Below are 144,179 nucleotides of genomic sequence, written 5' to 3'. Positions count from 1 at the left end.
CTCAAGGCTAACATGACAATTAAAAATAATATATACCTTATATTTCCGTAAATGGGTATAAATGCGAAAGTGTCCAAAAATTATTTCCCGAAAGGAGAAAAAAACAATTAACAAAATATGATCTCAGTATTAGGAAGAGGATGGTAGGGTGAACTTTCCCTGTTTTACCCTAAATATTTATTTATCTATAAGGTACCTTTGTCTGGTTTATTGGTGCAAGAAGCACCTTATTTCTGGTGACTTGCATTTGTCACTATATCATTTTATCGTGTTATCTAGGGTACCTCATTATCTAATAGGTCACCCTTTTCTTTGTCTCTCCAGTATTTGTTTATGTCTATTATATAAAAAAAATATTCCCTTGTGTGTGCTGATGGTCCTTTTATGCTAAAGCTATCTATGTAATAAAATAGTCTTGGGATAACTCATGCTTGAATTATCGATATATTATAGTTAAATTCTCCCACCTTCTATTTTATTTTATACTGCACGCTTTTTAAGTATTGTTTCATACCCTTGCGCCTCATCTTCTAGTACTCCGGGAGTTTGCGTTCCATGGAGCGTTCCATTAATAGGAAGTTACGTGATGTGCTTCAAAGTTGGGTTTCACCGTACTGGAAGTAACTCTCCCGGCATGCGGAAGCTCCATGTGGCGCCAGTGCTTAAAGCTGGAGCACTGGAGCTCAACCATTAAACGCATCAGCTCTACATCTGCCGGACACAACGTGTAGGTTTCCCAGCCAGTGAGCAACCTGTGCAGCACTTACTGACATCTGCGTTCATTCTTCTTGAATATATGGTTATTCGTGATATTATTTATATCTGTTCTTTAGTTCATCCTTGGCTGAATTACTCGATATTGGGATGTATACCTTCCCCCACTACCTGTTTGACAGCTAAGTATTATCCATATACAGTTGCAAGAAAAAGTATGTGAACCCTTTGGAATGATATGGATTTCTGCACAAATTGATCATAAAATGTGATCTGATCTTCATCTAAGTCACAATAATAGACAATCACAGTCTGCTTAAACTAATAACACACAAAGAATTAACACCTTAAGGACCCGGCTCATTTTCACCTTAAGGGCCAGGCCATTTTTGCAAATCTGACCAGCGTCACTTTATGTGGTGATAACTTTAAAATGCTTTGACTTATCCAGGCCATTCTGAGATAGTTTTTTCGGCACATATTGTACTTCACGACACTGGTAAAATGAAGTAAAAAAAATAAAAAAATTTGCATAATAAAATACCTAATTTACCAAAAACTTGTAAAAAATTGCAAATTTCCAAGTTTCAATTTCTCTACTTCTATAATACTTAGTAATACCTCCAAACATAGTTATTACTTTGCATTCCCCATATGTCTACCTTATGTTTGCATCATTTTGGGAATGATATTTTATATTTTGGGGATGTTACAAGGCTTAGAAGTTTGGAAGCAAATCTTGAAGTTTTTCTGAAATTTACAAAAACCCAATTTTTAGGGACCACTACAGGTCTGAAGTCACTTTGCAAAAATTTCATAATAGAAACCACCCAAAAATGACCCCATTCTAAAAACTACAACCCTCAAGGTATTCAAAACTGATTTTTACAAACTTTGTTAACCCTTTAGGTTTCCCATTTTAACCAATTTTTTCCACTAACAAAGTAAGGGTTAACAGCCAACCAAGACTGTATCTTTATTGCCCTGACTCTGCCGTTTACAGAAACACTCCATATGTGGCCGTAAACTACTGTACGGCCACACAGCGGGGCGTAGAGTGAAAGGTGCGCCGTTTGGTTTTTGGAAGGCAGATTTTGCTGGACTGGTTTATTTACACCATGTCCCATTTGAAGCCCCCCTGATGCACCCCTAGAGTAGAAACTCCATAAAAAGTGACCCCATATAAGAAACTACACCCCTCAAGGTATTCAAAACTGATTTTACAAATGTCGTTAACCGTTTAGGTGTTCCACAAGAGTTATTGGCAAATAGAGATGACATTTCAGAATTTCAATTTTTGGGCACATTTTTCATTTTACTATTTTTTTTTCCAGTCACAAAGCAAGGGTTAACAGCCAAACAAAACTCATTATTTATGGCCCTGATTCTGTAGTTTACAGAAACACCCCATATGTGGTCGTAAACTGCTGTACGGCCACATGGCAGGGCGCAGAAGGAAAGGAATGCCATACGGTTTCTGGAAGGCAGATTTTGCTAGACAGTTTTTTTGGACACCAGGTCCCATTTGAAGCCCCCCTGATGCACCCCTAAAGTAGAAACTCCAAAAAAGTGACCCCATTTTAGAAACTACGGGATAGGGTGGAAGTTTTGTTGGTACTAGTTTAGGGTACATATGATTTTTGGTTGCTCTATATTACACTTTTTGTGAGGCAAGGTAACAAAAAATAGCTTTTTTGGCACCGTTTTTTTTTTTTTGTTATTTACAACATTCATCTGACAGGTTAGATCATGTGGTATTTTTATAGAACAGGTTGTCACGGACGCGGCAATACCTAATATGTATACGATTGTTTTATTTATGTAAGTTTTACACAATGATTCCATTTTTGAAACAAAAAAAAGTTATGTTTTAGTGTCTCCATAATCTGAGAGCCATAGTTTTTTCAGTTTTTCGGCGATTATCTAATGTAGGGTCTCATTTTTTGTGGGATGAGATGACGGTTTTATTGGCACTATTTTGGAGTGCATATGACTTTTTGATCGCTTGCTATTACACTTTTTGTGACATAAGATGACAAAAAATGGCTTTTTTTACACCATTTTTATTTTTATTTTTTTACGGTGTTCACCTGAGGGGTTAGGTCATGTGATATTTTTATAGAGCCAGTCGATACAGACGCGGTGATACCTAATATGTATACTTTTTTTATTTATGTAAGTTTTACACAATAATATCATTTTTGAAACAAAATAAAAATCATGTTATAGTGTCCCCATATTTTGTTTTATTTTTTGGGCCATTGTCTCATGTAGGGGCTCATTTTTTGCGGGATGAGGTGACGGTTTTATTGGTACTATTTTGGCGTAAATGCGACTTTTTTGATCACTTTTATTACCTTTTTTGGGAAGTAAGGTGGGCAAAATTTCAATTTCCTGATATTTTTTATTTATTTTATTTTTTATGGCGTTCACCATGCGGGGAAAGTAACATGACTGTTTTATAGATCAGGTCGTTACGGACGCGGCGATACCTAATATGTGTAGTGTATTTTATATTTTTAATTTTTATTCAGTGATAAATGTGTTTTTATTATCTTTACTTTTTTTCAATTTTTTTTACATTTTTGGGACCCAGACCCACTTGGTTCTTGAAGATCCAGTGGGTCTGATGTCTGTATAATACAGTACAATACACCATATAGTGTATTGTCCTGTATTTTACTTACACTTTCTGAACAGATCTATGCCTTTAGCATAGATCTATTCGGCACCATGGACAGCAGGATGCCTGAGAAGGCATCCTGTTGCCGTGGGAACCTTCCCCGTCTGCCACAACTGAGCAGACGGGGAAGGGGAAGGAGGGGAGCTCCTTCCCTCTGTCACCCCATCCATCTGGGGGCTGCAAAGGCACAGCAGCCCCCCGATGGCAGAGGGAGGGAGCTCCCTGACTTAACCCTTTCCATACAGCGGTCCGGACAGACCGCTGTATGGAAACGGTGAAACGGCTGACATCGCACGCAGCAATGAGCTGACACTCTGGTATAAACCACTGACCACCAATGAAAATTCAAGAGGAGGCGAGCGGGGGATCGCAATCCCGCCGCACCGCCCGCCTCCCGCAACGCCCGCAACCCCCCCTGCACCCCGCCGACATAAAATCATTCAGGGGTGCAGGGGGGGTTAAAAATCTTTAGTTTGGCCATTTTAAAGTTTCTGATCCCTGTGGTCAGGGACCGCAGGGATCAGAAACTACAGAAAGCGCTCCAAACCGCAGGTCTGAACTGACCTGCGGTTTGCAGCGATCGCCGATATGGGGGGGGTCACAGGACCCCCCTCGGCATTGACCCTGGTTGCCTGGCTGTGTGTAACAGCCGGCACTCAGCGCTGTGACCATGTCTGCAGATATGGTGACAGTTTAATGCCAGGACGAGTATACTCGTCCTGGAGCGCTAAGTATCAGTGCTCCAGGACGAGTATACTCGTTCTAGGTCCTTAACATGTTAAATGTTACTATGTTTTTAATGAAGACACCATGTAAACATTCACAGTGCAGGTGGAAAAAGTATGTGAACCACTAGACTAATGACATCTCCAAGAGCTAATTGGAGTGAGGTGTCAGCCAACTGGAGTCCAATCAATGAGATGAGATTGGAGGTGTTGGTTACAGCTGCCCTGCCCTATATAAAACACACACCAGTTCTGGGTTTGCTTTTTACAAAAAGCATTGCCTGATGTGAATGATGCCTCGCACAAAAGAGTTCTCAGAAGACCTACGATTAAGAATTGTTGACTTGCATAAAGCTGGAAAGGGTTATAAAAGTATCTCCAAAAGCCTTGCTGTTCATCAGTCCACGGTAAGACAAATTGTCTATAAATGGAGAAAGTTCAGCACTGCTGCTACTCTCCCTAGGAGTGGCCGTCCTGTAAAGATGACTGCAAGAGCACAGCGCAGACTGCTCAATGAGGTGAAGAAGAATCCTAGTGTGTCAGCTAAAGACTTACAAAAGTCTCTGGCATATGCTAACATCCCTGTTAGTGAATCTACGATACGTAAAACACCACAGAGGAAGCCACTGCTGTCCAAAAAAAACATTGCTGCACGTTTACAGTTTGCACAAGAGCACCTGGATGTTCCACAGCAGTACTAGCAAAATATTCTGTGGACAGATGAAACCAAAGTTGAGTTGTTTGGAAGAAACACACAACACTATGTGTGGCGAAAAAGGGGCACAGCACACCAACATCAAAACCTCATCCCAACTGTGAAGTATGTTGGTGGGGGCATCATGGTTTGGGGCTGCTTTCCTGCGTCTGGGCCTGGACAGATTATTATCATTGAAGGAAAAATATATTCCCAAGTTTATCAAGACATTTTGCAGGAGAACTTAAGGCCATCTGTCCACCAGATGAAGCTCAACAGAAGATGGGTGTTGCAACAGGACAATGACCCAAAGCTTAGAAGTAAATCAACAACAGAATGGCTTAAACAGAAGGAAATACGCCTTCTGGAGTGGCCCAGTCAGAGTCCTGACCTCAATCCGATTGAGATGCTGTGGCATGACCTAAAGAAAGCGATTCACACCAGACATCCCAAGAATATTGCTGAACTGAAACAGTTCTGTAAAGAGGAATGGTCAAGAATTACTCCTGACCGTTGTGCACGTCTGATCTGCAACTAGAGGAAACGTTTGGTTGACGTTATTGCTGCCAAAGGAGGTTCAACCAGTTATTAAATCCAAGGGTTCACATACTTTTTCCACCTGCACTGTGAATGTTTACATGGTGTGTTCAATAAAAACATGGTAACATTTAATTCTTTGTGTGTTATTAGTTTAAGCAGACTGTGATTGTCTATTGTTGTGACTTAGATGAAGATCAGATCACATTTTATGACCAATTTGTGCAGAAATCCATATCATTCCAAAGGTATGGTAGGGTCCGGATAGGGAATTTCCAGGTTCTAGGAACGAGGACAGGGAACCTCCAACATTAGGGGGTTACCCTGGGCTGAGAAATATTTAGGGTAAAACAGGGAAAGTTCACCCTACCATCCTCTTCCTGATACTGAGATCATATATTTTTTATTATTTCTTTTTGGGAAATTACTTTTGGTCACTTTCGCATTTATACCCTCTACGGAAATATAATAAAGGTATATATTTTTTAAAATTGTCACGTTAGCCTTGAGATATTCAACGTGATTGATAATTTATCTGTTCGACCATCTATTTTTGTTTGTTAGCTATCTTGAAGTACCTCACTGAAAATAAGCAAATAACGCCATATCAGCATGGCTTTAAGAGGGATCAGTCATGTCAAACTAATTTAATCAATTTCTATGAGGAGGTAAGTTCTAGACTTGACAGCGGCGAATCAATGGATGTTGCATATCTGGACTTCTCCAAAGCATTTGACACTGTACCGCATGAAAGGTTAGTTTATGAAATGAGATGCTTGGACTGGGAGAAAATGTCTGTATGTGGGTAAGTAACTGGCTCAGTAATAGAAAACAGAGGGTGATTATCAATGGTACACACTCAGATTGGGTCACTGTCACTAGTGGAGTACCGCAGGGGTCAGTATTGGGCCCTATTCTCTTTAATATATTTATTAATGATCTTGTAGAAGGCTTGCACAGTAAAATATCAATTTTTGCATTTGATACTAAACTGTGTAAAGTCATTAACACGGAAGAGGACAGTATACTGCTACAGAGGGATCTGGATAGATTGGAGGCTTGGGCCGATAAGTGGCATATGAGGTTTAACACTGAGAAATGTAAGGTTATGCACATAAGAAGGAATAATGAAAGTCACCCGTACATACTAAATGGTAAAACACTGGGTAACACTGACATGGAAAAGGACCTAGGAATTTTAGTGAACAGCAAACTAAGCTGCAAAAACCAGTGTCAGGCAGTTGCTGCCAAGGGCCATAAAATAATGTGTTGCATGAAAAGGGGCATAGATGCCCGTGATGAGAACATAGTCCTACCACTTTACAAATCACTAGTCAGACCACACATGGAGTACTGTGTACAGTTCTTGGCTCCTGTGAACAAGGCAGACATAGCAGAGCTGGAGAGGGTCCAGTGGAGGACAACTAAAGTAATAACTGGAATGGGGCAACTACAGTACCCTGAAAGATTATCAGAATTAGGGTTATTCACTTTAGAAAAAAGACGACTTAGGGGAGATCTAATAACTATGTACAAATATATCAGGGGACAGTACAGAGATCTCTCCCATCATCTATTCATCCCCAGGACTGTGATTGTGACAAGGGGACATCCTCTTTGCATGGAGGAAAGAAGGTTTGTGCAAAAACATAGAAGAGGATTGTTTACGGTAAGAGCAGTGAGACTATGGAACTCTCTCCCTGAGAAGGTGGTTATGGTGAGTACAATAAAGGAATTCAAGAGGGGCTTGGATGTATTTCTGGAGTAAAATAATATTACAAGTTATAGCTACTAGAGAGAGGTCGTTGATCCAGGGAGTTTTTCTGTTTGCCTAATTGGAGTCTGGAAGGAATTTTTTTTCCCCCTTAAATGGGGAAAATTGGCTTCTACCTCACAGTTTGTTTTTTCCTTCCTCTGGATCAACTTGATGGACAACAGGCCGAACTGGAAGTGACAGATGTCTTTTTTCGGCCTTATAAACTGTTACTATGTTACTATGTTATTGTTGGGGGGAATAAAACAGTTCTGCAAAGCTCATTCATGGTCAGTGCCTGAAAGATGCAAGGTGTTTGCTGTGTAAGCCTGATCTGCTGTTACTGAGTACATGGGTACGTAAACCGCTGTGTCTGGTAAGTGCCCAGATGGATTTTGTTTTACTTGTTTTGTATTACTTTTGTTTTTTGTCACTGCTGATATTTTGAAGTGTTTTTGAAGAAATTAAATGTAAATTGGACTTACTGAATGCATTAAAGAATTAATGTTTATGAAATTTCCTGATATATGCAACAGTGGCTAGCTGGAGATGTGAAACTACTACATCACTAACAGATTGTGAGTCTAGGGAGCAGAGTCTGAGGAATTTTGCATTCTTCACCTTTAACCCCTCCAACCACCCCTAGAGTAATCTCAGTTAGCTAAAGAGAACATGCAGGTAAGCAGGTGTGTAGTCAGGAAAATAGTCAGAAGGAGCAAACAGTCAAGGCAGGTGGAGTTCAGTTGCAACCAGTGATCAGGCAGAGATTGGGATGGGTGGCAGGGGCAGGACAGGCAGCAAACAAGAGAAAGTGGTCAGGAAAACAAGCCGACTGATAACTGTAAAAAGCAAGAGCAAATGCACATTGAAGTAGACTGGAACTAAACAAAACAAGACTGGTGTAAGAAGGACCCTTATGAGGCTTAGGACACACACTGATTGCCTAGAATCAGGATCTCTTTAGCACACATTGTCCCTCTAAGAGAAAGGGAGTCAGTGCATGTGTGTGACCCAGCAGCAGAATGGCGCAATGTAGGATTGGAGAAGTAGCCAGGAGGAAAACGCCGGTCACCAGAAGCGGTGAGTTAGAATATCATTACAATACAGTCAGGTCCATAAATATTGGGACACCTACACAATTCTAACATTTTTGGCTCTATATACCACCACAATGGATTTGAAATGAAACTAACATAATGTGCTTTAACTGCAGACTGTCAGCTTTAATTTGAGGGTATTTACATCCAAATCAGGTGAACGGTGTAGGAATTACAACAGTTTGCATATGTGCCTCCCACTTGTTAAGGAACCAAAAGTAATGGGACAGAATAATAATCATAAATCAAACTTTCATTTTTTAATACTTGGTTGCAAATCCGTTGCAGTCAATTACAGCCTGAAGTCTTGAACACATAGACATCACCAGACGCTGGGTTTCATCCCTGGTGATGCTCTGCCAGGCCTCTACTGCAACTGTCTTCAGTTCCTGCTTGTTCTTGGGGCATTTTCCCTTCAGTTTGGTCTTCAGCAAGTGAAATGCATGCTCAATCGCATTCAGGTCAGGTGATTGGCTTGGCCATTGCATAACATTCCACTTCTTTCCCTTAAAAAACTCTTTGGTTGCTTTTGCAGAATGCTTTGGGTCATTGTCCATCTGCACTGTGAAGTGCCGTCCAATGAGTTCTGAAGCATTTGGCTGAATATGAGCAGATAATATTGCTCGAAACACTTTAGAATTCATCCTGCTGCTTTTGTCAGCAGTCAAATCATCAATAAATACAAGAGAACCCGTTTCATTGGCAGCCATACATGCCCACGCCATGACACTACCGCCATCATGCTTCACTGATGAGGTGGTATGCTTAGGATCATGAGCAGTTCCTTTCCTTCTCCAGACTCTTCTCTTCCCATCACTCTGGTACAAGTTGATCTTGGTCTTATCTGTCCATAGGATGTTGTTCCAGAACTGTGAAGGCTTTTTTAGATGTCGTTTGGCAAACTCTAATCTGGCCTTCCTGTTTTTGAGGCTCACCAATGGTTTACATTTTGTGGTGAACCCTCTGTATTCACTCTGGTGAAGTCTTCTCTTGATTGTTGACTTTGACACACATACACCTGGAGAGTGTTCTTGATCTGGCCAACTTTTGTTTTCTTCACGAGGGAAATAATTCTTCGGTCATCCACCATAGTTGTTTTCCGTGGTCTTCCGGGTCTTTTGGTGTTGCTGAGCTTACTGGTGCGTTCCTTCTTTTTAAGAATGTTCCAAACAGTTGTTTTGGTCACGCCTAATATTTTTGCTATCTCATCTTGAGAGTTGACAGCAACAGATTCCAAATGCAAATAGCACACTTGAAAATAACTCTGGACCTTTTATCTGCTCATTGTAATTGGGATAATGAGGGAATAACACACACCTGACCATGGAACAGCTGAGAAGCCAATTGTTCCATTACTTTTGGTCCCTTAACAAGTGGGAGGCACATATGCAAACTGTTGTAATTCCTACACCATTTACCTGACTTGGATGTAAATACCCTCCAATTAAAGCTGACAGTCTGCTGTTAAAGCACATCTTGTTCGTTTCATTTCAAATCCATTGTGGTGGTGTATAGAGCCAAAAATTTTAGAATTGTGTCGATGTCCCAATATTTATAGACCTGACTGTACCTGTAGAAGTGGTTTTGGGCATGCCATTGCTTCAACTTCATAACCCTGTCATTAATTGGGCTGCTGGCGAAATTGAGAAGTGGGGTCCTAAATGTTTTTCCGATTGTTTACCGGTTGTCCAGGCTGGAATCACGATTGAATCTAAAAACCTCCCTCCACACATTAGTGACTTTACTGATGTTTTTTCCTCAATCTTCCTGATCTGAGAAGCTGCCCCCCCCCCCCCACAGACCATATGATTGTGCCATTAATCTCATTGCAGGGTCTAAGTTTCCAAAGGGCCGTATCTCCTGATCTGAATCCGATTAAGCATGCATATCACCTGCTGAAGACAAAACCAAAGGGAAAATGCCCCAAGAACAAGCAGGAACTGAAGACAGTTGCAGTAGAGGCCTGGCAGAGCATCACCAGGGATGAAACCCAGCGTCTGCAGTTGAAGCACATATTCTTTGTTTCATTTCAAATCCATTGTGGTGGTGTGTAGAGCCAAAAATGTTAGAATTGTGTCGATGTCCCAATATTTATGGACCTGAAAGTTCTCTAATACAAGAAAAGAAATTTCGGTGTGACAAACCCCCACAGTCATGGTAACCTCAGGAGTACAAAATTTGACTGTCCCACCCACCAAGGGAGTAGAGTCAATGGCAACTATGTGGATGGGGTGAGGAAGAGCCAACATGGGTATTCCCATTGAGAGAATAAATTTATAATCAACAAAACTAGAGGTGGAACCCAATAAAGGCCTCCCCAGTTCCCTTACTGGAACCAAAAAAATCATCACTGGTACTGATTGTTTTTTCCTTACCACCTCTGAAAGTACCTTATCCTTGGAAACATCCAGTTTGGGTGACCTTCCGGAAGGAGAGACCTTGGGGCAATGTTGTACCCAATGGCTAATGTCACCACAATAGAAACATGTACAGCGCTGATGACGTTGGTCTCTCCTCGTCATGCCAAGTTGGGCTTATCCATAAGAGTTTCCGCCTTGACCACCCACAGGAAAGGAGTCAGATTTGGTCGAAGCCTGTGGAAAGAACAGATGCTCCCCCTGACGTTCCCTAATGGGTCTGTCCAGTCTCACAGCAAGAGTCATAAAGTGTCAGGACGGGCGTAGCTGACTTGCATGTCTTTAAGACTTTGGGAGAGTCCTGCCCTGAACTGACATTTCAGAGCGGGCTTCCAAAATTGAGTGCAATATTCCTCTACTGGTAGGTTTCCCTGGGTGAGGGATTTCAACTGGGACTCAGCCACGGTCGCCCCATCCGGTTCATCACAGTGGATACCCAGAGCCTGAAAAAATGCTTCAACAGACATAAGACATGGGGAGTCAGTGGGCAGGGAGTATGCCCATTCCTGTGGGTCACCTTGTAACAGAGATAATCCCCACTTTTTGCTGTTTATATCCAGAAAAATTGGGGCATAAACGGAAGTACAACTTACAGCTCTCCCTAAATGCAAGGAAACATCTGCGGTCCCCTGAAAACCAATCTGGCAAATTAACGTGGGGTTCCATGTGCTGTACGGAGGGACCCGGTACAGGTAGGGTCTGAGCAGATTCCTGTTGTTGTAATCTTTCCCCTAACTCCTGTACAATTTGCGCAAGGTTATGGACCTGATCAGTGAGCACTCGCATCGGGTCCATAATGTAGGTGGGCCTGTGATTCTGTCATGGACAGGGGTAGAAAGTGTGCACCCCTGACTGCCACCCACGCCTCTGCCCCTACCTACTTGCACGATCCGTCCTAGGTAACGGGACGCAACTGGACGGCAGTCCCTAACTTAAGTAAGTGCAGGGGAAAACAAAAGAAAGGACAAACAGAACACAAAGCAAGTCAAACTAGCAGAAGTCAAATACCAGGAAGTCAAATCAGTACAAGAGAGCAACAAGAGCGAGTCCAAACACAAGCCGGAAATCAGTACCGGGAGATCACGACAAGCAACAGGGGATGAGCAAAAGTGAGGTCAAATGAGCAGAGCCGAGGTCAGGATTCAGGAACACAATGCCAGGAATACAGAAGCGTATAAAGACCTTAATCACAGGCAATCTGTAGCCAGCAAGCTGTCTATTTAAATAGGCCTTGCTGGTGAGTCACATAACATGGCCAGCGTCACGTGACTTACAGCAGCCGAACTCAACCGAGCACCGATCATCATTATTGGCGCTCGGCTCCACTGCTCGCCTGCTGCTATGGAGATGAGGACGCAGGCTACATCCTTGCCCATCTCTTTGCGCAGGTTGCCAGTGGTGCTGCGAAGGAAGCACACACCGGCTTCCCCTCGTTACACAGTCAGTATCTGGTGTAGCCACCATTTGCCCCACGCAGTGCAACACATCTCCGTCGCATACAGTTGATCAGGTTGTTGATTGTGGCCTGTGTAATGTTGGTCCATTCCTCTTCAATAGCTGTGCGAAGTTGCAGAATATTGGCAGGAACTAGAACACGCTGTCGTATACGCCGATCCAGAGCATCCCAAACATGCTCAATGGGTGACATGTCCGGTGAGTATGCTGGCCATGCGAGAGCTGGGATGTTTTCAGCTTCCAGGAATTGTGTACAGATCCTTGCAATATGGGGCCGTGCATTATCATGTTGCAACATGAGGTGATGGTCGTGGATGAATGGCACAACAATGGACCTCAGGATCTCGTCACGGTATCTCTGTACATTCAAAATGTCATCGAATAAAATGCACCTGTGTTTGTTATCCATAACATATGCCTGCCCATACCATAACCCCACCGCCACCATAGGCCACTTGATCCACAACGTTGATATCAGCAAACCGCTCACCCACACGATGCCACACACGCTGTCTGCCATCTGCCCTTAACAGTGAAAATTAATTCATGAACAGAACGCCTCTACAACTTGCTAGACGCCATCGAATGTGAGCATTTGCCCACTCAATTCGGTTACGACGATGAACTGCAGTCAGGTCCACCCCGATGAGAATGCAGATGAGCTTTCCTGAGATGGTTTCTGACAGTTTGTGCAGAAATTCTTTGGTTATACAAACAGATTGTTGCTGCAGCTGTCCGGGTGGCTGGTCTCAGACGATCATGGAGGTGAACATGCTGGATGTGGTTACACGTGGTCTGCGGTTGTGAGGCCGGTTGGATGTACTGCCAAATTCTTTGAAACACCATTGGAGATGGCTTATGGTAGAGAAATTAACATTCATTGCACGGGCAACAGCTCTGGTAGACATTCCTGCAGTCAGCATGCCATTTGCACGCTCACTCAAACGCAAACGTTGTGACATCTGTGGCATTGTGCTGTGTGATACATTTCAGAGTGGTCTTTTATTGTGGGCAGTCTAAGGCACACCTGTGCAATATTCATGCTGTCTAATCAGCACCTTGATATGTCACACCTGTGAGGTGGGATGGATTATCTCGTCAAAGGAGAAGTGCTCACTAACACAGATTTAGGCAGATTTGTGAACAATATTTGAGAGTAATGTGTCTTTTGTGTATGAAGAAAATGTTTCAGATCTTTGAGTTCAGCTCATGCAAAATGGGAGAAAAACCGAAAGTGCTCAGTTTATATTTTTGGTAAGTGTATTATAAGGGCTCAAGCACACTGCCGTAGCAAACGGATCCAGACCCATTCAACTTGAGAGAAACTCCATGGAAGCACTCCGTTCTGCACCGGACCTTCCAGAATGCGGAGCCATTCAAGTGAATGGGTCTGCATCTGTGATGCGGGGTGCACACGTTCAGTGCCAGTATATTGCGGACCAGCTGTTTGCGAGTCGCAATACGGGCATGGTCAAGCAACGGCCGTGTGCATGAGCCCTAATACTTATTTGAAATGCCTTTTTCAATGTACAGTAATACCTTTTGTGGAACAGCACCTTTAATGAAAGCTGTACTCACTGGTTGATGATTACTATGTTTTATACATGATAATTATAGGTAATTTTCCTTGTGTATTTATTATGTTTAGATCTTTGTATAAGAGGTGTACTGTAGTCGTCAGTGTACCATTGATGTTGGCCATGAGACACCAAATAAACCACCCCTGATGGACATGGAAATGTTTACAATTATGTTACTACTGTACAATGTAACATTTCAGAATTATAGATCTAATTTAATATTGGACACTTACAGAAGCTGTACGATGTTACAAACTAAATGAAAGGTGGTTTATTTAATGAAATTTGACAGGGCAATAACAATGAGTCATCCCTTGGACTTTAACGGTCTACATCATTTATTGTAACTAGGTTTACATTGTAGTGTTACGGCAGGTTAATGCTGCGTCGAGACTAAATAGCTTCTGTTCATAACAGAGCCATGACAACTGTGGTGGACCCCTTTTAAAATGGACCTATAATTGGGCCTGTCAAATTTCTGCTGCAGATACCACAACGTCTGACAAAAAATGAATAGCACAAATGTGAAGTGTATCATTAGTAAACAGTAATAATATAGAATATAACAATTTAAGGTTCAGCTATAGCTGAACATTTATATTATTTTACAGGTAGAAATTGTCTTTGGTGATCTAAACTTAAAATAAAAGCAAATATTTTTGAGGATATATTATTGTTGATCCAGAATAGAATTATAGTTATTCATTTTCTGGTGTTTTTATTACTTTTATCATAATTTTTATATTGTTCATCACAAATTTAAATATTTCTGCCACTACTTCCAACAAAAAACCCAGGAAGCATACTGTACATCAAGTAGTCCAAAATACAGTAGTATAACACAATGCACATATTAGGCTTCACTGGAGGGCGAACATGTGTCTAAAATTGCAGTGGAAACTAATACAAAGTGTGTGCTCACCAACAAGGGTGCATTATTTGCAGTACTGTTGTTCTGTTATATTCTGGAGGGTTTTGTGCTCCTCACACACAAGGACCAAGGTGAGGGCTACCAGCCCCTGCATCTCCTCAGTCAATATGTTATGTTCATCTCATGAGGTGTGGTTAGGTACAAAGTTCTAATGCTGGTCATACAAAACTAGAACCCACAATATAGGCAAAGAATTGTGTTTCAGAGTAAAAATTCAACCTAATATCATTACTAAATAGGGTAGGACAAGACCCATACAAATTAGTACAAAGTTGATCAAACTAGACAACTTCAACCAAAACGAACAACCATTTTAGTCAACTAATGACAAACCTGTCATCATCTGAAAAGAAGTCGGATATCTTTGAAATTTTCATCCAATAATCGTGTAAAAGATCGTTCATTCAATGAAATATCCTTGGTGGATGAAAGATCTTTCTTTGAAAGAACATTCCCAGAAATATCATCCATCCTTCACCCAGTGTCATTAAATGTGTATGACTAGTTTGATCAACTGTAATGGCCAACATGGCCTAAAATGTTCATGGCTGTGTCTGCAAAGTGGTCATTCATAAGACAACTGTTTGTTCAACTGCTGTTCAACCATCAACCAGCATCTAATGTGGCCGTCTTAGGAATTCTAAATTCCATGATCCTTTTTAACAGCCGGCTCCACACAATGCAAACATATATTTCTTGAGCTCGACTACTACTCAAACTACTACTACTTATCCCTTTCTTTCCTTCCAGTCTCTGGCTCAATTGATGTTATTTGGTAATGAGACTTATCCTGCTTCCTTCCATCTCTCCATCTTGATATGGATGGCCTAAGGCTAAAGCACATCCTCCCTCCCCTATTTTCAAGGATTTCTTATCACGACACCTTAGCCTCTCCCTCTGCATTGTGAGACCGGCCAAGAACTTGAAACTCAAACTAAATTGCTCTATGTTCAGTCAGAGGTAACACCCATGCCGAAGTTCTCATTTTGGCAGACATACATGTTTTTTTTTTATTTTGTGGGGGTATAATTTGCTGCATAGTTAACATATGTGAGATGTAATCTACATAAATATTTCATGCATAATTCCACTACTGCTTTGATAAGTTATCCTTACTTTACCTGGGCAGCCATTTTTCAAATAGTATCTGTCACCAGTATTAGTTTATTATATATTACCTTGGGGTCATTCAGAGAAATGCTATCTTTTACTTTTTTATAGTCTATTTTTGCCATTTTCAGAAACTTACATTTTGTAGTTAATGAGGGGATGAATTTATCAAGCCTTACACTCCAGAATTCTAGCTTTAAAAAGTCACAATATAGGACTTTTGCAACATTTTGGGCTTATTTGTACAACAATTTGCAACTTTTTGCATTTTTAAGAAACTCACTCCAGTTTTGAAAGTGGGTGGAAAAGTGGATGTGGTTATCTATGTTAATTAGTTTCACTCCAGATTTATCACTGCAACCTTTTGAAAAAGTCAAAGTCACTCAGGTACAGTAGCATTTCTTGATACAAATGTTAGGTTTAAAGATGTGCCATATTTGACAAGCGTGTGACATTTGATAAATTTGGCGGAAAGTATGCCAAGGCAGAATCAAGCATAACTTGAATTATTATTATCAAACGTCACACTGTTTGTTAAAATTTGGTATATCCTTAAACCTGATACTTTTGGAGGGCATTTATTATAGTTCTGTGTCAGTTTTGTGGCTTAGAAAAGTTTTCATACAAATATTTATTTGTGACTTTTTAGGTTTTTCTGACACCCTCCGCACCCTTCCAAGACGCGGACAGGGCATGAGCTGGAGGAGGCATGCACTCATTTAACAAACTGATGTACATTACACTAGACATCTACTCCAGCTCCTGGCTGAAATAGAGATTCAGTTCTGGAGCACAGACAGCAGGATAAGCACCTCTTAATAAATTCATCAGCTTTTTCTCCAGCAAGGTTTTTACTAATACTGACATTTGAAATGCCGGGCTTTAGTAAATTACACCCTTTGTATGGAAATGCTACTCCAGTATTCCTACTCCACCCCTCTACTGGAGTGACTTTGCAATGATTTTGAAAGTTTTTAAAAGTCAATGTGATAAACGTGGAGTGAAACTCATTAACATAGTTAAAGAAGGAGTTGTGTCACTTCAGCAAATAGCATTTATTATAGAGGTAGGACTATGAATCCGTCGAATCCACGAATCTCTTGAATTCAATTCTGGATTCGTGGGCTTCGTGGACTCGAATCCCGACGTAATTTACCAAATTCGAATCCGACGAATCCCGCCGCAACTTCACGTCCCCGAGCCTCCCGAGACGCCTGCTTTTTCCTCAGTGGCGTCACCAAGGGGGGGCCATGGCCCCCCCTATATCACGCTGTGCCCCCACATGTGCCCCCCCCCCCCCAAATGAAATGGGCCCCCATTCATTTTGACTGCTCACAGGAGTGTACATTTCTTCTAAACTGTAATCGGTATCCTCTGACCTGGTCCTGCAGTAACTAACTTTAAATCAGCGCTCGCTCGGTAACAACTAACAGGCAGTGCCGGCAGCGCACCTGCTCCTCCCACTAGGCAGCGCAGAAGCGTGACGTCACTGTGAGCGCACTGCCTGTAGGCTGTAGCCTGGCCCTGTTACCGAAGCTAGCTGAGAAGTGATGTAAGGTACTAGTAGAGATGAGCGGCCGCTTATTTAAAGTTAAAGTTACTGCAGGATATGGATTACAGTGTACAGTGTAGAAGTGTGACTGTCAAATGTACACTCCTGTTATGTGGTGGGATCTGTGAATGACACTGTTATAAGGAGGGGGATCTGTGCATGACACTGTTATAGGGAGGGAGATCTGTGGATGACACTGTTATGGGGTGGGATCTGTGGATGACACTGTTATGGGGTGGGATCTGTGGATGACACTGTTATAAGGAGGGGGATCTGTGGATGACACTGTTATGGTGGGGGGGATCTGTGCATGACACTGTTATGGGGTGGGATCTGTGGATGACACTGTTATGGGGTGGGATCTGTGGATGACACTGTTATAAGGAGGGGGATCTGTGGATGACACTGTTATGGTGGGGGCAGGATCTGTGGATGACACTGTCATGGGGTGGATCTGTGGATGACACATATAGCTTAAGATGCTATATACGGTATGTGTCATCCACAGATCCCCCTCCATAACAGTGTCATCCACAGAGCCCCCCATAGCAGTGTCATCCAAAGATCCCCCTATAAGTGTCATCCACAGATTCACATAATTGTTATGTACAGGATTCGTAGGATTCAAGATTCGAAAGATTCAATATAATTGAGAACCGATTCGGATTCGAAAAAAATTGGATTCGTTCCACCTCTAATTTATTATGTAGAGAAAGTTAATGCAAGGCACTTACTAATTTATTATTATCCATATCGCTGGATTCTTCTGCAATCCAGAAGCGGTAGTCGTCCTTGTACACTACATGCCGTGGGAGCTCACATAGGCTGGTACTTTTTCCTATAGTGTTCAAGCGCGGCCGCTACTGCTAGATTGCAGGGTGGTTGTAACCATGGAAACGAGCAGTGTATAATGTGATGGAAAAATTAACCCAGCCAGCAAAGGAAGCAATATGGATAATAACAATACATTAGTAAGTGCCTTGTATTAACTTTCTCTACATGATAAATGCTATTTGCTGAAGTGACACAATTCCTTTAACTATGTTAATGACAGTTTCACTCCACATTTATCACAGGGACTTTCAAAAACTTGCAAAATGGAATAGTCTAGATCAAAGCATATTCATGTGTTAGAATGGCCCAAAGTCCAGACCTAAATGCCATTGAGAATCTGTGGCAATACTTGAAAATTGTTGTTCACAGACTCTCTCCATCGAATCTGACTGAGCTTGAGCTATTTTGCAAGACGTTGTGATGTGCAAAGCTGGTAGACAGGGGCGTAACTACCATAGCGGCAGACCATGCGACTTCAATGGGGCCCAGGGCAAGAGGGGGCCCAGTCTTAGTTGGGATCATCTCCTGTTCTACTGGGGGTGAAAACTTGGTCAGGACTCTACCCTCTAAAGCAGTGTTTCCCAACCAGTGTGCCTCCAGCTGTTGCAAAACTACAACTCCCAGCATGCCCGGGCAGCATTTGGCTGTGCGGGCATGCTGGGAGTTGTAGTTTTGTAACAGCTGGAGGCACACTGGTTGGGAAACACTGCTCTAAAGTAACAACTTTTAGCAAATGAGGCAGTGGAAAAAATGGCCTACGGGTCATTGAAATTGATTTAGGAGAAACCCCCATTCTGTCCTTTGTGGGGGGCCTGGTTTGATCCTTGCTATGGGGCCCTTACTTCCCTATGTACGCCACTGCTGGTAGAGACATACCTCAAAAGACTTGCAGCTGTAATTGCAGCAAAACATGGTCCTACAAAGTATTGACTCAGGGGGGCTGAATACAAATGCACACCACAGTTTTATTTATTAAAAATGTTGAAAACCATGTATCATTTTCTTTTCACTTCACATACTTGCTACTTTGTGTTGGTTTATCACATAAAATCCCAATAAAATACCGTACGTTTAAGTAAGTTTGTTTTGTTTGAAGGGGTATGAATACTTTTTTAGGGCACTGTATTTATCATAATGATCGATCCAAAGACAGACAAAACTTTTATCTCATGACCTGCTGGAACACTCTGAGAACTGGGCCTCTGATGAGCAGAATACAAGCTGTTTTATGAAGGACAGTCCTCAGACTGCATCTAATTTTGCAGAAAAGCAGGAAATTGGAATTGATTGATGCATGTATCGGAATATTCCTGCTTATAAAGAGAAATATTCTGATAATAGGAATATATTATAGAAATTCTATTTAAGCAGCTCTCCTTGACCAGGCATACGAGCATGCTATATCATGTATATGATTTTAGAAGATTGGGATGTTGTAACAGCACTGCCATTGTTCGGCTTCTTTCACATCTGCAGCACGGCTCTCCGGCAGAGAACAGCCTGCCAGAGTTCTTTGGATCTATCATTACCGGATAGTGCCCACTGACTGTAATGGGATCAGGCGGAGATCTGGTTGCTACCCAGGAAATATGGCAGGCTTCAGCCAGACAACAACCGTTGTGTGCAATGTATAGGTTATAAACGGTATGGAGCTGTAATATGGGTTTGTTCATGAGTCCTTACTCTAACATATTGTCTGCTTCATAAATGAGTACTATTTGTAAAATGTTTAGACCCCTTTTATGTAACTTATATAATTGTCTAATATATTCTGCAGAAAAGGTGGAGTTTTGCTATAAATTAACGGGAAACCCATATACCGAAATGAACGAAGCAGCTGCTCGAGCATAAGACATGCCACTCCATTCTTTCTCTATGACTGCTGAATATAGCGGACCACTACTCAGCTATGGCTACTTTCACACTAGCGTTTTTGCTGGATCTGGCAGGGTTCAGCAAAAACGCTTCCGTTACCGATAATACAACCGTCTGCATCCGTTATAAACCTATCCGGTTGTATTATCTTTAACATACCCAAGACGGATGAAAGTCATTGGGGGACAGATCCGTTTTCTATTGTGTTATATTGTGTCATCCCAAGACGGAAAGCAAACTGCAGCATGCTGCGGTTTGCTCTCCAGTATGAAAACGGAATGGAATGCATTTTGGAGCATTACATTCTGTTCAGTTACGTTTTGTCCCCATTGACAATGAATGGGGACAAAAAGGAAGCGTTTTTTTCCAGTATTGAGACCCTATGACGGATCTCAATACCGGAAAATATTAACGCTAGTGTGAAAGTAGCTTATCTCTAGTAGTCCCATAGGGAATAAATAGAGTGGCAGGGAGCATCCTCAACTGGGCACCTAGGGTTAGCAAAAACGGAATATAAAGGAATTGGTAGACGGAACGCAAAACTGAATCCTTTAAGAGGCATTCTATTTTGATCCGTCATAATAGAAGTCTATGGGCACGCATAACAGATCTGTCTGGTTTCCGTTATACAGGAATTTGTTTTACGTCCTGCATTAAAAAAAACTGATGTATCCGTTATGCTTGGCCATAGACTTCTATTATGACAGATCAATATGGAATGCCTCTTAAAGGATTCCATTCTGCATTCCGTCTACCAATTCTGTTATATTCCATTTTCCCAATCCACCCGAACACCGAACCTGAAGTTCACTAATTTCAGGGTATGGGGTCCCCATTCTCATGATCCGTGAGGGTCTCAGTGGTCAGACACCTACCAATCTAATAGTATTCCCTAACCTATGAATAGGGGATAACGTCTTATAATTGGCTGATCAACTGCATTCACATTATAACAGGCTATGCCAGGCTATATTTCACGTAGCATTTTAAATGAAATTTTTCATTTATTTTAATGGGAATTTGGACAGAACTAAATTATCAATAAATTATTAATCTCAGTTATTTCTGCAAATGAAATTCTCATCATATCAACTTTAAAAAAAGTGCATTTATGTTCTCCTTACATATTTCCATTACCATGGCCTTATCTTGTGTTGGTTATAACACTGTAAGTGCACATACTGTATATACTTTGAGTATGGAAGTGGTTAATAAACTGGTTAGCAATGAACCAGTTTGTAAATTATTAGCCTAAAATACAAGTATGATCTTTGCTTTACAGCCTGTGACGAAGAAATAATTATCAGGTAGAGACAGGAATGAGGCCGAGCCAATGGCTCTTGCCTCGTTAGTTAATTAGTATTATTAGCATTAGGAATAACATCAATTGACAAGGCACCTGCATTTGTCCCTTCATTAGAGGATGGGCTGGAATTGACTGCTGCTTGTCAGGGCTCTCTAGATCCAAAATCATTGAAGGTTTAATTCTATTACTAAAAGATTGAACAGATGAGTTCAATATTGTTTCAGTAGCTTCCGTGTTTTACATCCCCAGTGTCCTTTAATTAATGACAATTGACATAGAGCATCACATATCATTGAATTAGGCCGTCTGCCCTGATGCAAGGAAATTATATCTTCCAGTATATTACACAATTAGGCAGAGCTGGGTAGAGCCACAATCACATATACAAAATGCAGGAGGCCAAAGCCATGTTCAGATGGGAGAGTTTATTGTAAAACAGATTATTTTGAAGTAGTGTAACAATTTCTGAAATAAGGGTGGTCATTATAAAAACTATTAGAACATCTACCGTAAATTAAACCTCATTTATTTTGCTAGTCAATCATTAGAGAACCATTTAAATGACCTGACCACTGACAACTAGTCACAACAGTCCAATAAAGGGGTTCCACCATCATTAAATCTTATTATATAATACAGCATGAAAAACTAGTTACTTTTGTAATTTACCTTCTGTTACAAAAATACTCCAGTTGTGAGATATTCTTACTACCATCTGATAATGGCACTCCCTGTGTTTAATCTGTATACTGAGGTGGTCACACATGATCAGTTCTGTCCTTCAACTGCCACCAGCTATATCTACTGTTAGAAGCTGGAGTTAATGTGAGAGATATGCCGAAAGGACATGCCCGCAGAAAAAGCAAATTTCCCCCTGGAAGAAAGCTGCAGTAGAAAGGACACAGCCCCTGATCCTCCGGCCTGAGGAGAATCTAGCTGAGCAACTACAGCAATGAATGGGGAGATCTCTGGTTCCATGTGAGGTACAGGGCTGGTTCTAGCTTTGTTAGAAATAGACAGTCGTGTACTATATTATGTTTGAGTTTAATTTTTTATATCAATCATGGCATAAATGATCAATTTATCAATCCTTACATATTAGAGTTCCTTGATCTCCTTAGATACACTTATATCCTATCTAACTGCTTATCAAGAAAAGTCACCCATATCATGGAGAAACCTTGACAGACGTTCTCGTGAAGACAACCGCTTTTCCGAAAGAAGCTGGTGCAGAAATCAGCTGATCCCCGTGGGTTCTCTCTGTCCCATAGTGATTAGTCGCTATCACTGGGAGATGGTCACTGACAGTCACACATTCCTACCGAATGGCCCATATAATGCATGGACACACACCAGGTCCTCCAGAGTGAGAGCTGCTTTGCTCTTCTATGATAGCTACATGCCATAATAAGACGTGTGGTATTTTTTAAGACGTTTCCGGTACTTAGATATTGATTACCTATCCTATCATTAATATGAGATCGGTGGGGGTTCAATACCTGGAACCTCCACAATTTGATGTTTTAGACATCTCTTGTTTCCTGAAACTTTACAGTGTATGGGAATAGAAGCACACGGTTCCATCCACTGTGTAGCGGCCATGCTGGAGTACTGCAGCTCAGCCCCAGTGGCGTCGCCACGGCCCCCCCTACATCAAGCTGTGCCCCCCCCATGTATCCCCCCCAACTAAAATGCCCCCATTCATTTTGGTACTAGTACTAGTTGTTTTGTGTGACATGTGCTGCGCTGCTGTGCACTGATGTACCAGACATCTTCATTCACAATGTCAGTGTCACTTGCGGTCTCGAGTCTGTCTCTCACTCCGGCTCTTCTTCTAGTGTAGTCTCACTGACGTGACTCTCTCCGCCCACCGCCGCCGCACGCGTCCTGCTTAGCCCCGCCCCCAGGCCCTGACGAGTAGAGTCAGACAAGCTCAGACTCAGTGTGGCAGAGGCTGGAGCCGAGGCCTGGAGGTGCTTTGCATAAATCAGCTCAGCTTGCTGCTAGTCGAGCCTCAGGCTCAGCTGCTGAAGTGATTAGATTAATTCATTATTCATTACTGGCGTCGCCGTCTGGGTCTGGCAGCAGTGTGGGCGGCGCTCCTGCTCCTCCTCCGGCGCGTGACGTCACCGTGAGCAGCCTGCCCACTGCCTGTAGCCTAACCTGCTTAAAGGGCTTCTGTCACCCCATTAAACCGTTTTTTTTTCCTTTACTAATAATCCCTACACTGCGATCTCATCATACATAAGCTAATTAATGATTTTCGTTCAGTAGAATTTGTTAAAAATCGATTTTTGAAATATGTAAATTACCTTGCTACCAGCAAGTAGGGCGGCTACTTGCTGGTAGCAGCCGCATCCTCCGATGGTAATGACGCCCCCTCTGCTTGTTGATTGACAGATCCCGTCCGCTGGCCCTTTCTCTGCAGGCCCTGCCTGTTTTGATTCAATATCTGGCGCCTGCGCCGCGGCCGTACCCCTCTTCAATCTGCGCAGGCGCACTGAGAGGCGGCAACTCGCTCGGCCGCTCCATCCTCAATGCGCCTGCGCCGATGACGTCACATCTACACCCGGCGCAGGCGCATTGAGGATGGAGCGGCCGAGCGAGTTGCCGCCTCTCAGTGCGCCTGCGCAGATTGAAGAGGTGTACGGCCGCGGCGCAGGCGCCAGATATTGAATCAAAACAGGCAGGGCCTGCAGAGAAAGGGCCAGCGGACGGGATCTGTCAATCAACAAGCAGAGGGGGCGTCATTACCATCGGAGGATGCGGCTGCTACCAGCAAGTAGCCGCCCTACTTGCTGGTAGCAAGGTAATTTACATATTTCAAAAATCGATTTTTAACAAATTCTACTGAACGAAAATCATTAATTAGCTTATGTATGATGAGATCGCAGTGTAGGGATTATTAGTAAAGAAAAAAAAAAAACGGTTTAATGGGGTGACAGAAGCCCTTTAAGCCAGCCAGGCCCAGACTAGAGACAGAGACAGACGAGACAGTGTGGCCCACCTTAACCTACTACCGACCGTCCGATATACCGAACAACAGACACAGACTGGACTGAGACTGACTGACCAAAGAGACCAGACCTAGTGGTGAAGAACAGGTGAAGGTGTGTAGCAGGACACAGAGTCAGGTTAACTTAATAATAAGGTACAAATTACTAGTGGACTAAGTCTCTTTCTATATTTCTATTAGATTAGATCTGACTGAGTCTGAGAGGAGAGCTGGCTGGCGGCTGCCCAGTGCCCCTGATTCCCTGAATCTTCCTGATTTAAAAGTTAAAGGGGTTCTGCACTTTCATTTAACTGATGATCTGTTCTCTGGATAGATCATCAGCATCTGATCGGCGGGGGTCCGACACCCGGGACCCCCGCCGATCAGCTGCTTGAGAAGGCACCGGCGCTCCAGTAGCGCCGCAGCCTTCTCACTGTTTACCGGCCCAGTGATGTCACGAGTTACAACTAGTATCAACTAGCGTGGGCGCGGCTAAGCTCCACTCAAGTGAACAGAGCTTAGCCGTGCTCAGGCTAGCTGATACTAGTCGTGACAACACTGGGCCGGCCGTAAACAGTGAGAAGGCCGCGGCGCTGCTGGAGCGCAGGTTCCTTCTCAAACAGCTGATCGGCGGGGGTGCCGGGTGTCGGACCCCCGCCAATCAGAAGCTGATGATCTATCAGAGTATAGATCATCAGTTAAATGAAAGTGCAGAACCCCTTTAAAGTTACTGTCAGTGCAGCCTGGATGATTACAGTGTTTACTACTTTACAGTTTAGAGAAATCATGTTCAAATGTGAGCGGTGGGAGGGTGATCTGTGGTCTGTGGATGTCATGAGTCATTACACTGTTATAGGGGGGAGGGATCTGTGGATGATACTCTTATAGTGTTATTGGGATGGGGTTCGGGGGTCTGTGGATGTCATTACACTGTTACCGGGGGGGGGGTGGAATCTGTAGATGACACTGTTATAGGGAGGGAGATCTGTAGATGACACTTATGGGGGGGACACTGTTAGGCTCCATTCAGACATCCGTAACAGCGGCAATGTGCGGGTCTGCATTTTTTTTTCGGGAACGGAATTGCGGACCCGGAAGTGCGTGTCTGCATTTCCGTATCCGCCAGCACGTCGTGTTGCCCTATAGAAATGAATGGGTCCGCAATTCCGTTATGCAAATTTAGGATGTGTGAATCCATAAGTGTAACCCACAGATTCCCCCCTCCATAAGTGTAACCCACAGATTCCCCCCTACATAAGTGTAACCCACAGATTCCCCCTCCATAAGTGTCACCCACAGATCCCTGCTCCATAAGTGTAACCCACAGATCCCCGCTCCATAAGTGTCACCCACACATCCCCGCTCCATAAGTGTCACCCACAGATCCCCGCTCCATAAGTGTCACCCACAGATCCCCGCTCCATAAGTGTCACCCACAGATCCCCGCTCCATAAGTGTCACCCACAGATCCCCGCTCCATAAGTGTCACCCACAGATCCCCGCTCCATACGTGTCACCCACAGATCCCCGCTCCATAAGTGTCACCCACAGATCCCCGCTCCATAAGTGTCACCCACAGATCCCCCCTCCATAAGTGTCACCCACAGATCCCCCCTCCATAAGTGTCACCCACAGATCCTAATGATCTGATGCTCTCAGCATTACTTAATGCTAGGAGCTTCGGTCAGCAGCTGCGGGCGCTTTCCTGAATTCAGCCGCATCACTGCCCTCAGTAAACTACAAATCCCGTTGGCTGTCCACTCCAGACATGCTGGGAGTTGTAGTTTTGCAATATCTGGAGCTCCACAGTTTGGAGACCACTGCTCTATAAGCTAAAGCAGCAGATGGAAGTCTAACCACTGTGGCCCCCACCAATCCTGAGAATGGGACATAATTGTGCCTGGAGTGAATAGTGGGGACTGCACCTGCGTGTCCACCACTCCATCCATTCCCTATGCATGTCTACATTCTTAGGATCGGCAGGGGTTCCAGCAGTCAGACTCCCACCTATCTGCTTGGTATCACATATACTGTGGATATATATAACGTAATGAGATGGGAAAAACCCTTTAACCCCTTCCCTCTTCAGGACGTATGTATATGTCCTTGCAGCTGCAATGTTCACACAACTGGACGTATGCATACGTCCTGCATCCTCACTGCACCTCGAGATCGGTGGCAGAACCTGGCTGATTGCCATGGCAACAGGAAGCCAGTGGATCTCACAGGCGAACTGTCATAATATACTGGGACATGTTGAAATCTGAGTGATTGGGGTTTTTCTTCCCTATTGCGGTTTTTGGTATTGGGTAAAGTATCGCAGCATTTCTACAGCATACGTGTAAATGTCTCGTTGTTATAGCTGCCCCCCCTACTTTTGTCCTGGCCCCCAGTGTGCCCCCCCAAAATTTGAAAGCTAGAGACGCCACTGCTCAGCCCCAATTCAACTGAACCAATCTGATACTGATGAACAATCCTGAGGATAAGCCATCAACATCTAAGTCCTGGAAAACACCTTTAATTCCCATGTTGCTATCAATTTAAAAAACCTACTGAAATATTATCATTTTTACGCTATCTTACAACAGACTCCAAATTACAGCATATGCTAAGACCTCTGTGGGTGGGGTCAGCAGTCATCTCACTATTGTTAGAGGGGGGTATTAAAGCTATCCACAGTGGTTGGACCCTTATGATCACAAGAATGGGGGCCCTGTGTTCCCCTGTATGAATGAATTAGCAGTCATGTACGAGTGCTGCCGCTTCGTTCAACTTAGTGGGACAGCAGTATAGAGCCGAGCGCTTGTACTTGTACCCCCAGTCAGACCCCTGCAATAGGGGATAAGTGTTTGTAATGGGACAGCCGCCAGTTTCACAGGAGTCTGACAAACACACTCAGTGTGAGAGCTGTATTTCCCAGACTGAACACTGCTCCCCTGAAGTGAACGCGAAGCATTACTTAATGCCATAAGTACAGTTCAGTAGACCAGTGAGATGGTAATTCACAGCATCATACAGTGCCTTGAAAAAGTATTCATACCCCTTGAACTTTTCCACATTTTTATGTTATACTCACAAACTTTAATGTATTTTATTGGGATTTTATGTGAAAGCCCAACACAAAGTAGCAAGTATGTGTGAAGTGAAAAGAAAATGGTAAATAAAAATCTAGAATGTGTGGAGTTCATTTGTATTCAGCCCCCTGTAAATTATTGTTATACTGCGAGTTCACTTCAGAGGAGCAGTGTCTGGGAAATACAGCTCCCACACAGAGGGCATATCCTGGACTGAATACGCTCATGTGAAACTGGCCAACCTCTTTAAAAGGTAACCTCGATAGATTTGTGCATGTATTTTTTATTTTTTTGCCAAAACAGGAATAGATACAAAATAGAATAAAATAATCAGTCCTTCATTTACTTCTCCTTCCTTTTGAATCTACGTTTGGTATATAAACCTGGAGGTAGATAACACATGTTTACACCATGGACATTAGGTCATAGAGATTGCTTAGTGACCCCTCACTCCTCCCCAATATTTACACATAGCACAGAGCAGGCACTCTACACGTTTCCCTATGAGAGATGTTTTATGTCCAGATTCCTGCGGTAAAGCAAATTTCTGAAGCTAACAGTTTAGTGCAGCAGTTCAGGCAAGACGGCTTCACCAATAATGCTACACACATTATATATATATATATATATATATCTACACACCATATTTTTCGCTTTATAAGATGCACTCCCCCCCCCCCCCCCGCCCCCGCAAAAAAAAAGTGGGGGGGGGGGGAATAGCCGTGCATCTTATAAAGCGAAAAATAGGGTATATATATATATATATATATATATGTGTGTAGCGCTCACTAGTATGCATTAGGTGCCGGGAGCGGGGAAGAAGCGCTGCAAGCCTCCCTGGTCTTCTTTGCTGGGGCCGGCACTGCACTGTCCTGACCCCGTACAGCATCAGGACGTAGTGCGAGCACTATGACCTGGCGCTGCACGCTGTCAGGTGACAGTGCAGCGAAGGCCAGAGAAGACAGGGGAGCATGACTTTTGCCAGAGATGAAGAGGAGCCGCGGCGCAGGAGAGTTAAAAGGAGTTTTTTATTTTATTCTGATCAAGTCTGATGGGGGTCAGAAACAAAGATCTGAGGTCAGATGGGGGTCAGAAATAAAGGGCTGATTTGAGGTCTGATGGGGGTATGACATTAACGGCTGATCTGAGGTCTGATGGGGGTCTAACATAGAGGGCTGATGGGGTTCTGACATGGAGGGCTGATATGGACTCTGATCTGAGGATCTGATATAAGGTCTGATGAAAAAAAATAATCTTATTTTCCTCAAAAAATTGGGGTGCGTCTTATCATCCGGGGCGTCTTATAAAGCGAAAAATACGGTATATATATATATATATATATATATATATATATACTGTATATAGTCCAAAAGTTGTGAGCAGCACAGCAGAAAACTTTGTAAAAGGGTGCCAGCGGCTGTGGAGGTGATGCAACTTCCAAAGAGACAAAAAGAGAAAAATTCCACGGCACTTCCAAGTAGTAAATTAAATAATTAAGTGTGTTTTAATCACCAGACAGCAACGTTTCAGTCCTCTTACTGGGCCTTTCACTGCTTGAGAAAAGTCCCAGTAAGAGGACTGAAAAGTTGCTGTCTGGTGATTAAAAAACACACTTTATTTAATTTGCTCCTTGGAAGTGCCGTAGAATTTTTCACTATATATATATATATATATATATATATATATATACATATATATATATATATATACATACATATATATATAAAGAAAAGAAAAAAGCAGCACACATTAAAAGCGGGTGCAATTCCTTAATTCCTTGTGGGGGCCTAGGACCAAAATCCCAAACGTATAAAGAAGAAAAAAGGCAGCACTCCAGATTAGTGATGAAAAAAGTGGATGGTTTATTCACTCATCTAGCAGCAATGTTTCAGCTCTCTCATTGGAGCCTTTGTCCAGCTGGACAAAGCTCCAATGAGAGAGCTGAAACGTTACTGCTAGATGGGTGAATAAACCATCCACTTTTTTCATCACTAATCTGGAGTGCTGCCTTTTTTCTTCTTTATATATACTGTGTATATACATACAGTATAGACCAAAAGTTTGGACAGACCTTCTCATTCAAAGAGTTTTCTTTATTTTCATGACTATGAAAATTGTAGATTCACACTGAAGTCATCAAAACTATGAATTAACACAAGTTGAATTTTATTACATGACACAGAGGCTTCTATTGCTATCTCTTTCTTTACTAAAATCATAGCAGCAAAGAACAAACATTTCAATCAAGATAATAACTGTTTTATATATCTTATTTTGTGTTAGCTTTAACCCTCTTGTGCTTGGGGGGTATCCCCCTCCGCTCTGGGGGTCGTATTCTTCCTTTTAGGTATTTTATCTGGGTTTTTTTTAGCTTATGTTATTGGTTTTTTTCCCGTTTTTCCCTCCCCTCTGGTACCTTTTTTCCCCCCTTTTCATTCGCCCCTTCTTGGCGTTTTTCTCTGGCCGTCCTGCCACATTTGCTCCTACCTTGCCTGCGCCGTTTTGGTGCTCTCCTTTCGTCTTAGGCGGCCAAAATCGCGCGCAATTTCGGCCGCCATTTCATCTCGTCTCCTTCCTGCTGTGGCGTATTTTCGCGCTCCCCGCGCTTGCTCTTGGCGAGATCTCGCAAGAGTTCGCGTGATTTCGGCCGTTTCTTGCCATTAGCGCTTCTCTGTCCCTGCAGCATCTCTCTGTCTGCCTTCTGGCCCCTTGTTTTTTCACTTGTGGCACCATATAAGCCTCTCCTCTGTTTCCCCTGCGTATTATCTTCCCTGGGGAGTTATTAATTAGCGATTATCAGTTGCTGGCTCATTAGACATTATGTCTAAGGACAACATGCATGGGAGTAGCCCTGTCCCTGAGGTCATGGATGTTATACCTCATGTCCAGGAGTCAAGCACCATGTCTACTGATACAACGCTCTGTGGCTGCTGCAATTCAGGCCGCTATGGGATCCATGTCCTCGGCCATTTCTAGCTCCATTTCTGAAGCCCTTATGGCTTGTCCTTCCTCCTCCAAACCTTTGGGGTCTTTACCACCTGAAAATGTGTTACCAGCCTCCAGAACCAATACGACTGGTGGAGCTATAGCCACCCAAGATGGCGCGTATCGTTCGCACAAGAGAGCCTACGCCCGCCCGGCAGAAAAGGCGGGGCAATGAAAATGCGCCAGAGCGCAGCATGAGAGTGGTTCGGGTTCCGAACTTGATTCTGATGAGGAGGCTCAGTACCAGTCTTTGGACTTTGTAGATATGGAGGAGGAGGATCCTTTGGATGCGGACCTGCCGGGTCCATCCTCGGTGTCTGCTGCACCACCTACTGCATCCATTGAGGTTCCTCTGGAATCCTCTGCAATTTTGGATCCTGCGGGTGAACCCCTCTTTGACCCTGATGCACTCCATCATCTGAGGTCGCGGAGTGGCTCCCGTCCTCGCATGTAGCCAAATACCTAGAGGCCCGTGTGCGTCAACCCCTTTCTAAAGAGGCGAGTAATAAGCTTAAGGCTGAGTGCCCCAGACCTATTATCCCCAACAAGGTCTGTGAGACGCCCGTAGTAGACCCAAAGATGTGTCAGTTTCTATCAAAATCGGGCTGGAACCCTAGGAAGGACCTTGAATCGGCCTTAAAGTCCTGTCAGGACAAATTATTGGACCTTTTGGGCCCGCTGACCAAGATGTTTGAACTGGCAGAGACAGCCAGAACCCACAATACTATGGTGGATCCAGAGGAGCTCCGGGGTTGGGTGCAACGTGCTGTGTGTAACACGGGCAACGTAAATACCTCGCTCTCTATCGAGAGACGAAAAGCAATCCTCTTTAAAATTGAGCCTAAGCTCTCTAATTTAGCCCTGACGGAGGCAGGTAAAGAGGCCCAAGAATTGCTATTTGGAGATTCCTTCATAAAGGATCTGTCCCGGTTTGTAAGAGCCTTCACTGCCCTTGATAAGGCTCAGACATCAATGAAGCGAGTCTTCCAGGGACGGGTCTCTAACAGGGCCGGCAGCTCTAGGGGCCGCCTGTCCGGCCGATCATCCTACCAGACCCGCGGTTCGGGTCGAGGCTCCTTCTCATATCGACCCTCCAACCAGGAGTTCCGGCAGCCGCCCGCCTTCTTCTCCACCCGCGAGTCTTCATGGCGTTCACGTGGAGCCAGAGGTTCATCGTCCAGACGCCCTTTCGGTAAGTCGAATCCCAGTGTCTTCTTTGATTCTTTGGGTGGGGGGCAGGCTCCGTCTTTTTTCCCATGTCTGGTCAACCATCACTGCCAACCCATGGGTTCTCTCTACCGTCCAAGGGTTCCACATAGAGCTGGTTTGCTTCCATGTCCAGGTCCCTCCCCCACATCCAGTGGTTCTCCCGTCCTCAAAGCGCCTGCTATTGCACCAGGAGTTGACAGCACTATGTCAGAAGGGCACTATAGAGCGGGCTCCCTTTTCCTCCGGGGGTATCATAAGCAGTATGTTCCTTGTGGCCAAAAAAGGAGGCCAGATGCGACCCGTGATCAACCTCCGGGCACTAAACGCCTTCGTGCAATATCGGCACTTCAAGATGGAGGGCATCCACCTCCTCAGGGATATGCTCCTCCATGGAGATTGGATGGTCAAACTAGACCGGAAAGATGCCTACCTGACAGTACCGGTTGCCGAGTCATCCAGGGATCTCCTTTGTTTCCTCTGGGACTCGGAGGTATGGAGGTTCACATGTCTACCCTTCGGGCTCTCTTTGGCCCCTTGGTGCTTCACCAAGCTTCTGCGCCCAGTCATATCCTGTCTCCGCAGTCGGGGGATTCGCCTGATTATCTATCTGGACTATATCTTCATCATGGCCCAGAGCCCTACAGTCCTTTTTACGCATCTGCAGTGGTCCATGGATCTGTTGTCTCGGTTAGGATTCCTCCTCAACCTGGAGAAGTCGTCGCTTACTCCTGCCCAGTCCATCGAATTCTTGGGCTTCACTGTCGATTCTTCCACAGAGACCCTCAGCCTCCCACCCTCCAAGGTTCGTTCCATCTGCAAGGAACTTCTTCACACCCTCTCCCTTCCGCAGGTTTCCTTGCGACAACTAGCCCGCATCATAGGGCTCCTCTCCTCATTCATCCAGGCAGTCTTTCCAGCTCCCCTGCATTATCGAGGCATGCAGCGCCTCAAGATTGCCCACCTCCAGTCGGGGGCATCTTATGCGGATTTGATCACCTTGGACATGGACACCAGAGACGAATTGACATGGTGGATCCACAACTTGGAGGCGTGGAACGGGAAGGCGATCTTTGGCCCCCGTCCAGATTTCACGATAGAGGCAGATGCCAGCCTTCTGGGCTGGGGAGCTTACTGCAACGGTGTGTCTACCGGGGGTCGCTGGTCAGAGGAGGAGTCTGGTCTTCACATCAACGCCTTGGAGCTGCTAGCGGGCTTGTTTGCAGTTCGCAGTTTTGCAAACGGCTTAGCCAAGGCTTGCATCAGACTGCAGATGGACAACATCTCTGCGGTTCGGTATGTCAATGCCATGGGAGGCACACATTCTACAACTCTGTCCCACTTGGCTCGAGACTTCTGGTCGTTCTGCCTAGCCAGAGAGATCACTGTGACGGCGGAGTATCTACCGGATCTCCACAATACCCATGCGGACTGGAGCTCGCGTTTTCTGTCGGACTCCAGCAATTGAAGATTAGACAGCACAGTGTTCTCATCCATATCTTCCCATTGGGGTCCTTTCCATTTAGATCTCTTCGCGTCCCGTTTGAACGCCCAACTTCCACGGTTTTACAGCTGGCGTCTGGATCCAGACTCGGAGGCGGTCGATGCGTTTCTACATGATTGGTACAGACACCTCACTTACGCTTTCCCTCCATTTGCTATGATTCCCCGAGTTTTGGCTCAGGTCCGCCGTCAAGGTGCAGATCTCGTACTCATAGTCCCATTGTGGACCACCCAATCGTGGTTTCCTCAGCTTCTGGAGTGCCTGATCCAATGCCCTCTGCTTCTTCCAGTCTTCCCAGACCTCCTATTGGATCCATCAGGACTGGAACACTCTCTCGTCCTCGAAGATTCTCTTCAACTCCTGGCTTGCAGAATTTCAGGGAACCTTGGGACGTCACTGGAATTTCGGAGTCAACTAGACGCCTATTGGACGAGGCATGGGCTCCGGGGACCAGACGATCTTATCGGTCAGCCTGGAGATCTTGGGCTGATTGGTGCCTGGCTAGGCACCTGGATCCCGTTTCAGCTCCTGTAACTGATGTTCTCCAATTTCTTACATCGCTTTTCGAGGAGGGTAAGGCTTACTGTACCATCAACTTATACCGTTTTGCCATTTCCGCATCTCACCAAGGGTTTGAGGGGTGCCCGGCAGGTCAGCACCCTCTAGTTTGCCGGCTTCTCAGAGGTTCCCGCCTTTCTCGTCCTCCCAGACCTCGTTTCTCCTCTACCTGGGATGTATCCTCTGTGCTGTCCTTGTTCTCCTCGTGGCCGTATAATGCGGACCTTTCTCTTCGTCAGCTCTCTGCTAAGTTGGTCTCTTTATTTTGCCTAATCTCTTGCAAGAGAGTCTCAGATGTCCGCGCTTTGGATCATGACGCTCGCTTGTTTACTCCAGAGGGGGTCGTGTTTAACATCATGCGACGCACCAAGACCAACATTCGGACTGTTTCTTATCCTAGTTTCCCAGATGCTCCTGCTGTCTTCCCGGTGGCCTGTCTCCGGGAATATGAGGTTCGTACGGACCCTCATCGCTCCCCTGCCTGTCCTCAGCTTTTTCTGTCATACCGCCGGCCCTTCCGTCCTGTCACCACGGTCACTTTGGCCCGTTGGGTAAAGTGGATTATGTCCTTGGCAGGAGTGGATACTTCGGTTTTCACGGCTCATTCCGCTAGAGGGGCTTCGGCGACCTCCATGGCTGTGGCAGGGGCCCGTTTGGAGGACATTATGAGACTGGCAGATTGGTCACGTGTATCTACATTTCGAGAGTTTTATTTCCGGCCTACAGTTCATGTTTTTTCCTCTGTTGTAGGTCAGCTTTAAACTCGCAATAGGAGCCTCCGTGTCATGTAATAAAATTGCATGATTTTCCTATCTTGTGACGTAAAGTCATGATTTTATTAAAGACACGGAGGTGAGTATTGCCCCTTCCCTTATTGCTACCCCCCCTAGAGTTTGGGATGTGGATTACAGTTGGTCTCTATTTATATTTAGTTATTGTATTCACTTGTTATTTTACTGTATGTACTCTACAATGGACTACTGAAAATTGTTTCAATTCATTACAAGGAAGTTTTTTTTACCTTTTGTCTTGTTTTTCTTTTTTTCATAGGATGAACATGCCGTTTTTCCGACTGCTGATTGCGTTTGAGTCTCCAGCATCATTCTTCTGTTGAAGAGTATTGTTCAGTTGTGGTTATATTTCGGTTTCGGTGGCTGGAGTGTTTTTGATTCTCACACTCAGAGTTCCAGAAGAATATCATCATCAAAGAAAGAGCAGGAGTTGACAAAGCCCAGGACTGTTATACTGGCACAGTGGGGAGGGGTTGGTAACCATGGTTATCATCTTGATTGAAATGTTTGTTCTTTGCTGCTATGATTTTAGTAAAGAAAGATATAGCAATACTCGCCTCCGTGTCATTAATAAAATCATGACTTTACGTCACAAGATAGGAAAATCATGCAATTATATACATAACAAAAAAGTGTGAAACAACTGAAAATATGTCATATTCTAGGTTCTTCAAAGTAGCCACCTTTTGCTTTGATTACTGCTTTGCACACTCTTGGCATTCTCTTGATGAGCTTCAAGAGGTAGTCACCTGAAATGGTTTACACTTCACAGGTGTTCCCTGTCAGGTTTAATAAGTGGGATTTCTTGCCTTATAAATGGAGTTGGGACCATCAGTTGCGTTGTGGAGAAGTCAGGTGGATACACAGCTGATAGTCCTACTGAATAGACTGTTAGAATTTTTATTATGGCAAGAAAAAAGCAGCTAAGTAAAGAAAAACGAGTGGCCATCATTACTTTAAGAAATGAAGGTCAGTCAGTCCGAAAAATTGGGAAAACTTTCAAAGTGTCCCCAAGTGCAGTCACAAAAACCATCAAGCGCTACAAAGAAACTGGCTCACATGCGGACCGCCCCAGGAAAGGAAGACCAAGAGTCACCTCTGCTGCGGAGGATAAGTTCATCCGAGTCACCAGCCTCAGAAATCGCAGGTTAACAGCAGCTCAGATTAGAGACCAGGTCAATGCCACACAGAGTTCTAGCAGCAGACACATCTCTAGAACAACTGTTAAGAGGAGACTGTGTGAATCAGGCCTTCATGGTAGAATATCTGCTAGGAAACCACTGCTAAGGACAGGCAACAAGCAGAAGAGACTTGTTTGGGCTAAAGAACACAAGGAATGGACATTAGACCAGTGGAAATCTGTGCTTTGGTCTGATGAGTCCAAATTTGAGATCTTTGGTTCCAACCACCGTGTCTTTGTGCGACACAGAAAAGGTGAACGGATGGACTCTACATGCCTGGTTCCCACCGTGAAGCATGGAGGAGGAGGTGTGATGGTGTGGGGGTGCTTTGCTGGTGACACTGTTAGGGATTTATTTAAAATTGAAGGCATACTGAACCAGCATGGCTACCACAGCATCTTGCAGCGGCATGCTATTCCATCCGGTTTGCGTTTAATTGGACCATCATTTATTTTTTAACAGGACAATGACCCCAAACACACCTCCAGGCTGTGTAAGGGCTATTTGACCATGAAGGAGAGTGATGGGGTGCTGCGCCAGATGACCTGGCCTCCACAGTCACGGACCTGAACCCAATCGAGATGGTTTGGGGTGAGCTGGACCACAGAGTGAAGGCAAAAGGGCCAACAAGTGCTAAGCATCTCTGGGAACTCTTTCAAGACTGTTGGAAGACCATTTCAGGTGACTACCTCTTGAAGCTCATCAAGAGAATGCCAAGAGTGTGCAAAGCAGTAATCAAAGCAAAAGGTGGCTACTTTGAAGAACCTAGAATATGACATATTTTCTGTTGTTTCACACTTTTTTGTTATGTATATAATTCCACATGTGTTAATTCATAGTTTTGATGCCTTCAGTGTGAATCTACAATTTTCATAGCCATGAAAATAAAGAAAACTCTTTGAATGAGAAGGTGTGTCCAAACCTTTGGTCTGTGCTGTATATATACAGTACAGACCAAAAGTTTGGACACACCTTCTCATTCAAAGAGGTTTCTTGAGAAAGGTCCCAGTAAGCGGACTGAAACGTCGCTTGGGTGAATAAAGATCCACTATTTTCACCAACGGATGTGTTGCGGTGCTTTCTATTTTTGTATTACACACCTTGGTCAGGTGGTTTCATCGCTGGCACCCGATCCTTCATTACCAGGAGTGCTGCCCTGAATTATCGTTATTATATATATATATATATATATATATATATATATATATATAAAATGAAATTAGAAAAAAAATTGTGTGATTCGCGATTATGAGTTTTTTTTACATTTTTATTTTAAGTAGTAAAAAATAAGTTGAACTATTGACAATGCTGTGTCATTTGGGTATATGTAATGCAATTGTTGAGGGGTAGGTAGATGACTAGGGGGGACTTTTTTTTTTCCATGCTATTTTTTTTTCTTTAAAGACCAAATATAGTATGCTACAGTATGACGTGATCCAATAAACCAGGTGTTCATGTCCTACTCTGACAGTTTTGGATTCCATTGTGGAATTCTTAAAAAATGAGTCATGTCATACAGAAGTGACATCATCACTCCTCAGAAGTTACCGTATATTTTAAAGGCATGAAGTTATTAGCTTCTTCAATTGTAAGGTTATTTTTACAGGATCTGTACTGTTTATATCTCCCATGCACGCCAGTTGGCTTAAACAGCTTTTCCCAAAGTCGCCCCCAAGCCATAAAAATTATTTTAAGTACAGTTCTTATATATAAGTCACTGAATCTGATGGTTCAGGTTTGATTACCACAGACTAACAGTGCTTATGTGTACCAATGAGTAGAAAAAGTATGGAAAATAAGAAAAAAATATTTTCCATCAGACCTCAGAGTGGATCCCCAAATCAGTCCCCCATCCTTCATCAGACCTTAGATCAGATCTTCATCAGACCCCCAATATTCATCAGACCCTCATTCTTCATCAGACCTCAGATCCGACCCCAAAATCAGACCCCTAAGCTCCATCATCGTCAGATCAGAACCCCCAATCTCCATTAGCCTCTAATCAGACCCCCCAACTTCCATCAGCTTCATATCAGACTCCCACAAGACCCCCCAGCCTCCATCAGCCTCAAATCAACCCCCCATTAGACCCCCCCAGCCTCCGATCAAATTCCCCAGCCTCCATAAGCCTCAGATCAGACCCTCCCAGCCTCCGTCAGCCTTAAATCAACCCTCCATCAGACCCCCCCAGCCTCCATCAGCCTCAGATTAGACCCCCATCCCCCATCAGACTCAGATCAGAACCCATCAGGCTCAGATCAGACCCCCCAGCCTCCATCAGCCTCAGCAACCCATCAGACCCCCCCCTCATTAGCTTCAGAATGGACCCCATCAGACCTCAGATCAACTGTTAAAAAAAAAGAATACATTTACCTTGCTTGCTCTGGATGACTCTGCAGATCCAGTAAACAACGCTCCCTGCCCTGCTTCTTCCGGCTCGCACTGAAGTCGCACAGCGTCAGGTCATAGTGAGCAGCTATGTGCACTATGTCTTGACGCTGTGTGCGCACAGGACACAGTGCACAGCGAGACCCGGAAGAAGACCAGAGAGGGTGAGTACAGCCAGTGCAGCGCTGTCCTCACCTCCCCGTGCCCCCACATGCTGATGACTGCGTCCATAATGGAAGCGGTCAATAGCATTCGGTCTATAAGGCGCAGTGGCGTGCCCGGGGGGGGGTGGGGTGGTCCACCCTGGGTTTCCGGCTCTCATGGGGGTGCCAGGCCCAGAAGCAATGAGCGCTTCAATCAATACAGATGAAAGCGCTCATTGGTGGAGCGCTGACACCTACATACTGCGGCAGGGCACGGGAGCGCATAGTTCCCTGCCTGCTCAGCCGCCGATCACCGCCATAGGCTTCAGGCCTAGTAGTGAAATCCCGGCGCAGGCATGCGTGATGACGTCATCAAGCGCGTCTGTGCCTGTACACAGCAGCACAGTGAAGTGTGCGTGCCTTCCTCTGCAAGCAAGTGCCTGGACATAGGTGAGTATTTAGCTGTTAGTTGTTTTTTTTTGTTTTTTTTATGTGCCAACTTTGGGGAACACAGGAGGACATGTGAGGGGAAAATATTATGGTGGGATACTGTGTGGGGGCAAATTATTATGGGAGGGATTACTATGTAGGGGCAATAATTATGGGAGGGATTATTATGTGGGGGGCAAATTACTATATGGGGCAATTTGGGGGAAACTACTGTGTGGGGAAAATTACTATATGGGGTATTGGGGGGCAGTTTTAGTGGAAATTACTGTGTGGGGGCAGTGTGGTGTAAACTACTCTGTGGGGGCAATTACTGTGTGGGGGCAGTGTGGGGGACACTACTGTATGGGGCAAATACTGTGTGGGGGACACTACTGTATGGGGGCAATTACTGTGTGGGGGCAGTGTGGGGAAAATTACTATATGGAGGCAGTGTGGTGGAAATTACTGTGTGGGGCAGTGTGGGGGAAATTACTATATGGGGGCAGTGTGGGGGAAATTACTATATGGGGGCAGTGTGGGGGAAGTTACTGTATGGGGCAGTGTGGGGGAAATTACTATATGGGGCAGTGTGGGGGAAATTGCTGTGTGGGGGAAAATACTGTATGGGGCAGTGTGGGGGAAATTACTGTATGGGGCAGTGTGGGGGAAATTACTGTATGGGGCAGTGTGGGGGAAATTACTGTATGGGGCAGTGTGGGGGAAATTACTCTGTGGGGGAAATACTGTTCGGCAGATTACTGTATGGGGGCAGTGTGGGGGAAATTACTGTATGGGGGCAGCGTGGGGGGCGTTGCTATTGGGGAGGCACTGTAGGGGCAATTCTATTATTTTTGGGGACACTATACAGGGATTATTACCTGGAGCACAATATAGGGTGTTATTATTACTGGGGGCACTCTAGGGAACATTATAACTGCTGTAGACACTATTGGGACTTTTGTGGTAATTTATCAAAGTGGTGTAAATTAGAACTGGCTTAGTTGCCCATAGCAGCCAATCAGATTCCTCCTTTCATTTTTGACAGCTCATTTAGAAATCCAGTTCTACTTTACACTAGTTTGATAAACGACCCCCTTTATGTCTACTGGGGTCACTATTTTTTCAGCAGTATAGTACCTGGGGCATTGGGGGGCACAACGGGCACAGTATTGGGAGTGGCAGCAGGATGACATTGTGGGGACACCAGGATGGGGAGATTGATGGAAAAATTGAGAAATCTAACATGTCTCTGTTATAAACTCTGTAGAGACGAGATGTGGCTGAAATAATTTGTTATGGCGGTCCAATGGAGGAGAAGAGGAAAGAAAAGGTCTACATGACAGGAGATGTCCCTGGATGTAAGAGGTATGTGGTCAAGTATTGGTGGGCGGGGGGGGGGGGGGGCAGAGGAAGGACCCGCCCCGGGTTTAGCCAAGAGTGTTCACTGCCTGACATGATCTGTAATGTATTGTACAGACGGCATTTGACTCTGCCTGAACTTCTGCCCATCTGACTGCATCTTCTGCCTGCTGGTTTGATACTGTTGTGTTAAGTTCATTTCAGCTAAGACTAAGGCCTCTTTCACACTAGAGTGTCCGGATAAGGTCCAGATGCATTGCGGCAAACACGCAACGCATCCGTTCAGGTTTGGGTTCAAGGTTGTGTAGATTGTATTATTTTCCCTTATAACATATAAGTAAAATAGGGCTGGAGGGGTTAAAAAAAAATAATAATAATTTAACTCACCTTAATCCACTTGTTCGCGCAGCCGGCATCTCTTCTGTCTTCATCTGTGAGGAATAGAACCTTTAATGACGTCACTGCGTGCATCAGATGGTCCATCACATGGTCCATCACCATGGTGAAAGGGGCCTAAGGGGTTCTGCACACAACTGCTGAGTAAAGTTATATAGAAGGATTTCGCTGCAGGAGAGAAATCATTTACGTGAATAGAAGTTCCTTTTGTAGATCCTCAACCAATGTGGTCATATGCCAACCTCACAATCTAACACCGGTATGGAAACCTGTTGTGAAATGAAAAAGCGCACTATGGTGTAGCAAATTCCAAGTACTTGACGCACCATGTGAATAGATTATACTCACAGGATTTCTTGTTAGTAGATGCGTGTAAAAACTAGATGGTATCTTCAATGGAACTCTTCCTGTCACCTCAGCTGTTCCCAGGGCGTTCTGGGAACAGCTGAGGTGACAGGAAGAGTTCCATTGAAGATACCATCTAGTTTTTACACGCATCTACTAACAAGAAATCCTGTGAGTATAATCTATTCACATGGTGCGTCAAGTACTTGGAATTTGCTACACCATAGTGCGCTTTTTCATTTCACAACAGGTTTCCATACCAGTGTTAGATTGTGAGGTTGGCATATGACCACATTGGTTGAGGATCTACAAAAGGAACTTCTATTCACGTAAATGATTTCTCTCCTGCAGCGCAATCCTTCTATATAACTTTACTCAGCGGACTTTTCCCACATTGTCTCTGGATTTGCAGCGCTAGAGAGGACAAGTATTTTTAACAGAGACTTCATTTTATTTTATTTCTGCACACAACTGTATACACTTTGCAGTCCACAAATTGCAAATCTACCAAATACATATGCGGTCCGAGTGCATCCCACAATTTTCACTGAATCCACAGTAAAAAAAAAGCCTATTCTTAGCAGCAAAACGGATGACATCCTTGTGCTGTCTGTTTTTTTTTTTGTTTTTTTTTTCCGGACCCGTAGAAATTAATGGGTCCAAGTGTGATCCGCAACCAAATATACGGTTATGTGCATGAGGCCTAATAGAGACCATTCCTAGGTAATGACTTGGGGATTCCCTGCACCAATGTCCAGATACTTGTATTTAGTTTAAAGGCTGAATACCAGAGAATTCCTAAGGCTACATGTTTTGCGGTCCGCAAATTGTGGATTCGTAAAAAACACGGACACCGGCAGACCACACATGCCAGGAACTTTAAATAGAAATGCCTTTTCTTGTCTATTTTTGCGGAACGGAAGTGCGGATGCGGATAGCACACAGTGTGCTGTCCGCATCTTTTCCGGCCCCATTGAAAATGAATGGGTCAGCACCCGTTCCACAAAATTACGAAACGGATGCGGACCCATTCAGGCGGACGTGTGAATAGATCCTCATACTTTGCTGCTAGGTTTATCTCTAAGGCTTCATGCACACGACCATATCCAATTTGCGGTCTGCAAAACATGGATGAAGTCCATGTGACATCTGTGTTGCATCAGTTTTTTGCGGATCCATTGACTTCAATGGGTCTTTGGTCCATATTTTGCGACCAAGAATAAGACATCTATCTTTTTTTTTTTTTTTTTGTGGACCCATAGAAAAGAATACGTCTGTGTGCAATCCGCAAAAAAATGTGTATCGGACACGGATACAAAATACAGTTGTGTGCATGATGTACAAGTGAAACCCAGTGGACCCACATTATCTCCGGTAGGGTGTGTGAAAAAATCCATCAGGGTAAACTGAGTTGATCACTTTGCTCTTTATGGGTCCCACAGAGACACTGATCACGGTCACATGAGGAGTTCACCAGGGAAAATAACCATGAAAATTGAAGCTGGGGTTTTACCTGTAGGGGGTTCCAGAGATTGGCTTAAAACAAGAGCACTTGTAGTTTAAATCACCTTGAATGTGGGAAATGCAATATTAGTCATGTAGTATCATTATACAGTATGACTAGTGACAGTAGTAAAAGTACAGCAGTCATTCAAAGAGGATTTGCACATTTTTTGTTTTACCTATTATCACCACTTCCCCAGGCAGATTAACCCTTTACCCTTGTCTAATCCTAATTACTCTTCTATGTAATACCTTGCTGTAGGATCTAGCTATTCTTTCCATCATCTGTCTTAACAGTATCACCTAAAGGGACATTCATATACAGGAAAAAACCCTTGAGATTTGAATAGATCTGTCAGATTAATATAAACCTTCCCTCTGGTGGGTCTTCATATACCTGAAGTCTACAGAATATTTCCCAGGACCCAAGAGGAAGCGAGGCGAAACGTGCGTCGGGGTTGGTGTCCCTCCCTGACTCCTGGTCTGTATTATTATGATATTTTGCACAATGTGGTACTGTGGTATTGATCGTGTTAGGCACCATTGGATTTATATGAGTATATACTAGGGACACTCTTTAATAGGCCACTTGTCATTTGATAGTGGGATATCCATTGTTGCACTGGCACTTTATAGACTGTACAACCCACAGAGACCGCACACCTGTGCTATACAATCTTGATGTATGGATTTTGCACAGGCTGGTTGACGTTGTAATACTGCCAGTGGGAGTCTAGGGGGGGATTTATTCTTGCCATAGCATCGTCCTGTGTTGCTGCTATTATGTGTACTTTGTCTTCCATTATGTATTTATTTCCTTTTTATTAATAAAGAATGAATTTACATTATATGTGTGTACTTGGATTTTTGGTGAGCCAATATTTCCCAGGAGTAAAATGTATAACTATTGGTTCATGGGAAGAAGTTATCGTAACAAAACTGACAATAGTAATGTTCAGACGTGCCAGTGGCTCCTTCACACCTTGTGATTTGGGTAAGGGGTGTTCACTGCATTTAAATCTACTGCAATGTTCAGAATATACATGATGTCCTTCCTAAATGAGACTTTTTTAACCCCCATAGACAATTAATGAAGCGGTAAGGCATTGAAGAGGAAGATTATTAAGAATAAACGTTCATATGAATGCTCTTTCCAAATAATTGCCCAGTGTAAATGTGCCACCAGTAACCTGATAAACAAACGCTCACTCATTGGGCGAAAGCATCATTGATGCCGCCTTCAGAACCATTGTTTCTGAGCAGGACATCGGCCAGTATACACAGCGATCTGCTTCCCAGAAGCCAGTGGCGTAGCTATAGGGGTCGCAGCGGTCGCAGTTGCGACCGGGCCCCTAAGCTAGGGGGGTCCCTTACCAGTGGTACTGTACTTTTCCCTTTATAAGATGCAGTGCATCTTATAAAGGGAATACTAGTGAGCGCTTCCATAATGGAAGCGCTCACTAGAATGCAGGAGGAGGAGGCAGGGGTAAAGCGCTGTGAGCGCTGTACTCACCCCTCCTCCTGCTCGCTCTTCCCGGGGCCCACGCTGCTGTGTCCTGGCTGGCTGCAGCGTCAGGACATACTGAGCGCACTCTGACCAGACGCTGCAGGAGGTCAGGTGACTGTGCAGCGCGGGCCCTGGGAAGAGAGCCAGGACAGGGAGAGTGGCGGCAGGAGACAGGAGAAATACATTATTTTATTATTTTACAGTCTGATCTGAGGTCTGATATAGAGGTCTTATTGGGGGTCTGGAGAGGTTTAATGGGGAGTCTGGAGGTCTTACTGGGGGTCTGGAGAGGTCTAATGGGGATTCTGGAGGTCTCATTGGGGGTCTGGAGTGGTCTCACTGGGGGGTCTGGAGGTCTGACTGGGCCTGGAGGGGTCTAATGGGGGTATGGAGGTTTGACTGGGGGTCTGGAGAGGTCTAATTGGGGGGTCTGGATGTCTGACTGGGGGTCTAGAGAGGTCTAATGGGGGTATAGATGTCTGATTGGGGGTCTGGAGGTCTAATGAGGGTCTTATCTGAGGTCTGGTATTGGGTCGAGGTCTTACATGGAGGTCTAATGGGGGGTCTGATCTGAGGTCTAAAACTGGGGTCTGACATAGAGGTCTAAAGGGGTTTGGTCTAAAATGGGGGGGGTCTCATTTAGGGTTTTATATGGGGATCTTATCTGAAAGGGGTATTTTTTGTACTGGAGCACAATATAAAGGGGGTTTTTGTTCTGACGCTGTGTGGTACCAGTATTTTTAGGGGGACTGTTTCCGCAGGATAACATTGGGGCACAGCGGGCATAGTATTGGAGGTGGCAGGATGGGGTGTTGAGAAGGTGAGGAGGAGGATGGAATAGTAGGAAAGTAAGATGTCTGTTTGTTAAACTCTGCATAGACGAGGATGAAGTCAATATGGCGGTCTAGTCTGAGAGGAGAAGAAGAGAAAAGAAAATATCTACATCAGAGAAGAGAAGTCACTGGATGTAAGGCTACTTTCATACTGGCGTTTCTGGGTCCGCTTGTGAGATCCGTTTCAGGGCTCTCACAAGCCGCCCAAAACGGATCAGTTCAGCCCCAATGCATTCTGAATGGATAAGGATACGTTCAGAATGCATCAGTTTGGCTGCGTTTGGTCTCCGTTCCGCTTTTGAGGCGGACACTAAAACGCAGCTTGCAGCGTTTTGGTGAACCTTATGACTATGCGTAGCCAAACGAATCCGTCCTGACTTACAATGTAAGGCCTCGCGCACACGACCGTTGTTGTGTCCCGTGTCCGTTCTTCCGTTTTCCGTGATTTTCTGCGGACCCATTGATTTTCAATGGGTCCGTGGAAAATTCGGAAAATGCACCGTTTGTCATCCGCGTCCGTGATCCGTGTTTTCAGTCAGTGAAAAAAATATGACCTGTCCTATTTTTTTCACGGACAACAGTTCGCGGACCCATTCAAGTCAATGGGTCCGTGAAAAAACACGGATGCACACAAGATTATCATCCGCGTCCGTGATCCGTGTCCGTTTTTTTTCATATCATTTGCAAGGCAAACTTGTCTTAGATTTTTTTTCACTTTCCTTTATGTCTGGAGATCCTCCAAAAATCAAGGAAGGCACACGGAAACAAAAACGGAAACAAATCACGGAACAACGGAACCCCGTTTTGCGGACCGTGAAAAAATACTGTCGTGTGCATGAGGCCTAAGTCAATGAGGACGGATCCGATTTCACTGACACGATATGGTGCAATTGAAAACGGATCCGTCCCCCATTGACTTTCAATGTAAGTCAGGACGGATCCGTTTTGACTTAGATTTTTTTTTTTAAAGAATAATGCAAACGGATCTGTTTTGAACGGATACAAGCATTCCATTATCGGTGCGGCTCCGTCTATGCAGATACAAGACGGATACGCACTGAACGCAGGTGTGAAAGTAGCCTAAGAGGTACATACAGTATGTGGGTCTGTATTACCCTGTATGTTCTGTAGTGCTGTATGTAATGTTTTCCAAGTATGTCTTTAAAGGGGTTGTCCACTTTTCCTGTATCAGCGAGTGCCGGTCTTTCTTCCGTATTATTACGTGGGAAGCCCTCCCTTGACACGTGCACCATGCCAAACAGATGGAGTGCTGACTGAGAATTAAAACTATTTTCTGCTAAGTAATGCCCGAGTAGTAAAAAAATAAAAAAAAATAAAAGGCATAAAAAGTGCCTTAAATTGTCTTAACATTGATAAATTCAGTGCATTGCAGTACATTAAAAAATAAAGTATATTTCCGATAAAAATTTTAAGGAGGCAGATCCTTTTACATCAATAAATCTGCCAAATACATTTTTTCTGTGTCCCATTTTTCTTTTAGATAAAACCACTGATCCTTCGGATTTCCCTGCTGCAGGCTGAATAAATGTTCTTTGTTGTTTTCAGGCACACTCTGCTCTTTCTACACATCAGGCAAGCTATTGGAGTCAATAGAATTCATGTGTCAAGTAGATCCCATAATGATAAAAAAAAATATAAAGATTATAGTTTTGGAAATTGTGGAAAGGGTGGAAATTGACCTGTCATGTGGATTTTACCCTTTGCAATGTGCAATGAGATATATTTCAAGGAAGACTACCATCTCGCCAATGCCACCTATTAGAAGAGGCTCCTTATGAGTGAAATCCAACTTTCCAACAAGCCTTGGGGTTTGACAAGGGAATATAGCCAAGCCAGATATTCATCCATAGACAGCGGTTTCGGGTTCTTGCCCCTCATCAGTAAGGCTGGGTTCACACCTGAGCGTTTTACAGCGCGTTCCTACGCGCTGTAAAACGCTCAACAAGGAGAAACCAATGATTCCCTATGGGAATGGTTCACACTTGGGCGTTTTACAGCGCGTACGATCGCGCTGTAAAACGCCCGACGCTCCAAAAAGTACATGAGCGACTTTTGGGGTGTTTGTGGCCATAGGACACTGTAGTGAATCACACAAACGCGCGTCAAACTCGCGTTTACTATTACAAAAACGCGCATAAAAATGTGCGTCAAAAACGCGCGTAAAACGCGCGTTTGCGCAACGCTCAAGTGTGAACCCAGCCTAAGAAGTAGGATTTTGGCTGAATGTGGTTTAGGTGTGGTGCTGCATCTCCTTATAGGGAACCTGTCACCTGCAAAACACATATTAAACCGACCACAGTACCTTACAGTATCCCCCAGTGTGTTTCTAATCATGTTTTTATTTCCTCTGTGTTTCTTCATACTTGTTAAAAACTGTGTTTTAATGTCGGTTGGCGCTGTGTCAAAGTCAGGCTTGAAGTCAAGGGGGCAGCGGCCTCCTTGCTTCAAGTAAAGCTAAGCCTGCCCCTTACCCAGGGCCGGCGTCATAACCCGGCATCCCCGGGCAAGTGCCGGGGCCCAATGCTCCTGGGGGGGCCCACTGAGCTGCTATGAGCACTTCCATCAATACAGATAGGAGCTCTCACTGCTGTAACTTCACTTACGCAGTACCCCTTTGGTGGGGCCCTCTGAGCTGCAGAGACTCAGACACGCCCCCTCTACACAGAACACCCCCCCTCTACACAGGACACGCTGCCTGAGGAGAGAGACCCAGGGCTGGAGCTGGAGCAGAGAAGTGTGAAGACAGTCTGTGAGTGAGTCTGCACTGTGACTGTCTCTTGTCTGTGGGACAGAAGGGGGGGGGGGGGACTCTTCGATCGGCCGCTGCTTCATTCTATTTAGTTGTATTACTGTTTCATTAAGCAGTTTGCCTCCATGATACCTGCCCCCCCCCCCCCCCATACCCTGTCCTATCTCATCCTCATGGGGCCCCTGCTGTCTCCTTTCCTCCCTCATGTATCCAGAGCTCCTGTTTCACCCTCCGATCTCCTGTTGCTGCCCTGCACAGACCTCCTGCCCCTACTTGTTGTATGAGTCCCCCTCGGAAGCCCCTTCCCCCTACTTGCGGTGTCCACCCCTCCTGTCCATCCAGGGCCCCTGTCTCACTCCTCTGCCTCTCATTATGGTGGCATCTGAACAGCATTCACCATAAGGACCTTCTAACGTCACAGGGTCATGTGACTGTGCCCCCCACTCCGTACTGTGCCCCTTTATACCCTGCATTGTTCCCTCTTACCACACCCTGTGCAGTGCCCATAGTCATTCCCTGTACTGTGCCCTCTTATACCCTTTTATCCGGTCACTGTATGGTGGTTTTATCATTGTATGGCGGTGTTATCACTATATGGCGGTGTTATCCAATAACTGCATGGCCATAACTGTATCCCCTTCCATGCCCACACCACTTTTTTTAGACCTGGCATGAGCGGGAAAAGATACAAAATGCGGTGTTAAGGACCTTTGCGCCACAATCTGTGTCAGAAATACGCCTAATATAGACATATTTCTATATAATAAATAACCCCCTAATTGTATTATTCGAGTGTAGGGCTAATATCTTTATATTATATAGATTCCAGTGTATTATACTTTGCCCTGTATTTCCCAGTAGAAAATGATCCTTGGGAAGCACAGTCCTCATCCCTGACCACCAGGACCAGGTAGCGCTCTGTCAGTACATGGCGGCGTCCCCTCTCCGCCACGCTGCTCCGCTGTGTACGGGTTCTTATTCTGACACTAGGGCTGGGTTCACATCACATTTGTGCCATCCATTTAATGTATACCAAAAATGTATGCGTTAACAGATGCCTCAGACTGATGCCGTACAGCGGCGTCCGTTCACCATACAATCTTCAGACTGATGCCGTACAGTGGCATCTGTTCACCATATACAGTTCCATTGTAAAAAAACATATACGTTAACGTATGCATTTTTTACTTGACTCTGCAGGATACAAAAACGTGGAGTGCTGCACATTTGTATACATCAAACCGATAGGAAAAACGTGATGTGAACACACATTGGGGGGGAGGGGGGCGTACTAAAATTTGCTGTGGGGCCCAGTCAGTTCCAGCTACATCACTGCACAACTCCTTCTCTCCTCCAGGCCTGGCTCACTGCTGCAGCGGGCCGCCAGAGAGAAGGAGCGCAGAGAGCTGCGGTTAGTGAATGACAGGACCACCGGCTCCCCTGCAATGATAGGTATGTGAGGGGGCCACTGGGGGGTCATTCATCACACTGTGAGGGCCCCTTACACAGTATAATGACTCCCAGTGCCCCCCATTTAGTATAATGATCCCCATTGACCCTCCATTTAGCATAATGACCACCAGAGCCCCCATTAAATATAATAACCCCTTGTGCCCCCTCCATACAGTATAACCCCTAGTGTGGGGGCGACTGGGGGTCATTATTCTGAACGGAGGGTCACTGTGGGGTCATTATACTGTGAGAGCCCTTTACATAGTATAATGACCCCCAGTGTCCCCCATTTAGTATAATGATCACCAATGACCCTCCATTCAGTATAATGACCCCCAGAGCCCCCTCCATACAGTATTCCCCCCAGTGTGGGGGCTACTGGGGGTCATTATTATGAATGTGGGCGACTGGGGGTTATTATTCTGAATGCAGGGCCACAGGTGGTCATTATACAGTGTGGGGGGGGGGGGATTGGGGGTTCATTATACTGTGTGAAGGGCCACTAGTAGTCATTATACTGTGTGAAGGGCCACTAGTAGTCATTATACTGTATAGGGGCCACTGGGGGTCATTATACCGTGTGGGAGCCACAGGGGGACATGTCTATGTAAAAAAATGCCTCATGGGGGCCCACTGGGATTTATCGCCCAAGGGCCCACATGAACCTGGAGCCGGCCCTGCCCTTACCCCTCCTCTCTACAATTAGATGGACATGCTACCGTGATTCTGGTATCACGCTCTTCTAGCGCATGCGCAGTACGCTGCCTGTTACAGCGCGATCCTCACTCACCCGCCTGCATTTTGCTGACTGCAGATGCGCCGGACAGTTAGAAGAGCGCGATCCCGGCCGTCACGCTGTAACAGGCCACGCTGTATCCCGGCATCACGTCCATCTAATTGTTTAGAGAGAGATATTGGCTCATGGGAAACATATGCAGAGAGTTATCTCCCAAGAATGAGAACCACCTCGTCAGTGCTACCTCTTTGAAGTAGCTCCCTTTGAGTTAAGATCCGACTTTCCAACAAGCCTTGGGATTTTGACTCATAGGGAGCGACTTTCAAGCAGTGACACTAGTGAGATGGTTCTCTTCCTTGGGAAATACCTCTTTGCATATTTGTTTCCCACGGAGCATTGCCAATAAGTCTCCAGACTTGGTGCAGAAACATACTGAAATCCGCATGAAAATCCACGTGGAAGCGTTCTGCTTCCGACTCCATGCACTGTTTTATTTCTAGCACAGATGACTGCCAAAAACAGCTGATTGTTTGGGGTGTTGTCCCCCCACAATCGGGTATTAATCAGTATCTACAGAGTGGAAAACCTCTTGAAAATAATTTGTTCCACCTTTCCATTTAGATTAAGATTTAATACTCTTGGTGGTACAATAATGTATGTAAAGAATTTTGATCTGATATTTTTTTCTCAATTAACTTTAGTTCCATTAAACTTTTCTACTGTAAACCTCCTTCCTGTAAATTGTATTATGGATCAGGGTGGTAATTAGAACACAGGCCATGGTATGATAATAGAGTTCCAAGTTAATTTTTAAACTAGGAACCATAGAGTTTCACTTTCAGCTTTTTAACATTCCCTATAATTAAAGAATATGGAGAGCCTTCCGTGATTAAAGGGTCTGCATTAGGAGATCACAGCCATAGATACTTGTTTGACAGAAACTAGAATTTGTCATGGAAGTCCTTACTACACAGGACTAGTTTTTGCTTTGATGAAGCTACATTTGAAAGAGCCGTAAAGGGTAGAGGGTCATGCACATGGCAAAGCCAAGGGCACAAAGCCTGCATGGAAGTACATGGAGCACCTGTGGGTCCATATGGAGGATCCACAGACTCATGAGGTGTATTGCCCCTAGAATCAATGGTACCAGGAAAGAGTATCTGCATACATTGCATTTCATGGGGACACATGCCGGCGCACTATAGGAGCTGCATTATGGATTCATATGACAAGGACCCTAAGAGATATGGTCAACTGGCTGCAGTGAAAATACTGTAAAATGTGAAACCTTAGATGCTTGTCATTTCTTAGGGTCCATTCACACGACCATATTGTGGATCCGCAAGACACGGATACTGGCCGTGCACATCCCACATTTTTCGGTTCTGCATATTCCGCCCTAGGTTAGAAATGCCTATTCTTGTCCAAAATGGAGAATAGGACATGTTCTATCTTTTTTACAGGGCCATGGAATGGACATACAGATGCGGACAGCATACCATGTGCTGTCCCCATCTTTTGTGGCCTTATTTAAATGAATGGGTCCACATCTCATCCGCAAAAAATGCAGATTGGATGCGGACCAAAAATATGTTTTAATGCAACATAATCATACTTACCTTTCAATTTTAGATTCTCTGGCTAAAGCCTGACCTACAACTAACCACCATCTCTTTAAATTAAGCGGCCCCATGATGTTCGTTCTGTGTTCCTTATTTCTTGTCCACCTCACAGAGGTGGTCGCATGCACTCAGTTTAATTGTCAATAGCCATATCTTCTGTTAGACGTTGTGGCAGTTTCAGGGAAGGAGCTATAGCATAGGGGACATGCCCTCTTAGCGGTCAGCCTGAAATAAATCTAGGAGAACAACTGGAGCAATGAATGCGGAGATCTCTGGTAACATATGAAGTACAGGGCTGATTTTCACAATCTGATTTTAATTTTTTACATTAGTCATAGCATAACCCCTTTAAAGTTGCACTAAAATATGTAGTCAAGACTTCTGTGCACATGCACAGCAGTCCTGGCAATATATTTCACCACAGCTCTGAGCACTGACAGCGGGGGAACAGGGGGACAGTAGGAAATAAAAAATAGTTTGTTTACACATGTAGTACTACAGAAAATAGTCCAATATCACGGTAACAGACTCCCTTTAAGGTAATGCGTTGATTTAAGTTTCTTGGGTGGTGACAGGTTCATTTTAAGAATGGGTTGTCAGTTATCATATCTCAACGCCAGTTTTCTAGCATAGAAAAGTCACAAATATTGTCCCTAGTGCCGTTTTGCAGACTTTTCTGGTGTGGGTGGGTTCCCACCTGCAGTCCAACTCATTTAAAAGAAAACCGGCACACATTACAGCAGAAATCTACTTTAGCCCCTGGCTGGAGTAGATTTTGCTTCTGGTGCAAGGGTTTCTAAAGATGCGAAAACTTATTAAGGTGTCCGCCTTTAAAGGGAGTCTTTCACCTAATCTGAGCGTTTTAGACCGCTCAGATCAGGTTATAGACTCTTTAACCCTCATTACGATCATACCTTTGTCTTATGTGTCCCTCGCCCAGATAATGAAAATAACACTTTTTAAACTTATGCAAATTACCTTCTGAAGGTGCCCAGGGGCGGCGTTACTGGGCGATGTGCCCAGAAAAACACACCTCCAGCCGGCGGACGTCACGAGCGGCACCAGAGGACGGCGGGCTGGGAACTGGCCCGCACCTGCGCACTGCTCTGCCCATTATGGGCAGAGGAACATCCTTTCATATTGCGCATGCGCCGGCCGGCTGTCTTTAGTTGGCCGGCGCATGCGCAATATGAAAAGCTGTTCATCTGCCCATAATGGGCAGAGCAGTGCGCAGGTGCGGGCCAGTTCCCAGCCCGCCGTCCTCTGGTGCCGCTCGTGACGTCCGCCGGCTGGAGGTGTGTTTTTCTGGGCACATCGCCCAGTAACGCCGCCCCTGGGCACCTTCAGAAGGTAATTTGCATAAGTTTAAAAAGTGTTATTTTCATTATCTGGGCGAGGGACACATAAGGCTACTTTCACACTAGCGTTCGATCGGATCCGTTCTGAACGGATCCGATCATAATAATGCAGACGGAGGCTCCGTTCAGAACGGATCCGTCTGCATTATTTTAGCATATAACAGCTAAGTGTGAAAATAGCCTCGTACGGATCCGTCCAGACTTTCAATGTAAAGTCAATGGGGGACGGATCCGCCTGAAGATTGAGCCATATTGTGGCATCTTCAAACGGATCCGTCCCCATTGACTTACATTGTAAGTCTGGACGGATCCGCACGCCTCCGCACGGCCAGGCGGACACCCGAACGCTGCAAGCAGCGTTCAGCTGTCCGCCTGTCCGTGCGGAGGCGAGCGGAGCGGAGGCTGAACGCCGCCAGACTGATGCAGTCTGAGCGGATCCGCTCCATTCAGACTGCATCAGGGCTGGACGGCTGCGTTCGGGTCCGCTCGTGAGCCCCTACAAACGGAGCTCACGAGCGGACCGACGAACGCTAGTGTGAAAGTAGCCTTAGACAAAGGTATGATCGTAATGAGGGTTAAAGAGTCTATAACCTGATCTGAGCGGTCTAAAACGCTCAGATTAGGTGAAAGACTCCCTTTAAGGAATTGGTCAGATCTTCCTCCAGCGAGGCACGTGAAACACTGATCTCAGTAAATGCCCCCAAAGTGTCCTATTTCTGTAGTTTTCTTTTTCCTAAGTGCCTTCGTTCCCCCACTATGGCCTATGTTTCTTTCAGCACAATGGCTAATATGTGGATAGGCAACATCATAAGTTAATTAATGGATAAACTGACAAGTGGGCAGCCCTCGACATTAAGCGTCAAGTGGGTATGGACCTTCCGTGCTCTGACACTGACCAATGAAAGATCACAGTCGTGGGCCGGGTCCTCTCTCCTTCCGTCACTTGTCTTGTTCATGCTTAGTGCAATTGTCTGTATTATGTATGTGAACCCCTTTTGGTATGTACAGCGCCATGGAATGAATGGTGCTTTATTAATAATAAGCGCTGATTTTGTAGCAAGATCATGCTACATATGAAAAAAACCTTGCAGTCTCGCTGTGTTTTTTCCGCAGGTAGCCAACATGGAACCTACAGCTCATCACTGGTGAAACTGACCCAGCAGCATCAGCAGCAGCAGAAGAAACGCACTGATAAGTTGAAAGCTTATATGTGGAATTTTAAATGTGATGGATTGGAAGCTTCATATACACAGCCTATAATATAGCACCTATAGTAACCTATGGCTCTGTATATCCGTACTTGCCTCCATATGTGTTTGATACATTTTGCAGCTGAAAAATGGACCCGGTGGGATTGTATTTCTACTAAATGCAAGTTCCTACTTTTTGCCACCTGTGTAGACTCATCCTGGTAACAGGAAAGCTCTCGTGCCTACACTTTATCATCAGTGCAAACATTAGTTACATGTAATGGCCCAACGATACTGTGTGTACATGTTGGAACAGCAGCTCTTGTAATGTTACAGTATTTTGCCCTGTGGCAACGTAATTATGCTTCATTTCACATCGTCTTTCTGGAGGCCCCCTTTTGCCAAGACTGGGTGTTTCCCTGATCCTTTTTTCTGTACGAATAAAAGATGGGAATCGCTGGGTGTAATAATGTTCCTGCCTGTTTAAGGCTTGGCCTGGCTCCCTCCTTTATTAGTTTATTAGGCTATTGCTTAAGTTCTTATTAGGCTTTCGAATCAAAACCCTACACACCCTATAATTTCATCCTTCCAGCTCTACACATTATTTCTGCCATCCATCACGCCTGCAGACATGGAAAAATGTGTGAGAGCAGAAAACCTTTGACTGCCTTCAACAATTAGTCTGTCCTGAAAAGTGCCATAAATGTCCACAAAAACCGCAGGACAAACAACGATCTTGGCTGTGCCTAAAAATTGCTGTGTACATAGTAGGGCAGCCCTGGGACTGAATGAGGTTACAAAGGGACTCACAATTAACTGCGACTAGTGATGGACGAACATCTGCCGGGACGGTTTGCGAACACGATCAACTGTTCGTGAACCGCAAGTTCGCGGCGGGTCTCATTCATTTTTAATGGCAGTCGAACCTGAAAAACCTTCATATTTGCAGCCAAGAAATAATTACTAGAAGTGCACAAAAAGTCCCACAACATGGACAGTGACATACCAGATGTATTTGCGATCTCCATTTATAATTTTTTGAAATGCAAAATATTGACAATATAATTTTTGCATATGCGCATGCGCAAATGCACTATACAGTGCTTCAATCAGTTTGTTTGGGGAACGACTGGTATGTTACACCAGTAGAAATTATTTGTTCCAATAACGCTTGTCCTTCTATATATCTGCAGTATCGCAGCAGAACCGCACACAACTGCCGCACAATACAAATGCACTATAATATACTGTCTAACATAGAAAGAATATTATAACATTGTACAAGGAAGGCAATCCATTAGAATATACATGACGAAAAAACGTAACCTTTAATAATGTTACTATGAGGGTCCATTCACACGTCCTTAACAAGGACACTGGCAATGTGCATTCCGCAATTTGCGGACCGCACATCGCCGGAACTATAATAGAAAATGCCTAATCTTGTTTGCAATTGCGGACAAGAATAGGTCATGTTCTATTTTTTCCGGTAACGGAAGCACGGATACGGAAGTGCGAATCCGCAAATGCGGATGCGGACCCATTTTGCGGACGTGTGAATGGAAAAGATATCCAAAATGAAAATAAATAAAATTATTAAAGTTAAGCAAAAAGCATAGATGTGGTAGGCAATAACAAGTGCTCGGTGGCACTAAATCAGGTGCTCGACGGCACCAAATGAGAAATCATATGTCCAAAAACCATCCATCCCTGGGCTAGATGATGATGTGGTATTGAAGGACAGGGTGGGCAAAGAACTGTCCCTGATATTGCCCTACAGAGGGGTGCTATTCTGGCCCTGATAGCCTAACCACAGACCACCCGCCCTGATAAGAGCGACCCCGTCCGGAACCTTACCCTATATAAAAATGGCCCTAGTAAGCCCCTAGCTCCTAGGCCCCTGACTTCCAGGTGATCACTATATAGATCTATGTGTTTTTGACTCATTATAAAAGTATATTATAAGTATATCGCACCCCTCTGTGTATCACACATAACAATAGCACACCTATACCAGTCCTTAAAAGGACTTTTGTGGCCCTATTAGCTAGCGTTTAGTGTCCCTAACAGTCTGTCCCTGCTCCACACAGCAACCTCTCCCTACACTGGCAAAACATTGAATGTAAAATGGTAGCCAGATCGGGTTTATTTATAAGGTAGGGGGTATGTCCATGTGCTGAAACATCTCAATTGGCTGTCCTGTACAACCTGATGGATATGTCATGGGTCAAAGTTCTTCACAATGTAAAAGAATATGGCGGGTGCGAATATCTCCATATGTTCGCATGTTCGGCGAATCGCGAACACGCAAAGTTCGCCGCAAAATGACTGCAGGGCGAACCGCAAGGCCATCTCTAATTGCGACCCCAGAACAGTGCTGGATTTAATGTGATTCAAGGGTCATAGTTGCGGCCATTTGTAAGTTGTGCTACAACCCCATTCAGTTCAATGGTTGCACTGATATACAGAGATAGCGCAACACGTCCCGGGCAAAATTGCCATGTAGCTTCAGCTTTAAAGAGGAGCTATCGCCTCTCCTGACGTGTCCTTTTTAGCAACTACTTGCATTTCCCAAGTAATAACAATTCTGGAACATCTTTTCTTATAACTCTATGATGTGCTATTCCTTTTTAATTCCTTCCAGAAGTTATTAACTAATTGCTAGCAGTTTCCAATGAAGGTCTAGATGGGTGATACCAGTTGGGGGTGCTGCATGGTCTGACACTGGCAGCACTGATTGGACAGTGTCAGACTTTGAAGGGACACACCCCTGACTGGTAACAGCCAGCTGGTCCTTCATTGCAAACTGCTAGCAATTCATTCATAACTTCTAGCAGGAATAATAAAGGAATGGCATAACATAGAATCATAAGAACAGATGCAAAACAATTGTTATTACATAGGGAATGAAAGTAGTCACTAAATTAAACCTCTCAACCGGTGCTTAAACATAAAGCACCAGAATTATTATTCTGGACTGTAATATAAACTGCTAAAAGTTATGAATAGTTGTGGGTTATCTGTTACCATATATGCTGTATTTCCAAAACTTTTTATTTAACTAATAAATTAATATAATGTATTTATTTCATCCTAGTATCATTTATTTATTTCTGACCCTCACATGCAAAAGTAATGGCAGAAATTAGGTTGAACAAAACACCCTCTGTAGATACAAGTGCATCAAAGGGAGGACTTCCAGATAGAGGGAAAGAAACTGAGTGGAGAGCCTCTCACCAGGTGACGTTGCGCTCAAGGCAAGACACAAATAGATGGACCGAGGTGCAGTCAGATGCTCCCTCCGGATTGCTTGGTTGCACTGCTCTCATCCTCATATACTGGAGAAGAGGATATCAGGAGTATCACAGCGGCACAAACAAGGTAAACAGTCAGGTTTTCACTGTATAGCACCAAAAACTTTATTGGGAGTTGACCTGGCAACGTGTTTCGGAGCCGAAAGGGCCCCTTCATCAGGTAACGACAACTAATTTTCCAATACAAATCTATAACTGCAGTACTCAAACATTCTCACAATGTTAATCTGAGCAAGCACACATGACCTGATGTATCTTATGTCAAAATGAGCTTTTGACAGATTTTCCATATTTGTTATATTGTGGGTGTGGAAAAAAAGTAAGGAGTGCAGTTTAAAGTGTCAAAACTAAAAGATACAGACATACATGGTTGTTTGACAGCTTACCGCAGCAAAATTTTAAAACTGCTTAAATGACTAAGGCAGATAAGGATAAAGTCTGTGCTAACACAGGGAAAAGGTGACTAACTCTTTCATTCATTCATCTACAGTACATTCAAGAGGCTGCAACTCATACTCTTATAGGCATAAGGCAACTAAATCATCCGGAACTAGAAGCCTCTGAAAAGGACCATTTGGACTGAAGGACCCTATTCAGTTTGATGGCTACAGTGCTACACAGTCGATTAATCAGAGTTTGAGACAGCACACCTAATAGGAATTTTCAATGCAATTGGTGTTTTTATTCAGCGGGACTTTACATAATTTTGAAAAAAGGCAACGTTTCGGGCTTTACATATTGTGCCCTTCATTAGGCCGTCTCCATATTCATGCCTCATGAGAAACAGCCTGATGAAGGGCGAAATATGTAAAGCCCGAAACATTGCCTTTTTCAAAATGATGTAAAGTCCGGCTATAACAGTCACATCCACACACACACAGGGGGAAGGATAGTGACCACTGCGCTCCACCCTCACCCCTGGCCCTGCCTACTTGCCTCACGAGTCCTGATGACAGGGGACAACTGGACAACAGTCCCTTACTTAGGATATGTGCAGGGAAGACAGACAAGACAAAATACGGAACGTGAACGGACCGGGTCAGAACCAAGAGAGCTAAGCAGTACAAAGGGTTAAGCAAAGAATGGTCAGGAGAAGCCGGGGTCAAATACCAGGAGAGTAGAGAAGTACCAGAGGAGTCTGCAAAGAGTAGTCAGGTGGGAGCCAAGGTCACAATACCAGGAGGGATGCGCAGTACAGGAGGAGCAGGCAAAAGATCGTCAGGGAACAGGATCAGGTGAGTATTCAGTAGTCCAACAAATAGCCAGGAACCTAGAATTAACAGGCAACCTGTGGCCAGCAGGCTGCCTGTATTTATAGTGGGGTCTGAGGGTCATGTGACGTGGCCAGCGTCACATGACCGACAGACAGACAAGTCGAGCACTGAGTGATCAGCTCGGCGCTTAAGGCAGACCTAGGAGCAGGGAGCCTCTCAGCTAGCAAAGCCGCCCTGGGAACGAGGCCAAACACAGATCCTTGCTCCCGAAGCTAAGCAGCAGGTCTACGGTTGATGGGAGACCGAGTGCTCCTTTGGCGCCCTGTGACACCAACTGAATAAAAACACTAATTGCATAGAAAATTCCTTTTTGGTGTGCTGTCCAAACTGCCCAATACTTTTGTTGTCATGGAGAACAGAGGTGTCAGGCAGCTTTCTCCCCTCTCCAATCCAGGACACATGAACACTTGGCCGAGCCAAGTGAGCCAATGAATGGAGGGGTCAGGATAGATAACTGTCAGATTATTCGGTCAACAGCTAATAATTATGGTTAGCCTCCTGTGGCAATGTGGTATCTAAACAGGTGTCTTCCGTGCTTAGTAGAAATGAAGACTGAAGACTCTCTTTAGTAACGCTCAGTTAGAGCTTGGCTAACAATACTGTTCACACCAGGTTTTCTAGTACAAAGAAACATCTTTACCAATATAGTATATTACAAAAATGTTTGACATCCTTGTCCCTACACTATATTAAAAATAAATTGAAAAGACAGTTATACTTTATTAAAATAACGCTACTATCAGAACTCCTTTCACAAGTGGGCACGATTCTGATAGCCTTGTAGGGTTCACTGCCATAAAGGTACAGTTAACATAAAACAAGCAATGACTATGGAAGTTTCTTTCAACAGAGAAACAGCAAACGTGAATAAAATAGACATATTGTTCTGAGTAACTTCCATAATAATGTTAACTTAAAAATAAAGATATTTAAAAAAAAATTATGGTACAATGACTATGTACATATTAAAATGGAACAGCGGGCGATCAGAATTAGACAAGACCTTCAGAAGCTAAGATGTTTGGGTTTATAGATGTATTAATCAGGGACTGATGAGAGACATAGCAGGCATTAACATTTCTTTTAATGAAGTTGCAGTGAACTACAGAGAGGCTAAAATAGGTCATAACTCTGCATTCTAAATGAGCAATCACATAGCAGTGTATGAAAAAGCCCTCATGGTGTAGATTCAGCTCCTGCTTCTAATAATCTCAGCACTGGACCACAAGTAGGAAAACGAAGGGATTAGAGCTCATGCACAATGCAAAGTCCCATATAGTTCTAGTCTCTCACACACTTATTTTTGGTGTACTTGTACATCAACTAAATAACAGCATGCAATGTCAATTAGCTGCTTTTAAGGCTAGCAGGATACCGTCATCTATTAAACATGATATGGACTCAAAGGACAGGATTTAATATTACATTTTAGAAAGCTATGGTGCAGCCTCATCTGGAATATGCAGTTCAGTTTTGGGCAATGGTTCATAGAAAGGATGCTCTGGAGCTGGAAAAATACAAAGAAGAGCAACTGAACTGATAAGGGGCATGGAGAATCTGAAGGAAGATTTACACCACACTATTGTCGGGCAGAATATCAGGAACAAATGTTACTACAAACACTCGTTCCTGATAATCTGGCAGTTTAAATGTGCTGCCAATCACTCAATGAACAAGCAAAATGCTAATTAATCAGGTGAAATGATCTTTCATGTACCACTGTTTATGGGCAGCAGATTCTGCTGAGTGAACAACAAACTACTGCCCAGAAACAATGAATCTGTATGAAGAAAAATGTCAGTAACCATCACTTTCCCCCATACAGTGGAAGAGATTGCTGCATGTAAATTCCTCCCGTGATGAGCAAGCAGTAATTGGGAAGTAACGGTCCCTTCCTGATAAATGCCTGCTTTGTCGATGCATGTAAATGCGCCTTTAGTTATTTAGGAAAGATTAAAAGAATTACATTTATTTCGTCTTCAGAAGAGGCAGCTAAAGGGACATGATTAACTTATAAAAATGTATAAATAACCCATACAAAAAAATGGTCCCCTAAAAAGACAAGGGGCACGGCTTTGTCTGGAGAAGAAAAAGTTCAGTCTCCAGAGGAGTCATGGCTTCTTCACTGTGAGAACTGTAAATCCATGGAATAGTCTACCTCAGGAGGTGGGAACAACGGGGGTTTTAAAAAGGCTTAGACAAATTTTTAGAATTAAAGAACTGTTTATGTAAATGTGATTTCTACCTCCCTTTCCATTGATTCGCATCCTCACTCATCCCCTGGTTGGACATATCTTTTTTCATGTAAAACCTAAAATGAGACATTTTTTCTGGGCATTTTTCAAGTCCCATAGAGCTGTGGTTCGATCACCACCCTCAGGATGGCGATATGCTGTTCACTCCTATAGGCTAGTAGGCCTGAAGCCTATCGGAGGCCGCTGCAGGCTGCGGAATGACATCAGCATCATCATGCCACCTGAGCTGGGCTGCAAGGGGTCCAGGACGCAGGGTGGGAGAAGTCTATGTCCTGCACTGCATCACTGACAGCAGCATGGAGGTAAGTATTTCTGTTTATTTTCCTTTGGCAGCATATTGTTGGGTCACTATGGAGTGGTTCATTATTATAACTGGGGGGCACTACAAGGGAGTATGTTTTTTTTTCTGGGGATACTACACTACGTGCGGAATTATTAGGCAAATGAGTATTTTGACCACATCATCCTCTTTATGCATGTTGTCTTACTCCAAGCTGTATAGGCTCGAAAGCCTACTACCAATTAAGCATATTAGGTGATGTGCATCTCTGTAATGAGAAGGGGTGTGGTCTAATGACATCAACACCCTATATCAGGTGTGCATAATTATTAGGCAACTTCCTTTCCTTTGGCAAAATGGGTCAAAAGAAGGACTTGACAGGCTCAGAAAAGTCAAAAATAGTGAGATATCTTGCAGAGGGATGCAGCACTCTTAAAATTGCAAAGCTTCTGAAGCGTGATCATCGAACAAGCAAGCGTTTCATTCAAAATAGTCAACAGGGTCGCAAGAAGCGTGTGGAAAAACCAAGGCGCAAAATAACTGCCCATGAACTGAGAAAAGTCAAGCGTGCAGCTGCCAAGATGCCACTTGCCACCAGTTTGGCCATATTTCAGAGCTGCAACATCACTGGAGTGCCCAAAGGCACAAGGTGTGCAATACTCAGAGACATGGCCAAGGTAAGAAAGGCTGAAAGACGACCACCACTGAACAAGACACACAAGCTGAAACGTCAAGACTGGGCCAAGAAATATCTCAAGACTGATTTTTCAAAGGTTTTATGGACTGATGAAATGAGAGTGAGTCTTGATGGGCCAGATGGCTGGATTGGTAAAGGGCAGAGAGCTCCAGTCCGACTCAGACGCCAGCAAGGTGGAGGTGGAGTACTGGTTTGGGCTGGTATCATCAAAGATGAGCTTGTGGGGCCTTTTTGGGTTGAGGATGGAGTCAAGCTCAACTCCCAGTCCTACTGCCAGTTTCTGGAAGACACCTTCTTCAAGCAGTGGTACAGGAAGAAGTCTGCAAGGTAAGAAAAACATGATTTTCATGCAGGACAATGCTCCATCACACGCGTCCAAGTACTCCACAACGTGGCTGGCAAGAAAGGGTATAAAAGAAGAAAATCTAATGACACGGCCTCCTTGTTCACCTGATCTGAACCCCATTGAGAACCTGTGGTCCATCATCAAATGTGAGATTTACAAGGAGGGAAAACAGTACACCTCTCTGAACAGTGTCTGGGAGGCTGTGGTTGCTGCTGCACACAATGTTGATGGTGAACAGATCAAAACACTGACAGAATCCATGGATGGCAGGCTTTTGAGTGTCCTTGCAAAGAAAGGTGGCTATATTGGTCACTGATTTGTTTTTGTTTTGTTTTTGAATGTCAGAAATGTATATTTGTGAATGTTGAGATGTTATATTGGTTTCACTGCTAAAAATAAATAATTGAAATGGGTATATATTTGTTTTTTGTTAAGTTGCCTAATAATTATGCACAGTAATAGTCACCTGCACACACAGATATCCACCTAAAATAGCTAAAACTAAAAACAAACTAAAAACTACTTCCAAAAATATTCAGCTTTGATATTAATGAGTTTTTTGGGTTCATTGAGAACATAGTTGTTGTTCAATAATAAAATTAATCCTCAAAAATACAACTTGCCTAATAATTCTGCACTCCCTGTATAAGAGGGCAATTAGTACTGCTGGGGGCACTATAAGGGGGTATTAAAATGACCTAGGGACACTATAAGGAATTTTCTTCTACTGGTGAACATTATGGAGGCTTTATTACTATTGGGTCCACTATAGACAAGCATCATTACTTATGGGGCATACCATGGTGGGCACTAGTGCGACTGGGAAACATTATGTGGGCTTTAATACTATTGGGGGAATTATGGTGTTCTTTATAACTACTGAAGGGCACTGTGGTGGGCTATAATACTACTATACTATAATGGCCTTTATTGTGGGCTCTGCTACAAGGGACACCATTGGGTGAATTACGACTGGGGGACATTAATACTATTGAGTATACTGCAGGGGCACTATTACTACTAAGGGCACTCTGGGAGGGAATTTGATGGGACTTTTGGGACCACTATTACTGTGGGCGGCACCCTGACACAGAAGCTTAGCACAATTATTTTTGGGTGACGTTATGTTTGTGGCACAATTATATTTATAGGCACTGTGTGGCAAAAAATATTGAAGGGGGCACCATCTGTGGGGTACTTTTTTCAGGGAGACTTTCTGTTTCTGCAGTACAGTGTTGGGAAGCTCAATAAGCACATTATTGGTGGTGGCAGGATAGGGTGTTCAGATGGTATGGAGGATGATGAAAAAGTAGGGATCTAAGATGTCTGCGTGACGAACTCTGCAGAAGTGAGTCATGGCTGAAACAAATCATCATGGAAGTCTGGGCGGAATGGAGAGGATAAGGAAGAGAACGTAGATGTCACTGTATGTAAGACATATGTAGTGCTGTATTCTGCTGTATGTTTGGTAGCGTAGAAGGCAATTTCAAAAGTAAGTCACCTACCATGTGGTGTCATCTTGACAGGAATATTAGTGCTGCATGCTGCACTGTTCTTTCTGTCAAACCTGTCTGAAGGAACTGCTCACAGAGGCTTATACCAGAGCCTATCACAGTGGCACGAGAATGGCCTTATTTTGTTAACATTTATCACTGTTTTTGAGGGTTTGAACTTATTGTTTCTAGGGGGTAGTTGATGTGAAAAGGTTGAGAACCACTGCACAGCCTCTGGAAGCGCACATGGGTATTATAGACAATTTAAAGCGCTGGTCTACACTAAATTATTCCCAGTCTTTTTATTTTTTTATGATCAGATTGTAGATTAATTTTTTTTTTTTGTGTATGATTATACGAGCGGCCATTCGTGCCTGAGCTGCTAACAGAATTCGTAGATATACTTTACAGAAACCACATGGACAATAGGCATCTGTCGTCTGGAGATAAACATTAACTTCTATGGGAGTGTGTTCTGGACATGTTCTGTGACTTGAGCTGAGGTCACTGTGCAGGGAGGGGGAGTAGACTATGCCTGGGCTATGACTATAACCTATATGAATAGTGTATCCTGTGTTACCTATACAGAGGTAGATAGAGGTGCTGCATGTAATGTCTGAGAGGATGACTCCTGAAAACTGACCACAATAGTAAGTGTCGGTCTACTGTGAGGCTCAGCAGCCATGGTGAAAACTGCAAGTTTCCAGAATGTATTTATTTTTTACATACAGAATTCTAGAAGATGAAGCAAGAACCCCTCGAAAAGTTTACGCGATTGAGCTGAGACAAAGCTCTCATGCCGCCATCATTAGTACTAAGGCAGAAAACGCCTTCACTGAACACTATTGTTTGTCACTGATGGCTGCATCAGAATTCTCAGATGGGCTGGAGAGCACTTACTGAAATCATGCATATTGTGAATACACACAGGATCAATACCAAGTGTCATGGAGTTGGGTGCCATTAGCTACCATGGTTATTCCCACCTGGTACTGTATTTGTGGAGGGAACATTGACCAGCCTTTGGTGTGTACAGGACATTGTAGAACTAGTGCTACTGCCTCTTTTGACTCAGGAGAAGATAACGCTCACACACACACTGCCCGAGCTACACACATTGCGCAACTCATTCCGCAACTCCCTGGCCTTTTTTTTATCGCTAGATCTCTCCCATTAAGAATATCAGGTAATGGATGGGTCGACATATCTCCCATGCACAGCAGCCAATAACCATCTTGGTTGAACTATGGGTCCATGTTGAAATATCCTGGAATGACATGCCACAGGAAAATATCCAGCATCAATATGACCGTTACCAAGCCTGTATCTCGGCAAGGGGAGATGCCACCCATTATGTGACCCTGTTCAACATATATCCTGTTGCAGAACCCAAAATAAAGGGTGCACAACCTTGGTTGTGTGTTTATTGACCAAGCACCACTAGCGGTTTATACTTTGTTAATCTCAGCTCAATTGCATGAAGTTTTCCAGATGTTCATTTGCCATTAGTATGGGTGTGTGGTGTGCACCACATTGCAACAAAACTGCAGCAATTTGCTGTGGATTATCAGCAAAAAACATAAAAAATGTATTCTTTATTGATAGAAAGCAGTAAAAAAAAATCACTTACGCATTTCAGAGTACACTAGCCCTTTTTCAAATCATAACAAAACAATTGACCATGCTAAAATATATTTCAGAAAAGGAATGAACCATGGTTCATACTTTTTCAGAAATGCATTTTAACATGGTCAATTGTTATTTTGTTATGCTTTGAAAAAGGGCAGGTGTGGACTGAAACGTGCAAGCGTTTTTTACCACTTTGTACTCTATCACTAAGAAATCCGTTTTTTTTATGACTTGGTGCAGTGCTGGATTTCATATATTCTATGCTGAGGAGTTCCAACTCTCTGTGACAAGCACAGTCCAGAGGAAATAAGAGGCTACGACTTGGGGAGCTGGTTGAGGGTCGAGACCTCGTGTGTACATTACAAAAACATGCTTCACCTGTACTTCTCGAGAAACCGTGGATAAATTGACAACTGGGTGTTACTACTTAAAGGGGTTCTACAGTTATTTTAAACTGATGATCTATCCTCTGGATAGATCATCAGCATCTAATCGGCAGGGGTCCGACACCCGGGACCCCAGCCGATCAGCTGTTTGAGATGGCAGTGGCGCTGGCAGTAGCGCCGTGGCCTTCTCGCTGTTTACCACAGGCCCAGTGACGTCACGACTAGTATTACTGGCCTGGGCGGGGCTAAGCTCCATTCAAGTGAACAGAGCTTAGCCCCGCCCAGGCAAGTGATACTGTCACTGGGCCTGCGGTAAATAGCGAGAAGGCCGCAGCGCTACTGCCAGCGCTGCTGCCTTCTCAAACAGCTGATCGGCGGGGGTCCCCGGTGTCAGACCCCCACCGATCAAATGCTGATGATCTATCCAGAGGATAGATCATCAGTTAAAAAAACTGTAGAACCCCTTTAAGGGGAATGTGCATGCACAGGAAGGCACTGTCCAATCATTGCTGGCAGTGGCAAACTGTATAGGAACACATTTCTTTGTCAAGGGGAATGGTAACACCCAGTTGGCAATTTACCCATCAATTTCTAATAGAAAAAATAGCGAATGGTGAGTCATAAGAATAGATGCTCCAGAAATAATAGTTCATGGGGAATGCAAGTAGTTACCAAAACAGACATGTCAGAAGCAGGGACAGGCCCTTTTTAAGCCTGTATGACGTACAGTTATGATTTTGGAATGACAGGAACGGAGGAGCTGTGCCCATGCAATCACCGTGTGAACTAGCATTGACATAAATCTGGGCTGATCCCAGATTCTATCAAGTGACCACGGCATCTAGGCAGTTAGACAGAGGGGGGGGGGGGCTCCCTCTGCCTCATTTTAAGGGGTTACCTCCCAGGATAAGTGATGAAGAATCACTTGGGGTCCAACCAATGGGACTCCTAATGATCTGAAGAACGGAGTCCCCTCTCTGAATGGAGCAGCAGTGCACATGACCGTCAGTCGCTCCTCTTACTTCTATAGCAGGCATGCTCAACCTGCGACCCTCCAGCTGTTGCAAAACTACAACTCCCAGCTTGCCTGAACAGCCTACAGGTATCAGCCTACAGCAGGGCATTGTGGGAGTTGTAGTTTTACAACAGCTGGAGGGCCGCAGGTTGAGCATGCCTGTTCTATAGGATGGACGTACACATCTTTATACCACAAAATATTAACCACTTCACATCTGGGCCATTTCCCCCTTCCTGACAGCTAATTTTTGCAAATCTGACATGTGTCACTTTATGTGGTAATAACTTTAAAACACTTTTACTTATCCAGGCCATTCTGAGATTGTTTTCACGTCACATATTGTACTTCATGACAGTGGTAAAATTGAGTAAAAAAATGTCATTTTTAATTTAAAAAAAATACCCAAAATTTACAAAACTTTTTGGAAAAATTATCAAATTTCTATTTCTCTACTTTTATAATAGATAGTTAAACCTCCATACATAGTTTACTTTATATTCCCCATATGTCTACTTCATGTTTGGATAATTTTTTGAATGGCATTTTATTTTTAGGGACGTTAGAAGGCTTAGGCTACTTTCACACTTGCGTTCGGAGCGGATCCGTCTGGCGTCTGCATTATATCCGTCTGCATTATATTTCAGAAAAAATTCTAAGTGTGAAAGTTAGTCAGACGGATACGTCCAGACTTTACATTGAAAGTCAATGGGGGACGGATCCGTTTGAAATTGAGCCATAGTGTGGCAACTTCAAACGGATCCGTCCCCATTGACTTACATTGTAAGTCTGAACGGAACCGTTTGGCTCCGCACGGCCTGCTGAGCGGAGCGGAGGACAAACGGTGCCAAACTGAGGCATTCTGAGCGGATCCGCATCCACTTAGAATGCATTGGGGCTGTATGGATGCATTCGGGGCCGCTTGTGAGAGCCTTCAAATGGAACTCACAAGCGGAGCCCCGAACGCTAGAGTGAAACTAGCCTTAGACGTTTAGAAGCAAATCTTGAAATTTTTCAGAAAATTTCCAAAACCCACTTTTTAAAGGACCAATTCAGGCCGCAGAAGGAAAGGAATGCCATATGGTTTTTGGATGGCAGATTTTGCTGGACTGTTTTTTTGACACCATGTCCCATTTAAAGCCCCCCTGATGCACCCCTAGAGTAGAAACTCCAAAAAAGTGACCCATTTTGAAAAAATACACCCCTCAAGGTATTCAAAACTGATTTTTACAAACTTTGGTAACCCTTTAGGTGTTCCACAAGAGTTAACTCCAAAAAAGTGACCCAATTTTGGAAACTACGGGATAAGGTGGCAGTTTTCTTGGTACTATTTTAGGGTACATATGATTTTTAGTTGCTTTATATTACACTTTTTGTGAGGCAAGGTAACAAAAAATTGCTGTTTTGGCACCGTTTTTATTTTTTGTTATTTACAATGTTCTGACAGGTCAGATCATGTGGTATTTTTATAGAGCAGGTTGCTACGGATGCGACAATACCAAATATGACTTTTTTGGTTGTTTGCTTCAGTTTGACATAATAAAGCATTTAAAAAATAATAATTATTTGTGTCTCCACATTCTAAAAAGCCATAGTCTTTTTTGTTATTTGGGTGATTGTCTTATGTAGGGGCAATTTTTTTTCCGGTATGAGATGACGGTTTGATTGGTACTATTTTAGGATGCATATGACTTTTTGATCGCTTGGTATTACACTTTTTGTTATGTAAGGTGACAAAAAATGGCTTTTTTGACACACTTTTTTTTTTTTTTACGGTGTTCATCTGAGGCGTTAGGTAATGTAATATTTTTATACAGCAGGTTCTTACGGACACAACGATACCTAATATCTATACTTTTTTTATTTATTTAAGTTTTACACAATAATATCATTTTTGAAACAAAAAAATAATAATTTTATTGTCTCCATAGTCTGAGAGCCATAGTTTTTTTATTTTCTGGGCGATTGTCTTAGGTAGTGTTGTAATTTTTACGGGATGAGATGACGGTTTGATTGGTACTATTTTGGGATGCACATGGCTTTTTTGACACAGTTTTTATTTTTATTTTTTTACTGTGTTCACCTGAGAGGTTAGGTCATGTGATATTTTTATAGAGCAGGTTCTTACGGACGCGACAATACCTAATATGTATACTTTTTTATTTACTTAAGTTTTACACAATAACAGCATTTTTTAAACAAAAAAAATGATATTTTAGTATCTCCATATCCTGAGAGCCATAGTTTTTTTTATTTTTTGGGCTATTGTCTTAGGTCTCATGCACACGACCGTTGTGTGCATCCGTGATTTTCTGCGGACCCATTGACTTTCAATGGGTCAGTTTAAAACTCGGCTAATGCACCGTTTGTCATCCGCGTCCGTGATCCGTGTTTCCTGTCCTATTTTTTTGACGGACAACAGTTTACGGGGTTCACGGACCCATTCAAGTCAATGGGTCCGTGAAAAAACACGGAGGCACACAAGATTGCCATCCGCGTCCGTGATCCGTGTCCGTAGGCTACTTTAGCACAGACGGATCCGCAGATTCGTCTGCATACAGCTTTTTCAGAGCTGAGTTTTCACTGTATATTCTAACACAGAGGCGTTCCCATAGTGATGGGGACGCTTCAAGTTAGAATATACTAAGAACTGTGGACATGACTGCCCCCTGCTGCCTGGCAGCATCCGATCTCTTACAGGGGGCTGTGATCCGCACAATTAACCCCTCAGGTGCGGCACCTGAGGGGTTAATTGTGCGTATCATAGCCCCCTGTAAGAGATCAGGTGCTGCCAGGCAGCAGACCCCCCTCCCTCCCCAGTTTTTAGATCATTGGTGGCCAGTGCGGCCCCCCCTCCCCAGTTTTTAATTCATTGGTGGCCAGTGCGGCCCTCCCCTGTATTAAATGGCCACCAATGAATTTAATACAGGGAAGGGAGGGAGGGGGGCCGCACTGGCCACCAATGAATTTAATACAGGGGAGGCCGCTCTGGCCACCAATGAATTTAAAACTGGGGAGGGAGGGGGGGTCTTTCACCTGCTGCCTGGCAGCACCTGATCTCTTACAGGGGGCTATGATACGCACAATTAACCGCTCAGGTGCCGCACCTGAGGGGTTAATTGTGTGGATCACAGCCCCCTGTAAGAGATCGGATGCTGCCAGGCAGCAGGGGGCAGTCATGTCCACAGTTCTTAGTATATTCTAACTTGAAGTGCCCCATCGCCATGGGAACGCCTCAGTGTTAGAATATACTGTCGGATCTGAGTTTTCACAATGTAACTCAAATCCGATAGTATATTCTAACATAGAGGCGTTCCCATGGTGATTGGGACGCTTCAAGTTAAAATATACCATCGGATTAGAGAAAACTCTAATAGGGACTCCTGACTTTACATTGAAAGTCAATGGGGACGGATCCGTTTGCAATTGCACCATATTGTGTCAACGTCAAACGGATCCGTCCCCATTGACTTGCATTGTAAGTGAGGACGGATCCGTTTGGCTCTGCACGGCCAGGCGGACACCAAAACGACTTTTTTTTTACTTTCCTTCATGTCTGGTGATCCTCCAAAAATCACAGAAGACACAAGGAAGAAAAAACAGACACGGATCACTGAACAACGGAACCCCGTTTTGCGGACTGTGAAAAAATACTGTCGTGTGCATGAGGCCTTAGGTAGGGGCTAATTTTTGAGGGATTAGGTGACTAAATAATTGGTACTATTTTGGGGGGCATACGCCTTTTTGATCGCTTGGTGTTGCACTTTTACAGATGTAAGGTGACAACAAAAAAAAGTTGTTTTTTTTGTAGCACAGTTTTTATTTTATTTTTTTGACGGTGTTCACCTGAGGGGTTAGGTTATGTGATATTTTTTTAGACCCGGTCGTTACGGAAGTGGTGATACTTAATATGTATACTTTTTTATTTTTTTTATTTAAGTTTTACATGATAATATTTTTAAAAACAAAAAAAATATCATGTTTTAGTGTCTCCATATTCTGAGGTATAGTTTTTCTATTTTTAGGGCGATTGCCTTAGGTAGAGTATCATTTTTTGCAGGATGAGATGACTGGCACTATTTTGGGGTGCATATGACTTTTTGATCACTTGCTATTACACTTTTTGTGATGTAAGGTGACAAAAAATAGCTTTTTTGTGGCACTGTTTCAATTATATTTTTTTATGGCGTTAACCTGATGTTTGTTACGGATGCGGGGATACCTAATAGGTCTACTTTTGTTTATTTATTTCACTTTAACACAACAATAGCAATTTTGAAACAAAAAAATTATGTTTTAATGTCTCCATGTTCTGAGAGCTATAGGTTTTTTTTTATTTTTTGAGTGATTTTCTTAAGTAGGGGCTCATTTTTTGCCGGATGAGGTGACTGCTTTATTGGTACCGTTTTGTGGGACATACGCCTTTTTGATAACTTCGTGTTATACTTTTTGTGATATAAGATTACAAAAATGGCTTTTTTTTTTTTTTTTTTTTACACAGATTTTATATTTTATTTTTTTATGGTGTTTATCGGACAGGGTGGATCATGTAATATATATTTAGAGAGCCGGCCGTCACGGACGCGGCAATACCAAATATGTCTATTTTATTTATCTGTTCCTATTTTAAATAATTGTTTTTAATTACTTAATTGGGGATTTATAAATTTTTTACATGTGAAAGTTTTTTGGTTTTTTTTACACTGTGTCCCCCATAAGGTGATACAAGACCTCTGGGGACATTTGACAATTTTTTATTTTCTTCACTATTGATTTCTCCTGTAACTGGGGCTGACATAGTAGCCCCAGTTACAGGGGAAATACACCCCCCCCCCAGAGAGGCTGTACAGCACTATACAACGCCTCAGTGCAGGGCTGATCGAGGTCTATGGAAGACCCGACAGACCACTGGGCCGGGACAGCTCTGTACACACAGCGCTCGGTGAGCACTGTGTATGAAGCGATCTAGAAGGGATCTATCTTGGGAACTGTCCCTGCCTTCTCTCTGGGTGGCCCTGCTGTCACTGACAGCGGGCAACCCGCTCTGCAGCTGCACGGTTAGTGTGCAGCTGCAATCTCTGAATGGACGTTTAAGACCGTCCATTCAGAGTTAAACATCCTCCCATAGCACGTTTAAATCCTATGGGCGGATGTGAAGTGGTTAATACAAATAAATAATATATAAAATAAAATGAAAGAAGAATTCTCATCTTAGATTATGTCAGGTTTATGGCAGTTTATGGCAGGTTGTTTCTGACAGGTTGTTCTAGCAGTGCAACAGTCTGCTGGAGTTTACTGTATCTGGCAGAGCCAGATAATACCGCGAACGGCCCATGACTACAATGGGACAAAAAGTCACACATGCAGGACTTTTTGCCCGGCTAAAAGCTGGCATAATGGCGGAAAGCCACCTGATCCCTTTGTCAATGGGGATCCGGCAGTTTGCGGCATTTAGCTATGCTGGATATGGTGAACTTCAGCAGGCTGTTTCTCTGCTGATACAGCCTGCTGGATATCACAAGTCAGATGTGAATGTAGGGTAAGACATGTCTAAGTTGGTAACACTTGTTTAACTTTTTAAGGGCTTATGCACATGGATGTACTACGGCTTTGTGAAAGCTCTGCATTGTAGTGAGTAGTAATGTGGCACCCATAAAAGTCTGAGGCAATGGATGGAGCTGGTAACTGCACCCATTGAAGTGAAGGGGAGTAGCGCTGCAGTTATCAACTCGATAACTCGTCAATTCAGACCTGCGGTTTGCGGCTTTTACCTGGTGCGGCGGCGGTGGTGCCATCGGGTCCCCATGGGGCTGTAGGGGGGACCCGATGGCATGGAAGGCAGCGCGATGCCTTCCTTAGGTATCTGCTCTGCCTTCCGGTGACGAGCCTGTGAGATCCAGCCCCCTGGATCTCTCAGGCCGGAAGCTGTATGAGTAGTACACACAGTATTACTCATACAGCCAATGCATTCCAATACAGAAGTATTGGAATGCATTGTAAAGGATTAGACCCCCAAAAGTTCAAGTCCCAAAGTAGGACAAAAAATTAGGTGAAAAAAAAGTTGAAAAAATAAAGTCCCCCCCCAAAAAAATGAAAAGTTTCAAGTAAAAATAAACAAAAACATCATTTTCCCCAAATAAAGTTTAAAAAAATTGGTAAAAACAGGCTCTATAAACATATCACATGACCTAACCCCTCAGATGAACACCGTAAAAAATAAAAACTGCCCTAAATAAACAATTTTTTTGTCACCTTACATCACAAAAAGTACATCAGCAGGCGATCAAAAAGGCGTTTGCCCACCAAAATAGTACCAATCTAACCGTCACCTCATCCCGCAAAAAATTAGCCCCTACCTGAGACAATCGCCCCCCAAAAAACTATGGCTCAGAATATGGAGACACTAAAACATCTTTTTTTTTTTTTTTTTTTTAAAAAGCTGTTATTGTGTAAAACTTACATAAATAAAATAAAAAGTATACATATTTGGTATCGCCACGTTCGTATCGACCGGCTCTATAAAAATATCACATGACCTAACCCCTCAGATGAACACCGTAAAAAGTAAAAAATAAAAACTGTGCTAAACAAACCATTTTTTGTCACCTTACATCACAAAAAGTGTAATAGCAAGCGATCAAAAAGTCACACGCACCCCAAAATAGTGCCAATAAAACCGTCATCTCATCCCGCAAAAATCATACCCTACCCAAGGTAATCGCCCAAAAACTGAAAAAAAAATCAGTCATGTCTCTCAGACTATGGAAACACTAAAACATGATTATTTTTTTTGCTTCAAAAAAGAAATCATTGTGTAAAAAAAAGTATACATATTAGGTATTGCCGCATCCGTGACAACCTGGTCTATAAAAATATCACATGATCTAACCTGTCAGATGAATGTTGTAAATAACAAAAAATAAAAACGGCGCCAAAACAGCTATTTCTTGTTATCTTGCCTCACAAAAAGTGTAATATAGAGCAACCAAAAATCAAATGTACCCTAAACTAGTACCAACAATACTTCCACACTATCCCGGTATTTCTAAAATGGGGCCACTTTTTTGGAGTTTCTACTCTAGGGGTGCATCAGGGGGGCTTCAAATAGGACATGATGTCCAAAAAATCAGTCCTGCAAAATCTGCCTTCCAAAAACCATATGGCATTTCTTTCCTTCTGCCGTGTGCCCGTACAGTAGTTTACGACCACATAAGGGGTGTTTCTGTAAACTACAGAATCAGGGCCATAAATATTGCGTTTAGTTTGGCTGTCAACCCTTGCTTTGTAAAAGTTAAAAAAAATATTAAAATGGAAAATCTGAAATAGAAATTTTGAAATTGGATCTCTGGTTTCCATTAATTCTTGTGAAAAACCTAAAGGGTTACCGACGTTTGTAAAATCAGTTTTGAATACCTTGAGGGGTGTAGTTTCTTAGATGGGGTCACGTTTATGGAGTTTCTACTCTAGGGGTGCATCAGGGGGGCTTCAAATGGGACATGGTGTAAAAAAATAAAATAAAAATATAACAGTCCAGCAAAATCTGCCTTCTAAAAACCGTATGGCATTCCTTTCCTTCTGCACCCTGTCGTGTGCCCGTACAGTAGTTTACAACCACATATGGGGTGTTTCTGCAAACTACAGAATCAGGGCCATAAATATTGAGTTTGGTTTGGCTGTTAACCCTTGCTTTGCAACTGGAAAAAAATTATTAAAATGGAAAATCTGCCAAAAAAGGAAAATTTTCAAATTGTATCTCTATTTTCCATTAATTCTTGTGGAACACCTAAAGGGTTAACAAAGTTTGTAAAATCAGTTTTGAATACCTTGAGGGGTGTAGTTTATTGAATGGGGTCATTTTTGGGTGGTTTCTATTATGTAAGCCTCGCAAAGTGACTTCAGACCTGAACTGGTCCCTAAAAATTGGGTTTTTGAAAATTTCTGAAAAATTTCAAGATTTGCTTCTAAACTTCTAAGCCTTGTAACATCCCCAAAAAATAAAATATAATTCCCAAAATGATCCATACATGAAGTAGACATATGGGGAATGTAAACTTATAACAATTTTTGGAGGTATTACTATGTATTATAGAAGTAGAGAAATTGAAACCTGGAAATTTGGTATTTTTTACAAATTTTTGGTAAATTTGGTATTTTTTTAATAAATAAAAATGATTTTTTTTTTTACTTCATTTTACCAGTGTCATGAAGTACAATATGTGACGAAAAAAACAATCTCAGAATGGCCTGGATAAGTCAAAGCGTTTTAAAGTTATCAACACTTATAGTGACACTGGTCAGATTTGCAAAAAATGGCCAAGTCCAGAAGGTGAAATAGGGCCGAGTCCTTAAGGGGTTAAACAGGTTCTCTGCAATATTTAGATATTTATAAGAGCCACTGTTAGAGCAAACTGATTGGTATAACAGCAAACCTTACGTATAACCCTTGTGTAACTGGTCTTCCTGAGACTGGAAGTTTTGGTGGCCACTCAGTACATGGTATAACATCTATTCAGGCTATGGACACCTTCAAGGCATTTATTTTTTATTATTGTAAACGAATGCACTTTTACTCATTTAGGGCTAAATTTTTCTATTGGTGTTCAGCTGTTTCAGTTTTCAGCTGTTTCTGAGATACAGGGGTTAAAAATCTGTCTATTTCCAAGCTGTCACATTCTGTTCTCTTTGAATCCAGTCATCTGACGGGTCACGTGTTGCTATTAGCTCTGATTTCCTGATCTCAGAAACATTCATAGCTCAACTCTTATCCAACTGATAGGAATATGGCTTAAATAATTATTTATGAGGTCAGAAGATCAGAGATAAGAGCTACACATAAGACGTTAGAGATTCAAACAAAACAGAACATGATTTTTTAACCCCTGCACTCAAAAACGGCTGAACATTTTTAATAAAGACCCTAGCCAAAAATGAGTAAAATACATAATAAAAAAAGACCTGAAGGTGTACATAGCCTTTAAGGCATCTTGCAAAAACATCTGGAGATTTAACAAAACAGGCACAGATTCTAGACCACAGGAACAAAATGGAAAAATCCAATGTAAATGATTTCTGCTACTTCTTATCACGCATTAGCACATTTTCCTCTTTGGATTTCCACAGTCTCTACTAGGTTAAAAAGGCTACGTTCACACGACCAAACAAAAAATGCCACGTATTCTGGCGTAATATGCGTTCAAACTATCAAACATCTTCCCACTGATTTCTATAGGAAATATACACCCAAATGCCTAAACTAATATGACACACACAAATACAGGAATGTAAATGTGGGGACATTTATGGCTTTACTCTAAAGTCATGTAGAAAAACACACATTATAGATCACTCATTTATTACAGCAAAAAAGAGTCAGAACATTACAATACAGCTGCTCAGACTTTCCATATAGAAGCAATGCTGGATTACAAAGTGTTTGAGCACAAACAGCATAAACTGTCACCAACACTATACGGAAGGCTGTTGACCCAGTATAATAAGCTGGAAGCCTGAAGGTGTTTTGCAGGACTTTGCTGAATACATGATGGGAAGAAGAATGTCAAGTTCATAGGAACATTCACCTATTCTGGCTCTAACAACTGGTCATTTTTCTTCATGAATGACAAAGTTCTCCAAATTGAGTCCATCTGCCAAAATCCATTTACTGTTTCCATATAGACAGTCACCTGCAATATCCAATTTCTTAGCGCAATAGAGCCATGTCCAATATATTTAGATGCTGGTGTGCTGTAAGAGAATACTGTTAAGAACTGTACTTGTATAGTAATAACGTGAAGAGTCCAAAGTCCACGTATGGATGTAGGAACTTAAGACTTCAGATTTTGCTATTGATTCTCACACATACAAGGACTGTGGGATAACCAATAAGAATTCTCCATTAAACACCACCCAGAAATGGGGAGACATGGAGCACATGAAAGTCAAAAAGGAACCTCCAAACTAGCAATTTTCCAAATGATTTGGTGATCCCAAAACTGCAAGGACTATTCGACAGCATCTCTTAAGCAGTAATACAGAAAGACACAAATCCTTGTTCTTTGTGTGCAATACTGAAATATCTCCTCACAATCCCAGCGATTTCTGCACAGTCTGCCTGGCTATCTTGTCAAACTGCTCCCGGTCTTCTCGCCACATCTTGGACGCATCCACATTTGCACCACTTTCATCATTGGGTTCTGCAAAGTGAAGAAAAAATAAATAATAAAATTATATATATATATATATATATATATATATATATACACACAGTCAGGTCCAGAATTATTGGGACATTGTCACAATTGTAACATTTTTGGCTCTATACACCATTACAATGGATTTGAAATGAAATGAACACAATGTGCTGTAACTGCAGACTGTCAGCTTTAATTTGAGGGTATTTACACCCAAATCAGGTGAACGGTGTAGGAATTACAACAGTTTGCATATGTGCCTCCCACTGGATCTGGCGATCTGACAAGTGTTCAGGATTTTTGGCCGGAGAGAAAACTGCAGCATGCTGCGGTATTTTCTCCAGCCAAAAAAACGTAAGAGGGACTGAACTGATGCATCCTGAACGGATTTCTCTCCATTCAGAATGCATTAGGATAAAACTGATCAGTTTTTTTCCGGTATTGAGCTCCTGTGACGGAACTCAACACCGGAAAAGAAAATCGCTAGTTTGAAAGTACCCTAAAAGGTCATAAACACTTATTCAAGCCACATCCTTATCAGTAAGATAAGTACTGAGCTATAATGAGTGGTTATAAGGTCAGAGATCAGAGATAAGGAGCCCTTCTAATGGAGTAGAGAGAAAATACAGATCCTGCTAGCTGTGCAGGGAAAACAACTCATCATTTTTAATAAAGAACAATTGAAAACATGATTTTTAGCTCAAAATGAGTACAATGCAATAAGAAAAAAGCCAAAGGTGTATATAGCCTTTAAGTTTAAACATTGGCATATTTATTATGTGCTTTATACACATTCTATGCTTCACTAGACAAGGGGCATGACTTAGTGGTAGGACGTGGCTTAGCACATAACAATGTGCACGAATATTTGCACAAAGTAAGCCAACCAATAGGTGGTTTGAAGATACGCAGAAGTATCCAAAATGTCTAGCAATAGCCAATGTGATCCATTAGATGGAACTGCCTGGTCTAAGTTTACACTGTCTAAATATTAGGATCATTATATCTTCCTCATTGCCTTTCTTTAGTGCTGGACCCACTGCAGGAACCAAGCAGCCAAGAATAAAAAAAAAAAAAAAAAAAAAAATACAGGTCCCCAAAAACGTTAGTGCATTTTCGGCCGAACCTGCCGACAACGGTGGGTTCAGCAGACACCATAATGTGTGTGGAGAGCTCCTGACTATTCCCTGACAGATGGAATGGGAGAAAATGTATGTATTCTCACCTCTCCCCATTTAATACACGTACACCTTCGGCTGAGCTGAACGTGTATGTGTGACCTGTGAGGGATTCAGAAGAGAACAATCAATTGGACGACAGCTACTAAACGTGTATGGCTGCCCCAAATTTGGACAGTTTTTTTCAATCGATGTGTCAGTAGAATGTGGTGCTTACCTGGCTCTGATGTGTATCGTAAAAGTGTAAAGAGTTTAAATGGGTAGCTCCATCTCAGCCATTGTCCTATGTGGCAGCCAGGGGTTGCCTATTACGGACACAGGTTAGTGAGTTGCGCTACCCAGTTTCTGTAAGGTATGGGAGTTAGGGAAACAGCATAGCACCGCAAGCTACACAGTTTGTGTAACTTGGAAGATATAGAACCGGGGAGTTCCCTGTGCTATGCTGTTTCCGTCAATCCCATTCAATTGTATAGGAGTTACAGGAGTTAGCATATCCTGTCTGATTGTTTCCATAACACTGGCCACCTTTGGTCCTCGCATAAGATGGGTGTTCTCATCGCAGCCACAAATGGCTGAGTTGGGCAGACCATTCTAAGTTACTTTTCTAGGAGACATGGCTACAGATCACCATACCTGCCAACATGCTTACGACTGAGAGCAGAATTTTCTCAACACTCTGCACAGGACTCCACCTCTCGGCACTGCTCTCATAGCCCATGGGGTCATCTCCTGGAGCGTGTAGGATTGAGATGCACACCCTGCCATCAGGATAAACTGCAAGAAAAGGCACAGTACAGGATTGTCCACATGCATGAGGAAATCCTCCCAACCAATGAAAGAACATGGCCCACATTTACTTTGATGTGTCCCACTCTCTTATTTTTTTTAGGCAAAATTTTTGCACAACTAATTTTAGACATTTATTATTGAGTTGAGCCAAAATGAATGTTTTTTTCTAAATCCTCAACAATTTCTTGCTAAACTGGAATGTGGGTGGCTTTTGTCTACCTTTTAGGGTCCATTCACACGTCGGCAAAATGGGTCTGCATCCGTTCCGCAATTTTGCGGAACGGGTGCAGACCCATTAATTTTCAATGGGGCCGGAATGCGCTGTCCGCATCCACATTTGCGGATCCACACTTCCACATCCGTGCTTCCGTTTCCGCCAAAAAATAGATTATGTCCTATTCTTGTCTGCAATTGCAGACAAGATTAGGCATATTCTACTATAGTGCCGGCGATGTGCGGTCTGCAAATTGCGGAATGCAGATTGCCAGTGCCCGTGTTTTGCGGATCCGCAGAACACTTACGGACGTGTGAATGGACCCTTAGATACATTTAGAGGGGTTGTGCTATAAACGGCTTTTCACTCTAATGAGTATTTTCATCAAGTTCCTCCTTGGATTGCTTTTCTTTTCAAATTTGTTTCCAAATGTACATAATTTGCAGTTTTCTCCTATCTCCCATGTTTGAATCTTACTTAAAAGGTGTCCCATCAGGCCTTAAAGGGATTCTGTCACCTCGTTTTCGGTTATAGAGCTGCGGACATGCACGGCTAGATCGCCGCTAGCATATCCGCAATATACCTGTCCCATAGGGCTGTGTGCTTTTATTTTGTTAAAAAAATTATTTTAGAGATATGTAAATGAGACTTGTAAGGTGCCCAAGGGGCTATACGAACCTTCCTGGTGCCCAGCCACGCCCCCTGTGAAGGAGCCCAGCACCGCCTATGTCCTCCGAATCTCCTCCTTTCGTCACAGTCAGATTGCCGTAATCTCGCGATGCGCGAGCTCGCACATGCGCAGTTGGTGCCAGCACAGGGAAGGAACACTATACCGGCACTGCTCATGCACGAGCTCAGGCATCGCGAGATTATGGCAATCTGACTGTGACGAAAGGAGGAGATTCGGGGGACATAGGCAGTGCTGGGCTCCTTCACAGGCGGGCATGGCTGGGCACCAGGAAGGTTCGTACAGCCCCTTGGACACCTTACAAAGCTCATTTACATATCTCTAAAATCATTTTTTAAACAAAATAAAAGCACACAGCCCTATAGGACCGGTATATTGCCGACATGTTAACGGCGATCTAGCCGTGCATGTCCGCAGCTCTATAACCTAAAACGAGGTGACAGAATCCCTTTAAGGCAGCGAGATGTGTATGACATAAGAAGGACATATAACACTAACTAGTTCATTTTCTACCTCCACATATAAAATGCTCTGTGTAACTGGATTTATAACAGACACAACTTGTGCTAATGCCCATGATTTGCAAAATTCATCATTATGTTTATCTCTCAGTCTGTCTATTATCTATCTGCCAGTCTATCTATGCATCACTGACATGTAATGGACATTGCACATAGAGGAGTGGTTATTGAATCGAGGGATTGGAAGCGCTGTGAGCATGTGCGTCCTGTATTATAAGGCTTCACTGCAGGACATAACCAACAGCAACTGAAACCAAAACAGGGCACACTGGTAGGCTAATAATTTTAGAATAAGGCTACCTTCACATGTAATAGTGTTTTTGCAGATCCGTCATGGATCTTCTATTACCATAATACAACCATGAACGTATCCGGTCGTATTATGTCTTCTGTAGCCATGACAGATCCGTCATGAACATCACTGAAAGTCAATGGGGGATCTTGCTCCGCACCACATCGCGGACAGAAAAACGCTGCTTGCATCGTTATTCTGTCTGTGATGGGGCCGTAACCAAACGGAACAGAATGCATTTTGGAGCTTTCCATTTCGTTCAGTTCAGTTTTGTCCCCATTGACAATGAAGGGGGACAAAACGGAAGCGTTGTCTTCCGCTATTGAGATCCTATGACGGATCTCAACAGCGGAAATGAAAACGCTAGTGTGAAAGTAGCCTTAGGCAGTTTTGATAAATAGTTGTATTTGTGATATAACAGCGATATACATTTATATTAGTGCCACAACCACTTTAAGAAGCTGAAATCCATGATTCTGGCACATTCAAGTGGGGCATAGGTCTTAAGTTTTTGGTGGACAGAACTGTGGCTCGGAGACAAGATTCTGGTGCAGTGGGACAGATTTCCAGGGCATGTGGAAACATTTTCTGCAGAAGTTAAACCAACTAATAGGTATATAAACTAGACTAGACAGTATAAGGTGGCACCAGATTTATCATCCAGCATCGGCTGCGCATTTTCAGACTGTCTGTCTACAAATTAGTGAGGATTAGGAAATATGGGCCAGTGCCAGTGCCGTGCAGTCAGGTATTATCTAGTGTTAATGCACTGAGCTAAGGATGCTGAAGTGCATTCCTGGCTTGTCTAAATAAAGGCCAGGTGCACCGTATGTTACATAGGACCCCGACGAAGCTCCTGTCCTCATCATGGGAAGTGGTTTAGGGCTCTTTCACACCTGCGTTCTTTTCTTCCGGCATAGAGTTCCGTCGTCAGAAGAATCCTGATCAGTTTTATCCTAATGCATTCTGAATGGAGTGAAATCCGTTCAGGATGCATCAGGATGTCTTCAGTTCCGCACCGGAACGTTTTTTGGCCGGAGAAAATACCGCAGCATGCTGCGCTTTTTGCTCCGGCCAAAAATCCTGAAGACTGGCCGCAAGGCCGGATCCGGAATTAATGCCCATTGAAAGGCATTGATCCGGATCCGGCCTTAAGCTAAACGTTGTTTCGGCGCATTGCCGGATCCGACGTTTAGCTTTTTCTCAATAGTTACCATGGCTGCCGGGACGCTAAAGTCGTGGCAGCCATGGTAAAGTGTAGTGGGGACAGCATACTTACCGTCCGTGCGGCTCCCGGGGCGCTCCAGAGTGACGTCAGGGCGCCCCAGGCGCATGGATGACGTGATCGCATGGCACGTCATCCATGCGCATGGGGCGCTCTGACGTCATTCTGGAGCGCCCGGGAGCCGCACGGACTGTAAGTATGCCGCTCCCCGCTCCTACTATGGCAACCAGGACTTTAATAGCGTCCTGGCTGCCATAGTAACACTGAAAGCATTTTGAAGACGGATCCGTCTTCAAATGCTTTCAGTACACTTGCGTTTTTCCGGATCCGGCGTGTAATTCCGGCAAGTGGAGTACACGTCGGATCCGGACAACGCAAGTGTGAAAGAGGCCTTACAGCTTCCAGCATCTGTTACTGACTGATCTGAAGTATCTTACAAAACTGAGTACACCCCTCACATTTTTGTATATATTTTAGTATATCTTTTCATTGGACAACACTGAAGATATGACACTTTGATACAATGTAAAATAGTCTGTGTACAGCTTGTATAACAGTGAAAATTTGGTGTGCCCTCAAAATAACTCAACACACAACCATTCATGTCTAAACTGCTGGCAACAAAAGTGAGTACGCCTCTAAGTGAAAATGGCCAAATTGTGCCCAAAGTGTCAATATTTTGTGTGGAAACCATTATTTTCCAGCACTGCCTTAACTCTCTTGGACATGGAGTTCACTAGAGCTTCACAGGTTGCCTCTGGAATCCTCTTCCACTCCTCCGTGATGACATCCCGGAGCTGGTGGATGTTAGAGACCTTACGATCTTCCACCTTCCAATTGAGGATGCCCCACAGATGCTCAATAGGGTTTAGGTCTGGAGACATGCTTGGCCAGTCCAGCACCTTTACTCTCAGTTACTTTAGCAAGGCAGTGGTCGTCTTGGAGGTGTGCTTGGGGTCGTTATCATGTTGGAAGGGAAGGGATCATATTCTTCTTCAGTATGTCACAGTACAGGTTGGCATTCATTGTTCCTTCAATGAACTGTAGCTCCCCACAGCCAACAGCACTCATGCAGCCCCAAACCATGACACTCCCACCACCATGCTAGACTGTAGGCAAGACATACTTTCTACTCCTCACATAGTTGCCGCCAAACACGCTTGACACCATCTGAACCAACTAAGTTTATCTTGGTCTCATCAGACCACAGGACATGGTTCCAGTAATCCATGTCCTTAGTCTACTTTCACACTGGCGTTTTAGCTTTCCGTTTGCGAGATCAGAATGCATCAGTTCAGTCTCCATTCCGCTTTGGAGATGGACACCAAAACGCTGCTTGCAGCGTCTGATGAAACTGAGCCACACAGATCCGTCCTGGCACACAATGCAAGTCAATTGGGACGGATCAGTTTTCACTGACACAATCTGGAACAATAAAAACTGATCCGTCCTCCATTGACTTTCAATGGTGTTCAAGACGGATCCGTCTTGGCTATGTTAAAGAAAATACAAACGGCTCCGTTCTGAACGGATGCAGATGGTTGGATTATCTGAACGGATCCGTCCATGACAGATCCGCACAAAACGCGAGTGTGAAAGTAGCCTTAGTCTGCTTGTCTTCAGCAAACTTTTTGACGGCTTTCTTGTGCACCATCTTTAGAAGAGGCTTCCTTCTGGGATGACAGCCATGCAGACCAATTTGATGCAGTGTGCGGCTTATGGTCTGAGCACTGATAGGCTGACCCCCCCCACCCCTTTAACTTCTGCAGCAATGCTGGCAGCACTCATACATCTATTTTGAAAAGACAACCTCTGGATATGATGCAGAGTATGTGCACCCAACATCTTTGTTTGGCCATGGCGAGGACTGTTGTGAGTGGAACCTGTCTTGTTATACCACTGGTCTTGGCCACCACGCTGCAGCCCAGTTTTAGGCTACATGCACACGACAGTGAAAAAAAACTTCTGTTAAAAACTGACACACAATCTCAGTTTTTCATGGCCATTTTTCATCAGTGTGTGCATCCATTTTCTGCCATTGTGTGTTTGTTTTGCATCAGTTTTTCATGTCCGTTAAAAACGGACATGAAAAATAGATGAATTTGATAAATAATTTCCCCCATACTGTAGGATTTTTTTTTTTTACTGCTCCCAACTTTAATAATGCCCCCATGTAGGCCCCCAGCAAAATAAATGTCCCCCACAATGTAAATCTTTTTTTTTTTTTTTTCTGTCCCCCGCTTTAATAAGATAGATAGGACATGTCCTATTTTTGGACGGCGCTATTCACTGGCTGGCCGTCACACGGCCATTTTTCACTATCGTGTGCATGAGGCCTTAGGGCAGTGGTGGCGAACCTATGGCACGGGTGCCAGAGGTGGCACGCCGAGCCCTCTCTGTGGGCACCCACCCCTGGAAAAAGTCTACAGTGTACCAATATGCCTTAGACTGTTCCTGGCATTCATCAGCGCAGGGCGCACTATGATTAGCACAGGCAGGGCACTGGATAAAGGCAGGCTATTATAGATAAGTGATAAAGTACATAGAAGATATACTATTGGACTGTAGTATTCTGGTTAAATTGCCATGTTGGCACTTTGCAATAAATAAGTGTGTTTTGGGTTGCAGTTTGGGCACTCGGTCTCTAAAAGGTTCGACATCACTGCCTTAGGGTGTTGGCAATCTTCTTATAGCCTGGGCCATCTTTATGTAGAGCAACAATTCTTTTTTTCAGATCCTCAGAGAGTTCTTTGCCATGAGGTGCCATGTTGAACTTCCAGTGACCAGTACGAGAGAGTGTGAGAGCGATAACACCAAATTTAACACCCTTGCTCCCCCATTTACACCTGAGACCTTTTAACACTAACGAGTCACATGACGCCGTGTAGGGAAAATGGCTAATCAGGCACAATTTAGCCAATTTCACTTAGAGGTGTACTCACTTTTTTTTTTGCCAATGGTTTAGATATTAATGGCTGTGAGTTGAGTTATTTTGAGGGCACACCAAATTTACACTGTTATATAAGGCTACTTTCACACTAGCGCTTGATCGGATCCGTTCTGAACGGATCCGATCATATTAATGCAGACGGAGGCTCCGTTCAGTACGGATCCGTCTGCATTAATAACTTAGAAAAATTTCTAAGTGCGCAAGATGCCTGTGCGGATCCATTCAGACCTTCAATGTAAAGTCAATGGGGGACGGATCCGCTTGAAGATTGAGCCATATGGTGTCATCTTCAAGCGGATCCGTTCCCATTGACTTACATTGTAAGTCTGAACGGATCCGCTCGCCTCCGCACGGCCAGGCGGACAGCTGAACGCTGCAAGCAGCCGTTCAGGTGTCCGCCTGGCCGTGCGGAGGCGAGCGGAGCGGAGGCTGAACGCCGCCAGACTGATGCAGTCTGAGCGGATCCGCTCCATTCAGACTGCATCAGGGCTGGACGGAGGCGTTCTAGTCCGCTCGTGAGCTCCTTCAAACGGAGCTCACGAGCGGACCGACGAACGCTAGTGTGAAAGTAGCCTAAGCCGTACGCTGACTACTTCACATTGTATCAAAGTGTCATATCTTCAGTGTTGTCCCATGAAAAGATATAAGATATTTACAAAAATGTGAGGGGTGTACTCAGTTTTGTGAGATACTGTATGTAAGAACTTGCTTTATCTATGCTAGTGACCTGCTTATACTGTATTTCTAAAAGGCTATGTACCACACTCAGAGGCAATTTTTGTTTATGATTGCATTTTACTCATTTTGGGCTAAAAATCCTATTTTCAATTGGCCTTTATTAAAAATAGAGACATTCTGTCACAAAGGGTTAAAGGGAGTCTGTCACCACCATTTGGCCATATACAGTGGTTACATTGTCCTATAGCACACCTATACATGAATGTTATGGTACCTTTGTCTTTTTCTTTACACTTGCAGAAGCTGGAAAACGAAGTTTAAATAATATACAAATGAGCACTCGCAAGTGCCCAGGGGCGGCGTGCACTCCTCCTGAGGAAGCAACTATACGCGAAACGCGCGTTGAGGAGCCATTTCACCCGTTCAGCAGCCCCTGCATTTTGGTACGTAAAATAGTTATGTAGTGCACCTCTCGGCCTTGTTTAATCTGTAGATTAGGGCCGCAGAAGTGAGGCACATTATCCATACAGATAGCATGCGTGCAGTTCAATCATTAGCCTTGTTTTATATCCCCTTTATGTGATCTGTATGGGAGTTCCCGGAGAGTACTATATAAGGGGGTATATCTCGGCGTAAATTTAGTGCTATGGGTCTGGTGAATGGGTGATCTACATCTGTGAATTTCCCCTGTGTACACATATTTATGTACTATAATATATGTTTTTTTATCATGATATAAATAAAAATGGTATTTTTTAATCCTTAAAAAATTGATGTGGTTGCACTCCTTTCTTTGTGTGATTTAGCTCTAAGTAAGTATAATGCAATAATAAAAAATGCCCCCAAAGGAGTACATAGCCTTTAAGTCTTTATTTTACCAGTTTTCCATAGAGTTCTAGACTCAAGTTACAATGGTTTCACCTTACAGAGGTTGTCCTGAAACCAATTAATACTGTAAACTTAATACTGTATACTACAAGCTTAAAATATACACTTCATAATGTACTTACTGTTTGGGTGAAACATCTCACAGGTAAACCTCATTTTAGGTGGACTCAGAGGATAATCGAGAGGGAAGCTGAGAATTGCTGGGAATACTCCACACTCAAAACATGTGTCTTCTGGGCCCCTATAAAAACATTACAAAGATAAAATTACATTAGAAAGATAAAAACAACATTTTTAATATTGATGGGGAAAACAGGAATTTCAGTATTTTCCACCCCATAAGACGCCATTTTCCCCCCCAAAATGTGAGTAAAATGCCAGTGTATAACAATGATCATTATGGAAGCACTCATTAGTACTGGAGGAGCAGGAAGCGGTGAATGCAGCTCTCCCCGGGCTCTGTACTCAACTCTTCCTTGTCCTCTGCCATCGGTTGTGCTGTGACTGTGCACAGTATGAGGTCGCTCTGATCTTACGCTGTGCACGTTAGGTAACAGCAGATTGTGTGGCAAAAAAGAGATGGAGCTGGATCCTGGGAGTAGAGGTGGCGGCATCTAGAGCAGGTGAGGTAAGTGGATTTTTTTTTATTTTAATTGCTCTGTGCAATGGGTTCTGTATTAATGTCTGGGGGTCATTGACAATGGATGGTCTGATCTGAGGCCTGAATGGGGATGTTATCTGAGGTCTGGGAGTCATTTACTTTGGGGGTCTGATCTGAGGTCTGAATAGAGGGGTTCTTCATATTGGGGGTCTGATCTGAGATTTGATTGGGGGGTCATTTACATTTTGACCTAAGGTGTTATTGGGGTCTTATTAACATTGGTGTCTGAGCTGATCGATTGGTGTCTGATTGAGGGTCTCATTAAAATTGGGGGTCTGATTGGGGCTTTGAGCTGAAGTCTGATTAACATTTGGGGGTCTGATCTGAGGTCTAATGAAAAAATATATTTTTATTTTATTCTCCTCGTCTTATAGGGCGAAAAATATAAAAAGTATAGCTGTGTTTCCATTAAAAAGAAGAAATGGAAAAAAAAAAACAATCCTATTACTTTGCGATTAGTTATTACAATGTGATGTAGGTATGGTCTGCTTTAGAAGTGAGTATACAAATATCATTGCATAAAAAAAATTATTCTGTTCAATACAGGATCACTGAAATTTCAATACTATGTCTAGTTAGACATCCAGGTCCTAAGAAATTGCTCTTTAATTAATGAGAGTGCAAATAACAGATATATTTAAAAAAGGACAAATGGTCACAGCGGGAAAATATCAGTGTATTATTCTTCAGAATGAAATTGACTAGGATATTCATGTTTAACACATAAGAGGAACGAACTCATTATGAAGCCATCTTTTCATAAAAAAATTAAACCCTTACCAATATACTGCACAGCGCTAAATCCATTAGGCACCACCTTCACATGACCAAAAGATGGTAGAAGACAACTGTTGGGGTATATGAATGGCATAGAGGGGGTCCCAGACCAGGAAACTTGTCTGTTTGCAGAGTGGAATGCCTCTGGAAATAATGGATCCATCTCTGCCAGAAGCGTCACAGCCAGGAAGAAGCCTATTGAGAAACAGGGCAGTCTCCTCCTCCCTGTACCAATGATATTCATTAGTATACCAGGCGGGAAAAGTCCCTGTGACAACGCTTCCTGTCTTTTGCACCACCAAGTTTAATGTTAAAGGGAGAGTTGACAGGACAGGTGATAAATATATGATCACGAGAATGGAGGTCCCCGAGACCCTTGAGTGAATGGAGGGGTAGCTTGCATGGCCATTGCTCCATTCACAGCAGGCGAGTGGAGCGGCGCCCAGACAAACTAGTAAACAATATCACATCCCTGCACTATGCCCTACATAATCTGCTAGTTATTTCATAATGTCTGGACCCAAGAAAGGTCCTCTTTAATATAATAAGTGGATATTTTCATCTATGGCAGATTGGTAAGGGTAGTTTTACATCTGCGCCTGAGAACTTCGGCAGGCTGTTTTGGTATAGAACAGCCTGCTGGAGTTCTCTGGATCAAGCATTGCCTGATACTACAGTCTTCCCGCCAGACCCCATTGACTATAATGGGGTGCAGCAAATATCCGGGAATGGGTCGGGCAAAATCTTCTGCATTCCCAGCATTGTCTGCAGTACGGAACACTCGGCAACCTAAAGGAAAAACATTTCATACATTTTTAAAGCAACTCTCTCTGGAGAACCCACTGTTTAAAGTCACTCCCTTCCCCTAATGATCAGCTGAATAAAACGCTGAAATCCCCAGATAACATACACTGCCTGTCCCAAAAAAAATATATAAATATTCTCAATGGGGTTAAGGTCTGGACTCTGTGGTAGCTAATCCATGTGTGAAAATGATGTCTCGTGCTCCCTGAACCACTCTTTCACAATTTGAGCCCCATGAATCCTGGCATTGTAATCTTGGAATATGCCGTGCCACCAGAGAAGAAAAAAATCCATTGATGGAATAACCTGGTCATTCAGTATGTTCAGGTAGTCAGCTGACCTCATTCTTGGAGCACATACTGTTGCTGAACGCAGACCTGACCAACTGCAGCAACCTGTCACGGATGGTGTAACAGAAAACAAGAAGTTACAAATAAGGATCCGACTGGCTTGATCCGAAACTAAGGAACAAAAGGGTGACCCCTATTTAAGCCCTGAAACTCTCCCTGTCTTCTCAGCCCATGCAAAGATCTCTACAATAAAAAAATTGCATGCCCTCATGCCTCGACTGTATGACACCTGAACACCCTATAATAGTGAGGGGACACGACCACCGGCTCCCTACACTTAATACAGAGGGAGTCAGGGTCACCTAGGATCAAGCAAACAGGAAAACACAAATCAATGAACAGACTTATCTGTAGAAGGATCAGTTGTAGCATCCAGCATGTACACACTCCAGGAAGTTGTATAAACCGCAAAGTGATGCAGTATGGGAAGGGATTTAAAGGGATGCAATCAGTGCAACTACATGACAGCTGAGAGAGGCTAACGAGATGACAAAACGAAAGCAAAACAAAAGAACCTCAAGCAGGAGGTTCTGAAGAACGTCTGTCAGAGCTTCTCAGATGTCTGGTGGTGACACAACCCCAGATCATAGCCCTGCCCCCACAGGCTTGTACAGTAGGCACTAGGCATGATGGATGCATCACTTCATCTGCCTCTCTTCTTACCCTGATGAAACCATCACTCTGGAACAGGGTAAATCTGGACTCATCAGACCACATGACATTCTTCCATTGCTCCAGAGTCCAATCTTTATGCTCCCTAACAAATTGAAGCCTTTTTTCTGGTTTGCCTCACTGATTAGTGGATTTCTTACGGCTACACAGCGGTTCAGTCCCAATCCCTTGAGTTCCCTTCGCATTGTGCGTGTGGAAATGCTCTTACTTTCTCTATTAAACATAGCCCTGAGTTCTACTGTTGCTTTTCTTCGATTTGATTTCACCAAACGTGATCATTCAGGATTTTTTTCCCTGCCACATTTCTTCCTCATATACGATGAGTCCCCACTATACTTCTACTTTTTAATAATGCGTTTGACAGTTCTTAACCCAATTTTAGTCGTTTCTGCAATCTCCTTAGATGTTTTCTCTGCTTAATGCACGCCAATGATTTGACCCTTCTCAAACAGACTAACATCTTTTCCACGACCACGAGATGTGTCTTTCGACGTGGTTGTTTAAGAAACGAGAAGCAAATCATTGCACCAGTTGGGGTTAAATAACTTGTTGCCAGCTGAAAGATAATCGCCCATGCAGTAATTATCCAATAGGAGGCTCTTACCCATTTGCTTAGTTAAATCCAGGTGGCGACTTTTTTTGGGGACAGGCAGTGTACATTGTCTGTAAACAGACAAGTTTCCTGGTCTGGGACCCCCTCTATAGCATTCATATACCCCAACACAGCAATATGAAAAAAGCTGTCCAGGACAGGACAACTACCAATAAAGCTGGATACAGTAAACTTACATGCTTTTTAATATCTTTGCTGCTTATGAAATAACAGCCATCTCTGCTCTTGTGTCCCTGTGACAACGCTTCCTGTCTTTTGCACCACCAAGTTCAATGTTAAAGAGAGAGTTGACAGGACAGGTGATAAATATATGATCACGAGAATGGAGGTCCCCGAGACCCTTGAGTGAATGGAGGGGTAGCGTGCATGGCCATTGCTCCATTCACTGTCCATGGGACTGCCAACGACAGCACTTGGCTATCTTGGTCAGTCCCACTGAAGTGAATGGACTGGTGGTCATACATGCGAGCCAGCACTCCATTCATACAAGGGACTCCGGGACCCCCGTTCTCATGAAGGGGTTTGCAGCTGGTAAACCTCTAGTGGTCATACATTTATCACCTATCCTGTTGTCAATAGAAAACCCCATTGAAAGTGGCCATACACAATAAATGGCTGTTGGCCAACGGCTATTCCTCTACACTTCGCCATGTATATGCCCATGAACTGAGACATGGGAGTAAGATTCTGCCAGATACTGTGGCTTATCTCCCTTGGCAGCAAATGATCATGTATGCTATTATTCAACAGGACCAATCCTGTTTATTCATAAGATGAGGCAAATTTTGGCAGAATCAGTGGGTTAGTCCAACTTTAGTCTAATGTGCATGACATTTTTTTTAAAGAAAAGATATGATACATCTAGAGGAAGCAAGGCGAAACGCGCATTGGGGTTGGTTTATTTTGTTGTTTGATGTATGATTTGTTCTACTAATACATTTTTGTGTAATATCATATGTGCGCTTTTGAATTGGTGTTTTGTTTGTTACATTTCTGCACATCTTGCAGTCCCCTTGGATTGCTATATTTGGTGGTTCTAATCTGTATCACAGTGTAAATGCCAGATTTACCATTCATACCTCAAGTAGAGCTTGCTGAAGCTTTAATCTGAGACTTTATAACTGATGACCTATCCTCAGGATAGGTCATCAGTATCTGATCGGTGAGGGTCCGCGACACTCAGGACTTCTCTCAGCTTTTCCTAGGTCAGTGATGACACATTCATTGGTCACATGGTCTAGGCGCAGCTCAGCCCCACTGAAGTGAAAGGAACTGAGCGCTATACCAAGCACGGCCGCTATACAATGTACAGTGCTGAGCTCGCTAAGCTGCGAGAAGACTATGGCACTCACAGGAGCGTTGGTGCCTTCTCAAACAGCCCGTCCGTCCCGGGTGTCAGACCCCCACCGATCAGATACTGATAACCCATCCTGAGGAGAGGATTACTTATCATGAAAACCCTTGTAAACTAGTTATTACCCAGGCTCCCCAGAAAGGGATGTAACTAATGCATGGTTGAATAGAAAATGTTTAGCAGACACATACATCCTACTATGGGTTTATCCTCATAGTAAACATCCCTGCAGCTCCAGGTGTGGATCCGCTGCATGTATTACACGTGTCATTTGACAAACCAATAGAAAATCCAGCACAGTTTCACCTATTATAAATGAAAGGGAGAGAAATAAAGCAGTTTCAGTTAAAAACACTTCAAAGTCCCTCCATAGTCATGTGTGCCTTTTTTCCTTTTCTTTTTTGTTTCTTAGGCGGAGGGAAAAAAAAAAAAAAAGCACATACACAAGACAACGCATCCTAGGAAATCAAAGCGTGCTCTAATGGCAAGGTCACGGCGCTCCTCTTAATAGGCAGGGTGTGTGAGGCTATAATTGAACTATCTGCCTGCAAGGCACGTCTTAAAGGATACACGTCATGGAAGAGAGAGGCAGCTGTTTCAAGTGGACAGAGGCTCCACATCATAAACCATCAACTAAGAATAACACTTTTCAGTATAATACTGGTCTTTAGAGGGGCCAAGCAAATGCGGGAAGACGTATTTTCATAATACCAACATCATAGAAAATGAAGGGAAGCAGGAAGAGAACACAAGGCATAAAGTAGGGATGAGAATAAACGGATGATGCTTTAATAAGCTACAATAGCCATATGTCATGTCACTGGTTGTTAGATGCTATACCAGACACAACCCATGGACTAAAACAGCACCATTTCTGGGAAACGAAAATGTCTTTTTTGTGAAACCTCAATCAATCTCTTCGGCCACTTTCACACGGGTGAGATTTCCACGCGGATGCGATGCGTGAGGTGAACGGATTGTACCCGCACTGAATACAGACCCATTCATTTCTATGGGGCTGTGCACATGAGCGGTGATTTTCACGCATCACTTGTGCGTTGCGTGAAAATCGCAGCATGTTCTATTTTATGCGTTTTTCAAGCAATGCAGGCCCCATAGAAATGAATAGTGATGGATCATGTGACGGACCAGGTGATGAGCGCAGTGACGTCACCACGGGTCTTTTTCCTCAAAGAAGAAGAAAGAAGAGAAGCCGGGCTGCGCCAACAAGTGGATTAAGGTGAGTAAAATAACATTTATTTATTTTTTTAACCCCTCCATCCCTATTTTACTAAGCATTCTGTATTCAGAATGCTAAACCCGTCCATCCCTATTTTACTAAGCATTCTATATTCAGAATGCTATTATTTTCCCTTATAATCATGTTATAAGAGAAAATAATAAAATCTACACACCTAACCCAAACCTTCCCACATGTCACCCAAAACGCCCGTGTGAACCAAGCCTTAGAATGGGAGCTATTGTTTAAATCATGATTTTATGTTTAATATATTTTGAAGGAATTTTTGGTGAGGTTATTTTAAATTTTCCATGTCAATATCTATATTTAAACAAAACACAATCACCAGTGATGTCATGTGTACTGCTGAGGCCAGTGGTTGGCTACATCAGTGACTGTGCATGAAAAGTCATCACTGCGGCCAGGAAGATGACATCAGCAGCAGGCGAGAAAAAGGGCGAGTATTAACTCTTTTGTTAGTTTTCCACATTTACAAGAGCTACAAGAGTGTTTTATTAAAGGGGTCATCCAATTTCTGTATACGGATGAAAACATCCGGTGTAGGGGGGTGAGCAGCCAATGGCAGGCAGGGACGAGCCTTCCTAGCGTTACCCGCGATTCTAGGGAGGCTTGTCCCCATCTGCCATTCGCTGCTCTTCCCCCAACACCAGATTTTTTCATCCATGTGCAGGGAGAAGCAGCAGCAGCAGCAGCGGTCCGGGGCCTGGGAGCGGCGACGGGAGAGAGGTAAGTATATTACCGGTGAGGGGCCCGGCACATGTGGGGGGGAGTTGAGAAACTGGATAACCCCTTTAACTCTGACAATCCTTTTAACAGATGCATCCACCTGCAGTGCCTTCCATGGAGCATCTGTGCAAACAGCACATTGCCACTCCAGTAGCCAGACAGGAACGTCCACGGCACCTTATATATGTAATATCAGGGAGCTAAATTAGTAGCAGTTCCTTAAAGGGCTGTTTTTATTTATTTATTTTTTGGAATATGTATTAACCCCTTCTACCCCAGGCCAGTTTTCACCTTCCTGCCCAGGCCATTTTTTGCAAATCTGACATGTGTCACTTTATGTGGTAATAACTTTGAAACACTTTTACTTATCCAAGCCAATCTGAGATTATTTTCTCCTGACATATTGTACTTCATGACAGTCATGAGCCCGATGGGCTCCCTCACCTGCCTCAAATCCCTTCTATGTCGCAGTCAGCACTGATCGCGGCATAGAAGGGGTTAATACGCCGGCACTGGCTTGTACAGTGATGCCGGTGGATACAGCAGGGGCCCGGCTATCAGTGACTGCCAGACCCCTGCAGTGATCGGGCGCACATCGCTCCGGTGCCCATCCGATCACCATGACGTATTAGTACGCTAAAATGCGGGAACGCACCTGCAGTCATGACTTACTATTACGTCATATGTCGGGAAGGGGTTAAAAAAAAAATAACTACTTTTGTGACAAACCTTCAGTCTGATTTCTTCCTCCTAGTGACACTGAATTCTATGTCAGACTCCAATGTAACCTTAAGACCCCTTTGACACGAGTGTGACGGATTAGGTCCGGATGCGTTCAGGGTGTGTTCAGTGAAACTCGCACCATTTTGCAAGCAAGTTCAGGGTGCAATGTGTTTTGATGCATTTTTCACGAGCGTGATAAAAAACTGAAGGTTTACAAACATCATCTTTTAGCAACCATCAGTGAAATACGCATGGCATCCGCACTTTCTTCCAGATGCAATGCGTTTTTCACTGAAGCCCCATTCACTTCTATGGGGCCAGGGCTGCACGAAAAACGCAGATTATAGAACATGCTGCGTTTTTCACGCAACGCAGAACTGATGCGTGAAAAAAAAAACGCACGCCATCAGTGGTGGTTATCATGCAGTTTCAACAGTACAATACACTGTAGAGCTTGTGCTTCTGATGGGATGTCTTACACCGAGGACACAGAGTTGAGTAGATTGAGTAGAGCCAGTCCTTCTAGTGCACACTGCGGAGCTAATTGCTTGATACCAGGGAAGAGGACTTACCTTTCTGTCATGCCTAGGGCGGCTGGTGCTCAGTAGTCTTACACTGCCTGCTACTGACACAGACTTATAGGTCTGACTACTGCAGTTCTCACCTATTGTGAGCCCAGTATGCTGTGACCATACAGTACAGACAGCGTTATAGGTTAGTGCCGGAGGGTTGAGCTATAATGGAGTCTCTTAGCTATGCCTGATATACGCTCTCTGTCCCAGGCCTGATTGAAATTTGTTTATGGCTTCTAGTCGAGAGTTTTATATTGAGAAACCTAATAAAAAAACATTTTATATTTAAAAGGTTCCAGCAGGCAGCAAATAATATTTCTATCAACTACATAAACACAGTTTCATTTCTTGACACGTTTCACTGTCACACCAGGAGAATAAAAAAAGTTAGACCAACACCTCGAAACAATGTGAAATAAAGTACAGGTGCATGCTACGAAGGCAAACACTTTATGCAGCAGCACACTGCTCCATGTGCAAAGACACATGCAAATGTGGATACATCTGAATTGCATCGGGAGGAAATACAACAAAAGCAGCGGAGTCCTGATGGTAGACTCCGGTTACTGCGATGAAAGACGCTTTAAAAGGGACACTGACAGGCCCAATAACCATAATTAACTGTACATATGCATGCACAGGTCTTCTAATGTGCATTAAAAACATATGAGGATAACCCATGTCCACATTATGAATACAGTAAACTCATGTTTTATAACCTGAACTAATCGCTGTTCTTTCTGCCCAAGAGGCGGGGTTTCAGCTCCACTTGCGCCCAGCCAGCATCAGCCCAACCGCCGTTTTGAAGCGCCGCCCAGCTCATCAATATGCACTTCCGTCCCCGACCTTCCGAGATCCGGCGCATGCCCAATAGAAAGCTATGGGCATGAATATTGATCAGCTGGGCGGCGCTTCAAAACGGCGGTTGGGCTGATGCTGGCTGGGCGCAAGTGGAGCTGAAACCCCGCCTCTTGGGCAGAAAGAACAGCGATTAGTTCAGGTTATAAAACATGAGTTTACTGTATTCATAATGTGGACATGGGTTATCCTCATATGTTTTTAATGCACATTAGAAGACCTGTGCATGCATATGTACAGCTAATTATGGTTATTGGGCCTGTCAGTGTACCTTTAAGGAGTTAAAACATATGCTAGTTACAGTCTTCGACCCATGGGCAATTGCATGAAAACATGTCATCACGTTTAGAGTGTTTAGAAATTTAAGGGGGTCCGACACCCAGGATCCCCGCCGTTCAGCTGTTTGAGAAGGCACCGGCAACTTTTCCTAGGCCATGTGATGTCACTTTCATGTGTCAAATGCTGTAGGCACAGCTCAGCCCAACAGAAATCAATATGGTTGAGCGCGATACTAAGCACAGATGCTGTATTATGTACGGCACTGTGCTTGGTAAACTGCGAGAAGGCCAGAGGATAAGTCATTAGTTATAAAATCTCAGAAAACCCTTTTAACAGGTACGCAACATATTGCCAGTCACAAACCACAGACCCTTCCATTCCCTTCCTAAGGTATGGGGGTTGTCTCACTTTAGGAAATAGCATGTATCATGTAGAGAAAGTTAATACAAGACACTAACGTATTATTATTACCTATATTGCTTCCTTTGCTGGCTATATTCATTTCTCCATTACATTATACACTGCTCGTTTCTTTGGTTATGACCACCCTGCAATCCATCAGTGGTGGTCGTACTTGCACACTATAGGGAAAAACACTAGCCTGCATGCGCTACCAGGGTCCTGACCACCAAAAGGCAGACATTTTTTCCTATAGTGTGCAAGCATGGCCACCGCTACTAGATTGCAGGGTGGTTGTAACCATGGATACAAGCAATGGATAATATGATGGAAAAATTAATATAGCCAGCAAAGGAAGCAATATGGATAATAACAATACATTAGTGAGCGCCTTGTATTACCTTTCTCTACATGATAAATGCCACAAACTAAAGGAGACAGCCCCTTTAAAGGGGTTGCCCAAGTTATTATTTTAATTCTTTGTATATGTCTATCTAAAGAAAAGTAATGTATTTTCAACTGTGGCCCCTTTCTCATAGTTCCCTGAGGGTCACATGACCTGTGACATAAGCTTCTTTCCCTGCTCAAGCCTAGGGCTGCAGGAGGGAGCGGTCCTACCCTGTACACGGAACATCATTGAAGTCTGATATGCCACGCCCCCATCACGTTACTGGCGGTAGAATGGCTTAGCATTAGCTTTTATAACCCAATAAGCAGAAGAGGAATTCCAGTCACGGTGAAAGCTAACAGGGTGGGCGGAGGAAAGGTTTACTGGACTAGAACAGGTGAAGTACTTTGTCTGTATAAATAGAATAAGCAGCAAGTTGTAAATGGCCAGGAGAGCAACCAGAAGAAAGAATGCCTATGTGAGGTCAGTGCAGCATGAGAAGATTGATCCATCAGCAAAGAGAACCAAGACAGTTCAGGGGGAGAGTAAAGGCAGTCTAAAGCTGACACACCTAAATATTCATGAGAAAAACTTCACAGAATGTTGTTAAAAACCCCCACAGCTCTGCAACTGCATGTAAACAAAGGGGCCAGAGCAGTACAAAGTATGTGTGGAATTTTTATTTTGGTAGACCTCACCTATCTAATGTATATATTCCTCACCATCAAGTTTGCAAAGTGTCATTTTTTTCTGTAACTCAAAAACAACCCAAAAACCAGAAAGAATTTCCAAATATTAAATAGATGCCCGTGTATCAATTCCCGCGACTTGTCAACGGAATCACAGAAAGCAAGGAATAAAACGTAACTTTTAATAGCTACCATATTCATATTACTCCAAGATTCAAGTAAGCGGCAATCCATATCTCATTTTATATTTATGAACCATAAACACAGAACCAAATCTACAAGGGGAGACCAACATACTGGGTGCACTAGGGAAACACCCCCTTTAACTTCCTCAGAACAAGCACTGTGCAGACACTGCGCCAGCAAGGAATTTTGACACATTGCAGCTGAGCAAGAGGCAGACTTGTAAGAAAGCAGCTTTGGATGAGAATATACTGAGAACACATGTGGGACAATTTCTGCATGAAAACTAATTTATGAATGTTAAAATAGGGTCTATAAATGAAAGCTACATTAGCAAAATGACAAAAAATGCTAATACAATGAAAACAAATTAAATGTTCTGATGCATATTTACAGCTTGTTTATTAATAATTTTACTTTGCTGAACGCTAATTTCTACAGTAAGATTGTGCAGTTGAACTGTAAAAACAAAAGGCGGATGTGATAGATGACACACTAAATATAATGAATGCTTTAAAGCTATTAAAGATGTTTTTATATCCCCTCCCAAGTGTTTCATAAGTAATTTGGAGAATTACCAGCAGCAATAATATACAATTCCATCAAAGGGGAATTCCTAAGTAAGAGGCAAAAAAACATAAGATAATTATTACAACCTCCAGACAAGCAGGTGAGAAGGGTACGTAACCCGCCAATCCCACAGCGTTGTTAACTGGTTCCCATTCACACCCTGAGGACGGAGGATTTTTTTTTTCTCCATTTTTATTTTTAATTCTGTCTTCCGAGAGACATACAGTTAAGTCCAGAAATATTTGGACAGTGACAATCTTCACGATTTGGTCTCTGCATGCCATGACATTGAATTTGAAATGAAACAATTGAGGTGCGATTGAAGTGTAGACCTTCAGTTTTAATTTAGGGGTTGAACAAAAATATTGTGTGAAACATTTAGGATTGCAACCCTATTTCTGCAAGCCTCCTCATTTCAGGGGCTCAATAGTAATTGGACAAATTAACATTACATAAATAAAAATGTTCAATACTTTGTAGAGAATCCTTTGCAGGCAATGACTGCCGGCAGTCTGGAAGCCATGGACATCACCAGACGCTGGTTTCCTCCTTTGTGATGCTTTGCCAGGCCTTTACTGCAGTTGTCTTCAGTTGTTGCTTGTTTGTGGGTCTTTCTGCCTTAAGTTATGTCTTAAGCAAGTGAAATGCATGCTCGATTGGTTAGAGATCTGGTGATTGACTAGGCCATTGCAGAATATTCCGCTTCTTTGCCTTAAAAAAACGACTGGATTGCTTTTTCAGTATGTTTTGGGTCATTGTCCATCTGTACTGGGAAGCGCTGTCCAAACAACCCTGCTGCATTTGGTTGAATCTGAGAAGTATATCCCTGTACACTTTAGAATTGATCCAGCTGCTTGTGTCCTCAGTCACATCATCAATAAACACTAGTGACCCAGTGCCATTGGAAGCCATGCATGTCCACACTGCCTCCACACGTTTAACCCATGTGATGTGCTTTGTATCATGAGCTGTTCCAAGCCTTCTCCATACTTTCTTCTTCCTATCATTCAGGTTAATCTTAGTTTTATCTGTCCAAAGAATGTTGTTCCAGAACTGGGCTGGCTTCTTTAGATTTTTTTGGGTAAAGTGTAATCTGGCCTCTCTATTTTTGACGATGATTCACCTTGTGGTGAACCCTCTGTATTTGCTGTCATGAGGTCTTCTCTATATGGTAGACTTAGATACACTTACTTCCTGGAGAGTGTTCTTCACTTAGGTGGATGTTGTGAATGGGTTTTTCTTGACCATAGAAAGGATTCAGCGATTATCCGCCACCATTGTCTTCCGTGGACATCCAGGCCTTTTTTAGCTCACCAGTGCGCTGTTTTTTTGTTTTTCTTTTAATCAGAATGTACCAAACTGTTGATTTGGTCACTCCTAACATTTCTGCTTTCTCTCTGATGGATTTCTTATATTTTTTCAGCCTAATGCCTAATGATGGTCTGAGAATTCCATTGAGAGTTCCTTTGACCACATGTTGTGGGTTCAAAGTAACCACTTCTAAATGCAAGTGCAACACCTGGAATCAACTCCAGACCTTTTACCTGCTTAATTGATTATGGTTTAACCAACAGACCAATAAATAGCTTTTGAGATAATTGTCCAATCACCTTTAGTCCCTTGAAAAAGTGACAGCTACAAATTTAAGAGCTGTAATTCCATTTTAAATTAAAGCTGAGAGTCTGCACTTTAAGCCCATATTGATTATATAACCGTATCTTGAATATGTATCGGTAAACAGCTAAAATGCCAAAACTGTCCAAATATTTCTGGACCTAACTGTAACTTGCTATTTTAATTTTTCCATTGATGTCACTGCATGAGGACTTGCTTCTTTGTGCAACGAGTTGCACCACTTTCGGATATATATATATTTTTTGGTTTGCTAATAGAAAATAATGCGCCCTCCGTCGTAGATTCTGTCAAAACAGAGGAAAGAAAAGTCTTCTGAATGGAAATCGAACTGACTCCATTATAGTCAGTTAGGATCTGTTTAGCTCTGTTCAGGTCAGTTATGTGCCAAATCCGACGTTTCAATTACTTTCGTTGTTCTGCTCATATAATGAGAGGGTGAATGCATGTGTCATCTTTTTTCTTAATATTTATTTTGTTAAATAATTTTAAATTCAGAAAAAAACTTTGTTGTTTTAATTTTTTTAATATATTTTATTAAGATTTTTTATTTATTTTTGCAGTCACCGACACCTACTGCTGATGTTGTAGACTCAGCTCCCCAGCTGATGTTGTAGACTCGTCAGTGGAGGCAAGAGCTGCATTTGCATGCAGCAATCACTGTTGGGGACAAGCAATGGCTAGTGTAATCGCTTATCATAAAGATTCACTTTTATCTGCAGCCGATTACTCTTTACACAGCACCATCTGCTGCACAGAAATGATGATTTACAGTCAGGTCCATAAATATTGGGACATTGACACAATTCTAACATTTTTGGCGCTATACACCACCACAATGGATTTGAAATGACACGAACGCGATGTGCTTTACCTGCAGACTGTCAGCTTTAATTTGAGGGTATTTACATCCAAATCAGGTGAACGGTGTAGGAATTACAACAGTTTGCATATGTGCCTGACAGTCTGCAGTTAAAGCAAATCTTGTTCATTTCAAATCCATTGTGGTGTATAGAGCCAAACATGTTAGAATTGTGTCGATGTCCCAATATTTATGGACCTGAGTGTAGGTGTCCGCATAAACAATGAATTCAGCCTTTACACGGGCGATTATTGGAAATTAGCTTCCATAGGAACGTTTGTTCCCGATTAAAGGCCCCATAACAGTCCTGTGAAAATGCACCTTTAGAAGAGGAACCATGTATGGAGGCATTTTATTTTGGACTGTTTTCATTAAAAGGGTATTCTAGGATTTTAACCCCTTCAGGGCCGCAATCTGTATATATACGTGATAGCTGCACATACCCCGTGCAGCTACCACGTATATAAACGTCAAACAAGCTCTTTAATCCAAGCGCTGCAAAGCGCTTGGATTAAAGCTTCTGCCCCTGCACTGTATGCTGTCACGGACAGCATACAGTGCAGTAAATGCCGGCAAGGGACCAATCAGAGTGGCCCCTTGCCGGCAATCGATCCGATTGGTTAGTCTGTGCAGACTAACCAATCGGATCGCGGCAGCGTTAAAATGCCGGTTTCAGGCTCTGATCTGCGCTCTGCAGATCAGAGCCTGAAAGCCGATAGTGTTCCTCATTTTTCAAATTTTTTTGTAAATTTGGGATCTTTTCATAAATAAAGGTGAAATATATTGACTCAAATATATGACTATCATGAAGTACAATGTGTCACGATAAAACAATCTCAGAATGGCATGGATAAGTAAAAGTGTTCCAAAGCTATTACCACATAAAGTGACGCATGTCAGATTTGTAAATTTTGACCTGGACACTGGGGCATCAATGACCCTTGGTCATGAAAGGGTTAATATTGATGGTCTATCCTCAGAATCGGTCATCAATATATGACTGTTGGGAGTCTGACCCCAAACCCACATCGATCAGCTATTTCAGAGTAGTGTCGACGCCAGAAGTACACAGCTCCGACCACTGTGCATGGACGGAACCTGTAACTGCAGTAGGGCTGCAACGATTAATCGATGTAATAGATAACTGGATTCGTTGCCGACGAATCCAGTTATCGAATAATCGTCCGATTCGTTGCTATGCGGGGGCGGGCGGTTTACTTTAAATCACTGCATCTTTATTTTACCTTACAATGACGCTCCAGTAACAGGCAGAGCGGACGGCGGCGTAACGTCACTTACTCATGTGACGCGCCTGCTCCGCCTCCATCAATAATAAAGTGGGCGGAGCAGGTGCGTCACGTGAGTGAGTGACGTTACGCCGCCGCCCGTTCTGCCCGTTACCTGAACTTCATTGTAAGGTAATAAAGATGCTGGCACTGCTATGGGGGGGGGGGGATCTGTGCACTGTTATGGGGAGGGGGATCTGTGCACTGTTATGCCCAAAACAGTGCACATATCCCCTTCCCCATAACAGTGCCAGCCACAGATCCGATCCCCTCCACAACAGTGCCAGCCACAGATCCGATCCCCTCCACAACAGTGCCAGCCACAGATCCGATCCCCTCCACAACAGTGCCAGCCACAGATCCGATCCCCTCCACAACAGTGCCAGCCACAGGACCCCTAAACAACAGTGCCAGCCACAGGACCCCTCCACAACAGTGCCACCCACAGATCCCCTCATAACACCGCCATCCACAGGACCCCTCCACAACAGTGCCACCCACAGATCCCCTCATAACACCGCCATCCACAGATCCCCCCATAACAGCGCCATCCACAGATCCCCCATAATAGTGTCATCCACAGATCCCCCCCATAACAGCGCCATCCACAGATCTCCCATAATAGTGTCATCCACAGATCCCCCCATAACAGCGCCATCCACAGATCCCCCCATAACAGCGCCATCCAGATTCCCCCCATAACAGCGCCATCCACAGATCCCCCCATAACAGCGCCATCCACAGATCCCCCCATAACAGCGCCATCCACAGATCCCCCCATAACAGCGCCATCCACAGATCCCCCCATAACAGTGCCATCCAAAGCTCCTGCCCATAACAGTGCCATCCAAAGCTCCCGCCCATAACAGCACCATCCACAGATCCCCCATAATAGTGTCGTCCACAGATCCCCCATAATAGTGTCATCCACAAATCCCCCATAATAGTGTCATCCACAGATCCCCCATAATAGTGTCATCCACAGATCCCCCATAATAGTGTCATCCACAGATCCCCCATAACAGCGCCATCCACAGATCCCCCATAACAGCGCCATCCACAGATCCCCCATAATAGTGTCATCCAAAGCTCCCGCCCATAACAGCGCCATCCACAGATCCCCCATAATAGTGTCATCCACAGATCCCCCATAACAGTGCCATCCACAATTTGTTTTAATATGACCTTTGAACATAATTTTTCAAGTAAAATCATATAAACCTCTCTGTTTTGTAATTTTGGCGTTTTTTCCAGATTAATCGATTCAATTATCGACAACTAATCGATTATTCAAATAATCGTTAGCTGCATCCCTAAACTGCAGTACTGCATCTATTCACTTCAGTGTGAATACAGTGCTGTGCATAACAGCTCCGTCCCCTACACCAGTGTGCCTCCAGCTGTTGCAAAACTACAACTCCCAGCATATGCCTGAACAGCCTTTGGCTGTGCGGGCATGCTGGGAGTTGTAGTTTTGCAACAGCTGGAGGCACACTGGTTGGGAAACACTGCACTACACAATGGAAGAAGAGGTGTACTTCCGGCATCAGTGCTCCTCTGAAATAGCTGATCGGCAGTGTGCGGGTGTCGGGTACCCAACGATAATTCACTGATGGCCTATTCTGATGACAGGCCATCAATATTAAAAACTTGGACAAGCCCTTGAAAAAAATAAAAAATAAATAAAATAAAAAATATATAATACTCACATTAACTAGGGAACTAACAGAACACTTACATGGTGCCCTCCTTTTCATCTTCCTAACTGCAGATCTGCAAATTCCCAGGCTCCTCTTCTGCCATTCAAGATGGCCACACTGCTTCCCAGACTATCTGATGCACACTATTCATTTGGTAACCCAAGGAACTTCATGCTCTTGGATTGGCCAGCAATGTTCATGTGAGCAGTGCTAACCAACCCAAGGACAGCAGAAAGTATCAAAACTACCAAATGAACAGTATGCCTCAGGCAGTCTGAGAAGCAGTGTGGCCATCCTGGATGCCAGAAGAGTAGCCTGGGAATTTGTGGATCTGCAGCTAAAAAGATAAAAGGAGGGCATCATGTAAGTGTTCTGTTCATCCTCCTCCTGACGAAGCCTCTCCAGGTGAAACGTACGTCGAGGTGCAGCCTTTGGTCACACGCTCTGGGTCCAGCATATCATGGGTAATACATGTTTTGTTGTTTTGCTCAGTTAGTTGTTACATTTCTTTTTATATCTCTATTACCACCTGCACTTGGCACACTTGCCTCTGTTTGTATTGTACAGTTCAATAGCTATGTGCATATCTTATGCGGACATCCCAGGTTTTTGGGTGGGCTAGTTTGCCTTGTGCTATTTGTACATTTTTTCATTTATCTTTCTGTGCATGCAACATACATACCATACAGAATTTTCATGCTGATGTATACCTAGGGCTGTGACATCTTTTTCCCTGCCAGTTGGGTGTTTGGGAGAGAGGTTGTATCTGACCTCCTTACATGAGGTCCCCCCCCCCCCCTCCTGTACACTTGTGCCTTATGTTTCATATATTGTTTGTTATGTGATCATGTCTCAATAAATTACATATATTTTATATGTGTGTCTCCCACTTTTCTTTGGGGTTATTGTTTTTGTTTTTGGGTTGGCTCAGTGTTCTGTTCATTCCCCAATTGAAGTGTTTTTTAAATCTTGAACTGGAGGGTCGTTTTAAAGGTGTACTCCAGGAATTAAAGGGAGTCTGTCACCTCCATATGGTCATATACAGTGCTTACATGGCTCTGTAGCACACCTATACAGGATTGTAATAGTACCTTTGTCTTTAGACTTGCACCAGCAGGAAAAATTGAGTTTAATTCATATGCAAATGAGCACTTGCAAGTGCCCAGGGGCGGCATTCAGTGTGTAGATGCCCAGGCTGCTCTGCCTTCTTTTCACTTTACTTCTCCCCAGTCTCTGCCTTTGCCCGCCCTCCAAGTCTCTTGCCTCATCGATAGGTCCGGACTTGGAGGGCGGGCAAAGGAAGAGGCTGGGGAGGAGAAAAGTGAAGAGAAGGCAGAGCAGCCTGGGCATCTACACACTGAACGCCGCCCCTGGGCACTAGCAAGTGCTCATTTGCATATGAATTAAACTTCATTTTTCCTGCTGGTGCAAGTCTAAAGACAAAGACAAAGGTACTATTACAATCCTGTATAGGTGTGCTACAGAGCCATGTAAGCACTGTATATGGCCATATCGAGGTGACTCCCTTTAAGAAAATAAAAATACTTAAATATTACTTTACTATAAATATATTCCCAAATTTCTTGTGTTAAAATGGCTCGTTTTGTCTAAAGAGCGATCATTAAGAGATATACAATGGCTACCGTCCAATTAGTATATACAAAACCTGTCCTAATCACACAGGAGGACAAGTTACTTCACAGCACTGAGGTACAGAGCCGCCTCATCCTCCTCTCTGCTTGTCAGGAATTATGATCCTAAACACAGCTGATAACCTCTTTAGCTGAATCTCTGTAGGAATGGAGTTCATGAGGAGACATGAAGAACTGAGAGGACATACAGGACAGGCTGTCGCAATGGAGACTGCATACATGTGCTGCTGCTCATCAGTCACATTTAAGTATTTCCAGTCATTTTATTTTCGCAATTCCCGGACTATTGACATTTATATTTAACTTACATTATCAAGGCTTCCCATTCAAAGAAATTTTCTTCATTTATTGGGCCTGCAAGACAAAAAAATTGAATGTGCCTTCTGATCATAACACAAAGGTATAAAATTGCATTACTACTTAAAGACAATGACAAACCTGAAAAAAATGTTTCAAAGAATACTCGTCATAAAACCCCTTGACTAGGGCTGAAACGATTATTCGAATAACTCGATTAAATCGAGTCAAAAAATTCATCGATGCAGTTTCCCTGCATCGAGGAATCGTTCAGATCACGTGATCACGGAGCGGGAGTGAAATTAAGCGTCTCACTCACCGCTTCCGTGTCCTCCGGAGGCCAGAGAGGCAGGACTGAGCGGCCGGCACAGCTGAGGGAGGAGGAGGGAGTCTCTCCCTCCCCACTGTGCGCGGCTGCCGCTGAAGACCAAGTAGGAGGAGGAGGGGAGGGAGGGACTGAGTAGGAGGAGGAGGGGAGGGGAGGAACTGTGGCCACTGCGCCACCAATGAATGTGCCGGCCATATCCCACAGGGTCTCCCTCCCCCCCCCCCCATCATTGGTGGCAGTGTCAGTTCCGATCGGAGCCCCAGCAGTGTAATGCTGGGGCTCCGATCGGTTACCATGGCAGCCAGGACGCTGCTTAAGTCCTGGCTGCCATGGTATGTTAGTGAGCAGAGAGCAGCGCATTATACTCACGTGCGCTGTGGCCGGCGGTCGCTCCTTCTCATAGGTCTGTGCGGCGCATTGCTAATGCTGTAAGCATTAGCAATCCGCCGCACAGACAGAAGAAGGAGCGACCGGCGGCCACAGCGCACGTGAGTATAATGCGCTGGGGCATATCAGAGGCTGGGGGAGGCAGATCAGAGGCTGGGGGGAGGCAGATCAGAGGCTGGGGGGAGGGGGGGAGGCAGATCAGAGGCTGGGGGAGGGGGGAGGCAGATCAGAGGCTGGGGGGAGGGGGGAGGCAGATCAGAGGCTGGGGGGGAGGCAGATCAGAGGCTGGGGGGGGAGGCAGATCAGAGGCTGGGGGGGAGGCAGATCAGAGGCTGGGGGGGGAGGCAGATCAGAGGCTGGGGGGGGAGGCAGATCAGAGGCTGGGGGGGGAGGCAGATCAGAGGCTGGGGGGGGAGGCAGATCAGAGGCTGGGGGGGGAGGCAGATCAGAGGCTGGGGGGGGAGGCAGATCAGAGGCTGGGGGGGGAGGCAGATCAGAGGCTGGGGGGGGAGGCAGATCAGAGGCTGGGGGGGAGGCAGATCAGAGGCTGGGGGGGGGGGAGCCAGATCAGAGGCTGGGGGGGGGGGACCCAGATCAGAGGCTGGGGGGGGGGGGAGCCAGATCAGAGGCTGGGGGGGGGGGGGGAGCCAGATCAGAGGCTGGGGGGGGGGGAGCCAGATCAGAGGCTGGGGGGGGGGGGAGCCAGATCAGAGGCTGGGGGGGGGGGGGGAGCCAGATCAGAGGCTGGGGGGGGGGGGGCCAGATCAGAGGCTGGGGGGGGGGGGAGCCAGATCAGAGGCTGGGGGGGGGGGGGAGCCAGATCAGAGGCTGGGGGCAAGCAGATCAGAGGCTGGGGGGAGGCAGATGGAGAGAGAGTGGTTAATGGAGGCTGCAAGCACCACCTTGGCATGTATAAAGTTATTGGTTTAGAGAGGGGTTAATGAAGGCACCTCCAAGGTGCTTTCATTAACCTCTTCAGACCAATAACTTTATACATGCCTAATGCCAAGGTGCTTCCATTAACCCCTCCAAACCCAATGGGCATGTATAAAGTTATTGGTTTGGAGGGGTTAATGGAAGCACCTTGGCATTAGGCATGTATAAAGTTATTAACCCCTTCAAACCAATAACTTTATACATACCTAATTACGTACGTTATTTTAAGTAGCTTTTTCTTATTAGATTACTCGATGAATCGAGAAATATAATCGATAGAATACTCGATTACAAAAATATTCGTTTACTGCAGCCCTACCCTTGACTTTCTCACAATAAACTGCATTTTTAAGGCGCTCATACAAATTACATAAATGTGGGCTGAAATGGCCAGGATAGGTCATCAATATATAGGACCGGACAACCCCTTTAAGTGCAATGAGATGACTAGATTAGCAACTGCTCAATTTCTCCCTAGTTTTCTGGTGAAAAAGACCCCCATATGTAGTATGCTCTCTGACTAACTGGGGGAGTGATAATATACACAGCAATTAGCAATGTTACCCCTCACTCTGGGGTTATCTACAGTTACACAGTGAGGACAAAAAACTGCATAAAAGATCAATTTCAGATGCAGTTTTTTTTTTTTTTTTTTTTTGCATGGTGTGTACTAGACCTTTCATGAAATCTCATCCACATTGCTGGTATTGTAAAATGCTGCACATTTGCCACAAGCCCTGTGTGGATGTACCCTAGAAAGGCATTTATGAAGAGCTGAGATTGTGAGGTTATGTCATGGAAACGTACCTGCCACAATCCCTTCTGGTGGATTCAGTGTTAGTTCTGAAATAAAAATAGAAAGGAAAAATTAGATCAAAATGAAAAAATAAATAAAAATAATAAGAAATAAGGATGGTTCCACTAGTTTAATTGGCTGATAAATGTTACACTATTCAGTATATTTGGAACCAGTACCACTTGGAATCGAACCAAAGTTCAGGAAATGTTTTTTTTTACAGTACAAATTAATTTATGAAGTTATTATCTGAAGTCCTTTGGCTCATCGGAGCCAATACATTCTAATACTGTATGGAGCTCCTGCTCCGTACAGTATTGGAACAACGTTTTATGCGAATCGACTTTGGATGTTTCATCCAAAGCCGATTCGCTCAAATCCCTACTGCTGAGCATATGGGTTAATATGTAGGAGAAGGTGGACCAGAATGTCAAGCACAGGAGATGAAAAAAAACAAGTGGTTAATGAACATGAATTGTGCTAACTGTACTTAATTGTCAAGTGTTCTGCATTTTTAACTCTCTATGCTTAAATGTCTTTGGGTAACATAACATCTATGAGTTATTCAAGAAATATAGGGGCACACTGATTAAGACCGGCGTTTTAGATGCCTTTCTTAATAAAGCCCCTGCTCTGGAGGTTGATTGCCGAAATTATGAAGAGGCTCCGGTCTTCCCATAAGTTCGGCGCATCCAGCGCCAGTTCTAAATGTAAGACAGCTTGTAAGAGCTGTCTTACAGTTATATCATTTTCTATGACCAAAGGCCTCAAGCACGAGACCGTGCCGTTTTTTGCAGTCCGCAAACCGTGGATCCGCAAAAAACGGAAGCCGCCCGTGTGCCTTCCGAAATTTGCGGAACGGAACAGGCGCCCATCAATGTAATGCCTATTCTTGTCCGCAAAGCGCGGACAAGAATAGGACAGGTTATATTTTTTTTGCAGGAGGGTCGCGGAACGGAGCAACGGATGCGGACAGCACACGGCAGCAGATCTGTCTGATCTGCTGCAAATCGTGGCTGTCGGCCAGACAAAAAAACAGCCAAAATCCCGCATTTATGTCGGTTCACTGCCAGACCTCATTGCAGTCAATGGGGATCTGGCGGTCAAGTAGAGGATCTGGCAACGTTCTGTGCCGGAACAGCCTGCCAGATCTCCTAACGGAGATGTGTATGAGACCTTAGACATCTGCAGGGAAGAATGTGCTCTGTGAGGCAAGAGCTTCCAGACCAACTGTTCTCTGTCTCGTCCAGATAATAGGATAAAACTGGCCCACAATAACACAAATTACAAAAGACAATTTTCAGAGAAAGGAAAGTGAAAAAGAAGGATGTGACACAACAGTCACATGCAACTAAGGCCTCATGCACACGACCGTTGTTGTGTTCCGTTCCGCAAAATGGGGTTCCATTGTTCCGTGATCCGTTTCCGTTTGTTTCCGTGTGTCTTCCTTTATTTTTGGAGGATCACCAGACATAAAGGAAAGTAAAAAAAAGTCTAAGTCAAGTTTGCCATGCAAATCATAGGAAAAAAACTGATGCGGACACGGATGACAATCTTGTGTGCCTCCGCGTTTTTTCACCGTCCCATTGACTTGAATGGGTCCGCGAACCGTTTTCCGTGAAAAAAATAGGACAGGTTCTATTTTTTTGACGGACTGGAACCACGGACGCAGATCACAAACGGTGCATTAGCTGAGTTTTCAACGGACCCATTGAAAGTCAATGGGTCCGCAGAAAATCACGAAAAACAGAACAACGGACACGGAATGAAACAACGGTCGTGTGCATGAGGCCCAACAGAGTGACCCTACAGCTAGTCCCTGCGTAGATCTAGCCATTCCAGAACTCCTACAGAATCTAAGTGCATACAATAAATGTGAATTATTATGATTTATAATAATAGGTCATCATTTTCTATAGATATTTCCTATTAATACAGGCTCCAGTGCTCGGGCCATACAATGTCTACAGACTAGGAGCTGGGAGAGAATGCACGTATTTCAAAGCCTTGCGCCTACTCTCTTAACCACATCCCATTGATAATTACTAGATTTAAGTGCCTTGTTTACACCCATTACTAGTGCGGGGCTTTTTGTGTTTGTGCGGCTTCTAACATCCAATCCTTTCGCCAGCAGCTTTGAAGTTCAGCTTTCGTGACCAGGAGATGGGCAGAGTAAGCGTCCAGTCAGCTGTCTGTGGCCCAGCTGCAGGACATGAGTGCCAGACCTGTGACTCAGAGGGCACACCAGAACAAGGCTGGACGCTGACAAATGTGCTCAGTCCAGATGGGAAACCTTTAGATATGGAGCAGCAGTCCGTAACAGACGGCCAACCTGAAATTAACACTTCTCTGAGTCAGCCTCTTAATTATAAGGGTTAAGAATCCTGTCCTATATGGCACCCACCCACACTACCGATAAAAAGTCAAAAAACATGGCCTCGTTTAAAGGGTGTTTCAGTAATATTTTTAAGAATGCTTGTCAGAAGGGGTTAAAACTTAAAAATGAATCACGTCTCCATTCCAATGCTGCTCCAGTTTCCATTGCTCTTTACCTCCTGGTTTTGGCTCGGCTCTTTGTGACCAGTATTCTTAAACAACAAAATACAAAAACAGAAAAAATAACTATGCCTATACAGTTGCATATATCTGCCACAGACTAGCTTTAAAGAGTTTTTTTTTTTTTTTTTACTGTTGATCTATCCTTTGAATCAGTGGGGGTCCCGGGTGTCTGATACCAATCTAGCGAATAGGTGTAAAAAAAATAAAGGCTCACAGCTCTGGTGGTGATAATGTAAAGGACAACCTTTAGGTATATGCACCACAAGTACGAGCAGACTGTGATAATTCAGGGTTAGTTCTTAAAGTAATAGAAATCCTCAAAACCCAGTTACCAGGGAAACACTGATAGAGCAATGATAATAATCTGTAACTTGCACCTGTCACCAGATACATACCTTTAGGACATGTTTTTGCTGCACTGTGGCCACATTATATCTGTGTACCTTTGTTTTCATAGTATGCCGAGCTAACCGCACAGTCCTTTAATTTAAGAGAAACGTAAACCAGGAAAGCCTCCATTAAAAGCATGCATTTTCTCCGACCGCAGTGGTCATAGAGCCTGTATCTCAGCAGCCGATCACAGCTGGGGTTACGACAATTCAGAAGTGAGATGTGCAGAGTAGGAATGTGATTAAAAGAAAGGACTTCAATTAAAGAAGTTCTATAAAGCTGACACGTCCTAAGCTCCAAGGATTCAACGTCTGCTTAAAGTCTGCTACTCAATCGACAGGAAGGTTCTTTGTGATCTTAAGCCCCAAAGTCCCACTCCTCAGTCCACCGTCCACCCCCCCTCCTGCAGTCACACTTTCACCCCAGACAGAAGTAAAAGAGCAATTAAATATTTGGGGAATAAAATACTGACAACAAATTATCCAGAAGAAGGATGGGGGGGAAACCATTAAACTTGCTAAGTCAGCAAAGTCACAAATTTTTGTGTAAAAATGTGCAACTTTGTGCTCTTTTAGGCCACATTCACCACATTTTTGAAATGGCAGGAGTGACGTGGACAGAGGTCAGTGGCAGGGGACATAGATTTGAATATCAGGTGCACAAAGAGCCAGCCATGATCCTAATTTACAAAGTAGGTGGATCTCAGCACTAAGAAGAGCAAGACTGGCATATTAAGTGTCAGCGTCCCACACAAGTGGACATCTAATATACCGTCATCTGTATATCTGCTTGTGGATTGAGCTTTTCCAGAGTCCTGGGATATGAAACAGGGCCGGTTATGTAGGAAAACACTAGAATAGGCAGATTAACATGACTCTGGAAGAGCTAGGTGCCAATCCCTGTGGGCACTATAATGCCTGCCACATGGTCACTCAGAACAGACATTACTCAGAAAAGGAGCACCTTTAATCACCACCTGATATGTCATTGAGACATGGCTAAAGATGTTACTGGTGAGGGTCTGCGTCACTAGAAATGCCCCTTGAGAGCCATACTCCTTTCTTTTCTGACGACTATTATAGTGGACTGGAGAATTAAAACGAAAAAAATCTCTGAGTTGGAAGATGAAGGGGATTGCGGTGTGATCCCAGGTCATAGCCCCTGCCAATGGCATCTTCTGACTCAGTCATACGCCAGAAGATGCTTTAAAGGGGTATTCCAAGATTTTATTACTGAGGACCTACCCTCAAATTAGGCCATCAATATCTGACAATTGGGATCCAACATCCTACTCGCTCACCAGAGAAGCTTTGGGGGCCCGAACTACACCATTGGTTACAGCAGCGCTACAGTTACCAGTTCCATGCACTGCACGGTGTTGATCCATTGCCCAAGCTACTCTGAAGAAGCTGTTCATGAGGGTGCAGGGTGTGGGGCCCCTGCCGATCAGATACTGAAGGATAAGTCATCAATATTAAAATCCTGGAATACCGCTTTAAGGACTAATGTTTGCTGTCTACCGGTAACAAGCATCAATCGACAAAATAGCAAGTCAGTCGGCACACAGCCAAGTACTGTACTCCCCACCTCATGGAGCCGCACCGCACATACTTGACCAGCCGCTCCATTCATTTTGGTGTACAGCAGGGCTCGACAAATCCCAGGCGCCAGGTCGCCATGGCGACCAGGAATTTAGTCCTGGCGCTTGGGTATTTGTCAGCCCGTTTTCAAAGGTGCCTGGGCGATGGGTGCGGAGCGCTGTTCTGTCCGGAGGCAGCACAGGAGTGGAGATGAGCGGAGAGCTGTGTGACGGTGCCTTAGGTTCCCTATACCCGGCTGCTCTTTGGACACGCTCCCTGCCCATGGCTGAGCGTACGCCGCGGAAGTCCACTGTGACAGACGTGATGAGGAGAAGCGCCGCCCTGCCCCCAGCGGGCTCGGGCCACCCATGTGCTCTATAAGCGGAATGCAGAGTCTGGCCTGGCAGCACGTTAAGCAGCTGCTGTGTCTGATGGGCCGGAGGCCTGACCTGCTGTGCGGGGGCCATAGCGCTGACCTGCGCCCTCCTCGTGGCTCTCAGGTTCACCTGCAGGTAACTTACACGCCTCCAGTGCAAATTACTACTACTCTCATCCAAGTGAGGCAGGAGCCTGAGGTGTCAGCACATGTACACTGTATGCCATAGTCCTATATACTGTACATATATCATGGTCCTGTATACTGCGTATGTAACACAGTATACAGCACGTACACTGAATGTCAGTCATATACTGTACATATATCATGGTCCTGTATACTGCGTATGTAACACAGTATACAGCACGTACACTGAATGTCAGTCATATACTGTACATATATCATGGTCCTGTATACTGCGTATGTAACAGTATACAGCACGTACACTGAATGTCAGTCATATACTGTACATATATCATGGTCCTGTATACTGCATATACCATACTATACAGCACATGTACACTGCATATGTAACATGGTATATATGGGCTCTATGGAGAAGTGGGGGGGGGGGGAGCACTATGGGGGAATCTACTGGGGGCTTTATGACGCGGCTCCGCCTGGCTCCTAACTTTTTTAGCTGGCTCCTAGATTCCAAGGAAATTTGTCAAGCCCTGGTGTACAGGGTCCCCACGGGACAGGGAATAACAATCAGACTGATGAAGGCAAAGATCGTAATAATGCCTGTACAAGCGTCATAGATGCCTGTTCAGTCTGAAGTGTATTAATTTCAGAGCAGTGCGGGCTGTGTCATGTTTGCTTTTATGATAGATCCGGCAGGCTGTTTCGGCTGGGAACAACCTGACAGAGATCGGGCTGCAACCCGGTTTTCATCTGGCTGATTCTTGGCATGTTTGCCAGGTTGCTGCCGGATCTCCGCCTGTCCCCATTATAGTCCGCCATTGTAATTACACTGCACCACAGATGACATGTAGTGTAATAACCAGGAAGCAGCGTTAGCATGGAGCGTTGCATCCTCTTCAAAAAGCTGATCAGCGGTGGTGCTGGGCGTCAACAGGTCATCAATATAAATGTCAGGACAACCCCTTTATCATGTAGGCATATGTATTGTTTATTTGAGTTACTGCAACTTTCATACTCCTCCTTGGCTAAAAATAGGGGAGTATTTTTCCTCTTCTAGAAAAAAATGTAGAGAGGTCTCTGGGTGGGACCCTCACTAATCTAATGCCTCATTCACACGTCCGTGTCCGTGCTCAAATCCATGAGAAGGTGGTCAGTGATGCCTCCATGAAGCTGTCTGTGAAGGATCCGTGTTGGGTCAGTTTTTTGCTGTCCGTGTGCCATCTGTGTTTCACTGACACTGAACAGCTGAAAAATAATTTTAAAAGCATCTCTTCCTAATGATCCATGAAACACTGATGCAACACGGATGGCATCCGTGGCTTTCGTGGACCCATAGACTATAATGGGCATGATGGATCCGTGAACACGGACAAAATAGAGTATGCATCCGTGCTAAAACACTGATGTGTGAACACACACATTGAAATGAATGGAGACGTGTGCTGTCCGTGGAGAAGACTGACGTGTGAATGAGGCTTAATAGTTAACCTCTCTTCTGTGCATAGAGGATGGATTCTAGCGAAAATACCCCTTTAGTGAGCACAAATAAGGTGCAAATTGGGGTCATCCATTTTGTCCAATTTATTGGTAGTAATCCTGATGGATTTAGAGAGGAGACATCACGAACTATGTAAAATGCACTAATATATCAAAGTTGCTCCATTACAAGGAACACTTACAGAAAGAGAGAAAAGGAGCACGTTCACACAGGTCAAGATAAATGTGGCCATGAAGACATGTCAACAGGGAGACATTAATGGGGTGAATACACCCCTGTGTCACCGGCATTTATTAGGATGTGGTATAAGGAGTGAGCAGTGGGGGGTTTGTGCCCATATAGATGTACAAGACGTATATACCTTCAGTACAGCTTGAGCTCTTGTTTACAGAGGCGTGAGCTCTGGTGCTCCAGAACATGCTGTGGAGGGTGATGGAAGTCCGATGACTCACAAAACACGTCACTCAGTAATGATCAATACAATGCCACCTATTCACCACTTGTTTCTGCTTTGAGGACAACATTAAACTTATGACCCAGAAGATTCTGGACGAGACACCGTCTTAGGCTCCATTCACACGTCCGCAAAATGGGTCCGCATCCTTTCTGCAATTTTGCGGAAAGGGTGCGGACCAATTCATTCTCTATGGGGATGGAATGTGCTGTCCGCATCCACATTTGCGGATCCGCACTTCCGCATCCGTGCTTCCGTTTCCGCAAAAAAATAGAACATGTCCTATTCTTGTCCGCAATTGCGGACAAGAACAGGCATATTCTATTATGTCGGCAATGTGCGGTCCGCAAAATGCGGAAAGCACATTGCCGCTTTCCGTGTTTTGCGGATCCGTGTCTCCGTGTATCCGCAAAACACATTGCGGACGTGTGAATACAGCCTTAGATCACATTACGTATGATCAGGGAGAGATCAGTCTGGACCGAAGAACATAGTAAACAATGCAAGAGTAAAGTATTCATAGGACTAGGGTTGCAGCTATCGACTATTTTTGTAATCGAGTATTCTATCAATTAATCCAACGATTAATCGAGTACTCTACTAACAAAAAACTAATGAAAAGAACATTTTTTCTTTATAAAAACACATCAGCCCCCCCTCGTGCCATCAGCTGCCCCCCAGCGCCACCATCTCCCCCTCCTAGCCATGTCCCCAGCGCCAGTGAAATAAAATACTGACCTATCATCCTGTAGGGGTGCCGCTCCACAGCTCATCCTCTTCTCTGCACGCTGCATACAGCGACAGGTCATAGTGCGCGCTTACGTGCACTATGTCCTGACATTGTGTCAGGATGAAAGTGCAGCGCGGTGAGGGTCGGTAGGTGACCACGGAGTGGTGAGTAATAGCAAGCGCTTCACTCCCGCTCCATGGTCACATGACACAAACAAATCCTTGATGCAAAACATTTGCATCAAGGATTTTGTGTGTAAAATTACTGGATTCAATCGAGTAATCGTTTCAGCTCTACATAGGAGGTTAGAGAAGAACAAAAAATAGGCACATTACACTTGAGACTGGAACTGTGTTGTGGCTCCCTCTTCAGGCAATCATATATACTACATGCCAAAGTCATGAAGATGCAGCACTATTTCTGAAAGAAAGCAGTCATGTTTTTCTAATCCTGGACAACCCCTTTAACCGCCTCCGGATCGCCTAACGAAGGATCGCGGTCCGGAGGCGGCAGCTCTGCGCACAGTCACGCATATATGCGTCATCTCGTGAGACGCGAGATTTCCTGTGAACGCGTGCACACAGGATGGGAAGGTCAGCGAGTGGATCTCCAGCCTGCCAGCGGCGATCGTTCGCTGGCAGGCTGGAGATGCGATTTTTTTAACCCCTAACAGGTATATTAGACGCTGTGTTGATAACAGCGTCTAATATACCTGCTACCTGGTCCTCTAGTGGTCCCTTTTGCTTGGATCGACCACCAGAGGACACGGGCAGCTCTGTAATAAGTAGCACCAAACACCACTACACTACACCCCCCCCTGTCACTTATTAACCCCTTATCACCCCCCTGTCATTGATCACCCCTCTGTCATTGATCACCCCCCTGTAAGGCTCCATTTAGACGTCCGTATGATTTCTACGGATCCACGGATACATGGATCGGATCCGCAAAACACATACGGACGTCTGAATGGAGCCTTACAGGGGGGTGATAACCCCATATAGACTCCCTGATCACCCCCCTGTCATTGATCACCCCCCTGTAAGGCTCCATTCAGACGTCCGTATGTGTTTTGCGGATCCGATCCATGTATCCGTGGATCTGTAAAAATCATACGGACGTCTGAATGGAGCCTTACAGGGGGGTGATCAATGACAGGGGGGTGATCAGGGAGTCTATATGGGGTGATCACCCCCCTGTTATTGATCACCCCCCTGTAAGGCTCCATTCAGATGTCCGTATGTGTTTTGCGGATCCGATCCGTGGATCCGCAAAACACATACGGACCTCTGAATGGAGCCTTACAGGGGAGTGATCACCCATATAGACTCCCTGATCACCCCCATGTAAGGCTCCATTCAGACATTTTTTTTGGCCCAAGTTAGCGGAAATTTTTTTTTTTTTTTTTGTTTTGTTTTTCTTACAAAGTCTCATATTCAACTAACTTGTGTCAAAAAATAAAATCTCACATGAACTCACCATACCCCTCACGGAATCCAAATGCGTATTTTTTTTTCGACATTTATATTCCAGACTTCTTCTCACGCTTTAGGGCCCCTAAAATGCCAGGGCAGTATAAATACCCCACATGTGACCCCATTTCGGAAAGAAGACACCCCAAGGTATTCCGTGAGCGGCATATTGAGTCCATGAAAGATTGAAATTTTTGTCCCAAGTTAGCGGAAAGGGAGACTTTGTGAGAAAATACAAAAAAAAAAAAATTTCCGCTAACTTGTGCCAAAAATAAATAAATTTCTATGAACTCGCCATGCCCCTCATTGAATACCTTGGGGTGTCTTCTTTCCAAAATGGGGTCACATGTGGGGTATTTATACTGCCCTAGCATTTTAGGGGCCCGAAAGCGTGAGAAGAAGTCTGGGATCCAAATGTCTAAAAATGCCCTCATAAAAGGAATTTGGGCCCCTTTGCCCACCTAGGCTGCAAAAAGGTGTCACACATGTGGTATCGCCGTACTCAGGAGAAGTTGGGCAATGTGTTTTGGGGTGTCATTTTACATATACCCATGCTGGGTGAGATAAATATCTTGGTCAAATGCCAACTTTGTATGAAAAAAATGGGAAAAGTTGTCTTTTGCCGAGATATTTCTCTCACCCAGCATGGGTATATGTAAAAAGACACCCCAAAACACATTTCCCAACTTCTCCTGAGTACGGCGATACCAGATGTGTGACACTTTTTTGCAGCCTAGGTGGGCAATGGGGCCCACATTCCAAAGAGCACCTTTAGGATTTCACAGGTCATTTTTTACACATTTTGATTTCAAACTACTTACCACACATTAGGGCCCCTAGAATGCCAGGGCAGTATAACTACCCCACAAGTGACCCCATTTTGGAAAGAAGACACCCCAAGGTATTTCGTAATGGGCATAGTGAGTTCATGGAAGTTTTTATTTTTTGTCACAAGTTAGTGGAATATGAGACTTTGTAAGAAAAAAAAGAAAAAAATCATCATTTTCCGCTAACTTGTGACAAAAAAATAAAAAGTTCTATGAACTCACTATGCCCATCAGTGAATACCTTAGGGTGTCTACTTTCCGAAATGGGGTCATTTGTGGGGTGTTTCTACTGTCTGGGCATTGTAGAACCTCAGGAAACATGACAGGTGCTCAGAAAGTCAGAGCTGCTTCAAAAAGCGGAAATTCACATTTTTGTACCATAGTTTGTAAACGCTATAACTTTTACCCAAACATTTTTTTTTTATCAAAGACATGTAGAACAATAAATTTAGAGAAAAATTTATATATGGATGTCGTTTTTTTAAAAAAAATTTACAACAGAAAGTGAAAAATGTCTTTTTTTTAAAAATAATCGTTACATTTCGATTAGGCCGAATGCACACGTGAACAACGGCCGTGTGCATTCGACCTTAATAACAAAAAAAGTAAAAATGTCAGCAGCAATGAAATACCACCAAATGAAAGCTCTATTAGTGAGAAGAAAAGGAGGTAAAATTAATTTGGGTGGTAAGTTGCATGACCGAGCAATAAACCGTGAAAGAAGTGTAGTGCAGAAGTGTAAAAAGTGGCCTGGTCATTAAGGGTGTTTCAGCTAGGGGGGTTGAAGTGGTTAAAGGCTATGGACACCTTTTGGGGGCATTTTTTTAATACTGCATTCTACTTAGCGAATTTTCCGCTTTATAAGACACACATTTTTCCCCCCAAAAGTTGGGAGAAAATGGCAATGCGTCTAATAAAGCGAATACAAGTGAGCGCTTCCTTTGTGGAAGTGCTGCCTAGTATGCAGGAGTCACAGGGAGCGAAGTGCTGCCGATACTCCCCTCTCTCTGCCTGATCTTCTCTGGGCACCGCGCTGCACTGTCCTGGCTGCGTACAGCATCAGGACGTAGTGTGCACACCATGACCTGACGCTGCACGTGGGGGCACAGAGAAGATCAGGGAGTGCGACTGCAGAAGAGACCACTGGACCTGATGAGTGGCGGCGAAGCAGGAGAGGTCGCCCCCGATCTTCCGGTCCGCAGCGCCGGAAAAAAAAAATAGAACATGTCCTATTATTGTCCGCAATTGCAGAATAGGCAGTTCTATGGGGGTGTCGGCCGGTTGTATTGCGTATCCAGCAGAGAACTGCTCTGTATCCATTATCTCTAGTTCCTTAACCCCTTAGTGACAGCAATAAGTCTTTTAACATCTGCCACTAAGGGTCCTCAGGCTGGGCCACCGTCTTTTACAGCGGCCCAGTCTAAGCAAAGCACAGGTCTCCTGTGCAGCAGAAAGCTGGGGCTTTGCTCTCATATGAGACACCTGTGGGCAATAGCGTTCGGGGCATGTAAGAAGTTACAAAGGGAGCAGACTGCCTCGTTCTCCCACTGGCACCCTGCAAATGAGATTCCGGGGGGCTGAAGTCAGTGCCCCAGGCCTGCCTCCAATGTTTCCCAGCAGGCTGCGCCTCTCTGGCGTACCCTGCTGGTGAATGTCAGTATAGCACTGACATTAAAATGCACTGCACTATAGGAATAATGCAATGAATTTTAGAAGCGATCAAAAGATCACCTATTACAATCCCCTTGTGGAAAATGTAATGGTTAAAAAAAAAGTTAAAAAAATTAATAAAAAAATTCCACAAAAAACGCTTTTCAATTGAAAAAAAAAAAAAAAAAAAAAATCTCCACATATTTGGTATCGACGTGGGTCTAACGATCTGCACTACACAACAGAATTGCTGCCTTTTGCTTATTCGCCACCAAAAAAAACCAATAAAAGCAATCAAAAAGTATTATGTGCCCCAAAACAGTGGTCCTCAACTCCAGTTCTCAAGGCCCACCTGCCGGTCATGTTTTCAGGATTTCCTTAGTATTGGGCAGCTGATATAATTAGCTGTGTTATATATTGGAGGCGTGGCGATCTCCATGCAGCCATGCACACCTGACCAGTTAGTCTGTCCTGGAGGCTGGTTTTAAAGTCGGTATAAAACGGAGTCTGCTTTTATAGCGCCTACCAGTAGCCATTTGGCTCCAGGAGAAGTATATAGTGGGCTCAGCATGCATGTTGGTACTTGCATCCCTGGATCCGATGGAAGCTGTTATGGCACCGGACAGGGTTAAAAGCAGAGTGTGCCTGGCGTGCATGCTGTACCTACACTCCCTGGACTTTGTGTGGCTGTCATGGCCCATAACAGGTAGGAACTAGTGTTAGGGACCACTCATAGAGGCGACCTTGACGTGGCGAGTGGCTTATTACGCTTTGGCCAAAATGTACACTAATGCCTCATTCAACATCCAGGATAGAGGCAGGGCAGAGTGCTGGTTGCAGAGTGCCATTGCATTTGTGTTTTTGCGTTTGTATGTGGATTTCGCCATAGCAATGTGCACCTGCATAGGGTTGTGCGGGCTGAACCCCCCACATTTTTTTCTTTGATATAATTAGTGTCCATCCATCAGGATGTCCCACAGGTATTCATTCTGTGAGATACTCCTAAATCCTGACCGGCAAGTGGGCCCTGAGGACTGGAGTTGGGGAACCCTGCCCCAAAATAATACCAATGAAAACTACAAGCCATCCCGCACTCAAGCCCTCAAAAAAAAATATCAAAAAATTATGGGTCTTGGTATACAGTGGTGCAAATACATTTTCTTCTTAAAAAAAATAAAAATAAAATTAATTTTTGTTGTGCAAAAGTAGAAAAACATTAAAAAAAAATGTATTTTTTGCATTATAAGACGCACCTAGTTTTTAAGGAGGAGAATAAGAAATAAATACTTTGAACCAAAAGGTGTGCTTTTAGTAGGTTTTGTACTAATGGTGATCCGTGGAGGACACACTGCTATGGGGGGCTCCGTGGAGGACACACTGCTATGGGGGGCTCCGTGGAGGACACACTGCTATGGGGGGCTCCGTGGAGGACACACTGCTATGGGGGGCTCCGTGGAGGACACACTGTTAGGTCTCATGCACATGAACGTATTTTCTTTCCGTGTCTGTTCCATATTTTTTTTTTGCGGACCGTATGCCGAACTATTCATTTCAATGGGTCCGCAGAAAAAAACGGAAGTTACCCGGTGTGCATTCCGTTTCCGTATGTCCGTTCCGCAAAATGATAGAACATGTCCTATTATTGTCCACATCACGGACAAGGATAGTACTGTTCTATTAGGGACCAGCAGTTCCGTTACGCAAAATACGGAATGCACACGGACGTCATCCGTATTTTTTTCGGATTAGTTTTTTTCGGACCACAAAATACATACGTCGTGTGCATGAGCCTTTATGGGGGATCTGTGGTGGACACTGCATAACGATTAAATAAATGGACTTTACATGTGAAAACTCTGAGGGGTTAACTGTTGTTGATCGCAGCTCCCTGTCATGGAGGTCAGGTGCCAGCTATGCGATTCTGCCGCCGGCACCCGCCTCCTGTATTTGTATTAAACGTTATAACTATCGTCATTGGTGGTGCAGTGCGCCCACCCCACCCCAGTATTAAAGTCATTGATGGAGCAGTGCATCGACGACCCCCCACCCAACCCCCTCAGTATTTATTATAATCATTGGTGGCAGTGGCCACAGAGTCCCCTCCCCTCCTCCTCATTGGTGGTGCAGTGGCAGTTGTGATAAGAGCCCCAGCAGTGTAATCCTGGGGCTCCGATCGGTTTCCATGGCAGCCAGGACACTACTGAAGCCCTGGCTGCCATGATAAGCTCCCTGCTGCTGTGTGCACTAGGGCTGCAGTAAACGATTATTTTAGTAATCGAGTATTCTATCGATTTTTACGATTAATCGAGTACTCTAATAAAGAAAAAATTAATTATTAGACTGTTTTCCTTTATAAAAACTCATCAGACCACCCTGCCATCAGGTGAATAGGACAAAGGATTAAAATATCCTAGGTTCTAAGCCCCTAAGGGGGAAATAGTTATTAAATAAAAAGTAAAAATATTAAAGTATAAAACACCCTCTTTATCAGTTTTACATATAATATATATATATAACAATAAATAAATAACATATTACATATCTCCTATGTGGTGAATGCCGTAACAGAAAAAAATTAAAAATAAAAACACGTGATTCGCCATTTTTTTAGTCATCTTATCCCCCCAAAAAAATAGGACAGGACTAGGGATCGACCGATATTGATTTTTTAGGGCCGATACCGATAATTTGTGAACTTTGAGGCCGATAGCCGATAATTTATACCGATATTCTGGGAATTTTCATTTTTGAAAAATAATAAAAATTCCCACAAATCTGCTGAAAATTAATGTTTATTGTTAATGTGTATTTTATTTTTTTTGTAAATCTTTATTTTTCATTTATATTTAATACTTTTTTTTTTACTTTTTGTTTTTTAACTAACTTTTAGCCCCCTTAGGGACTAGAACCCTTGTCCTATTCACCCTGATAGAGATCTATCAGGGTGAATAGGAGCTCACACTGTCCCTGCTGCTCTGTGCTTTGTGCACACAGCAGCATGGAGCTTACCATGGCAGCCAGGGCTTCAATAGCGTCCTGGCTGCCATGGTAACCGATCGGAGCCCCAGCATTACACTGCTGGGGCTCCGATCGGAGGAGCAGGGGAGAGGGAATCCTGTGGGGGGCGCACTGCGACTGGGGTGGGGGGGCCCTATGCGCCACCACTGCTTAATACTGGGGGGGAGGGGGGCGCACTGCGCCACCAATGCTTAATACTGGGGGGGCTTGGGGGGAGGCGCACTGCGCCACCAATGCTTAATACTGGGGGGGGGGGGCGCACTGCGCCACCAATGTCTGATACTGGGGGGCTTGGGGGGGGGGGGCGCACTGCGCCACCAATGAAGCTTAATCTCTAATTTATTCATATACAGGAGGCGGGAGCTGCAGAATCACATAGCCGGCTCCCGACCTCTATGAGCGGTAGCTTCGATCCGCGGCACCTGAGGAGTTAACTACTGCAGATCGCAGCTACAGCTCATAGAGGCCGGGAGCCGGCTATGTGATCCTGCAGCTCCCGCCTCCTGTATATGAATGAATGTGAGATTAAGCTTCATTGGTGGCGCAGTGACCATAGCTCCTCCCCTCCTCTTGTCCCCTGTCCTTTCATTGGCTGGAGCGGCAGCAGCAGCACAGGGGGAGGAGACACTGCTCCTTCTCCCCTGTGCTGCTGCTGAGGGAACACGGAGAGCGCTGTCAGCAGCGCGATCTGTGTTCCCAATACACTATCGGAATATCGGCAAAATAAATGCTGATACCGATAGTGTTCAAAATCCTGAATATCGGCCGATAATATCGGTAAATCCAATAATCGGGATGATCTATAGTTTCTGTTAATACCATTTTTGGTTGTGTCTGACTTTTGATCACTTTTTAAATCAATTTTATTGGGAGGTAAAGTGATGAAAAAAACTGCAAAAATCGGCCAGTTTTTTTCGTTACCCCATTCATCATGAGATACTTTTTTAAAAAAAATGTTAATAGTACACGTGTTTCCGCACTCAGCGATGCCCATGATATTTATTTTTATTGTTTAAGTATTTTGATTTTGGGGAAAGGGAAAGTGATTAGAATTTTTATGTTTTACATTTTTTTTATATTTTTTAAAACTTTATTTTTTAGGGTTTTTTTTACTTATTTTTTTTAGGTCCTTAAGGCCTCTTTCACACGAGCGTGTCCGGATAAGGTCAGGATGCGTTGCGGAAAACCTGCGCGAGTAGGTACGCAATTGAAGTCAGTTTTGACTGCGATTGTGTTCCGTTGTTCAGTTTTTATGGCGCGGGTGCAATGCGTTTTGCACGCGCGTGATAAAAAACTGAATGTGGTACCCAGACCCGAACTTCTTCACAGAAGTTCAGGTTTGGGATCGGGGTTCTGTAGATTGTATTATTTTCCCTTATAACATGGTTATAAGGGAAAATAATAGCATTCTGAATACAGAATGCATAGTAAAATAGCGCTGGAGGGGTTAAAAAATAAAAAATTGAACTCACCTTAATCCGCTTGTTCGCGCATCCGGCATCTCTTCTGTCTTGTTCTGTGAGGAATAGGACCTTTGATGACATCACTACGCTCATCACATGGTCCGTCAGATGATCCATCAGATGCCGGATGCGCGAACAAGTTGATTAAGGAGAGTTAAAAAAATGTTTTCTTTTTTTTTAACCCCTCCAGCCCTATTGTACTATGCATTCTGTATTAAGAATGCTATTATTTTCCCTTATAACCATATTATAAGGGGAAATAATAATGATCGGGTCCCCATACCGATCGTCTCCTAGCAACCGTGCGTGAAAATCGTACCGCATCCGCACTTGCTTGCGGATGCTTGCGATTTTCACGCAGCCCCATTCACTTCTATGGGGCCTGCTTTGCGTGAAAAACGCACAAAATAGAGCTTGCTGGGATTTTCACGCAACGCACAAGTGATGCGTGAAAATCACCGTTCATGTGCACAGCCCTATAGAAATGAATGGGTCCGGATTCAGTGCGGATGCAATGCGTTCAACTCACGCATTGCACCCGCGCGGAAAACTCGCCCATGTGAAAGGGGCCTAATAGATCACAACATGCAATCATCAGATTGCAATTTGTAAAGGGTAATGGAATTTTCTCCATTACCCTATCCAGAAATACTGTATTTTTCCCTTTATAAGATGCACCCGATGATAAGACCCCAGGTTTCAGAGGAGGAAAATAAGAAAAAAATTTTTTTCATCAGACCCCCATATCAGGACATCGGATCAGACCCCCATAACAGCCCTCAATGTCAGCACCCCATTAGTCCTCAATGTCAGAACCCCAACACTTTTTTATCAGCCCTCATTGTGAGACCCACCCATCAGACCTCCGATCAGACCTCAATGTCAGACTTCCTTGCCAGAACCATCAGACCTCAGATCAGAATAAAATAAAAAAACTTCTCTTACCTCTCCATCTCTGGCAGCAGTCGCACTTCCATGTCTTCTCTGACACCTGCCCTCCCCCCCCCCCCCCCTCCCCGGCGATCGGCTGTATGGGGAGACGGCGTGCACAGCGCGAATCTGCCGTCTCCCTTCTCTCTTTCTGTCTGCTGCTTCTGTTCCATAGACATACAGCAGTGAGCAGAAAGAGAGAAGGGAGACGGCATGTGCGCACGTCGTCTCCTCAAACAGCTGATCAACGAGGATAGAATATCAATAGGAAAAGCCCAGACAACTCCTTTACAATCTCAGAAAACTCTTTTAAACTTGGCTGAGCAGAGATGCCAGATACAGCCTATGGTCCAGAGTGGCGCTGTTTCACAGGGAAAAAGTAGATCATATATCAAATCTTATAGCCTATAAATGATGTCATACTTTATAAACCGAAAACTGCCTAGAGATTTCTAGAAATGGTTGAGGAAAACGTCACATCAATGATCCTGGCATCTCTGGGTCTTGTTAACAAGGCTCAGATGAAGTTATCAGTAACTTGTCCAGCCCCGTCCAATCTACATATCTCTGAATAGCAGGAGAGCTTGTAGAACTCATTCTGCCATCAAATTCTGTTTGAAGGCCAAATTACATTTGAAGTCTTCTTCTCTAACACAAGATGGTCCTTTTAAGATTGTCCCTCCGAGTAGTCCATCGGCACATAAGACGGTTACATTCTCAGTGGGGTGCTGTCTCCATCTAGTGGTAAAAAGCTGCAAATTCCAGGAGTTTATATTTTAATTATAATCCACTACAATTACTGTATAGTCTCTGCCTTCCAGACCAATTGTTTTGCTGAGCAAATCAAGGTCATACATGTTATAACCAAACCTTAAACATGGGTTTGGACGGGCACTCCCCAAAGGTGATGCAACATGACCAAAATACAATCAGATTCCTAGTGGCTGGCATGCTCAGCAGAGGAAAGGTTCCAACATGGCTGATCTTTAAAAGTATAAGAAGATTACAAAGCCTAATTGAATTCCAGTTTTCTTCTGTTCTGCAATTTGCGTCAGAGTATAGGACATGTTCTATCATTTTGCAGACCACGGACCCACTGAAGTCCATGGCTCCGCAAAAAAAAGTGGATGCAACTCGTGCTTTATCTGTATTTTGCAGAACGCCAAATACATATAGTTGTTGGCGTGAGGCCTTACTCTACTAAACCCCAGTCACACCACGCTTCTGTGCCTTTCCTTGTGTGCACACTTTCATTGATCCTGTTCAGGAAATCCAGAAACATTTTTGAGGGATCGGAACGCACTTGAGTATCACTTTGTTTCCGGATTGTAATATCACAGACTAAAGGCCTATTCACATTGTCAGATATCATTACGGCTTGCACATTTTTGCACGGTAGGAAAAGGGCTGAGTTGCAGTGCCAGACTCGGACAGCACTGTGCTGTGTACTAGGGTTGCACCAGGTATCGAATTATCGATACTTTTGTACCGGTATGGATTCCCCTTTTACCGATAGCGCAGCCTAATATCAGAGAACATGGCACGCACTTCTCTCAGCGCGCGCCATGTTCGCTCAGCGGCACAGGGGAAAAGGAAAAAGTCTCTCCCTCCCCCTGTGCCGCTGCCACCAATGAGAAGACAGAGGGGAAGAGGAGGGGAGGGGCTGTGGCAACTGCACCACCAATGAAGATAACTCACCCGTTAATTCAAATACAGGAGGTGGGTGCCAGTTGCAGACTTATGTAGCCAGCACCCGACCTCTATGACAAGGCGCTGCGATCCGCGGCAGTTAACCCCTCAGGTGCGGCATCTGAGGGGTTAAAGGGGTTGTCCAGGTTCAGAGCTTGTTTACAATAACACACTGCTGGGTGGACACTTCCGCCCCGGCAGTGTGTTTGGCGATGTCACCGGCTCTGATGGGCGTGCTTTAGCGCTGCCCTAGCCATTTTACTGGCTAGCGCAGCGCTGAAGCCCTCCCATCAGTTCCAGTGACGCCACCGGGGTTCCTGGCAGCCTCGTGGAGAGCCCGGTTCGTCACCGGAACCGCTGAAAATGCCTTTGCCCTGAGCAATCTAGCGCAGGGCAAATGAGAGCATTGGAATATGAACTGCTCCGATGCTCAAGTCAGGAAAGCTGCCTGGGTGAAAATGGAGGTATGTCCGGGTTAGCTCTCAACCCGAACAACCCCTTTAACTGCCGTGGATCGCAGCTCCCTGTCAGAGGTCGCCTCCTGTATTTGAATTAATGGGCGAGTTATCTTCATTGGTGGCAAAGTGCGCCCCCCCTTCCCCCAGTATTAGAAACATTGATGGCACAGTGCGCCGCCCCCCCCCCCCACCACCCAGTAGTAAAGTCATTGGTGGCAGTGGCCACTGGGTCCCCTCACCTCCTCCTCATCGGTGGTGCAATGGCAGCTTCTGATCGGAGCCCCAGCAGTGTAATCCTGGGTCTCTGATCGGTTACAATTGCAACCAGGACGCTACTGAAGCCCTGGCTGCCATAGTCGGCTCCCTGCTGCTGTGTGCACTATGCACAGGGCAGCAGGGCGAGTGTGAAGATCTATTCACCCTAATAGAGCTCTATCAGGGTGAATAGTAGGGATCGACCGATTATCGGAAGTACCGATATTATCGGGCGATATTCAGGATTTTGTACATTATCAGTATCGGCATCTAACCTTGCCGATATACCGATAATGCGTATAAAGCGAATACTAGTGAGCGTTTCTATTATGCATCGGGTGCCGGGAGTGGGGAAGAAGCGCAGCAAGCGCTTTCGATAATCACCCTCCCTGGTCTTCTTTGATGGGGCCCGCGCTGCACTGTCCTGACCCTGTACAGCGTCAGGACGTAGTGCAGCGTGGGTCAGAGAACACAGGGGAGCGAGACGCCAGACCCGGAAATGAAGAGGATCAGCGGCGCAGGAGAGGTGAGGAGTTTTTTATTCTATTCATCTCAGGTCTGATAGGGGTTAATAAAAGGTCTGATCTGAGGTCTGATAGGGGTTAATAAAGTCAGTGAGGAGGGGGGGGGGGATGGTGTGAAAAATGGCATTTGGCACAGGTATATTATAAATGTAAAATATAAATTGACTACCAGCTAAGGGCTTTATTAATTTATAATTTACATTTATAATATACTAGTGCCAAATGCAAATTTCCACCACCTCAGTGACTACCAACTAATATAAAATATATTATGAGATATAAAATATCGGCTATCGGCCTGAAAGTTCACAGATTATCGGCATCGGCTCTAAAAAAAAATCTATATCAGTCGATCCCTAGTGAATAGGACAAGGGATGAAAAGATCCCAGGTTCTAGCCCCTAAGGGGGAAATAGTTAATTAATAAAAAGTAAAAAATAATAATAATAATAATTACCCCCTTTCCCAATTTTACATATAAACAATAAATAAACATATTACATATTGCCACATCCGAAAAGTCCCCAAAATATTAAAAAATATCTCCTATGCGGTGAACGGCGTAACAAAAAAAATTAAATATTAAAAATCGCGTGATTCAACATTTTTTGTCACCTTGCCCAAAAAAAGGATAGGACTGTTCTATTACAGGCCGGACTAGGGCTGAAACGATTATTCGAATAACTCGATTAAATCGAGTCAAAAAATTCATCGATGCAGTTTCCCTGCATCGAGGAATCGTTTACACCACGTGATCACGGAGCGGGAGTGAAATTAAGCGTCTCGCTCACCGCTTCCGTGTCCTCCGGAGGCCAGAGAGGCAGGACTGAGCCGGCCGGCACAGCGGGGGGAGGAGGGAGTCTCTCCCTCCCCACTGTGCGCGGCTGCCGCTGAACACCAATGAGGACAGAGTAGGAGGAGGAGGGGAGGGACTGTGGCCACTGCACTACCAATGAATTTGCCGGCCATATCCCGCAGGGTCCCCCTCCTCCCCCCCCCCCCCCATCATTGGTGGCAGTTTGCAGTTCCGATCGGAGCCCCAGCAGTGTAATGCTGGGGCTCCGTTCGGTTACCATGGCAGCCAGGAAGCTACTGAAGTCCTGGCTGTCATGGTATGTTAGTGAGCAGAGAGCAGCGCATTATACTCACGTGCGCTGTGGCCGCCGGTCACTCCTTCTTCTGTCTGTGCGGCGGATTGCTAATGCTTACAGCATTAGCAATGCGCCGCACAGACCTATGAGAAGGAGCGACCGGCGGCCACAGCGCACGTGAGTATAATGCGCTGCTCTCTGCTCACTAACATACCATGGCAGCCAGGGCTTCAGTAGCGTGACTCCTGGCTGCCATGGTAACCGATTGGAGCCCCAGCATTACACTGCTGGGGCTCCGATCGGAACTGCAAACTGCCACCAATGATGGGGGGGGGGGGCAGATCAGAGGCTGGGGGGAGGCAGATCAGAGGCTGGGGGGAGGGGGGGGGAGGCAGATCAGAGGCTGGGGGGGAGGCAGATCAGAGGCTGGGGGGGAGGCAGATCAGAGGCTGGGGGGGAGGCAGATCAGAGGCTGGGGGGGAGGCAGATCAGAGGCTGGGGGGAGGCAGATCAGAGGCTGGGGGGGAGGCAGATCAGAGGCTGGGGGGGAGGCAGATCAGAGGCTGGGGGGGAGGCAGATCAGAGGCTGGGGGAGGCAGATCAGAGGCTGGAGGTGGGGAGGCAGATCAGAGGCTGGAGGTGGGGAGGCAGATCAGAGGCTGGAGGTGGGGAGGCAGATCAGAGGCTGGAGGTGGGGAGGCAGATCAGAGGCTGGAGGTGGGGAGGCAGATCAGAGGCTGGAGGTGGGGAGGCAGATCAGAGGCTGGAGGTGGGGAGGCAGATCAGAGGCTGGAGGGGGGAGGCAGATCAGAGGCTGGAGGGGGGGAGGCAGATCAGAGGCTGGAGGGGGGGAGGCAGATCAGAGGCTGGAGGGGGGAGGCAGATCAGAGGCAGGAGGGGGGGAGGCAGATCAGAGGCTGGAGGGGGGAGGCAGATCAGAGGCTGGAGGGGGGAGGCAGATCAGAGGCTGGAGGGGGGAGGCAGATCAGAGGCTGGAGGGGGGAGGCAGATCAGAGGCTGGAGGGGGGAGGCAGATCAGAGGCTGGAGGGGGGAGGCAGATCAGAGGCTGGAGGGGGGAGGCAGATCAGAGGCTGGGGGCAGGGAGGCAGATCAGAGGCTGGGGGCAGGGAGGCAGATCAGAGGCTGGGGGCAGGGAGGCAGATCAGAGGCTGGGGGCAGGGAGATGGAGAGAGAGTGGTTAATGGAGGCTGCAGGCACCACCTTGGTATGTATAAAGTTATTGGTTTAGAGAGGGGTTAATGAAGGCACCTCCAAGGTGCTTTCATTAACCTCTTCAAACCAATAACGTTATACATGCCTAATGCCAAGGTGCTTCCATTAACCCCTCCAAACCCAATGGGCATGTATAAAGTTATTGGTTTGGAGGGGTTAATGGAAGCACCTTGGAGGTGCCTTCATTAACCCCTCTCTAAACCAATAACTTTATACATACCTAATTACGTACGTTATTTTAAGTAGCTTTTTCTTATTAGATTACTCGATGAATCGAGAAATATAATCGATAGAATACTCGATTACAAAAATATTCGTTTACTGCAGCCCTAGGCCGGACGTTCCATAAAATGCGAAATGCAAGCTGCTTTTTTTTTGTGTGGTATCGAATATCACAATACTTTTTATGGTATCGAAACCGAATCAAAATGTTGTTGGTATCATGACAACCCTACTGTGTACTGCAAGGGCCGCCCCTCCATTCTGCAGACAGGCAGGGGTCACATGGAACGCCCACTTATCATACACCGATAACCCGTCCTGCAATTAAAACACCTTTAGGCTTTTTTTGAAGCAGAAAATACACAAGAATCCGAAAAAAAAAATCTGCATGAGTTTCATGTTTTTTTTTTTTTATGCGGCAATTGCTGCGGATTTCACCATCTTCATTATCTGCAAATGGTCAATTAGAGTCCATTCACACATCCGCAACTGTTTTGCGGTCCGCAAAACACGTACACCGGACACGTGCGTTTTGTGTTCGCACATGGCCAGCGCTAGAACAGAAATGCCTTTTCTTGTCCGTGAATAAGGCATGTTCTATTTTTTTTTTAAATGAATGGGTCCGCACACGTTCCACAAAGAAATCTGGTTTGCACTAGGGCTGCACGATAAATCGAAAAAATAATCGAATCGCGATAATCGGCAAATGCGATATGGCCGACCGGAAAATGCCGCGATTATATATAAAAGGGAAGCAGGAAGCAGAAGCGTTACTAAGTGACGTCAGTCACGCGCCGGCCGGCCAGCTCGCTGCAGTGCATTGCATTCATAGTGAGTACAGAGGCCGGACCTGTTAGGAGAGAGATTGTTTCACCCACACACACACTAGTAAAACACTTTACATGCAAAAGGCAGTTATGTGCCCAGTTTAGGACACATGAGGGGGACCAGCATAAGATGCTATATGTCTTAAGCTGGCCCCCTTCATGGCCCTACGTGTCCTCCACACATCCCCTATAACAGTGCCATCCACAGGTCCCCCATAAGTGTCCTCCACAGATCCCCCATATAACAGCGCCCTCCACAGATCCCCCATATAACAGCGTCCTCCACAGATCCACCATATAACAGCGCCCTCCACAGATCCACCATATAACAGCGCCCTCCACAGATCCACCATATAACAGCGCCCTCCACAGATCCACCATATAACAGCGCCCTCCACAGATCCCCCATATAACAGCGCCCTCCACAGATCCCCCATATAACAGCGCCCTCCACAGATCCCCCATATAACAGCGCCCTCCACAGATCCCCCATATAACAGCGCCCTCCACAGATCCCCCATATAACAGCGTCCTCCACAGATCCCCCATATAACAGCGTCCTCCACAGATCCCCCATATAACAGCGCCCTCCACAGATCCCCCATATAACAGCGTCCTCCACAGATCCCCCATATAACAGCGTCCTCCACAGATCCCCCATATAACAGCGTCCTCCACAGATCCCCCATATAACAGCGTCCTCCACAGATCCCCCATATAACAGCGTCCTCCACTGATCCCCCATATAACAGCGTCCTCCACTGATCCCCCATATAACAGCGTCCTCCACTGATCCCCCATATAACAGCGTCCTCCACTGATCCCCCATATAACAGCGTCCTCCACTGATCCACCATATAACAGCGTCCTCCACTGATCCACCATATAACAGCGCCCTCCACTGATCCCCCATATAACAGCGCCCTCCACTGATCCCCCATATAACAGCGCCCTCCACTGATCCCCCATATAACAGCGCCCTCCACTGATCCCCCATATAACAGCGCCCTCCACTGATCCCCCATATAACAGCGCCCTCCACTGATCCCCCATATAACAGCGCCCTCCACTGATCCCCCATATAACAGCGCCCTCCACTGATCCCCATATAACAGCGCCCTCCACTGATCCCCCATATAACAGCGTCCTCCACTGATCCCCCATATAACAGCGTCCTCCACTGATCCCCCATATAACAGCGTCCTCCACTGATCCCCCATATAACAGCGTCCTCCACTGATCCCCCATATAACAGCGTCCTCCACTGATCCCCCATATAACAGCGTCCTCCACTGATCCCCCATATAACAGCGTCCTCCACTGATCCCCCATATAACAGCGTCCTCCACTGATCCCCCATATAACAGCGTCCTCCACTGATCCCCCATATAACAGCGTCCTCCACTGATCCCCCATATAACAGCGTCCTCCACTGATCCCCCATATAACAGCGTCCTCCACTGATCCCCCAAATAACAGCGTCCTCCACTGATCCACCATATAACAGCGTCCTCCACTGATCCACCATATAACAGCGTCATCCACAGATCCCCCATAACTATGTCATACCCAGCCGCGTCAGCGGCTCATATGGGAAAATCCAAGCAAATAGACCTCTAGCACAATTCCTTTAAAATATCGCATCACATATCATTATCGCAATTTTTAGGGCCCTAATCGCAATCGCACAAAATTCCCATATCGTGCAGCCCTAGTTTGCACACAGATGTTAAAGGGGTTTTCCATGAGTACAATTATGAAGGCCTATCCTCAGTATAGGTAATCAATATATGATCAGTGAGCAGATCCACACCGCCAATTAGGCGAGGTGAGGCGATCGCCTCAGGCGGCGATGCCCTGGAAAGGAGTGGGGGGCAGCGGCAGGGCCATTCTATGCGCTCATCTCTCTATATTCAACTGTTTCGCCGTCCTCAGGATTCTGCAACGTGGCACGGGAGTGAGGTCTGCTAGCCCCGCTGTTCCCTCTGACAGGCTTCACGCCTAGTGTCTGTAGACTATCAAAGGCCAGAGCAGGTGGCGCGATGACATCATCATTCCACCACCTGAGCTAAGCAGCATACAGCGTGGGACACAGGCCGGAAGAGGCCTGCACCACATTGAGGTAAGTACAGTCAGGTCCATAAATATTGGGACATCGACACATTTCTAACATTTTTGGCTCTATACACTAGGGATCGACCGATTATCGGATTTACCGATATTATCGGCCGATATTCAGGATTTTGAACACTATCGGTATCGGCATTTATTTTGCCGATATTCCGATAGTGTATGGGGAACACAGATCGCGCTGCTGTCAGCGCTCTCCGCTTTCCCTCAGCAGCAGCACAGGGGAGAAGGAAGCAGTGTCTCCTCCCCCTGTGCTGCTGCTGCCGCTCCAGCCAATGAAAGTACAGGGGACAGGAGGAGGGGAGGAGCTATGGCCACTGCTCCACCAATGAAGATTAATCTATCATTCATTCATATACAGGAGGCGGGAGCTGCAGAATCACATAGCCGGCTCCCGGCCTCTATGAGCGGTAGCTGCGATCTGCGGTAGTTAACTCCTCAGGTGCCGCGGATCGCAGCTACAGCTCATAGAGGTCGGGAGCCGGCTATGTGATCCTGCAGCCAGCTCCCGCCTCCTGTATATGAATAAATTAGAGATTAAGCTTCATTGGTGGCGCAGTGCGCCCCCCAAGCCCCCCAGTATCAGACATTGGTGGCGCAGTGCGCCCCCCCTCCCCCCCAGTATTAAGCAGTGGTGCGCCCCCCCTCCCCCCCACCCCAGTCGCAGTGCGCCCCCCCCCCCCCCACAGGATCCCCTCTCCTCTGCTCCTCCGATCGGAGCCCCAGCAGTGTAATGCTGGGGTTCCGATCGGTTACCATGGCAGCCAGGACGCTATTGAAGCCCTGGCTGCCATGATAAGCTCCATGCTGCTGTGTGCACAAAGCACACAGCAGCAGGGACAGTGTGAGCTCCTATTCACCCTGATAGAGCTCTATCAGGGTGAATAGGACAAGGGTTCTAGTCCCTAAGGGGGCTAAAAGTTAGTTAAAAAAAAAAAGTTACAAAAAAAATAATAAAAACTCCAAAATATTAAATATAAATGAAAAAGAAAGATTTACAAAAAAAAAAAAAAATACACATTAACAATAAACATTAATTTTCAGCAGATTTGTGGGAATTTTTTTTTTTTTTTCAAAAATGAAAATTCCCAGAATATCGGTATAAATTATCGGCTATCGGCCTGAAAGTTCACAAATTATCGGTATCGGCCCTAAAAAATCAATATCGGTCGATCCCTACTATACACCACCACAATGGATTTGAAATGAAACGAACAAGATATGCTTTAACTGCAGACTGTCAGCTTTAATTTGAGGGGATTTACATCTAAATCAGGTGAACGGTGTAGGGATTACAACAGTTTGCATATGTGCCTCCCACTTGTTAAGGAACCAAAAGTAATGGGACAGAATAATAATCATAAATCAAACTTTTACTTTTTAACACTTGGTTGCAAATCCTTTCCAGTCAATTACAGCCTGAAGTCTGGAACGCATAGACATCACCAGACGCTGGCTTTCATCCCTGGTGATGCTCTGCCAGGCCTCTACTGCAACTATCTTCAGTTCATGCTTGTTCTTGGGGCATTTTCCCTTCAGCAAGTGAAATGCATGCTCAATCGGATTCAGGTCAGGTGATTGACTTGGCCATTGCATAACAATCCACTTCTTTCTCTTAAAAAAAACTCTTCGGTTGAAGCATTTGGCTGAATATGAGCAGATAATATTGCCCGACACACTTCAGAATTCATCCTGCTGCTTTTGTCAGCAGTCACATCATCAATAAATACAAGAGAACTAGTTCCATTGGCAGCCATACATGCCCGCGCCATGACACTACCACCACCATGCTTCACTGATGAGGTGGTATGCTTAGGATCATGAGCAGTTCCTTTCCTTCTCCATACTCTTCTCTTCCCATTACTCTGGTACAAGTTGATCTTGGTCTCATCTGTCCATAGGATGTTGTTCCAGAACTGTGAAGGCTTTTTTAGATGTCGTTTGGCAAACTCTAATCTGGCCTTCCTGTTTTTGAGGCTCAACGATAGTTTACATCTTGTGGTGAACCCTCTGTATTCACTCTGGTGAAGTCTTCTCTTGATTAGGGATGTCACGATACCATTTTTCTAAGACCAAGTACGAGTACCGATACTTTTATTTAAGTACTCACCGATACCAATTATGGTGTGGTAATGTTTTTACAGCAAATTCTAGTTTCATTTACAAACCTTGTACAAAGAAACCGCGACGCAGTTGCTGATAGCAATGAAAAAAATTTAAGCTGGAATTTGGTTGCTATGGATAACTGCTTTACTTTTCCTTTGTACAAGGGTTAATAAATGGGCATATAACAGTGTTTCCCAACCAATGTGCCTCCAGCTGTTGCAAAACTACAACTCCCAGCCAAAGGCTGTCTGGGCATGCTGGGAGGTGTAGTTTTGCAACAGCTGGAGGCACACTGATTGGGAAACACTGGCATATAAGGAGGGGAATGGGCACATGAAGGGAGAGAATGGGCCAGTGTTTCCCAACCAGCGTGCCTCCAGCTGTTGCAAAAGTGACAAAACTACAACTCCCAGCATGCCTGCACAGTTGTAGTGGAGGCACACTGGTTGGGGATCACTTATATGCCCATCCCCCCCAACCTTATTTTATTATTAATTGTTTGTCTGTTTTAACATGAAATGGAGAGAAATTAACTGAATTTCTCCTCCATTTCATGCACCATACCCACCTGGCCTGCTGCAATCCTTCCCATGCAGATGCACCTGGGAGGAAGTGGCTTTAACTTCCTCCCAGTGCCAGTGTTCCGGCAAAACGGATCCGGCATTGCGGTCAGACCGCAAAAAATTAGAAAAAAAAGTAATGCCAGATCCGTTTTTCCGGATGACACCACAAAGGCGGATCGGATCCAGCATTTCAATGCATTTGTAAGACTGATCAGGATCCTGATCCGTCTGAAAAATGCCATCAGTTGGTATACGTTTCGATGGATCCGGCAAGCAGATCCGACGCTAGCATAATGAAGGGGACTGTGTAGTCACAGACTGTACGAGTGGTCCGAGTCTGGTAGCTCCTTGGTGACAACCACAGCAGACAGCATCACAGCAGTCACAGGGGTTGTCAGCCACTTTCCCTGAAGTTCTCAATGCCAGCTCCTCCCACTCCTGCTCTGGATGAGAGGCGGCCATATTGGCCGTCACCCAGCTTTCTCAGACTCAGATGTGGCTGGCAGACATAAGAATGGACTGCAGTACCTGGGCTCCGGCAGCTCCTGACATCTCTCCACCTCCGGCCCAGCTTCTTGCAGTCCCCTGACTCCGTGAGGGTAATATCCAGAACCCCAGCCAGGGGCGGCCTCCTCCTGCCGCTGCCGAGCCAGCACGTCCCCAGGTGGATAATATCTGCTGCCATCCCCAGGTCTGTGCGTAGTCGACATGGGACTTAAAACACCGCCGCAAAGAAGTCCCGTCCACACGCCGATCAGCTGGGAGCAGCACCACCGCCGCCCGGAAAAAGATGGGACAAGCCGCCACCACCGCTGTTCTGGGCCCTTGAGTTATCGGCGACATTTGCACAAGTACAAGTACTCATGCAAATGTCCGGTATCGGCCCCGATACCGATACTGGTATCGGGACATCCCTACTCTTGATTGTTGACTTTGACACACATACACCTACCTTCTGGAGAGTGTTCTTGATCTGGCCAACTGTTGTGAAGGGTGTTTTCTTCACCAGGGAAAAAATTCTTCGGTTATCCACCACAGTTGTTTTCCGTGGTCTTCCGGGTCTTTTGGTGTTGCTGAGCTCACCGGTGCGTTCCTTCTTTTTAAGAATGTTCCAAACAGTTGTTTTGGCCAGGCCTAATGTTTTTGCCATCTCTCTGATGGGTTTGTTGTGTTTTTTCAGCCTAATGATGGCTTGCTTCACTGATAGTGACAGCTCTTTGGATCTCATCTTGAGAGTTGACAGCAACAGATTCCAAATGCAAATAGCACACGTGAAATGAACTCTGGACTTTTTATCTGCTCACTGTAATTGGGATAATGAGGGAATAACACACACCTGGCCATGGAACAGCTGAGAAGCCAATTGACCCATTACTTTTGGTCCCTTAACAAGTGGGAGGCACATATGCAAACTGTTGTAATTCCTAAACCGTTCACCTGATTTGGATGTAAATACCCTCAAATTAAAGCTGACAGTCTGCAGGTAAAGCATATCTTGTTTGTTTCATTTCAAATCCATTGTAGTGGTGTATAGAGCCAAACATGTTAGAATTGTGTCGATGTCCCAATATTTATGGACCTGACTGTATATGAGTTTTTTTTTTTTCTATTTGACACCATGTGATTGGCCAATATGGAGAAAGGGAAAGAGGAGCACCATGGGGTCATCTACTGGGGGGCATTATAGCCTGGCACACATTATAGGGGGCACTATGGGGGAAGGGGGGAGAGGATCACCATTGGGGGTATCTACTGGGGTCACCATATAGGGGCATTATATACTGGCACACATTACAGGGGGACTATGGGGAAGGGGGGAAGAGGAGCTTCTACTGGGGCACTGTATAGGGGTGTTTTATACTGGCACGCATTATGGTGGACACTATGGGGACACTGGCTCTATTGGAGGTATTTTTTATACTGGCACACAGTATGGGGCATTGGCACATGTTATGGGGGCCCTACAAGGACATTGGCTCTACTGGGGCACTAGGAGGAAGTATTTTTTGTACTGGCACACATCAGGAGCATTTTTTTGTACTGGCTCACATTATAAGGCCTCATGCACACAACCGCTGTTTTGATCCGCATCCAAGCCGCAGTTTTTGGGGCTCGGATGCGGACCCATTCACTTCAATGGGGCCGCAAAAGATGCGGACAGCACTCCGTGTGCTGTCCGCATCTCTTGCTCTGTTCTGCGGCCCCGCAAAAAAATAAAATAGAACATGCCCTATTCTTGTCTGTTTTGCGGACAAGAATAAACATTTCTACAATGGCCAAATTGAGGAAGGCACACGGGCGGCTTCCGTGTTTTGCGGATCCGCAATTTGCGGACCACAAAAAACTGCACGGTCACGTGCATGAGGCCTAAGGAGGAATTTTTCTACTGTCACACATTATAAGAATTATTACTACAGGGGGCATTATGGTGAGTTTTATTACTACGGGGGGACTATGGAGAACATGGCTACTAGTATGGGCACAGTGGGGACATGATAGGGGCACTATTACTATTAAAGGGGTTGCCCGGGTTCAGAGATGAGCCAGGAGATATCCCCATTTTCACCCAGGCAGCCCCCCTGTTAGCATCAGAGCATTTCATGCTCGGATGCCCTCCTTTTGCCCGCATTTTCAGGAGTTCCGGTGACGAACCGGGCTCTCCATAGGGCTGCCAGGCGGAGGCTTCCGCCCAGCAGTGTGTTCAGTGACATCACCAGCTCTGATGGGAGGGCTCTAGCGCTGCCCTGGCGCTAAAGCCCGTCCATCAGTGCCGGTGACGTCACCGGGCTCACTGCTGGCCGGAAGCCTCCGTCTGGCAGCCCTATGGAGAGCCCGGTTCGTCACCGGAACTCCAGAAAATGCCTTTGCCCTGCGCGATTTAGCGCAGGGCAAAGGAGAGCATCGGAGCATGAACTGCTCCAATGCTCAAGTCAGGAAGGGGGCTGCCTGGGTGAAAATGGGGATATGTCCTGGTTCAGCTCTGAACCCAGACAACTCCTTTAAAGGGGTATTCCCATCTCGGACAATGGGGGCATATCGCTAGAATATGCCCCTATTGTCTCATAGGTGCGGGTCCCATTGCTGGGACCCGCCCCTTTAACAAGAACGGAGCGGGAAGAGCTGTGGCTGGAGGACCCCAGAATTTCCAGGGTCCATCCACCACCAATCGCTGTTCCCATACAAGTGAATGGGAGCATACAGCGCATGCGCAGCCCCGGCTCCCATTCATTTCTATGGGGCCAACGGAAATAGCCGAGCCAGGTGGCTCGGCTATTTTCAGCGGCCCCATAGAAATGAATTGAGGGCAGCTGCGCATGCGCAGTGCGCCCTACTTCCCTTGTGGTGCCCCGCTCTTGATATAGGTGCGGGTCTCAGCGGTGGGACCCGCACCTATCAGACAATGGGGGGCATATCCTAGCCATATGTCCCCTATTGTCTGAGATGGGACAACCCCTTTAAGTGCTCTTTGGCAGAGAATTATTACAATTGTTGGGCTGTTTCAATTGTCACCTCAGGCAGTAGAAAGGCTAGGTGCACCCCTGCCGGTGAGGGACCAACACCCGGCACCCCTGCTGATCAGCTATTTGAAAAAAATGCTGAAGCACTCCGATGAGGGCTGCCACCTCCTCACAGCAAACCAAACACAGCGCCACACACTACATAGTGGCTGTGCTTGGTATTGCTGCCCAATCCCACTGACTTGAATGTGACAGAGAAAGGAGAATACCCCTTTAATAGTGACTGACAAGAAGCCAATAATACACAATATACGGGGATACTGGAATTAGTACACAGGTCAGTACTCCCAGTAAGGAGAGGTACTGTCACAGTCTTCGGTGTGACAGGACTGGTAACGTGTGCCACGTGTGTAGAAATACCTCCGTCTATGTATTATAGCTCTGGCTACCACCTAATGTTCCTACACAACTCACGTTTATATTCGGCCATAAGCCGTTTAAGTGCAGTCCCCGCCATCACCGGAACCAGGTCGCTCCGTTGTTTGTTTACGGAAATTCCCGAATCTGCTTCCGGGACACGTCAAAGAGCCGTAGTCCCTCCGCGCATGCGCAGTCTACGCACATCATCTGCGCAGGCGCGGGGGTGAAAGCGGTGAATCCCTGCGCGTGCGGTAAAGGGACTGGAGAGCCGCGGCCTTTGGGATTTGACCGCGTTAGGACATAAATAGCGCGAGAACCGGAGGAACGTGTGTGTCTTTAGTGAATGTCTGTTGAGAGAACGTCTGTTTAGCGCTAAATAGGAAGTAATAGTGTATAAAAGTACATGGAAATCACTCAGGTGTCCTCTGGGAGGTTGTTACAAGTTTTTTTTTTTAATAGACCCTTAAGGCAAGAGAAAGTATTAAAATAATAAAAGAGTTTATAAATTATATTAATTGTGTGTACCGGCTCCATTCCAGCTCCGATTTCCGTTATCCGGCTTTTTACATGGCTGTAGTGGTGACTAATGATGTCCCAGATGTTCTCTATGGGAGACAGATCCAAGGACCCTGCAGGCCATGGTACCATGATCAGGCCACACACGCTGCCCACAGGAGAACGAGCAACTTGCGGCCTGGTGTTGTCCTGTTGAAAAAAAACTGTGCACCTCTTGCTGTCATCCCAATTATTCGTTTTTCCAACCTCCGGGACATGCGACATTGAGCAGTGCTGACATCTTGGCCTAGGTGTGTAGCGATCTGAAGTCCTAAACCAAGGTCTTGCAGGTCAGGGTCCATCTCTGTTTCCAACAACAGGAGGCATTGTACAAAAATCTCACACAAGTTGATCTGATTTTTGAGGTTTCATGTGGCTAAAAATCTTTGGTTGGCCCTCCCACATGCAGCAGATTGGAGCTAGGTGCTTGCACATTTGATCATCTGCAGATCTTGGTGACACCTGCTACTTCCTAAATTTGCATAAACGTACGGTTTGTCCTTGGTGTTGCAAATTTAATGTTGAGGAGTGTATTTTCAGATAACCTCTTTAAAGGAGCTGAACCTGGACATATCCCCATTTTCACACAGGCAGCCACCCTGATATTAACATCCTCTCCTTTGCCCTGCTCTGAATCGCACAGGTAAAAAATACTTTTTTGAAGCTCTGGTGACGTACCAGGCTATCTATGGGTAAGGTAGGAGGAGGCTTCCTCCCAGCAGTGAGCCCGGTGATGTCACCGGCACTATTGGATGGGCTTTAGCGCTGCCCTAGCCTGTAAAACAGCTAGAGTAGCGCTAAAGCCCACCAATCAGTGACGGCAATACTGCTAGGCGAAAGGGTGTATGGGGAAGGATCCATAGAGAGAACGCAACAATCAAGGTGGTCCCACAGATACTCAATTGGGTTAAAGTCTGGAAAATTAGGGAGCGAGGGTAGTACTTGGAAGTCTTGGTCATGCTCACAATGCTTGGACCATGTTTGGTCATTCAATGTTGGACATTTCTAGCCATGTGACATGTTGCATTGTCTTGCTGGAAGATCCCATCCACCCCACGGAAGACAATCAGCATGTATAGGTTATGTGATCTGCATGGATGGATTCATACCCAAATTGGTTGAGAGTGCCTCCCACATGGATGGTGGTCCAGAGAATGCCACAAAAACATTCCCCAAACCATAACGCTGCCACCACCAGCTTGTGTTCTTCCAGAAATGGTTGCAGGGTCTTTGTCCATAGATGTTTCTCAGCTGACATGCCAACATCCATCTGTTAGATGAAGCAGGAAACATAACTTATCAAGAAGACAACCCTTTACAATGAGTGGAGGTCCAATTCTGATACTGCCATGAAAATTGAAGCTTTTTCTGCTGATGCAACTTCATTAGCAGAGGGGCAGTGACCGGCCATCTGCTTCAGAGCCCCATATGCAGTAGGGTTTGCTGAACTGTTGTTTTAAACACATATCTGGTAGCCCCCTGGTTCATTTTGGCAGTGATCTGCTTCTCTGTAGCATGTCGGTCGGCCGTTGCGCACCTCTCACATCAATAGCACATGGTGCTCCACAGTTTCCACGTTGCTTATTCTCAGTAGTGCCATTTGTCCACTTTAAGAAGTAATATCACCCATGGCCCAAAAGTCTATAATCATCCCTTTTTGCAATTCTGATAAATCGCCCCTTTTTACTCATGACAGCGATGAGTAATATAGTGGCATGCAAAAGTCTGGACACCCCTGGTCAAATTTATTGTTACTGTGAACAGTTAGGCAAGTGGAAGATAAAATGCTCTCCTAAAGGCATAAAGTTTAAGATGAAACACACTTTTCAACATTTTAAGCAAATCAGTGTATTATTTTGGTTTTGTACAATTTTAGAGTGAAAAAGGAAAGGAGTGCCTTGTAAGACGATGGAAACCCCAGGAGATTTGAGCTCGATAACTTTGACCAAGGTCTCAGACCTTAAATAGCCTGTTAGGGTTAAAAGGGTTTTCTGAGGTTTTTATACTGATGACCTATCCTTTGGATAGGTCATCAGTATCTGATCGGTGGGTGTCCGACACCCAGGACCCCCGCTAATCAGCTGTTTGAGAAGGTACAGGCTCTCCTGTGAGTGCTCGCAGCTTACCAAGTACAGTGCCGTACCTTGTATAGCGGCTGTGCTTGGTATTGTACTCAGCCCCATTCACTTCTATCAGGGGGAACTGCTCCTAGTCCACGTGAACAATGAACATGACGTCAGTGGTCTAGGAAAAGCAGCAAGAAGGCTGCTGCACTCACAGCCTTCTCAAACAGCTGATTGGCAGGGGTCCCGGGTGTCGGACCCCCACCAATCTGATACTGATGACATATCCTGAAAATAGATCATGAGTAAAAAAAATTGCGGAAAACCCCTTTACGGCTTGTTCACAATCATCATTAGGAAAGACCAGGAGATGCAAATTGCAAAGCTTTATAAATACCCAGAGTGATGCATTTTCGAAACAGGTTCTGTGGACCGATATGGTTAAAGGGGTTGACCAGGTTCAGAGCTGAACCTGGACATACCTCCATTTTCACCCAGGCAGCCCCCCTGACTTGAGCATCGGAGCCTTTCTTGCTCTGATGCTCTACTTTGCCCTGCGCTAAATTGCACAGGGCAAAGGCATTTTGCAGGAGTTCAAGTGACGTACGGGGGCTCTCCATGGGGCTGCCAGGACGTCACCGGCACTGATGGGCTGGCTTTAGCGCTGCCCTATGCAGTAAAACGGCTAGAGCAGCGCTAAAACACGCCCATCAGAGCTGTAAGATCACCAAACACACTGCCGGGCGGAAGAGCCCGTGCCCTGTGCATGAGATGCTCCGATGCTAACATCAAGGGGGCTGCCGGGGTGAAAATAAGGGTATGGCTGAACCCGGACAACCCCTTTAAAATAGGACTGTTTGGCCATAATGAGCAAAGGTATGTATAGAGAAGAAAGGGCACAGAATCTCATGAGAAGGACACCTCTCTATTAACTTCTTCAGTACCAGGTGATTTTGCGTTTTGATTTTTCGCTCCCTGCATTTCTGGAGCCATAACTTTTCTATTTTTCTGTTCACATAGCCATATGATGGCTTGTTTCTTGCGGGACAAGTTGTACTTTCTAAGGGCTCCATTTAATTTTACACAGGATTTAGTGGGAAGCTGGAAAAAAATTGGGCGATGCCCATAGTGTTTATTTTTTTTATTTAGTTATTTTGGGAAAGGAGGGCGATTTGAATTTTTATATATATATTTTTTTTAATTAACTTTTTTTAGGCCCCCCAACTTGCAATTATTTTATCTATTAACCTAAACATAGATCGCTATATAACAATTCAGTGATGCCACCTTCTGACCTGAATTGCAATATACAAGTAATGAGCCTAGAAGCCTAGTACAGGCTCTGGATCATTGCTTTCACGGAATGTCTTTCCCAATCTCCACCCGGGGGAGGCGTTCCTGCCTAGCAAGCGTGATCACATGTGACCATAGCATCTGAATGGTTAAAAGTCCACAGTCGACATAACGGCGATTGCGGACATTAGCCCCGGGCGTCTGCTCCGTGAAACAGTTGGTATCTATGGCACTTGCTGCGCTCTGGAGTGGGCGCCGTCTTTAAGCATGGGGTGGATCAATCATGCTCTGGGGGGATGTTGCAGCCAATGGCACAGGTAATATTTCACTGGTAGAGAGAAGAATGGATTCAATGAAATTCCATTAAAGTCTGGAAGCAAACATAACACCAACGGTAGAAAAGATGAAGTTGAATAGAGGATGGCTTCTACAAATGGATAATGATGACCATAAACACGCTTCAAAATCCACAATAGACTACCTCAAAAGGTGCAAGCTGAAGGTTTTACCATGGCCTTCTCAGTCCCCTAATCTGAACATCATTGAAAATCTGTGG

General features: G+C 44.6%; 1 protein-coding gene across 1 annotated transcript; it reads right to left on the bottom strand.

Annotated features, from left to right (window-relative positions):
• Positions 1 to 75,612: 75,612 nt before the first annotated feature.
• UBE2G2 (ubiquitin conjugating enzyme E2 G2) lies at positions 75,613 to 139,886 on the bottom strand. The gene is made up of 6 exons (XM_044303431.1): positions 139,767 to 139,886; positions 107,657 to 107,692; positions 105,210 to 105,255; positions 86,013 to 86,131; positions 78,279 to 78,419; positions 75,613 to 76,470 (listed from the first exon to the last, which is right to left on the bottom strand). Exons 1-6 carry the CDS (start codon positions 139,807 to 139,809, stop codon positions 76,358 to 76,360), a joined length of 498 nt encoding a protein of 165 aa, XP_044159366.1. The 5' UTR covers positions 139,810 to 139,886; the 3' UTR covers positions 75,613 to 76,357.
• Between the last annotated feature and the right edge of the window lie 4,293 nt (positions 139,887 to 144,179).

This window comes from Bufo gargarizans, chromosome 8 (assembly GCF_014858855.1).
Source record: "Bufo gargarizans isolate SCDJY-AF-19 chromosome 8, ASM1485885v1, whole genome shotgun sequence".
In the NCBI taxonomy this organism is placed as follows: Eukaryota; Metazoa; Chordata; class Amphibia; order Anura; family Bufonidae; genus Bufo; species Bufo gargarizans.
This window is presented reverse-complemented; position numbering and strand designations above follow the sequence as displayed.

Excerpts from the sequence above, each read along its gene's own strand:
- UBE2G2 (XM_044303431.1), bottom strand. The coding sequence starts at position 139,809 with ATGGCGGGGACTGCACTTAAACGGCTTATGGCCGAATATAAAC. Across the intron at positions 78,420-86,012 it reads TGAGATGTTTCACCCAAACA|TTTATCCTGATGGCAGGGTG; the intron begins GTAAGTACATTA and ends CTTTTCTTGCAG. Across the intron at positions 76,471-78,278 it reads AGTCGTAAGCATGTTGGCAG|AACCCAATGATGAAAGTGGT; the intron begins GTATGGTGATCT and ends TTCACTTTGCAG.